This window comes from Gallinula chloropus (assembly GCF_964237585.1).
Source record: "Gallinula chloropus genome assembly, chromosome: 3".
NCBI lineage: Eukaryota > Metazoa > Chordata > Aves > Gruiformes > Rallidae > Gallinula > Gallinula chloropus.
The window spans coordinates 41,525,137-41,669,315 of record NC_140087.1 but is presented as its reverse complement, the minus strand read 5'-3'; the positions used below and the strand labels follow the sequence as shown (position 1 = coordinate 41,669,315).

General features: G+C 38.7%; 1 protein-coding gene across 2 annotated transcripts; it reads left to right on the top strand.

The window, feature by feature from the left end:
- Window positions 1–33,045: 33,045 nt before the first annotated feature.
- On the top strand, window positions 33,046–108,684 carry SIPA1L2 (signal induced proliferation associated 1 like 2; the record flags this gene model as incomplete). 2 transcript variants are annotated; one of them, XM_084261879.1, is made up of 21 exons in its annotated part: window positions 33,046–34,510; window positions 39,005–39,138; window positions 40,476–40,664; window positions 43,877–44,051; window positions 48,491–48,594; window positions 54,933–55,090; window positions 56,554–57,130; window positions 59,614–59,888; window positions 73,107–73,364; window positions 76,921–77,004; window positions 78,475–78,578; window positions 78,988–79,091; window positions 81,064–81,452; window positions 84,948–85,172; window positions 87,894–88,047; window positions 90,793–91,012; window positions 97,645–97,776; window positions 104,029–104,082; window positions 105,031–105,154; window positions 106,810–106,891; window positions 107,784–108,684. In XM_084261879.1, 21 exons carry the CDS (start codon window positions 33,046–33,048, stop codon window positions 107,928–107,930), a joined length of 5,154 nt encoding a protein of 1,717 aa, XP_084118005.1. In that variant the 3' UTR covers window positions 107,931–108,684. The 2 variants fall into 2 exon arrangements, with proteins under 2 accessions (XP_084118005.1, XP_084118006.1); XM_084261880.1 differs by lacking the exon at window positions 104,029–104,082.
- Between the last annotated feature and the right edge of the window lie 35,495 nt (window positions 108,685–144,179).

Here is a 144,179-nt window from a genome sequence, read left to right as displayed (position 1 = left end):
ACATGTGGACAAAGCCTCACAAAAGCTACATAATCCTTTAAATCCTACTTTACTCTGTGGATCAGTTGATTGCACTTTCCTCTCCCGTAAATAGACAATCTGGAAAGTGTCTTTGAGACAGATATTTTGAAACTTGCTATTCTAGTGATTTGCAATGTATGAAGATAACTTATTGTGAGAAAGAAAACAGTAATGATAACATTTTTCATTAAATTAGGTACTGAGAATTGAAATCACCTGCTTTTGGAAAATTGGCCACATTTAATAACCAGTCTAGAAAAAAACAGTTTCCATTTTTACAATTGCTTTCATCTGATATGTTTCCTTTTCTGGTTCTCCCTCCATGATGCCTAATGGCTGATATTTCCTCTTATTCCAGATATGATAATTTATGAATCCAGACACTCCTAAGGATGGAGTTTAGTTATATGTCTGGAGAGGCTTATTGAGTATTTTTGGTGTGTGCATATATATATATAAAAAAATATTTAGTTTATGATTTGATTTCAGTTTTACATTGGAACAAATGTCTATCTTGAAGTGACAGTATGAGACTACAGTATGGACTTTTACCTATGTAGAAGTATGTATCACTTCCAACTTGCAATAATCTTTGTTTTAAATTTTTGTCCTCAGTTGGTCAGATTAGACTAGAATACATGCCATTCTTCAGTTTTTACAAGGACATATAGTTTTGCCTCCAGCAATAATGTTGGTGAGAAAACAAATCTGTTCTGCTGGACTTCCATTCATCCCTCAGTTGTTTGTTTTGCCACATGCAAGGATTGTTTAGAATTTGGATACTCTTATTTCTCATGGGTTTTAAATGTTGTTACTATGTTATCAACTTTTTTCTTCCAGGAGTCATGAATAAAAAGAAGTTTAAATTTTGTCACTGACTTAGGTTTCTTCTTTTATTTGTGTGATGTTTGTGTTTGTCTTAATCAAACGTAACTTCTAGGTTAGGACTGAGATTTTTTTCTTTTTTAATATCCTGGGGGTTTTAATTATGTCTTCTGTTGGCAAGCAGATTGTTATATAACTAATGTTGGTCAATGTTTCTAGTGGTATAGCTCAGTGTTCTAGCTCTCCCATAAGAGCTACACTGGTGAAAGTGTTTGCTTGACCTCTAGGTTACAACTGCATCAAGAGGGTTTTGCTGCTGTGAGCACATTAGTGAAAGATGTAAGTGGCTGCCTAGTTTTGGCTGGCCCTAAAATGAGAATAGTAGTAAATTGTCCTGCATTCTATCTGTATGGGGGGGTTGTTTGTTTATATTACTGGTGTCTATATTACTAGAGTTCTAGTTGACTTAGGGTTTTGAGGCTTTGTGTTCCTTTCTATTGTAGGCACTGTTCTGTAAAATACTTACTAGAATTATTTTTATACCTATGGTGGTGATGTAGTACAGGAAATAGCATCTGTTCCTGCTGTGTGTGTTTTCGTTTTCCTTTCTTTCAATATGAATGTAACATTGTGCATTTTCAAGGTAGATTTTGCTATCTGAGGTCATGCTAAAATGAACTCCCTTTGAAACTGCCTTAGTGCGATATAAAATAGAAAGCCTAATCCCAGTGTTGGTAAATGATAGTGTTCTATGTCTCTTTATGTTGATCAGACAGACTCATCTAAAGTATGGTTACTTTATGCTTACATTTACTTCTGAACGTAGTAAAAGAAAAAAAATGTCAAATGTAAATTTTGGCATGATAGATATTTTATTGGCTGTAAGTCATCACACAGATTTCCATAGAATGTTTCTAAACTTTTTTGATGAGCCACTATCTTCCCCCAAAACTTTATGGAACTTCATTGATTTTTCTCATACTTGTTTTGAAAATACTATTAAGCTACTTGCATTTTATAATGCAGGTCTAGGAATAGCTGTGGACTTTATCATGACCTTTGAAGCAGAGTCATAACGAAACAGTCTGGTGGTTTAGCAGCTACTGGTTCATGACCTCTTCCCTAGCTAAGCTTTTTTTTCAGTTATTGCCAGGAACGTACAAAGAGCGAGCTTTAAATTATCTGCTGCAACACATGCATATGGCGTGCATTACACTATCCTGAATTTTTAAGTCATTGAATAGTTCTTGATATTTTATTTTCATGTATAGATTCATAGATTGTCATTTTACACAACTGTTCATTTAAGATTGTGATTTTTACTTATGCCTTACTGTCATAAATGGACCTGTTCACCTAAAAATAAAAATAACAAACCTTTCTCATTTGACTTGCAGGTATCTCCACTTTACTGATACCAGGAAATAAGTGATTCAAGTTGGCATCCTTTGGGAATCCTTCTAGCCAAAGGTAAGCATAATTTCTTGCCATGCACAAATATATTTTTAGTGTGTTTGTATTATTACCCTACTTTTTAAATAAAATGGCAGCTGTGCTGCTTGCTTTCTTGATGTTTGACATCTCACTGAATTTTTTTGGGGATGTCTGAAGCATCTTAACAAACCCATTAGAGAATCATTTAAATGGCTCAGCATACAAGTGAAGTTCAGCCTTTTTTGTAAAATTTATAACTTGGCAGCTTGCCTCTCATCAATATTGAAGCATATGGTAAAATAACTTCGAGACCACGCTTATTATACAGCTGTCATGCAGAGGATGATTGCATTCCTTAATGCATCAGACAAGCCAGAAGTAAAATCATAAGTTTGGTGATTTGGATATTCTTAGCTTGGTCATCTTTTGGAAAAGAGCTAATATGACCAGAAATAGACACTAACATAGTATGCTGAAAGGGTGTCCTTTGTAAAGGGTAATTAGGCTGCTTGTAGAAAGTCCTGAGTCTACAGTTGCCAAATATCATGACATCTCGGTATTTTCTGTGACAGGAATTAAGAGGTGCAGTCATCCTCCTATAGGTCCTAATTCTGCAAACTCCTTGATATAGTCCAGCTGGATTGCTTTATAGTTCTAGCCTGTGGCTCAGGTTTAGAAATATTTCGTGTTGGCCGAACATGATCTGTCCATTTAGTGAAGACACACTCCCTGCAGCACAGTGAAAAAACAAATAATATGTTGGGGGGTGCACACTTCCCTGTCTCTGCGTTTCTTTTGAATAAAACCTGCTTTTGGAGAATTATAGATAAATTGTTTACTTTCAACAACTTGCAAACATTTGAGAAGTATTTCAGTACAAACTTGAAAAACTTGATCAAATTCATTTGTTCATTCCATTTTCACTCCACGGGTTCACCAAGAATACTGTGATCTAGAGACAAGTCAGCCATGTAACTTCAGTTAATCTCTCTAGTAATCTGAACACAGTCAGACATTGTAAATGTGTACTGTAAATACTTTTGTTTGAAGAGTGGAGTACCATGCTGAAAATGATAAAAAATGGAAAATACATTGTATGTAATTTTGTGAGGCTAGAGTAAGCATTTTAGAATTATGCTTAGCTGCTTGCGATCCAGAGGAAAAACTTTCAGTCTTTTACAAACAGTTGGAAGAAAACTAGCTTAAAAGAAAAACAATTATATATATATATGTATATCCAAAATTAGCTGTATGAATTTCTCATATTACAAAGTGAGAGAGATAGTAGTGAGAAGCTGCGGGAGATTTCTTTTGTAAAGAAGAAATAGAATAGTACAGGGATGCAGCATGTCTTCTAGCACATTCAACATTCCTGGGGCAGTCCAATGTCGATCATGTATCAGAGATGTGTACCAAAAATTAAAGGTAAAAGGTAATAAATATTTGTAGATTTAAGGCTACATTTTTATATAACTCAGGATTTCACAATTGTACAGCTACTGTAGGAGAAAATAGGGGAGTAAAATGCTGAAAAATTTTGTTTAAGAGACGATATTAAAGCTTTCCAACTTTGTTAGTAGTGAAGTTACCCTTCGGAGGCTGTCATAGCGCTGTATTCATGTTCTTTCTATGCAACAGGCAAATTTGGAGGAGGGGAAGGAAAATTGAGCCTCTTCTACCTCCCTTCTTTCTTGACTAATAATACTATGAAGATGTGATCAATGTGAAATCAAGTTGGCTTAAGTGGCACTCAGAAGTTTTAGGTAACTTTCTTAGTTAGGTTGTTTATTCTTGTAGTAACTCTTTCTCCTTTGCACATAAAGAAGGAATTATTTTCCTAGGTATAAAGGTATATAAGTAAATGTTCTGAGAATCTAGTCTAATTTAACTTTTTTCTGGTTATTGTTATAATGGAAATGTTAGGATTTGTGAGTAGATTTTTTTCTAAAGTAATATTTTTTTTTTTCTGGAAAAGTAAAATTAAGAATTTATTTCTTTTGTTTTTGTTTGGGTTTGTTTAAATGGAACTGTTCCAAAATCTTTTATTGTTTTTAAGTTCAACATGAAGCTTTATTTGCTTAGGAGGCAAACTAAGGTTGTAAAAGCTGGCATTCAAACATATGAACAACCATGCTTATGGCCAGCTTTTCTGATTGCATGTGGTGTGAGGCAACAGTTTTCTTTCTGACTGAGCCAGGGGTAATCGTGAAGTTCCCATGACAGATATCAACAGCCTAGACGAGATACCTGATTAGGGAGGCCAGCCAGACGTGGGAGACAGAACAGAGAGTGTGCAGAACCTCTAGTAACAGCTGCTGTTGAAGATAGAGAACAGTGCTGTCCTTCTTCCAGAATGTTCCAAATGCAGGCTTGAAGATAACTTCTGCTTTATACTTTGTGTAATACTCTAGGTATTGCAATTTGTACAGTTTTTCCCAGTGTGGCACTTTTCGGTCTGTAACATATTGATGACACCAGTAAAACTTATAACATTAATTTCCAAGTACATATTGTTTCCCAGTAAAGAAATTCTGAAAGAAGAATTTATGTGTTTTTATGAATTTTATGCTAAATTTATTAGGCATTCAGAGATTTGCATGAAGTAAGTTAACTGCTTTTGGATTCTCTACAGGCTTGTCAGTCCATTCAAAGAGTCATAGGCTTAGGGGAGTCTGAATAATTGACCTTCCTTGTCAGTGGTTTGGCATGGTTGGCTTATGCTTTAATGTAAGAAACAAAATTGAACTTTCTGTCCAGCCACCTGAGCCCCTCTGCCCTCTGTGAGCTACAGCAGTTAAACCAGGTGAATACTCAGTAGCTACATGTTACCATTTATCAGGTTTTAAGTGGCTTTCATTGGTCACATCAACTTAATAGTCTTTTTCCCCTTCTCATCTAAGACTCATTCTCATCTAAGACCATTCATTTTTTCAATGAATGGTCTGTTCTGTAATAAGAAATAAGATCACTGGACTCCTGTGTTACTGAGCCTGATGAAGTCGAACACACCTCTGAAAATCTTGCCTAAAACAGTATGCTTTGCTTCAGAAATTGTCAGACCGAGAGGTCAATATTTTAATGCATTTTTTGGTATGTGTTTTCAAGCGCATCTCAAATTGAATAGCATTTGCTTTATCTGTTGGCTGTATAGTTAGGCAAGGCATGGTAGCTGTTTAAAGAAATCTGTAAACAGCTGAAAAACATATGTTGTAATTCTTCTGTTCTTTTTCTACAGTTCAGTGTAATAGTTGTGATATAATAATGCTGCAAAAAGAATAAGGATTGCAGATATCTAATCTTGCATGTGTTGATGTATTAATAAGGTGCATTGTTTTTCTTTAATTTGCAAGGTATGTAACACAAGGAATATTGCTGTTTACAGCAGAGAGAAAAAACTTGTGGTTTGCTCATCCATGAACCAAATACATATTGACTCTTATTCTTTTTGTTTGGTTTTGATCTATATATTCTGCTAAAACGCTTCTGTCAAAATAGTTCTCTGGGTATAGCTTACAATTATGGTAGCACTTCTACTGATCAGCAGTTTTGGTAATCCTGATTTTGAACTATGTACACCCAGAGTATTTTGTAGACCATAAGAACTTACTCTCTATCATAAGTATAGACATAAGAAGGTAGATAGGAAATTATTCTCATTGTATAAAAAAATTGTGGCTTTGTATCTGAAGAAAGCTAGGTAGTTAACCATTTACTAGAGAATCACAACACTAAAAAGTAAAAAAAAAATAAATTTACGTTTGTTTAAGAGGTATTTTAAAAATGTTGGCATAAAACTAAATGTTTGAGAAGTATTTACAATTTAATCTATTTAAAAAGGAGGTACAGAACCGCTATTGCTTTCATATTCCCAATAGTTACTGTACAGGGACAGACATGTAGACTTACCCTATCTTGAAATTGGGTGTTTTGGTAGTATGTTGGTGACCTGAGAAAGAATCTGCTCCTACAGGCTTATGTATTTATGTGAATTAATGAAAATCCAAATGATTGACAGTTTGTGTACGGTGTTAGTAGTTATGATATGGGTGTAGATAGAAGCTTGTGCATAAACATACCATATGAGTAATGTATGTATAGTTATATATAACTTCATGGAAAAAATGGCATGCATTTGTTGCAGAGAAAACTGTTTTCAGAAACTGAGCTGTATGAGACAAATCACGGAACTGCAGAGTTGGACAAGCACCTCTTGAGATCCATGTAGTGCAACCCCCCGGCTTAGGATGATCAGCTAGAACAGGTTTCTTGGGGCCAATGGACTTGTTTTTCAGTATCTTCAAGTGTGGAAACTCTGTAGCCTCTCTGGGCAACTTTTTACCTGAATCTCACAGTAAAAAAGTGGGGTTTTCTATGTTTAGATGGAGTTTAATGTGTTTCAGTTTGTGTCTATTGCCTCTTGTCCTGTCGGTGAATGGCAGTGAGAAGAGTCTGACTCCCTTTTCATTGCCCCTGATCAGGCATCAGTACGTTCCCTCCTGAGTTTTTTCCAGTCTCAGCTCTTTGAACTACTTGTCATGTGGAAGATGCTCCAATCCCATAATGATTATAGTGGCACTTTGCTGGATTTGGTCCAGTAATTCCCTGTCTCTCCTGAACTGGGGAACCCAGAACATAACATTTCCAGACGTGATGAGGGAATGGTGATGGAGTTCTAGCTTTAATTGGTAAGCTAGAAAGCACATGGGCACGTACCATTTGTGTCAATAGTATTGGAATGTATTCAGCAATTCTGTATGATGTCTGGTGTCTCAAATACCTCTTTTTAATCTCCAAATTGTTATCCTTTATTTCCTTCATGAGAAGAGTTAAGATAGGTATAAATAAATCACCAAGCTGCTTTATTTTTCAAGGTGTGGTGTGCTAAATATTTCAGTTTGAGTAGTACATAGGTAGCCATAATAGTTCTTTCATTGGTCATCTGGGGGAAAAGGTCATGGGTAAGTGATCCAATAGTTTGTTAAAAGTCACTGGAACACACAGTACAAGATCCTGTCGATGCTATGTGCTGCTGGTTCCACTTGTAAAATCATGTAAATCTGCAAGTTTGTCTTCCCAGTCTGGTTCCCTTTTGACTAACATAAAATATGGCAGGACTTAGCAGTTCAGGCAGAGGGGCTGTTTTGGTTCCTAAAGGCAATGGACCAAAAAATACCTGTCCTATGTGAAGTTTCTCAGCACTGTGCTTTACAAAGTCTGTGGTTCTGAGTAGGTTTATTAGGTTGGCTGGTCTGTCCATTCAGCCTACTGAAGCTTGGAGGGTAGCAGGGCTCTCTCACAGATTCAGATGCAGTATCACTCTAAACAGTAAAGAGATAACACTAAGAAACACTAGGTGACCACTTATCCATCAAGTGGTCTATCCGTCAAATCCATGTCTTTCCCATTTAGAGACAAGAATGTTGTGCAGGAGAGTATCAAATGTTTTGCATAAATCCAGGTAGATATCAGTTGTTTTTCCCTTATCACCAATGCTGTAACTCTGTACATTTTTCAGGCATGATTTGCCCTCAGTGAAGCCATGTTGGCTGTCTCTGATCATCGCCTTGTTTTCCATGTGCCTTAGTATAGTCTCCAGGAGGATCCGCTCCATGATCTTGTCAGGCATAGAGGTGAGACTGACCAGCCTGTAGTTCCCCAGATCTTCTTTTTTTGTTTCTCCCTTATCCCTTCCTTCTGTGTGTGCCAGTGGGGATGTATGCACCCTTAGCAAGTTTGCTGGTGATGCAAAACTGGGAGGAGTATGTCATATCAGAGATGTGTGGGCTTCCATCCAGAGGGACCTCAACAGGCTGGAGAAATGGATGAAGATCATGCCGAGTAAAACGAAAGATAATGCCAAGTCCTGCAGCTGGAAAGAAATAACCTTATCAACCAGTACATGCTGGAGGTCAACCATTTGGAAAGCAGCACTGTAGAAAAGGACCTGGAGATTTGGGTGTACAGCAAGTTCAACATGAGCTGTAACATGTCCTTGTGGCAAAGGTGGCCAGCGGTGTTCTAGGCAGTGTGAGGAACAATGTTGCCAGTGGATTGAGGAAGGTGATCTTAAATCTCAACACTGATTGGGCCACACCTGGGATACTGTGTGTGCTGTTCTGGGTTTCCCAGGACGAGAGAGATAGGGACATACTGGAGAGCATCCAGTGCAGGTCACAAAGAAGGTTAAGGGACTGGAGCGTCTCTCATGAGCAAAGCCTGAGTGAATTGGGACTGTTTGACCTAGAGAAGGCTCAGGGGGATCTCATTGGTGTATGAATGAAGGGAGAGTGTAAAGAGGATGCAACCAGGCAATTGTCAGTGGTGCCCAGTGACAGGTCAAGAGGCAATGGACATACATTGACATACATGAGATTCCGTTTGAACATAAGCAAAGTCTTCTACTGTGAGCCTGATTTAGCACTCAAACAAGCTTTCAGGAGAGGTTGTGGATTCTGCATCCTTGAAGATAGTTAAGACATGACTGGATATGGCTGTGAGCAGCTAATCTCTCTGACCTAGCTTGAGCCTGGGGTGGGGGGGGAGGCTGCACTGGGTAATCTCCAGCAGTCTCTTCCAACTTCAGTGATTCTCTGTGATTCTGAGACAATTTATAGGAAAAAAGGAAAACTGATGTGTATTTTCCAAGCAGAAAATAGCTAGAAGATATTGATAAATTCCATGAATTAGAAAAAAATAAGTTAAGGTCACTTGCAGCTCTTTCTTAACCAAGTTGTAGGGAAAAATGTTTGGGCCATTTATTCCTTGCTTAGTGAGTTCAGGTAGCAGGGCAATAGCAAACAAACATTTTGGGGGGCTTAGTTTACAAGGAGGAAAAGATTTAGTGAGGTTTGGGAAGCATTTTTCAGATGCAAAATGGATTGTCTTAAAGAACTATCAGGGCCTTGAATTTTATGAATCTGGCTATGCTGTAATATTTTTACCCTGTCTATGGAATGTCTAAGTTTTTGTTTTCAGTAAGTTTTAGTCTTAAAATATCGATAATATGATACAGATGACCTTTTGTTATATTTGGTCTTCTCTTGGGTAGCCTGTCACATCCACTCCTATCTAAAAAATGCAGACAGCTTAAAATAATCTTTTGCAGGCTGACCTGGTCTGGTTATTAACCCAGCACACCAAGCCTGTCTATTTGCAAAAAATGGGGAAGACAGGAGGGGACAGGAGGCCAGGAAATGTCTAGTTTCAAAAACAGAAATCTCACAAGTACTCTATTTATCTTTTAGTCCTCTAAAAAGTTGTTCCTATGCTATGAAGAATACTTTGCAGTGTGAACCTGCGAGGCTTTTCTTCAGTTTTTTTTCTTAGCGTTGCCATCTCATTCTTGTAATTCAGCCTAGTAACCCTATTTGCTGCCTCATCAAATTCCTCCTTGTGAATGGAGTGTGTGCCGCCATGCATGGCAGCCTGGAGCAGGGGGAGGAGGAATAGAAGATTCTTCCAGATCCTCCACTTCATCTGCTGTCCTCTTGTCTACAGTTGTTCTGTTTCATCTTACTGAAAAAAAAAAGTGTTATTGATTTGAAAGAAATTGTACTTTTAAACCCAACAATAAACAGGAAGATTTTCTTCTTGAGATTTCTCTGTCATCATTAAGAGCAGTGACATTAAGTGCTCTGGTCAGCTTCAGGAAGTGCAGGCCTATATGCCAGCACATGCTGAGGATCAAAGTCCACTCCAGCAGGAAAGTTCTCAAAAATATCAACTGAATTTGCAAACAGTTTTTGAAGAGGCTATTTCTAAGAGGGGTAGGAACACGTGGTTCCATTTTTATGTACTTTTGTTAAGCATATATACTGACTGTCTCCTTAGAAGCAGGGAGGAGTTCAGCCTTTTCTGTATGTGACATCCTTCCTTTTGTCATTTGTCTCTTGGAGATTGTAGAAAAGTGATCTTCATTATTGTTACTGATGATAACAGCTAATTATGTTTGGGTGACTGACAGATTAGATAGACTGTCTATTTCTACTTTGCCTTTTTTTAATGTTGGCTCCAAAGCACCATTCACAGATAGTTAATTTCTCTTACTTAGTGATGAATGTTCCTTTCCTATCATGTTTAGAAGCCTGATACAAAGAATATGGCTTTGATTTTTTTACTGTGATTGTTTTCATCTTTCCTTGAAGTAAAATTTCTTTTTTTTAAGAGAACATTGAGAAATGCTTTCCTGCTCATTTTAAGATGTAGAATACACCTGTAAAAATATTTGTTTTTTCCTGTTTTGTTCTCCTTTGCAAGTTTGGTGGTGTGGTTTTGTTTTTTTTTTTAATTTTAAAGGTCAGAGTGAGCTACAGGTTTAATTCAAAACTATTTTCTAAGGTGCAGATAAGCTGATGTAATAGTGTAGCCTTTTTGCTTTACATATCCTAATTATTAGATTACGTTTGGCAGTTGGTAGCTTTGTCTGAGGAGGAGGAAGAGTGGGGATTATATGACAGCTCTAGGCATTTCAGCTATCTTGGTCTCCAGCGCAGCCAGCGTTTATGGTACTTTCAGTTTTAGAAAGGTAATCTTGGGTCTCTCTTTCTTCGCGTTTGGTATGGATTGACTTTAAAGCAGCGTTCTTAAACTACACACAATTGAAATAGGTGATTGAATTACTTTGTTTTGCTCGAACAGGTTAGTATGTGCAGTCATGATTAAGTTACTGAACTGTGGTGTTACTGGATGAGGTGATAGAAAGGAAACTTGTTGTCGTAGGTTTATTACGACTAGTGATTTGTTACGATTGACAGATTGTATCAAGGTAATGAAGTGATATAGGTAAAAAGTTAAAATTTAGGGTATTTTTTAATGTAAGCTTTCTTTTTTCTCTTCTGGGAGTTAACAGAGTGTCTCTTTAAAGAAACAACTGTGAAAATATAAAAATTGATGGACTGCATACTGAGACTATGTTGTAGTTGACAAGTATGCTTTATTAAATAAGATGACTATTTTTTGTCTTGAACATCTATGTTTATATTCCTGTTGCCCATATGTTTAGTTGTTAAGCTTAGGCAAGAAACTGAAAGAGTTCTCCAGTGTGTTAGGTGTGTGTGGCTTACTGTAAGGTGTCATGTGCTAGAACTATAAACTGAAGTAATTATTTAATTGTTGGATGCTTCAGGTTTTCCAGTTTGACAAAAGTGAGTTAAATCACAACTTGTAACCAGATACATTCATGACAAAGAAACATGACAGTTGCCAATGGAACAGCTGCAAGTCTACAGAAATTGTCTGGCCTAGCCAAGTTATACCTGTGGCTCTATTTCTGAAGCAGAAATTGAAAACTTAAGAGAATATTTTGGTGCCGCTCTGGTGTGGGGGGGGTGTGTGTGTGTGTGTATATATATATGTGTGTAAGGTTACACATATATATATATATATATGTGTGTGTAACCTTTTGCAGAGATGTAGCCTGTTAGTTTTTAAACAGAAAATTTAAAATCTTCCTTTCATTGGAGGATATTAAAATTTAAAAGTTAATTTTAAAATTATAATAAATCAAGGTGTCTCTTCTAGAAGATCTTGTGCAAACATAACAAAGCAAATATTCTGCATGGACATAAAATGTTTTGTTCAGAGTCTCATGAGGTATACAGCTTCATTTCAGAACACTATCAGAAATAATGGTATCTTGGAGTATTGGGATAAAACAAAAGATCTGTCCAGTAAAACCTACATATCTTGTCTCTCTTCTTTGTGGATGATGTAATAACAATCTATTACTGGGTGCTGAGAGTAATATGAATAAATCCTAACTAAACTGAATTTGGTTTTATTCCTTTTGCCAGAAAATTCAGTCCTTCATATTACCACCCCACCGCCCCCACACTGCTGGCCATAAACTCAATGAATGTGTCATGAGGGGCTGGTGACAGAGTACATTCTACGGGGACATGGATTCTACTGTGTGCCCCTCATCATCCGTGTACCCTTTTCTGGAGCTTTCTCATTCTTTCCTTCTCTTTGTTTCACCCACTAACACAATACTCTCCCCTGTCGTTTATACCTTCCCCAAAATAATAAAATCACTTTACTTTTCCTTTCGCTTAAGCCACGAGGTTATATGCACATGATCCACGTAGCTGCTAAAGAGAACTCAACTCGGTTGGCACATGCAAACCTCCTGGCCCTATTGGAGCATACGTTTATATCTGGTATGTATTTTAAGCATATGTCTTCATATGCTTCCTAACCTGAGTGATCAACGAATTCAATCTTACTCAGGCCATGGATAGAAGAAAGACTGCAAAATCAATTTGTTTTGAATATTGTATAGTCTTAGAAGCAGAGAGAAACCCTAGTGAGGAAATAGTAATTTTAGTTAGAATTAATCTGTAGTGCTTAATTTAATTGTCTATTCTTACTATTTGTGGTTTGGTTGTTTGTCTTCTTTTCCTGGCAGTTCTCTTTTATAGTTTATAAATTTACTTTCTTTTCCCTCTTTTTCTCTCCTTCTGCCAGCTCCATGCACAGACTGTTAACATGTAATTTAAGTTTTCTAAATGACAGAGTATGTGTTTTTATGGCTCTTACTGATTTCTCAGTATCAGCTTTGAGTAGAATATACTTCCAGTTGCCTTTCAATCCCGGATAACCATCCTGATTTACTTGGAGACAGTAAACCCAATTATTGTGATTCAGGTGTTTCCATTTGGATGCCCTCTGTCCTTTTTACCTGCTCCATTTGCCTTTATGATGCTATTTGCCCAGCGACTTTGGGCATACTGGCCAGTGAACACTTTACTGTAATAGTTGTTTACTTATGTTTTCTACTCTAGTTAGTAGAAGTAGAGCTAAGCTCAGTGTTGTAAAATGACCTTGTTTCATAGAACGGAAGGAGGCCTAACTCATACCCCATGAGCCTCCTATGAAGGCTGTCAGTATGATGGATTGGGGGATGGGTAGTTGGTTTTGTATGAGCACTTTCAGTTCTTGTACTACCTTACAAAAAATACTCAAATACCCTTACAAAGGCAGGATAGAGGTATCTATGTATTATGGATGAATCTTTGCAGCATATCATTCACACATAACTTACTCTGTAACATACGTGCTACCTTCTTTATTGGATAGCTGTGAAACCTACTTATTAATTGCATTAGAAAACATCTGGGTTTTATACTGATTCATGTTTTAAAAAGTCTTTCAGTTGACCATGCATGTGGTCTGTCAAGCACTACTCATTTCTTCCCTGAAGGCAAACATTTCCAGAAAGCACTGCCTACATGCCCGTTGCCCAGATTCAGGATCCGCTTCCTTTGTCTTGTCTGCAATTGCTGGGTGTTGTAGGTGTTGATGGTAACTAGAACTGGAAGTGCCTTTTAAAAATTTTCGTGTCTATTTCATAAATATTTTTGTCTCAAGTATTTTTTGTATTTGGTGAGGATGAAGTGGAGATCTGCAGACTTTCCTCTAGATGCCTCCCCTCTTCAGAGTAGCCAGCTGCTCAGTTTTAGTATTTCACTGAGGTGTTGATTGCTGAGGTTCCCTGCTGTAGACTTGTTGCAGTAAGGTTTTATTTACTTCCCTGTATTAAACAGAGAAGTGAGAACTTATTTCTTACTGGAAACAGTGATATTGCAACACAGCAGGAATACTTGGTTGTAAAAGTTGTTTGGAGAAGCTGTACATTGGACAAATTGTACTCAATTTTTAAGAAGTAAAGAAACTTTTTTTCTTAAAACAAAAACCAACACCCTCTAAAAAACCCCACCAGAACCCAGAACCTCCACAAACAAACAAACAAAAAAATCCCAACACAATCCCCACCAACAAATACCAAACTCCAATTCCTTCTCAGGGCATTTCAGGGTAAGATGATATTTACTGTGTTGTACTGTGTAGCTGCTCCAGATAATTTTTCTTGTAGCTGTATTTAATTTCTACAGTTTTTCACAAAGCAGCTTTTCTCCAGTAGACCAGAATTTTTATGTTAATGTTAATGTGTACTCTCCCCAGTCACTTCAGTGTCACTGGTGTTCTATAGAGTTCAATGGAAATAATGCCTGTCTTGTTTAGCTTAAGCACAATATGCTACTATAGTAGTTTTACCCAACTTTTTTTCCAACCTTTTTTTCAACTTTTTTTTTGTGTAAAGCAGTTTGCATGGTGTATTGAATTCTCTCTCATTCTAATGTAGTATCATTGTGTGTATAGGATTGTCTATCAGTAAATTGCATTCAATTTTTGTGTGTTTAATAAAGTGCATTTTTTCCAACTTGGTTACAAATGTTGTTTCTGAAGCCTGCTTTAAAATTTTTGTTTATTTAAAAATTAAAGGAGGTTCAACAAGTACACATTTGAGTTATACCTTGTTTGAACAGTAAATATGGAAAGAACTGATGCACTGAGATGACCTGTTTAATTTTGGGGGGCTTTTAATTGTTTTTCTCTAACTAGAAAGTCAGTTCTAATAAGGCTTTAAGACAATATTAGACTACTGACATGTTTTTAAAAGTTTATCTAACTTTTTCTAGTTCCTTAAGTAGTTTGGGGGGAATTAGATGGACTCACTGCTTTACCTCCAGATGAGCTGACAGGTAGCTATGCCTGACTAAGCACATGGCCTTACAGCAGCTGTAATGTTAGCTACTTGTACAGACTTGTAAGGAAATGTTCTGGGAGAAAACACAAGAGTGAAGAACTAGTCCTTCCTAAAACACTCCCCAGACTGTTTAATGCATAAAACAATGTCACCTCTTCAGTTCAGTTGGTACTAGACCGAGTCAATTCAAATAGGAGAGACTTTTTCATCTGAAACAGAGACGGGGAGGTGGGAGGTGTCAAAATAGGCAGTTGGATTGGGAAAGGTCAGTGTTTTACCTGAGAAACAGGACCATAGATTTGCTTTTAAATTTCTGCAAAGACTAACAAAGTGGTCTGCTAACTCTTGCTATGGTTAATTCTGTTAGTTCTGACTGGCATTTGTTGGCAAGGAATAATATTTGGCTTAGTTTCAAATATTTTATGACTTCCACACTGGTTGTTAAAATGGAACAACTGATTCCCTCATGAGCTGATAGGCCTTTATTTCTTTCATGAAGAGTTTTATTTGTAAGCATAGAGAGCCCCCCACTTGCATTTAATCAGTGCAAGAATTGTTTTGACTGGAACACTGATTCTAGTCTTTATTATCAAAAGGTATTTTTGAAATTTCTTAGCAGGAAGAAACTAATTCCAGCTAACACACTACTCCTTTTATGAAATGCGGGTTTCCAGGAAGATGTGGCAAAATAATACAGCATTCCCACTTCATCTTCAAGATGAGTTTTTGTATTCATAAAGTATTTTGATCAAGAATGGTTCTTTCAGTTATTCTCTAGATACAGACATTATATGTTTTTTTTCTTCATACATGTTCCATTTATTCAAATTATTTTCTGGCTTTGGTATGCATCTGAGGTTTTTACATAGTAATTTTGGTGCTTAAACTCAGATTAATTGAACGATTTCAAGGATCTTTAATCAGTTTCGGAAGGATTATATTTAAAGCAAAGGCTAAATATTTCTATTGTATTTCCTCTAAAAATAATAGCTTAAAAGTGAAATATATTTTTAAAAATTCTAGTTTAAAAAAAAAGTATGATATATTACCACATGGCTATACATTGTTTTTTCAATATTAATTTAGTTTCTCTATATTAAAAAAAATCTCCATGTAATTTGTGATCTTTAATTTGTGTTTGCTCATTTTTCTTACTAGGCTTGTCAGGTTTTGTAATTGAAGGATGGTCTATGATGGTATTCTGAGGGGCTTTGGTCCTTGGAATCCTCTCCAGGCTATTGTTTGAAGTAGATCATTTTCTCACTTTAAGGACACATTGGAGTACATACTTGCTTTGCCTTGGTTTTGACAGAATGGACGGATTAGCGCCTAAATGTAAGGCATGATATTAACTGTTGAGCATAGGTACAGACCTTTCTTATTCAAAGGAAATGAAGAATCATTTCAATAGTCACAAAGCATAGTGAACATTTTCAAAAGTCCCATAGCCTCCTTACTTGTACAGAAAGAAGGCTAAAGAAAAGCGAGGTTACTGATGTTAGTAATGTTATACAGTCTCATCTGAATGTTTTGGGTACCATAAAGGTGTATTTTGGTAGAGTAGAAAAAACTTTGATACATAGTAAGATATTACTAAGAAGGGAAAATATTGAGATAAGGGAAGAGGCAGAAAAGGAGCAGTACTGACATCAAAGACGACAAAACACTCAGTGAGGAGATTAATAGTAAAACTGCAGAATGAAATGGAAATTGAAGTGAATATTTCTAGATAAAGCTAAAACAGAGAGGCATGTCAGCTGAACTTAAATGATATGTTGGAAAGCTGGACCTTTTTCAGGATAGTAGTCCTTGGAAAGGACAAGGGAAAGGATATTTGTAAGAGAAAGAAATGAGCTTAGGATGGAGGATGATGGATGTTTGATGTTTATTTTGATTTCAAGATGTTCTAGGAGGCTGAATTTACCAGGACCAGATAGATCACTTCTTGAAAGGGATGATTTTGAACAAGGGATCAGATTAATTCTGAGTTTTCTGGGGTGGTTTTAGGCATCAGTGAGCAGAAACAAATTGATTTGGCTGGAAAACAGAAATAAATAGTGTGGATAGATGTGTGGGAGCTTTTGGCTGGTAGCTTTAGCTAGCTGCTAGCTTTAGCCATCTCTGTAATTGCCTGCAAATTAAATGAATGGTTGATGACAACCATTACCATCCTAACTTTGCATGGCATCTTAATTTATTTATTGGTCTGTTTACATTATGAATAACTAAGCCTAAATAACTATTACCTGTGAATACTTTCATTCCAGACCAAATGGTGTCATGATCCTAACACAGGTAAAATATCTGGCTTGTGATCCGTGAAAGGATGATGACATGAGCACATACCAAGAAGGAAAATGCTGTATAAATTCAAAAAGATTTGGTGAATATGGAGTTCTTAGTAGATGGAAACAGAGAAAAGAGGAAATGAAAAAGCACACAGCATGCTCAACATGTGATATGAAAAGGGAAGACTGGAAGGAAGACTCCTGCATTAGAAAGAAAACCCTGGAATAAATTTGGGTGGCAGATACATTATGGCAGGCAAAGTATTCCTGGTGCATGCAGGAAACAGCATACAGATGCACACAAACACCTTTATGGATAGTTAACAAATCCTTAGAATGGAAGGAAAACCAAATATATGCTATTTGTTTTGTAAATGTAAGTTTACGTAGTGAAATCTTCCTAGTGAAATGTGGACAGCCTAGTAAATGATGTAATGAAAGGCCTCTACATGCTGAAATAGCAATTCATGAGACTTCGGTACTGTGGGCTTTTTCCCCTCAAGACTTGGCATTTTGGATTGAAAATATGAGCAGAGTAATGAATCAGACTAGTAAGAAAAATGAGACTGAACGTATGCAACCTTCTTTTAAGTGGAATGACGTGGTTCCTCAAAATGTAGTTTCAGCGGGTGTCCCCCACTACCTCATTCTCAGAGCAGTCTGCTACAATTTACTAATTCAGATTTGCGTCACTTCTGATGCAGGCGTCATGTAATCAAGCCTTCTGAAGTGCAAGTAGCAATTTTAAGTGCAGCTTTAGATGATTACTTAGCAAGTTTGCACCCCTCCGGTAGGGCCCAGATCACTGCCCAAATTTTAACATAGTTCTCTAGCTAAGGTGGAGGAGAGGGGAATGTCATTCTTCATGTAATATCAAAACAGTTGACCAGAAACTCAGACTGAGTTTTAGAAAGCTATTTATCGTTTAGGAAGAAGAGGTGTTTTTTTATTCCTCCCTATGTGCTGCATGTCCCTATATTTGCCCTTATGGAATTTCATTTGGTTTCTCTCAGCCCAACTCTCCAGTCTGACCAGGTCTCAATGAATACTAGCGGAGCCTTCTGGTGAGTAGGCAGCTCCTCTTGGTTTTGTGCCACCAGCAAACTTGCTGAGATGACAGTCTGTCCCCTTGTCCAGGTCATTGATGAATATGTTGAATAAGACCAGACCCAGTACTGACCCCTAAAGAATTCAGCCTTGAACATGCACAAAAAATTTGCTTGCATAGAGTTTTGCTGGAAGAAATTCAGACAACCAAACTATGTACTTGCATAGAAATGTAAGCATTTTGTAAAATTCTGGATATCTGAGGGTTGGTGTGGGGGGGTTGGGGTTTTTTCCAGTGAAAAATAGTTTATGAGACTATTGATGGTTAGTTATTCCCTGACTATTTTGATTTTATTTCCTTCTGCATGACAAAAGACTTCTGGTGATACTTTATTCAAGACAGGAGAAATTCACATTAACTTATTGTATGGATATTTTGGTGCATCTTTAATTGCCTTTATTGTTTGGGGGATTTTATTCTCATGTACATATATCTGTTTAAAAAAGCAGAAAAGCTAGCTGAGTAGGTTCTGTAGAAAATCCTTTAAAATCACTCACATTATGAATTGCCCTAGATAAGCATAGTTTTCTTAAGGGGTCATACATAATGTTGACATGAATAGCTGAGACCTTTTGTGAGCAATTTATAATTTGTCAGAGTTCAGTTTAGGGGAAAACAGTTCTCTTGATTATAAAGAAAAAAGGATTTATTTGATAATGCCCTGGATTCTGGGGAAAAATAATCTGTGGGTTTTACTGATAAAGTAGGCGAGTATGTATGTATTGGGAAGGAGAAGGAATGCCATTTACGTAGGTTATATGTCAAACGTAGAGTTTCTTTATAATACAAGGTTTTTAAGAGTCTGAAATTCAGCAAATGTGATTGTTCCTTTATAAATTCAGACTTTAAAATAAATCTGTAGTTTCTGTAATGCAAATACACTGAAACAAAAAGAGGGTGATATGCAGTGACACCAAGTAAAAACACAGTTCCCGAAATGTACGGTCTGTGTGAAATACAGTTTGTTGGCTGACCAGAAACTTTATGCTAAATTGATGCCAATAACAAAATTCAGAGGCAGATTTTTAACAATGCCTACACTGCATTGCTATGCCTGTGTGTGAACACTTTGGATCGGTTAATTATACCCTCCTATTTGAGCGTTTTCATTTACATAAGGAGCAGAACTTGCTAAATTAAATACAAAATTCAGTGTCTGAATTATTGACTAGGGTGTTATGTAACGAGAATTTTAAAAGCAAAAGTTAAAACAAAATGTGCCCTGTAGAAGCAAATCATTTGGGATGAACATGAATTTATGCTTAACATACCAACAGTGGACCGTGGTTACAGTTTTCATTATTCCTAACGTTGTTCTTTATTAGTTTGTTCAGAGAGCAGTCGAAAGGTAAATTCCTGGTTATTAAATTACCGAGTGTTTCAGTAAGTCATCCTAAAGCAAGATTTTTTTTTTCCCAAACCTTTTGGCCCTTTTTCATAAAGCAGCAATGTTAGGCAGATGATAACATGCTTATCAGAGCTTGTAACTATTATCTCATGTGTCACCCTGTGCAAGACTTTTTCTTTCAGAATCCAAGGGGGGGGGGGGCAAAGAAGTAATATTTCAAAATTATTAAAAACTTATTGGTAGGGTTGTAGCTTTCTTAAGGCTAATTTATCCCATTCTCATCATACTAAGAATCAAGAAAGGCTTACAGACATTATATTTAACACCTCTGTAACAGGAAGGAACACAACATTGACTCTGCGTTCCTTAATCCCAGCTATGATCATGGGGTTGATGTCTGGAAAGTGAATACATATATATACATATGAAATCTTGCTGATCTGGCTCAGAATTTCTGAAAGATGTGTTCCCACACTCTAATTAAGATTAAAACATATAGCTTATTTTCCCAGAATGTTCCCTGACATGGCTTTAACTTAAGCTAAGGGTGAAACTGTAGAGCAATGATTGAGCAATCTTACTGGGGTGGTTTTTTTTGTTTTGGGGTGTTTTTGAGGCAGCATGGAAGGAAGTGTTCCATAAAGTTTATGTAAAAGTTTAACCAAAATTATTTTTTGTTACAACACTTTTCAATGTCATCGATAAGCTTTTTAGCTTGACAGCACTTTGATTCTAGATAAGATATCAAATGATCATGGAACAGATGGCGGTGGCTTTTTATTGCTATAAAGTTGTGCTGAATTTGAGTGAACTGCTGAAAAATTAAGAACAATATTCTGCTACCAGCTAGCTCACTCCAGTTACTGTTCTGTTTATGTCTAAAATTATGTGAGAAGGTTTTATTCATCGAAAAAGAACTGTGACTCTACAAAGTGGTAGAACAACTGGTTTATAGGTTGGATGTCTGAGTGGTACCTGTTTGACAAGCCTTATTGTTCAGTGCCAGGTGGTCCAGACACAACTGCATGTGCTTGGAAGTGTTGTGTGGACAGAAGCTTGGTGACTACCAATGTATTTAATGCGTTTTTTTAAATATTACAAAATCTGCATTCCAAATTTATATTGTAAAGTAAGAACAGAATTGTATTTATTTATGAGTTAAGTGTATTATGGTCACCATAAATTTCAATGTCATTTTCTTTCTATATGGCATTTCTGCTCTTTTGATTTGGAGAGAAAGGATAGAAAAAAGTTAAATCTCTGTTCTCAGAAATAAATTCTGTAAAAGATCTTGGTTTACAGTGTCGTGAAATAGTACTTTCAAACGCTGAAGCGATGCAAAAGTGTCTGAGAAGTTATTTGCTGACATCTAAAACTGTAGAACCCTGGTCAGTTTGAAAGATTCAGAAAACTGGACAGTAATATTGTCGGTTTATGCTACCTCACAGTTTGTGCCACTAAAGAAAGAACCAAGGTCAAACCAAAACAGTTTTCTTAAAAAAAAAAAAAAAGAAAATAGACTACATTTCCTTTTTCTTTAAAACTTATTTTACTTTAATCAAACACTTCCTTCATTACTACTAAAAATAATTCACAACTATGACATAAGATCCATTCTACTGCCAAATGACATGGCATGAGACTTATTTTCTGTTTTCCTTTCTTGAAAACATATGAAACAGAAGCAAAGCTATTATTTCTAATTTTTTCCTTAAAATGTGCCCCTCTCTTCCTACTGAGTAGTTTAGATACTTTCCACACTAAAATGTTTTGAGTTTTTGAATTGAATGCTCCATCTGTTGTCATAGACAGTGTTCAATGTTTCTTTATTAATTAGTGGGAGAGCATGTTCTTCTAGGATTTCTTCATTCTTGGGAACTTTTATTATGGGTGACATTATTCAAATTCTCCTCTGCTTTCACAGTGAAGTGGATTTAAACCAACTTGAACTTCTAAAGCTGCATTTATCCTTTTTGTGATTCCCTCTCTGTGCAGAGGTTGCAAAGTGTTAGAAAAAGTGGTGTTAGCTGCAGCAGCTCACTTTCTAAGGAGTGTGTAAGTGAATATCTACAGTTGCATTTAGTAATTAGAGACTATTTCATCCATTCTGGAGGAACATGACTGGCCTGGAAGGCACGAAGACAGGACCTCTAACAGGAGCAACACTAAAAATTTTGAGAACGCTGTTTATTATTGTAAATACTCACTTGTTAAGAACTGGACAGTAGCAATATGAAGCTGTAGAACAACTGGCTTGTAGGCTGGCTGTCTCAGAGGTGCTTTTTCTCCCATGATGGATTTTTCTGTGCCAGGTGGTCCAGTCTCACTTGCATGTGCTTGGAAATGTCAGGTGAATGTAATAGGTCTAGCAGAAGAAGGCATCAACACACTGCTTTTGTGCATATCATTTGGAAACAGTAGAATGTTTGAGGAATCACTGCATGATGCTACATAAATACAGAGAGGCCTAAATAGAACATGGAATGAGATAAAATAGTATGTGTAATAAGAGTATAACTTTGTAGACACAGCATTAATGTCATATGCAGGTGTTCTGTGCTATGCAAAGTTTTATATAGTTGATGGATCTTTGAAAGTTTATCTATAAAATACTACCTTGTGCATATGCATTAAATGCAAAACCTTGAGCCAGCAAGGTCTGTTGCAAGTAAGTAAATGGAGTCCTGTAGTAGCCATATCCATTTCTTATGAACATAAGTAGAACCAGAGTTCAACCTTCTCTTAGTTATCACAGTTCTTACTCTTTATACCATTAAAGCCACTCTGGAATGTCTGTAAGGCACTAACTGTTCTGTTGATGGTAATTTGCTAAAACCAAAGATTTTTGGAATGGAATGGAACTGGGATTTTATTTCCCAGACTACAGTATCTTGATGATTAATTTCATGCAACCTCTGTTGTTGTGTCCTGGACTGATGGATGTACTGATTGTGTCTTTTGCTTCAAGGAGGCTCTTTCTACTTCAAAAAATTAGATGTGTTGCTTTTTGGAGGAATTTGGTGAGCTCTGGAGATGTATTGGTTTGGAGCTCACAATGGAATCCAAGTTGCTTAGAACAAAGCAAATAGTCTGACCTCTCCAAAGTGAACATGACAGGCTTAATATCTGCTCCTTCCTGGAGCAGCATTTTATGATGAAATACAGTTACAATAGAAAAATACAAAAGAAATTTCTTATTCTGGCTAAAACTGGCTTTGTACATCTCAAAACCTCTTTTGAGGCCTGTGTCAGAATCTGAAACCTGCTTCATGGAATAGGCACCCTCAGATGTTAGAGAAATTTACTGGTTTATGTTTTTACTGATGAAAAAGCTGTATTTTAGGCCTTAGCATAGTGGTTCTATAAAAAGTGGAATTGCTTCTTTATGATTTTTTGTGGCATACTGACTCCTCATTGAACAATTTATCCTCTTGCATTACTTGTCTCTTTACTCAGCTCCAGTGCAGCCTCTGAACCTGCTACAAATTTTATCCACTAATGTGAAATAATAAACTGTTAGAACATCTGTCCTTCCTTATCAACTTTTCATTAAAAACTGTTTCTTCAGATACTCTAGGAGGCTCCGATTCTGATATTCTTTCTTTTTTCCAAAGTAATTGAAAGCAATGGTATGCAAGATGTGGAAACAGCCTTATACACATTCCAAAAAAGGTGTAAGATACTTTCTCTAGAAAATACAGAGCTAACAGTCAGAAATTTATCTAAACATATTTTTCTGTTAGAAATCATCTTCTGTTCCTGATGTTTTAAATTTCTCTAATTACTTCTATTTTTTTCTACATCATTGCTCCATCTATAGCAATTTGTTATGTTGTGAGTGCAAAAATTCTTACACTGTTACTTTTTTCCTTTATGAAACCCAAAAGGACATTTCTTAATATTATATGGCCTTTAGGTGTTGGTTTTGTGGGGTTTTTTTTGTTTTCCTCTATGCCTGCTCTTGGGCAGAGTACTTTTCTGTTGGAATTTCAATAACCATTTTGTGCCCTGAGCTAGAATTATAATAAAAAAGATAATTTCTGATGTGACTCATTCTGAGAGAAGGTAGAATATGTTCTTTTCATTGTTTTAAAATAATGGAATATGCTTCCATTATTTCTTCTAAATTGCTGAGTTGCTCTTTGTTTCTGCCAGTATTTTACAAGAACTGTATTAAAAACTTTTAGCATTCTTAGTATTTGTTAATGTCTTTTAAAACTTGAAAGTACAAGGTTTTGAATTGAATTCTGTAACATGTTCCTTTGTCAACATAAAATATGAATAATCTTTCTGTATAATCTTCTGCTATTTGGTTTACAGATGTTGAGTTTCTCTTCAGTGTTATCCCAATGCATACAACTGACTGTCAAAAGCTCATTTTCATGCGACAGGTTATTCAGCAACTGCTGGCTTTCCTTTTGGATTATGCAAATGCTTGCTTAGAGCCAGTACATGGGAGTTCTTTCCCTTGCGTTTGAATTATGTGAATGTGGTGCAGAGGCCCTGCCTTTATCTTTCTCAGCTTTGCCTCTGAAAGTGACTTGGTACACTTGTTGTTTACCAGCTGTATTATCATAGTATTTAGCATCCTGTACAGTGAGGTCATCATCTGAGGATCCTGTTGGGACAGGACAAAGAAATAGACCCTGCCTTAGGGATTAGAAAATTTAAATTAGAATACACACATTCAAGCAGGAAGGGGCAATTCAAGAATCAGTGGATTTACCACAGTTTCTGCGCCTGTAGACAGTACTGTTTTTACTGAGGATTGAGAGTTATCCAACTTGCTTAAGAAGACATCTGGACACAGGGGGTTTTGTTATTTTTTAGTGGAACTTGCTTCAAGGCAATATTTCGGTCATGTCACTGAAAATTACTCTGAAATAGTAAAGATGCTTCGTTTGTGTTCTGTCTAATCTGAACTTTTACTGAATAGGTACTTCTAATTGAGGAAAGTACAAGTCATGTACATAGTGTTCTACTTGCTAGTCTGCAGACTTTTGAACTACACCAGATATGTCAAGTACAATACAAAACTTACTTGTGTTTATCTGCTGACTGATATTTCTTTGTATGACTCATGTTTATGCCATACCTATATCATTTTGTGTTAAAGGCCCTTCGTTCTCAAAGGTGAAACTGGAATGGAAATTCTGCATTATCAGTATTTTAAGGATAAATATATTTATGAAGAAATTGTAATTACTATGAACTGTTGTAGGCACAGAGATAAATATATCTGAATACTTTAAGGTAGAGAAACATCTTAGAATCATTCAGTGTACAATACTTCTTTCTGTCCTGAAGAGATAATGTGCGTGCATGTAAATTATGTTCTGGGTGTCATTTTAGTCTCCCTGTACAAAACAGATTATTTAACATTCAATAAGTAAGGTGGTTCTTTTGTTATCCTGCCCTCTGACACCTAGATTCATGAATAGAAAGAATGAAAGGAAGCAAAGGCACTTTGGATTCTGTTTATTTAAAATTTTCACTGATACAAGAACTTGAATGACAGGTATTTTGCTTCTATTTGCAAGTAGCAAAAATAGGCTGCCAAAAATGATGTTGGTTAACAATAATCTATGAGGAGTTGAGGCCTGGTTGTGGTTTGGGTTGTTTTGGGGTTTTATCTGGTTTGGTTTGGGGGGGGAGGGGGTGGGGTTGGGGGGGCAGGTTGTTAGTTGGGGTTTTTTTAGTCACCTTTTGTGGGATAATAACTAGTCAGTGCTTGCAGATGTTTTTAACCCTTCTCTGAAAAAATTCCTTGGTCTAAGAATTTCATGTTAAGACCTTTCTTTTTTTACCTCATTAATCACATTATGTTGTAGGCTTTAATGCATTTTGTTGGGTACCAGAATTCCATGAAAAAATATTTAAAGCGAATTGGAAGAGTGCAAATGAAAGGTTCTCAGTATGTGTCAGTGGTACTTATATTATTGATATAACCATAAATGTGACTTCACTCTGCTAATCTGCATGGTTGAACCTGAACAAGATATAACTTCAATTCCAGTTTTGTAGTTAAACTCGGCATAGACTGCACAATTGAACTGTTTATAACAGAGCTGTAAGAATAGGAGGATATCCAGTTTGCTCTGGAAATCGAATTAGCCTTAATGCATCTCAGTGTCAAAACTTGTGTTAATGGAACAATAGAATATTGGTATTAATATTCTGAGAAAATACAGTGCTAAAACACTCAGTCACAAATTTAAATATATTTTTCAGTTACGGAAGATGATTTCTAACAAATTTTAAAATTGGTGACAGTAATACTATAGTCAGTAACAGCTTTATATAAAACACTGTTATTCACTGAGAGATAACCTAGGTGGTTTGATGAAAAACTTGAAGAGTGTTTTTTAATGAAACAGGGTGAATTGAGATACAATGTGTAAGAGGAAATATTCAGGGAAAATAATACAATGTCTGCTAAAGAGAAGCTGCTGGAAATTTGTAGTAGGTGTTCTTTGGTGTAATGAGTTAGACCAAGGAAAGTACATTTTTTGTAACTGCTTTTTAGTTCTTTTTTAATAAATGGTGTAGTGTGTATATACATATATATATACAACCAAACCCAGACCAAAATGATCAACAAACCCAAAGCAAAACAAAAACTGTAATGATAGTGAGTTTAGTAGCTGGAACGTGTGATTTATTATATTATTTTATCTGGAAAAGCCAAGATAGAAAGTGGGGGATCTTGATCATGAGATCAACACAAGCCTTATATTTTTGAGGGGTGTGTGTTTCAGTGCTGAATCCTGTGCAATTATTCCTGTAGATGATGAAGTTTTTTCCCAACCTGTGACTGATGCAGAGCAGTTATGGTTGGAGGTATCTTTCTTAAAAATGAAGCACCTTTCATTGAGCAATACCAAACAGCTGTGAAATTCAGTTATGTGCTAAGGGTCTGTTACTCCAAAATTACATACTGTGTCTCTATCTCAATGTTTACATGTATCTGGCATTTTCTTTGAAGGGAAATGTATTTGGAGAAGGGAACCATATTTGGAGAACAATCAGAGTATGAGTTTTAAGATTTGGTTTTTTTACTGTAAATCTAGCACCAGTCTCCAACTAGTGCAATTCAGTTGTTTTTATAAGAAATGTTATGGTCTTAAAACGGCATTGAGAATCATAGAGGCTGTTGTCACTGTTAGTTGTAGCTCCTCCCTCTAGTCCCCCAATTCAGATAAACTATAGTATGATTGTTGGTGGATTATTCTGTAGATTTATTTCTTTAACTGTCATTTCAACAATTGGTTCTTCTCAGCTTCTACTCTTGCCTTTCTCTTGCAGGCAGACTAGAAATGTGAAGAAATACAGCACAACTAAGGGAGTGTATAAGAAATATTCACTACACAGCAGCTCATATATATTTCCGTTAGTCAAATGAGGGGCTTCCCATCCTTCTGCCTCTTGTCTGTGTCTGCATATCAATCAAGTTTCTGAAATATGCATATGAGAAGCAGCCATTTATACTGTAGTAGTTATAGCTTTAATTGTAAATTTGATGTATAATAATTTGAACAATTTTTTTTCATCAGCTCTGCTCATACTTTGTTCATTGTATTATTTCCAATCCATTTTCCACAGCTGCAATCTGAATAAGTGCCTCAATTATAGTTAGTGTTATCCTTTAATATTCACTGTGCCTCATGGAAAACTTTGAAAGAAATATTCTATTTAAAGACAATTATACTTAAATGTCATGGGTTTCTAAAGACATTTGCATGAAAACAAATACATGGAGAGCTCATTTCCTTTTCCATACTCCTGTCTGTAGTAATAATTTTCCCGCATGACATCATAATCAACTGTCATATGATATGATATCACAATTCATTGTGACCAGAATTTTCTGGCTTGGATACACAGATAAGTGACACAGCTTGAAAAGCTGGCACAGCCATCATTTTGCTTCTGAAAAATGGATATTAAGAAATGAATATGTTTAAGAGATACACTGAAAATATGTAAATCTAACCCCAATTTGCTGATGATGTATGTTTAAAAAACTAAGCAAACAAACAAGTTTGAGCTTGCAGTAAAAAACATTTTTCTATGATTTTCTACTCTTAGAAAAAATGGTTTCTTTTTTTCTAGTGCCAACCTTGGTTTTAGAAAGTGAGACCTTCTGACAGACCTATTCAGTGGGTTACCTGGTCCAGAACTTGTGCGGATACAGGCAGCTTGCAAACTGTGTTTGCTTCTCATTTGCACTGTTCTTTTTCATCGTCTTTAAAAGTACCGGCCTGAAGGCAGAATTTTCTTGCAAACTTTGGATTCCCATAAAGTAGCCATTGTGTAACTGCTGCTTGGCTATACTGGCAAAATACATAATGCTACTACCCTGCTATGTGTTTCTTTGAATAGCAGAAACTAAGCAGTCTCTGAGCACATGGAAAATGCTGTGTAAAATCAATTGAATGCAAATTAAGTGTCTGATCTTCAGCTTTTGGCATATTATTCCTGCCCATACTCCTATTTTATCAAATTGCACTTCCCATTTTTTAAGATTAGTAGAGCTTCAGAGTCATGGTTTATAGAATTGTCATCTTGATAAATAGTAGAGATTAATGCTTTCATCCAAATTATGCATTCTTTTTAGGATGATAACATTACATAATAATAGGGGCAGATTTCCAAAGTCTTGATCAACAAAATGATCACAGAAAGACTTCTTAAATAATTCATTTCCATCTATCAAGGCTGACATGAGGTAGCGTTACCAAACAGCCTCCTTTTGACAGGATAGTCCAATAATGTGGTTCTTATTCATTGCTCTGCTACTGGCACAGGAACGTTTGTGGGCATGTGTCCAGGTCCCCAGGAAACTTGGAATCATTCCATGTTAAAGAACTGTATCTGCGGCTAACAAACCAGCTGCTGTATTGAGCTCAGAAGGAAGTCTTTGTAGCTCTGTAGAAGGAACTTAAGTTATTTGCATAACATCCAGCAGCCTTAGTGGGAAGGGTTGGCAGGAGCACAACAGCATTCAGCTTTTCTTTTCGGACCATATCCATTCTTAAATGCGACCATGAGATGAAAAGAGAAGTGAAGAACTTGTCCAAAAGGACTATACAGCTCTGAAGAGAAGGTTACTCGTGATCATATTGACCACATTCTTTGGGGAGGTCACAGTATGTTCAATTTAGCAAAGAAAATTGGTTTATTATAATAATATCACCATCTGTAGGGGAATGCTTGTGAGTTGCTAAATTCTTACTACGGACAGAGAAAAACCTTAAAGAACAACAAATGCAGGAGTTACATAGTACTATTCATCAGCACAGGTCAGCTATCAACCAAAACATACTGTTGTGCTAAGTTACAGGAATGGTCATTTATATTAAAACAGGCAGATTTTATCAATTAGTCTTTAGATTAGATTAGATTTCAAAGAAAGCATTTTGTAGTATACTTCAAATATTAGTATTTTCATTAAAATGTAAGTGTACAGTTCCAAAAGAGACATTTCTGTCATATCAGCTTGACACTGTAAAGAAAAATAATTCTCTGTTTAAATACTGCCTCTTTACATCGTACCTTTGTTTTAAAATACTTGGGCTATACTTCGTAAAGTATGTAAGTTACTACCACCACCACCACCAAAAAGAAATAAAATTTGTCCTTTCCTGTGGCCTTCAGGTTAGCTCCTGCCTCCCACAATTAGAGCTGTTTGTAAGGCCCAACACTAAATCATGTGGGTTTGGATTGAAAATAAGTGGGGTGGTAGTGTGCATTTGTTGCTCTTTTCTGCTGCTGCCCACCACCTCCTCCACAATTTAATTTCAACCTGAATTATGTTCCTAGTTCAATTCACTGCTTTTGCACAAATGCCTGTAACAAGGGAAGAACAGAATGGAATTTTTGCAGGAGAGCCTTTTCTGACTTTATATGTATTTTCCCACTTTGTAAGACATTGGGGCTTTTATTTTTAAAAAACCACATAAATTATAGACTTCTGTAAATGTTTTTTGTGTAGGAAAAGGCAAGAAGGCTGGAAGATATAATTCAATTTTCTTTGAAATTATAGTGAATTAATCTTCAATAAGAAGTTAAATATCTTTCCCAATATGTGGAATTGACCCTTCTCACTATTTTATATTCTTGCAGAAACAAAAAAGCTGATTCTGGAATAGTTGCATTTTCCTTCACTGTTTTTACTTGGTAAAGGTTTCTCACGCTTCTATGTTTGTATGAAGAACACTCTTAAGAGACCATACAGAAAGCTGTCAGCTGTTCATGTTAATGTGTATCCCACAGAAGTTTTCTTGCATTTCACCTTTGTAATATTACTTGTGCCCCCAAAACATTAAGCATATCCATATATGACAACAACCCTATGGAGAAAGACTTGGGGGTGTTGTTGGATGAGAAGCTTAATATGAGCTGGCAATGTGTGCTTACAGCCCAGAAAGCCAGCCACATTCTGGACTGCATCAGGAGCAGAACAGGTAGCTGGTCTGGGGATTTTACTTCACTCTGTGAGACCCCACCTGGAGTTCTGCATCCAGCTGTGGGGTCCCCAGCACAATAAAGTCATGGAGCTGCTGGAGCGAGTCTGGAGAGGGACCACAAAGGTCATCAGGGTGCTGGAGCAGCTGTCCTGTGAAGACAGGTTGATGGAGTTGAGGCTGTTCAGCCTGGAGAAGAGAAGGCTCTGGGGAGACCTTAGAGCAGCCTTCGAGTACCTGAAAGGGCCTACAGACAAGCTGGGGAGGGGCTGTTTACAAGGGCACAGAGTGACAGGACAAGGGGCAATGGCCTTAAGGTGAAGGAGGGGAGATTTAGATTAGGCATTGTGATGAAATTCTTGACTGTGAGGGTGGTGAGGCCCTGGAACAGGTTGCCCAGAGCAGCTGTAACTGCCCCCTCCCTGGCAGTGTTCAAGGCCAGGCTGGATGGGACTTGGGGCAACCTGGGCTAGTGGAGGGTGTCCCTGCCCATGGCCGGTGGTCAGAAATAGATGGGCTTTGAGGTCCTTTCCAACCCAAACCAGTCTGTAGTTCTATTACTGAGCCTTTTTGTGTTGTATTTTCATAAGTCAATGTTCAAAAACATAACATGTCACTTTTAAAACACTGTTTCTCTGAACATGTCACTTATTAAAGTTTTGGTTCCTTACAGGAGTCAAAAAGATTATTTGTTCTAATTGACATCATTGGCCATAAAACAGGATTTCTATGGAATTCCTATGTAGAGAAAATAAACTGCAATGAATGTTATTGTTACCCATTCCTAGTAACAATCACAAAGAAACCATGTCAGTCATGATGCTACTGTAGCTCTAACTTGTGTTTATCAATCCATTTGTCCTATCCCACTGGGTGGGCGAGGGTGCTGTTAATTCTCTGCATAGTAGTCAGGAGTAACAAAAATTGAAAGGTTCAAACACATCACCAATTTACTTTAAACTCAGCAGAACTACAAAAGATAATGTCACAGCAAAAGCTATTACAATACTTGAAACTCAGTGGAGTTATAGAATTTAATGGCTTAGCAAAACTTGTAATGATACTACTCTCGTGTGCTGAAAATTGTTAGAGACAAAGAGAATAGTGGAGGGAAAAAGAAAGAGAAGAAAAGAAAAAGACATTACTAACCTTGGAGCCAGCAATTGTTTCTGCCCATAGTTGGAGTCCTCAGGTGGTGGGGGTGCGCCAAAAACTTGTTTCCCATTTGTATAACCTACTATGGCTGCCCCTCAGGGGGGATTCGTCACCACTGAACAGACGCAGTATGTGCTTGGGAATGTTCAGAAATGTTCTAGAAATGAGTAGATGAGTTATAGGGGTCTGGGGGACTCACTGTCCCCCCCTTTAGGGCTGACCACGAGTGGTGGTCTTCCCCTGGCACACGTGGAGAGGACAAAGTCTTTGCGTGTGTCAGGAATAGGGGAACTGGTTCACAAGATGGTATTCTGCCTCTGCAGGTTGAGTTCTTGGCTGACCCTGCCTTACCATCAGCCCATCCCTACTTGTTTCAGGACAGGTGTTTGCGACATTGACTTGTTATCAGAGCATTACACCATTACAGTAAGATAGTCCTAAAGTTCGCTCTTTCAAACAGAACTTTGTCTTGATTTCTGGTAAACAAAATCTGTCCAATTTTAATGTATAGTATTCCTATGCCTCCCTGCCTTTTTCTGGTTTGGGTTGTTTGGTTTTTTTTTTTTTTACCTCTGGTAAATGCATCTGTCTTATTTGCAGTGCCTTAAAGGATCATTATGTTGGTGGTTTTTTTCAAGGAACAAAAGCTGAAAAGGAAGTAAATAACATGCTGTCTTGTCCCTTATTTTAGTCTAGTTTTATGCAATGGGTTAAAGAATGGTCTCTGACTGAAACGAAACTTCACATCATGAGTCATGGTTGTTCTTGAGACCATTAAAGCCATTGAAGAATATTTTTATATCCTAGAGGTTCCACTTTTGCAATGAAGTTAACACTTATTGATAGGGCTACTATCTTTTCTTATTGGTGTAATACAACAGACATGTTCTCTAGCACAGTAGCTGAGTTAACAGTCTAGGTTTCAAACCAGAGGAATATAATGGAAAGGAAACAACTCTAACTGCTTTGCACTTCTGAGTAATAGTTTGCACTCCAAATAAAGGCATGTAAGTAAATCTCCCTTTGGGGAGAAAGGAGGAGAGGAAAAAGTGAAATATACTTATTCACTGAATTAATCATAGTGCAGAAATTCCTTGTCTTCAAAGTGTTCTTTGAAATGGGACAAAACGCTTTTCTTTGTCTAGGGTCCGACCTGTTTCATATATTTTACTTACATTTTCTACCAGTCTTGCCCCAGTGACTCCTGTGTGTATTAGCCAGTTTCAAGTAAACTTGAAAAAGGTGTATTACAGGGTTGTTTTTTTTTTCTTTCATGTTATGTAAAAACTCCCAGCGATTACAGAGAGAGTAGGCACCTAAGTTCCTGTCAGCTTGAAGGAAAGGCAAAGAGAGAGTAGCTGTTCTGCTTGGCAGAACCTGGTGTGTTATTCAGTGTACTGATTAGTCCATGAGAGAGATGCAGGCTCAAACTGCTTGCATCCTGTGAGCATCATGTTGGAAACTGGGAGTATTTGTTGGGTTTTAAGGAGGCAAAGGATAGAAAACTGTGCCAAGCAAGTCTCCCTAGTTCCCACTGCATAGGGTACTGTGTACATACAGGTAATGTTGGAAGCATTCTGTTACAGACTATAAACATTTTAATGCACTTTTTCTTTTTTATTTTATGAACAGATAAATTTCTCTGGATGAATACCGAACCGAAGGCGTCTGAACTGAAGAAAATGTTTTAAGATTGTTCTCCTAACAGAAGTTGTATGAAGTTCCTGGTTGCACTTCTGGGAAGACTGTAACTGTATTTTTCTACTGCAATTTATCGGCTCATGAAAGACAATGTAATAGCAAATGTAACAGAATTTATGCAATAGTAGCAGTTGCCCTCCCACTGACTGGTCATGAGTGATCAAAGGTCTCTGCAAGAAGATAAGCACAAAGTTAGCAGAGCTTCCTCAAAGTTCAGGGAGTCTTCAAGAAGCATGCAATCTGATGATTATTTTGCTAGAAAGCTTAAAGCTTTGAATGGTAGCATGGGTCCTCCTGTTCCTTCAAGTGCATCTAGCAAAACTGAAAATAATCAAACAAATGGTACACCAGCTGTGCCTAAAATGGGCGTTCGAGCAAGGGTGTCTGAATGGCCTCCTAAGAAGGATTGCTCTAAAGAGCTGAGTAAAGCTGCTTGGGAAAACAGACCTCCAGCAGCTTACGAAGGTGTTGGCTCAGTACTTCCAAATGGACAAAACGACCAAAGTGATGGACAGCAAGAAGAGCTGGAATTGGAATTTACAGAGGGAAAATATTCCATTGGAGATCTCTTTGTTCATTCCCCTCAAAGGGGACTTCATCCCATAAGGCAGAGAAGCAACAGTGACGTGACGATAAGCGATATTGATGCTGAAGATGTGTTAGACCAGAATGCTGTTAACCCAAATACTGGAGCAGCTCTTCACAGAGAATACGGCAGCACCTCTTCCATCGACAGACAAGGCCTCTCTGGAGAAAACTTTTTTGCAATGTTGAGGGGATACCGAGTGGAAAATTTTGAACATAAAACCCTTGCTCCATTTGGATTTTCTGAGTTTTTCCACTGTGATCCTACTGTTTCTCCGAGCCTACATGCTGCTGCGCAGATTTCCAGGGGAGAATTTGTCAGGATTTCTGGCTTGGATTATATGGATAGTGCCCTACTTATTGGTCGAGACAGGGAGAAATCTTTCAAAAGGAGACTAAAATCAGAAGCAGTAGAAACATCTCTATTTAGAAAATTGCGAACAGTTAAAAGTGAGCATGAAACTTTTAAGTTTTCGTCTGATCTGGATGATAGACTTGACAGAAACGTTCGTTCTTGGAACTGTCAGAAATGTTTTGCACATTATGATGTTCAGAGTGTTTTGTTTAACATAAATGAAGCAATGGCTACCAGAGTAAATGTAGGAAAAAGAAAAAATATAACCACTGGAGCTTCAGCTGCATCACAAACTCAGATGCCGACAGGCCAAACAGGAAACTGTGAATCGCCTTTGGGAAGCAAAGAGGACCTCAATTCAAAAGAGAATTTAGATGCTGATGAGGGTGATGGGAAAAGCAATGATTTGGTACTGAGTTGCCCTTACTTCAGGAACGAAACTGGTGGGGAAGGAGATAGACGGATTGCACTTTCTAGGGCAAATTCAGCATCTTTTTCTTCAGGTGAAAGTTGTTCTTTTGAGTCCTCTCTGAGTTCCCATTGCACAAATGCTGGTGTTTCAGTATTGGAAGTACCAAGAGAAAACCAGTCCATTCACAGAGAGAAAGTGAAGCGGTACATCATAGAACATATTGATCTTGGAGCGTATTATTACCGCAAGTTCTTCTATGGGAAAGGTAAATTTTTCTGATGCAACTGAGATATTCATGCATTAGATTTAAGTTGCTTAGTAAAGGCACTTTTTTTTTTTCCTTTCTTTTCCTTCTCTATAGAGACCCTAAGTATTGCAATGGATCCTGAGGCTCTTTACTAACTTTAAGCATCTTGTTCTTGTTTATCCAGATGGATATTCAAAAGCCAGTGGGTTATGTATAGAGTTATGCAATACTTGTGTAAGCTTACTAAGTGTGGGGTCATTTAAAGTAGGATGTAAACTAACTTCTCTGAACTACTCTTTCTTAGTGGGCAGGAAGAAAAGACAAAGTTTATATCTAGTAAATGCATTGGAAATACTAATACCCAGTGTGGAAATCATTATTTCCTTAAAGGTGCCTCCAAAAGAGAAGGTTTTATTATTGAGGCTTCTGACTCCCTTTTTCTAGATTCTGCTGTCTTCAGTTCTCTCTTGGGGCCTTTCATACTGTATGTGCATATACCTATTCCTTAAAGAGAGAGCTTCTGTTGATATTTAATTTTTCAACTTAAAGAACGTTGCTTTATGCCTTTCTCTTAGCCTTTTACCCTATCCTTTTAAGACAAACAGAGCACTGATTGAACCTAAAACTTAATTTTCAGTACTTGTTATCTCAAGGGATTGAGCATGTAATGAATCTCCAGATTACTTCCAGTAGAACACAGTTCTCACCTAAGCAAAATTTATTGTGTATAGAGGAAATACAGCAGGCACTTTGCCTTGGGCACCAAAATGTCTTGCTGCTGTGCCGATCTCCCATATAAGAAGTGACATTTATGTGCATGCTGAGTTTTACTTGATGTTCTTCCATGACAGTTAGCTCTCCTAACTGATTGTTCATTGAATTGTAGATTTAATAGCACAGTTGAATTTAGCAAAATAATTGTGGAAGGATGAAATAAAAATTTGGTAAACAATACTCACTTGTATAGAGACAAATATGTAATGCAACTGATTTTCTTTGCCTTTAACAAGATATCTATGAAAAAAACCTCATGTTTCTGAATATTTGATTCAGTTCACAGTTTTATAATTGGCACTTGTCAGCGTACAAGTTTTATTTCTGTTTTAAGATGCATGGAAGAAACACCCTGGTCTGTGTAGCACTAATTATTCCATTCCCTTTCAAGAAATGAGAGATTTGGAATTCAGTGGCTTTTGAAATGAGCTTTATGCTCATATGAGTTTTATGCTGCATATTTATAAGCTTTGTAACTATTGTTAAAATCAAATGTAACACGACTGATGTAAAATATGTTAATGTTTATGGAAAATATCTTCTCAGTTTTCTGTTAAGGTTTGCAAAAGCTAGAAATTTTTTTTACTTTATGGTTTTGATTTATTAATGGTGTCCTTTACTGAACTGTGTTTTTGTGGGATAAAAGGGGAAGAAAGTATGGGGGGGGAGCTGTGTTGATTTTTTAAAAGGATACTTGAAATATGCTTTTATTATAATTGATTTGTCCTTTTCCCTTTGTGCAATTACCCTCATAATACCTTGAGACTTGACTATTACCACCATGCTTTTAATTTCAGGGAGGCTTGCAACTGTTTCTTAATATGTTATTGTGTATGTCTGCTGATATAGCTGAAAAAAGTGCCCTAGAAGAAATGTACAGGCTTAGCAAGCTTTTGGTATAACAGGCTGCTCAGAGAGGCTGTGGTCTTTGTCTCTGGAGGTACTCAAAACCTGCCTAGGCACTGTCCTTTGCAGCCTGCTGGAGGTGATTCTGCTCTGGTAGGGGGTTGGACTAGACAATCTCCAGAAGTCCCTTCCAACCCCTGCTGTTCTATGAGTCTGCAATTAACTCAGTTTGTTTAAGTAAGACTTTTGTATTAGAAGCACAGTTGAAAATTATTTCCTCTTTAAACAGCTATGCAATAGCTATGCAACAGCACTTCTCTCCAGTTGATACTTTTAAAGTAATGTCAATACATTTAATGAGTTAGAGTTTGTACTTTATGAGATTTTTTTTTTTAAAAAACAAGTTGAATTTAAAAAGATTTCACCCAAATCCCAGAATACCAATAGCCATGCTCTTCTTTAATTTATTTCAGCTTCTTCAATTCCCATTCTTGAAACAGTTTTATCTGTATTATTTTTAAAATATATAAATAACATCTTTGGTTTTGTCTCTTTCATATTATACAAGTAGTAAGCAGGTATCTGCCAAGCTTGCTTTTTTCTGCTCAGTAATATAGCAGCCAAGAAATCTAGTAACTGATGTAAATCCCTTCTCCAGATTTACATCAAAGTGGAAGGCTATAGAAACCCTGGCTGAAGTTTACCTTTTGTCAGAGCCTGAGTATGCAGCTGTGGGGAGTTTCTATTTTGTTGAAAGTGTTTGTTGCAAATGGAAACTTAATTTAAACTTGATTTGACAAATAAGGCCATCATTTATGTAGAGATAATATCTTTTTGTATGCATTCCAAGAGTATGGATGACTTATCAGAGAAGGACATTTTGCAAAAAAATTCCTTACACATTTCTATAAATTCATTGTTAAAAACAAACACAACAAAAAGTCTCAAAACTGCTGACAAATATTGGCAAACTGTTTTTCAGTCCAGACAATCTTTAAAGGAGAATTTAATCTATTACTTTATTGCTATTTAAAATATGGAATTATAGCATAAATTGCTTTGGAAGACATTTCTGGAGGTCATCCAGTCTAGTTCCCTGGTTAAAGCTGCCTTGAAAGGTAGGTTCTGAACAGGTTGCCCTCTACCTGTCCCTGTAGCTTTTGACTGACTCTAGGAATGAAGGTTTCACAAACTGTCCTGGCAATCTGTTCCTATGTTTGATTCCTCTCAGTGAGAAGATGCATCTTGTGGTAGTTGTATCTTGTCCTTTCTGTAGCTTGAAGAAGAGTCTGACACTCCCTTCTCTATAGCTCCTATCAGCTAGTGAGATCCCATGATTATTTGCCCCCTTACCCTGTTTTTCTCCAGGGTGCACAAGCCTGTGTCCTGCAGCCTCTCCTCATCTGTTACATCCTCCAGCCCCCAAACTGTCTTGGTAGTTGCCTTCTGGCCTTGGTCTATTCTGGCCAAAACTGGACACCACTCTTTTATGTGGCCTTACACATGCCAAATAGAGAGACATAATGTCTTCTCCTGACCTGCTGATATACTCTTGCTAATGCAGGCCGGAGTGTGGTTAGCCTTCATCTTTGTGGGGGTTCTGCTGGCTACTATTCAGCTCATCAGGTTCCCTAGTTCTTTTCCATTGAGCTGCTCCTGAGGAAGATGGTCCCCAGCCTGTGCTGTTGGATGAGCTTGTTCTGTTCCACATACAGGTCTGTGTTGGTGTTTTTTGTCAGTCCATTGTTTTCAGATTGTCAAAGTGGAAGTTTAACATGTTGAGTTGAAAACTTCAGTGGTTTAGGAGTTGCTTCACATTCAGCTCAGATGACCCATCTCAGCAGCAGCTTCCTCGAGAGGAAGGGAGGGAGTGGGAGGCAGGCAGTGATGAGCAGACACCCTAAAGCCATAGGAGACTACCCGTGTGGATGAGTTAACTGCCTTTGCCAGCTTTTGTAAAATACTCCGAGGTTTATGCATTTCGGTATCTGCCCTATGCACATACTACTCGTTTGTTAAAAGGCTGGTGGTTATTTCCCTTTATTTGCTGCACCCAACTTTAATCTCCAATACATCAACTGTTCTTCTTGAGCTTCGTCATGTACATGAACTTGTTGAGGATGCATTCTTCTCCATCATTTGGATAATGTAAAGAAATATTAAACAGTAACAGCTCCACTAACAACTTTTGTTAAGCCTTTTAGTAACTGGGTGCTAATTGGAGTTCTCATTGCTGATCTTCATGTTCCTTTGAGGCTAGCTGGCCAGCCAGTTTATGTTCTCATTGTAATATGCATGTTCGAGCCTTGTCTTTTCAGTTTAACTACACAGTATTGTGGGAGACTATGTAAAAAGTGTTGCTAAAGTACAAGTAGGTAACATTCATTGCTCCTTCCTTATCCACAAAGACAGACATCTCCTTGTAGAAAGCAACATAGCTGGTCATGCATGATTAGCGTTTGGTAAATCTATGCAGGCTGCTTCCAAGCATCTTTTTGTCCTTGATGTGCCTGGAAATCTCTCACATGAGAATTTGTTCCTTTATCTCCCTGGGAACTAAGGTTTGCGGTGATTAGTCTATAGCTTATAGACCCTCTTTCTTGCCCTTTTTAGAGGAGGGTATAACCACTCACTATGACCTTTCAAAGGTGATAAAGAGTGACCTTGCAGTGACATTGGCTGATTCCCTTTACGTGTTTCCTGGTTTTGTTACTTCTATACTTACTGTGTGGTTCAAAAGATCACAAGCCAGGCTATTTACAGATCTCATAGCTCAATTAAAATAAATTTTATTTTCTTGATGCAGAAATTTTTAATGAGATTTGGTGAACGTTTTCTAGGGGGCTTATACTTAATTATTCTCTTCTCTTTCCATTCACTCTTGTGCAAAAGAGCATCAGAACTACTTTGGAATAGATGAAAATCTTGGACCTGTAGCAGTCAGCATCCGGAGAGAGAAGGTTGAAGATGCCAAGGAGAAAGAAGGATCTCAGTTCAACTATCGTATAGCTTTTAGGACAAGTGAGGTAATGTTCTTTCAGTAATTCTGCAAAGGAATGGAAAAGTTAACTTAGAGTTTAGTGTACTAGTTGCTTTTCTGTGGATATGTTACTGACTATGAAAGTAAATCTGTTAATGGGAGAGGAATGTTTCTTGTAGTGTTAGTAAATGTAGTTGCACCTGGGACAAAGTTTTCCTCTTTGTTTAAAATGTCTTTGTTTTTAAGCGGGCACCTGAAATTGGTAAGTTGACTGAAAGGAACTGCAAGGGGCAAGTCAGGGAACAGATGATAGGAACAAAGCTGAAGATAAGATTAAATCAAGCTGCTTGATTTAAAGTTTATAATGATAAAAATAAAAGATTAAGAAATGTAGGGTGGAAAAGGGAATGGAAAAATATGAAAGCCAGTACTATGACTTATTTGTAGTTTTGTGTTTTGTTTCAAAATACTTCATTAGAAGCTTTTTTTCTGAGAGATGTTCTTATATACTTCTACATACATGATTTGTGGAAGGTATATTAATATGTTGATGATAATTTTCTTATTTTGAAGAATAGCTCACTTGTGGTAATTGTGATCTCTTAACATCTCTTAACTTGTGGTCATTGTGATCTCTTAACATCTATTTCAAGCAAATTAGTATCTCTTGCAAACTAGCTTTGATCTGTATAAAAATACACGATGTTGTTATTGTAGTAAGCAGCTATAAATTATCATAATCCTTAGGATTATTGCTTTTCATTGTTATTAGAAGTATTAGCTAAATCTCCTGCTAAATCTGGGCTTGTGCTTTTACAGATAGAGAAACGTATAATGGTTTTTCTTTTATTGTCTAAAAATGTGTGCCACTTTATGTGTGGTGAGCTGATTCATCTGACTCAGTTCTAAAAAATGACCATCTTTTTGCCAAATCCAATGAAGATAAAGCAGTATGGTTTAATATACATGTAGATGGGTTCAATGAAACTGCTACTAGCTGTGGCTTACCTAACCTGTCCAACCTCACATTAAACTACAATGTCTGCTAGGGTAGTATGGCATTAATTAACAATTGTTAGTTTTCCTGGTGTTTTAAATATTTTCTTCTGAAAAAGTAACAGTCTTAGGAATTAGAATAACTTTATGAGATCTTCAGTGAATTTCTTTAAAGAAACAAATAAATCACTGTGACAAAAAGAAACTCCTCTTCAGAAGTTATTTAGAAAGATTTTCTTACTGATTAAAAAAAAATCCCCTAAAAATGAGGAACATTTTCCTTGCTGTTCTTTCTTCCATTATTTTGCTAAAACTTAAATTTTATATCTTTAAAAGTCATTGTAGCATTAGAACTAAAATGTTTTATGTGTTTTACCTTTACTGCAGCTTACTACACTTAGAGGAGCAATTTTAGAGGATGCTATACCATCCACTGCTCGGCATGGCACTGCAAGAGGTCTGCCTCTCAAAGAGGTGCTGGAGTATGTAATACCAGAACTGAGTATTCAGTGCCTGAGACAGGCTTCCAACTCACCCAAAGTACCTGAACAGTTGCTTAAACTGGATGAGCAAGGGGTAAGTAGCTCATGAGTATCCTTTAAAGACTATTCATTAAAAAAAAAAAAAAATCTTCAGTATTTTATAGGCAATGTTTTTAAAAGTGTGTCTGTATTGCAAACCATTAACTTTCTTGGTCTTGGAGATGCTTGCTTATTTTCATTGAAAAATGAAGTGTGCTTTTATAAGCAAATTATATTTAAAATAGATTGCTGTTCAGGAAATAGAAATGATCTATGGAGATTATCTTTAGATGAAGGAGTGAAAGATGACAACTAAACTTTTAACATCAATAAGAAGCTATTTTCACAATCTGTATTTGCATTTTAATGTGTACAAATGCTGAATGCAAATGAAAATACATCTAACATTCTGTTAATATTGTTTGTAGGTAAGGAGGCAAAAGGATATAATATACTAAATCTCAACATCTAAAACTCTGGGGTTTTTTAACTTTGGGGGGGTGGTGTTTTGCTTCCTGAGTGACTTGGAGTAACCTAACAAGAATAGAATTCTGGGTTTAAACAGCTGAAATTGTGATTGAAATGAATGATTAACTGCATGGCAATAAAATATTCATATGGCTTAAATTTGGAGAGGAAATGGTGAGGCTTATTGAGTTCAGTAAGGGGAATCCGCTTCATTCAAAGCTAGTGATTAAATGTATAGCTTCTGAATAGTTTGTAGACAGATTTGTGATGGATTTTAAAACAATTTTTGAATTTTTTTTTAAATTTTGAAGTGAAGATTCAGTTTCAAGTGTAATGATTGCATCTAACATTGGTGATGTCTACCAGAATTATTCTCTCTTCTCTTGTGCCTGTATTAATTGCTCGAAGTGAAGTAAATGTAGACAGAGGAAGAGAATTGGGGTTTTGGGGTGGATTAAGTTTGTTTTACTATTTTTGTTCAGTGTAGCCTTTGAAGAGGACTTTTAATTCAAAATTCAGCTGGCCAAATGTCTTTTTTCCTGTGTTTGTCAGTTCTTCTGGTAAAGCAATAAGGGTAAAGCAGAAGCATTCAGCTCTGAATCTAAGCATTCCTGATGTACTGTTGCTCTGTCTTTTGAATTCCTAGTGAATTTAGGTTAATCTAATATATTCACTGCTCAACTGGGCAGTGTGTTCTAGGCATTATAGAGTACTTCTATATTTGACCTGACCAGAATATTTCCCAAATTCACTGTAAACATTTTCCAGACAATTAGAAATGGAAATTTCCCATTGAACTGACAAAAGTAGTTCTTTCATCATCGACTCCTAATTTTGAGAAATAGCAGTACATATCAGTTCTTTTTATTTTGGGTCATCAGTGCTGAAAATTCAATCCTTTCATGAAACAGGCTATCACCAGGCAAAATGTAATATTAATGTATCTTATGTGCTGCTTATTATGAGATAATTACTTGAACATAGGCAGAAAGCTATGCATAGAACTGGCACGAGATCCATTTATACTTTTAATCCTCTTATATACTTGATGCTTTCAGTTTATTAATCAAGCAAATATAAAAAGAGTTATGCTTGGCAGCTGAAGGTGATGACTGGCTAAAGTGTCATGAATTTAAAAATATGAATCATGATCTAAAGGATTAATAGTGCCACTAGGATAATACTCATTTCGTGTAACGGTGTATTAAATGTTTGCATACTTCCTCAGCAGACTGAAGACTGTTTCGGTGTTTGACATAACTTTCTGCCTGCTTAAAAGTATTCAGTGAAGTCTAGTATGGAAATCTAGTTATCAAAGGGAGAGGATGGACTGGGGCTCACCAGCGAAGCAAGAGGGCTGCCGTCATATATCACTCTTATTCCTGCTGTGCCACTGGTTTTCTGCACCTGTAGGCAAAATTCTGTAGTGTGTATTGCTGTGAATAGAGATCTGCTGAAATCATGGAGTTAGGCCTTTTGGTACTAGTTAAAATGAGAAGAAATCATCCCACTGATTGGCTTAGCTTCATACCAAGAGTAGAATTCCAGTCTCAACTGGTGTTATAAGGTGGTTTGCTATTGACTTTAATAGTCTAGTATTTCTCTGTTACTTCATATTAATACATGTACCTTTGGGGCATGAGATCCTTAATGTCAATGGTTTGATCTGTGGCCTTCAAAAATCTTCATTAACTTGGACATCTTGGGGATTTTTCTGTGTGTTGGTTGAGAATGGAGGTAAATAGTTAAAGCAGGAATGCTGTCAAGTAAAATTTTTAATGTTATGGGAGACAAAGAAAGAATACTTGCTTTAAAAAGCAGTAGCAGTACGTATCTACAAAGGTGAAGCAAACAGTTCATGTCACCTTTGCTCCCATAGGAATATATCCAGTCTTTGCATTGCACGCGTTTTAGACATTAGTCCTGAAGTTTCATTAGGAAAATTCTGTACAGCTACAGAGTTAAGTCATAAATATAGATAATTATCTTAAGGGAATCTAGTGTGACTGGTCTCTCAGTTTCTGAAGCTCAAAAAGTTTTCAGTTAAGAATAATGGGATTAATCCATTAACATGGAGGATCCCTATTTCTTGCCTTAAGTATGCATAAAATCTAAGAGAAGACAATACTCCGCCCTTACAAACATTTTAGGGGATTTGTACTTATTTTTTATAGAAGTAACTTACCTCTCTCTAATGTTCAAGAACTGAGACTCTGCTTAAGAAAACTATTCCACTGCAATCAGATTTCTAGCTCGATGGATACTTTCAAAAATGAGGAATAATTTTTAACAACGAAGGATTTTAGGGGAGGGCAAAAGTTATATATAACAGATTACTGTTCTGAAAATCTGTTTCAACTGAACTGCACTGAACTTTAAAGAGTAAAAATACGGGAAAATCAGCTCTCCTTGTTTTGAATCTGAGAGAGAAGACAGTTAAATTACAATTCTCACCCTGTAACATGCAGAAGAGTATGTTTTTATAGATAGCTGACTAAGTCAAAAGTCTTCATGTACTGCTTTTATCTGTGTTTGTATAGTGACAATCCAATTTTCTTTCGAGGCAGTTGTTTTGTGGTTTGGTGGGTTTGGTTTGGTTTTTTGGTGAGGTTTTTTTCTTTTTCTTTCTGTGGTAACTTAAGTTCCCAAATCGGAACACTTGTTTGTTCACGTTGACATAAATTCTGCCAGGGGCTATAGCAATGTTGTTATTTTTAAATAGTTAATATTTGTTCTAATATTGCCTTTCCTTTCCTTCTGTAATTTTTCCTTTCCATTCTTTGTTGTTTTTCATTTCAGCTGAGTTTTCAACATAAGATTGGTATCCTTTACTGCAAAGCAGGCCAAAGCACAGAGGAAGAGATGTATAACAATGAGATGGCAGGACCAGCTTTTGAAGAGTTCCTCGATCTGCTGGGCCAGAGAGTACGGCTAAAAGGATTTAGTAAATACAGGGCTCAGCTAGATAATAAAAGTAAGTGAAGTTTCTGACCTGTGGTAGGAACTGAAGTTATCCATCTGATCTACAAATCCTGTTTTGTCTTTTCATGGTCTTGGCTTTGGGTTTTCAGGAGTAAGATTATATGGTAATGAGGAAGATGAAACATATGACAAGAGCGTGTATCACACACCGTGTCTGGAAGGTTATTTACTTTTTCTGTGACATTAGTAAAAGCTGAAAATTAAAACAGCTTATGTAATTGGTTTGCACTGAGTTAAAAATGTATCATGTGAGTGGTATTCTCTCTATATTTCAGAATTTCCCAACTACACTTTATCTTACCCCTAAAAAAGGCAAAAGAAAAGATACATATTTCAAAATATGGAGTCATGACAAGGGACCATTTTCCTTATTTCAACTCAACTTTTGTGCTGGTTTTTAATCAACATATATATTGATGTTTATATTTAAGGAGCAATCAAGCTTTCAAGTTTCTCATACATACAGTAAGCAGGTTATTATTCAGCAGTTGATACCCATTCATCTAACCACTGTGTTATTACTGCTGTTTTTTCAGGTCTTTCAATTGCAGTTTAATAGTATAATAACTTAACTGTACAAATTGGTTTGGTAACAAAAATAGGAACTGAAGTTTTACTGTTTAAAAAGTCAATGATATGTTAACTTGTTAACCTATTTCTTTATTAGTACTGCTTTTCACTGCCCTTATCTTTAACTTAACTCATTCTTAGTTTAATGTCACTTTAACAGGATTTTGACAGCTGATTCACTATGAACTGTGATCTAAGGGTATCTAGGCATTCATCTACTTTATTGCAGCATACTATTTTTATAGCTATAAAGACTAGATATAATGAAGATTATCTTTTTTTTATGATGAATGAGGTGAAACACTGGAATATGTTGACCAGAAAGATGGTAGATTCCCTATCCCTGGAAACATTCAGGTTGAACAGCTCTCTGAGCAAGGTGATCAAGTTGAAAATGTCCCTGTTTTACAGGGGGTTGGACTAGATGACCTTTACAGGTTTCTTCCAACCTAAACCATACTATGCTATGATTTGATTTGTACCCATATTTTTGCTGTAGCTTGCGTATTACATCCTGAAAAGAGATGTGATTTTTATTTGTTTTTAATATACTCTATGTAGCCAGTGTATAATGGAAAAAGAGTATTTCTGTTAGCAAAGTACATATTCTTAAACTATTAGATCCTGCCATTTGTTTGCGTATTCTACTTACTCTGCTAATCAAACACGAAAGTGTCTTGAACTGTTAGAGATAAACTGCCAAGAAGCTTAGAAAGATGCACTTAAAGGACATTGTGGGAAGATCTTGTTTTCTTCCATGGGATATTTTGCCTTTCAGATAGTCACACACATCTAGGAATCTCTAAGTCCCCCTGTTTGCTTCCCTGTTCCTCCTGACACTTGTTCACCTGATCTAGCTTGGTTCTTAGGAATCTTCCATTTAACTGGAATACGTATGGAATTTTTTTCTTTTTAAATAGCACATTTGAACACTGATCAGTTGAGATTAAAACAGTTCAGTAAATGAAGGAAAGAAAGGAAAAAAAATTGCGCTCCCTACCAAAAAAATTATCCCCAAACAACCAAGAGAAACCAAGTCCATTGCCATAGAATCATAGAATGGTCTGGGTTGGAAGGGACCCCAAGGATCATAGAGCTCCAACCCCCCTGCCACAGACAGGGACACCAACCTCCAGGCCTGGATCTACACAAGGCTGCCCAGGGCCCATCCAACCTGGCCTTGAACACCTCCAGGGACGGGGAATCCACTACCTCTCTGGGCAGCCTGTTCCAGCACCTCACCACTCTTTCTGTAAAAAACTTCCCCCTAAATAGACCCAACCAAGAAAAAAACAGGTGAAAACAAAAGCAGGTGAAGCAAAGGTGATCATTTGCCACCTCCCATCAGCAGAGTGATGCCCAGCCAGTCTGACCAACAGCTACCATGGAAAAACTGCCCTGCTACAGTTTTGCTGCAGCGTGTGGCACTGTATGGCATGGAATATGTCCTGAATCAGTTCAAGTCAGCTGTCCTACCTGCATCCCCTCCCAAACCCTAGCATACTCCCTGGGGTGGGAAACAGTGTGAGAAACAGGCAAAGCCCTGATGCTGTGCAAGCACTGCTCAGCAATAGATAAAACATTGGTGTGTTATCAACACAGCTCTAATCACATACGGAAAACACAGTACTGTATAGGCTGCTGTGGAGAAAACTAACTCCATCCAAGCCAGACCCTGTGCAAATTTGAGGAACACATGGAATATATTAACTGCAAACTCTTCTGCTCTCCTTTAGTGCATTTTTAATGGCACGCAATTCTAAATCCCAAGATCAAAAAATAAGAAAATTAGAGGAAACTTCACCAATTCAACACTATATAATTTGTGTAACACATGTTTTTAAAACATCAATCCACTAGAGATGATGAATTGAAATATGGTTATTGGAGCATTAATATTCTCATTTGTAATGTTCAGACTTTAATTATGGATTGGGGTATGGATAAATTGCTTTATGTTTGCATTTATTTCTTTATACCTGTAAAGAGAAAAATGAAGATGAAAGAAATTGAGGAAACATTGCAATTTTTTATGTACAGAGAAATAGTGTGGTTTCACTTTCCTTTGGTGAAAGGGAAAAAAGCAGAAAAAAAACCAGAAATGTTGCATAACACAAAAAGTTTAGCCATTTTTTCTCAGCCTTTGTGAAAGGAAAATAATGCTCGTAAGGGAATGAGGTGCAAAGTGTTAGCCCAAATATAATTCTTTTTCCCTAAAATCGTTGGCAGGGTAATGTTTGTAGTAGCAAGTTATGTAAATTGAGTAACAGTGGGCCTCAGTCGGCATTCAGTAAACCATCTGTTGAGTTAGGTGTCAGCATGCTTAGTGTAAGGGACTGAATATCAGGAGAACTTTGTAGCTCATTTCCAAAGTCAAGGTGCTATATCAAAAGCATTCAACAAACTAGGATGTGGTATTAGGAAAAATTTGATTTAAAGATGATTAATCTGCCTTTCTCTAATCAATATTAAAAGGGACTGTTTTGTACAGTATCTGTTCAAGACAACTTGACTTTATTTAAAATCTATTTGCAAAAGGAGTTAAAGTATAGGATTGCTGAGATCAGTGTAGTTCAGGCAAATAATTGTATCTCACAATATAATTTATTTTCTCCTAACTCTTCAAAACTGACTTTCTAAAATTCCATGGAAAGGTTATAATGGAATTTTATTTTCAACAACGATTTTAAAATAGAGAAGTACAAAAAAGTTTGGTTTTTTAAAGCAACTTCTAAGAACACTTCAGTGGAAATTATGCTCACTATTTCTTAAGTAACAGTAATTTATTTATATTAAACCTACATTAATAAATAAATTTAATTTTATTATTATACAAATATAACTGATGAAGCTAGTTGTTAGATGAGTATGTTCAAAATTACACACAGAAATGTTTTCAAATTTAGGGCTACAGATACAGTATGGTTACTGTTGAATTTTACACTAAGTGTGTGTTTATATACTTCTAAGGAGAGAACTAAAGTTGACAGTCAATTTCTTTTTGTCATGCAGTTAACATTTAAAACAATCCACCTAACCATTAAAAAGTGTGTGAAAGAGAGTGCTGGAGAATGTTGATTGGTATAGGTAATATAAAATTGTAATAAGAAATGAGGCAACATGGAAAAAAAGAAAAATTATAGTTGTCTCAGTAGGGTGTTCCCAACCTCCTGCTTCAAAGTTAATTGCTCATACTTAAACAATCCAGACATATTAAAGAAGGTGTATAAAAAGTATTCATGACTGCAGAGTAAAACTTATCTGATTTGTTGTAAACATTCTGAAATAGTAACTCTACTAATAAACTTTCCAAGTAAAACAAATAAAAATATTAAGCCATATCAGATATGAAATATATTTTAATAATATTAAAATATCATAAAATTCCTAATACGATTCTGTACTGCAATGTATTTGTGTACATATTTTATGTTTTTAAAATATCTGATTTGCAGCGCGTATTTTAATGTCTAATTTGAAGTAAAATTTTCGGGGTATTTTTGGTGAAGTATGGGGTTAGTCAATTGCCCTTAATGTTTTAAATAAAGAATATACATATCATATAAAACTCTCCTCAAGCAGATAAGTGTTTGTTCTTTTTACATGAAATGCCTGTCTATTCAAAATTTGCTCATTTAGGCCTCATAAACAGCAAACTCCTTGGACAATTTGTTGCAGGACCATTCTATGTCATAATATTAAATTAAAAAGTAGCTATTTAGCTGATGCAGACCGGTTTTGTTCTATTGAAAAAGTCTTTAAATTGCATGAATAGATTTAAATCATAGCATGTAAAGAACGGTGTCCTAAAAGGCAGTGTGAATGTTTTTACTGACTTTTTGTCATTAAATTAATTTCCAGCTGATTCAACAGGAACTCATTCCCTCTATACTACCTATAAAGATTATGAGTTAATGTTTCATGTGTCAACAATGCTTCCATACATGCCCAGTAACAGGCAACAGGTATGTTTTGAACTTTTCTTTGTAATTTTAAATTATACATGTTTGACATTGAGGGTTTGATATAAAACTGTATTGTTTTATATGAAGTTTGACTCAGTTGTTTTTTTTTTCTTGAAATATTATAAGGCATTAGAACTCTTGTAGCATTTTTATACTATATAATTTAGGAACTTAATCTATCTCCTCCACTTCATACTCTTAAAAGGTAATGTTGCCTGTGGTGAATGAGTTATTTTTGGTTTGGACTGGATTTACATCTTAAATATGTCTTAAACATTGAATGGAATGAAGCTTGAAAGTAGTCTTATGGCTAAAATATGCATGTAATAAGATTTTTTTTTTAAAGACGATTGCACGTAATCTTTATATTACGGATCTTGAAATGTTTATTAGTGTGTCAGCTTAGTAATAAATGCATAATGGTCTTCAAGGTGTCTGCTGGTGAACGCAGAAAGTTGCAGAGTACTTATTATTTCTGGAGAATTCCATTTGCTTATGTAATAACTCAGAATATATTTAAAGCATTAAGGATGGCTAAAACCTAGCACAGCATCCAAAGTGCGTGGTGCACCAGTAAGGCTACTCTGTCTTGCCTGTCTCAGATATTTCTTGCAAATGAATTAAGAATTACAAGCATGTTTGGTGTAATATATTGACATTAACACCTTGAAAAAAAGTAGTAGAATTGCTCATGGGTCACACTGATGATAGTTTGTAACTTTCTGAATTGCTACTCTGCATTTTTTCTAGGTCTGCAGTAATAAGTTTCAGATTTATTTAGTTTTAGAATATTCTCTTGTTGCCACGCAAGATAAAGATTTCAGTCAGTTTTGAGGGCTGTCATGAAGGAAAATGCTATCTCATCTTCTTTTTGAACAGCACACAAAAGATGGTTACTGATTGATAAAACAATTTATGACTTCTGTCTTTCATGCCTACCCAGTCAATAGGTCTTGGAAGAAAAATATGTCAAGGCATTAAGAAAAAAACAATATAATTAAAATTCTTGAGAAAGGATAAATGGAAAAATTAAATAGATGAGAGTATATAATGTCTTTATATGTTTTAAATAGCCGGTCAATAATGTTCTAATGGTTGGACTTGATGATCTTAAAGGTCTTTTCCAACCAAAAAATGATTCTATGAAAGTGATTTCTGTAAGAACTGATTCAAGCGAACAATTAAGGCAACTAAAAATTTTACTCCATTACACTTAGGATTTAGATGTGGTTTCACAAAACTAAATTAGGAAGCTGAAGACAGAAATTCTTCGCCATATGAATAATATGAATGTTTAGATGACTCACATTTTAAAATGTGTGGCTTTCAGCTGTATCACACACTCTACCGTGCCAATATCTAGTAATCAAGGTATTGGTTCATCATCACCAATTTGAGATAACTCCAGTTCTCTAAGGTTTCGCCTACACCTTATTTCAAGACAGGATTAATCTAGTAAACACACTGGGAATTGTTCTGTCTGTAATCAGTCATAACAATCTTTGACTGGAAAGCACATGTAAGTAGGGAAACTGTACAATATTAAGAAGATATAATACACTGAATGAGCTTGCCTTACAAGGAAAAAATTAATATTTTCATAGCTAATCACAGGCACTGACAGTGGATATGGCCTTACTTGGAGCTTATTACTTTTGTTGTTGCCTTTTGTGACATTACATTGTTTGTGAGAACAGGATATCCTCCTGCCATGATCCTAATTTTCATAATTGTTTGCTGTTTGTCAGCTTCACTGCCGTGTTCCTCAGCCACCCCCTGTTACTGTCCTTTCACTTTTTCCTGTGCCTTCCTTGAATTCTCATAATTTCTTTACATGTCTGTCTTTATAGTCAGGTGCTTGATTCTTGTGTATGGCAATATCTTCCAATTTTAACTCCGTGATTTTTCCCAGCAACGAGCAGTCCTTTCCACAGTGTTGTAGTAAGCTCTCATCACTGTAACATTAACAGGTTCACTGTAGCAGTTCTCCAAGTTCAGGTAGTATTCCTGTCTGAAGACCGACCACATAATTTTTTTTAGTGTTGGAATCCACCAGTGTTTACACAGCATGGACACTGTCTTAATGAAATGTGACAAGCACACCCAATGACCAGAATTTAGCCAGCCTTAATGTGCAAGAGAGATCTATAATCATTGTTTCATTTTTCTTCTGTTACTGCTTAGTTCCAAAATTCATACTGGAGTGTAATATCTCACGTGCTAGGATAAAATTTGCTTAGATCTTTTTCCTTGAGGCCTTTTTAGATGCTGAAGACCACAGATGCAGTTGCATCAGTTGGGCTCCAGACAGAGAGACTCACAGGTGCGGTGGAATATGAATGTTGTTTGGCTCTTCAAGGTTTGGCTTGCTACTTCTACATAACCAAGTAAGGGGAATTTAGGGACCACTGTAGCTTTCTATTTAGGTTATGTTAGCAATGAACACCCCCATTCAGTACTTATTTTTTGCTCAGATATTGTGTATGTACTGGTGATAAGGTTATTGAATCCTATCCCTATGTCCCTTCTTTGATAATGACTGGGCAAGGTATTGAACCACTCTTCATCATCCAGGACCATTCCCTTCAATGAGCAAGCACTGAGCATTGCTTATATTCCAGATAACTGTGAGCCAAAAATAGGCCACGCCAGAATTGTCTGTTGCTTCTTCCAGGACATAACTACGCCCTGCTTGGTCCCTGATCAGGACATCCCTCTAGTTTTAGAGCCAGCAGGAGATCCAAAGAGCAAGGTAATTTTCACTTTGGCTGCAACATAGGCTGGGAACTTTCAAGTCAGCTGCTCCTTCCCTAGGACAGAAAAGACTACCAGCCCTGGTGTGGCCTGTTTCTTTTCCTTTACTGGCCTTTTCTTCAAATCATAGTTCAAGGCTTTCCCCTTTAAACTTTACCTTTGCAATATCCCTTTCCAAATCATTCCCTTGCAATTTTCCTGTTCACACATTTGCAGTCTGCTTGTGTACACATGGTCAGACCTGATTAATCCAAATCCATTCAAATAACCAGTTTTCACCTGTTTTAATGAAAACTTAAAAATTACACAGATATGCAGTGATGAAATAGACTTGTTGAATTTAAGCTACTATTAAAATGGTTGGGTTAACAAGACATGGTTATACCAAACTCAGTTTAACCAGATCTGATAAAAAATACCTTTTGCATTTGTTTCTGGTTTTGGTACTGTTTAAGAACACAAAATTAAAATAAACTTTTAAATCCACTTATGTTAGACACATACTAAAACAACTTTGCAGATTTTCTCATTTGACTATTAACATTTCATCAGTTAACTGAATGAAGAATATATTTCACTGCTGTTTCAACAAGAATCCCTTGTTGTTTTGCAGGTTGACTAGGCAAGTAAAATTCCACAGAAGTGGGTAGATATTTATGGCTGTGCATAACCTGTATATATGCTATATTTTAAGAGTACTTTTCTTCAGAAATGCATATCTGAAAATTTAGAATTGAGTAGTTAAAATATCAGATTTAATTCAGGAACTATTATTTGGTATAAATAATTTTAATCTAATGGATTCTGCTTTTCTAACATATTTTCCTTAGCGGACTCCCCTTTGTTTGTCTTGTCTTAATTGCATAAATCTTCACTGATTTCCCTTTGGCTGCCTATCATATTTGATTTGGTTCATTTTCAAATTCTAACGTTCCAGTTTAGACTAGAATGATGTCAAAGTATGTTTGACGTCTTCTTACTGTAAGTAATCCTCCGTAATCTGTGCACCCTGTTGAGAGCTCCTACTGTGCTCTGCATTGGCATGAGACTCTTTAGAGTATGTTAGAAAGGCAGATTAAAAAAAAATAATAAAATTGATAATGCAACAACCCCCCTAGAAAACACAAACCTGAGCAGACCTCAAAATGGGAGAGGAAGGGGAAACTGAGAACCTGGGAAAAAAACCCAAAACCTAGGAGGTAAAAGCTGGGAGGCAAATCTAGGTCATAGAATGGAAACTAGAGAAGGGTTTCTTATAATTTTTTTTTGCTTAGTTCTGGTTTCCTTCAATTCCTTTTTCATTTTCAGTATGCTATCCTTATCTTACATTTCCCAGGACAGTATGTGTTCCTTCCTTCTTCTCCATTCAATATTTTATTCTTCTCCTACTCCTTTATCCTATCCAGAGCTCTTCTCTCCATCTTCCAGGTCATCTCAGTTTACTTCTTTCCCCTTTCCAAGTTCTTTGCATTATGATCCTCTGTGCACAGCCACAACTGTGCTTTGCCTTTGCCTTGTGTTGAAGCTCACTGATCACTTATGCATGACAGTTACTTACAACGCTGTTACACTAATTTTATTTGTAAATGTTGAAGAAGATCTCTGCAAGTTTGGTAAGGTTCTTAAAAATGATAACCTGACTTCCCGTTTCTTATGTTTGTGCCTCTTGGAGGTTTAAGGTCTAGAAAAATAGTTTAGGGCTAGGATACAGGAACTGCCATAAATTTCAAAAGACTGTTTTTGCTAGTAAAATTGCAAGCATTTCTAAAAGTTACCCCTTATTGAGTATTATTGCTTAAGCAACCTATGATGGCAAGTGGAACTCCCTAAAGAGGTCTACAAAACAAGAAAATATTCTTGTAAACAGTGGTTGTCTTGAGAAATAAATACAAATTTCAACAAGATGTTTCTTTCTCATTTTTGTGATTTTGCTCTGTGAAATGTGTAAGGTTAGGTATAAACCACTGCAACAAGAAAGAGTAATTGGGCTCTTAGTTATATAACAAAGGCAAAAATTAATCATCTCGTAATTGGAAGGATTTTTACATATTTAACTGGGGTGTAAATTCCAACCTATGAGATAATAACCTCTAAACATGAACTTGTGCTTCACCATTATGATCTAATTTTATGGTTTGCTAACTCAGCAAATTAAAGTATACCTGACATAGTTCTGCAATCAGTTCCACGTAGTATACTTCTGTAATTTGTACACAACAGGAAGTATAAGTTAAATTGCTCAAATAGCCAGTTGTTTTTATTTCAGTCTTACCTGAAAGACTTGATTGAGCCACATGACTTACACTAAATATTATTTTCTGTTCTTACATCTTTTTTAAAGCTTCATCAGAAGTCCTATTTCTTTAAGCTGTATTTGGGATTTTCATTATCTATTAAATAATATATACTGAGTGCTTTACAATTGTGGCTTTGGTCCTTTTTACTACCTTCAGAATACCATCCTTAGTGTTATTTTAGGAGATAAAATGAAATATGTGTCTTAGGCTATAGCATGTGCAACTTCAGGGTTTTTTTATTGGTAGCCAAAATGCTAACTTTTAATGGAACTGAGAAAATACAGCCAAATAATCTTTTATTAGAAAGATTGTGTTCTGCAAAATCAGCTTGATATAGAATTATTTTTCCTGTTATAAACTTTTACAAATAAATTTATTCGTGTATCCTTTTTAGTTACACATGAGCTAAGGTAAAGCTCATGTGTGTGCTGTTAGTTCACAAAATGTCTTTGCCAGACTTTGGAAGGATGTTTAAAATGTAGCACTTGCTAGACTACTTTTTCCCATCTGGAAACATACATGGATGTTTTATAAGAAAAGCTATTTAAGAAAAAAGTGACAAAAAACCTTCCATGAGGAACATGAACATGTTTTACCATGTTTTGTTGGGTGGTTGTTTTGAGAGAGAGAAGTGATCCTATACTGCTGGACATGTTTTGTAGTTTTCATTAAATTTCAGCTTGTAACCATTATTTAGTACTTGAAATTGTTGCTTAAATATATTTTGATGGTAAAAGCTACCAATTACGAGATTCTAATAGCTGTTGTTTCTACATAAGTATTTTATGTCTCAGCTCTGTTCCTTAAAAATGCAGTTCCTTGTTAAAATGTGATGAGTATTCATGATAACCTATGGAAAAAGGAAGACTAATTGAGAAAGAAAAATGTAATAATTTTTATTTAGAAGCAAATACTATGTTGTAAATGGCAAGCTGAGGTACAGTTCTCTGTATAGTGGTGTAACTTATTTTTTTTACTGAAGGGATGCACCACGTAAAAAAAATGGGTTTTTTCCTCATAGAATAAGAGAAATGAGGAGAAACTGCAGAACTAGTGTGGGGATGTGAGACCTCACTAGTGTTTTTGTGAACTTAGCCCAGTTTCATTTCCCTATCTTTTTGCAGTTCAGTCCAATATCATTTATCTGTAGCTAGCAAGGATTTGGTTAATTAAAAGTTATTTCTGAAAAATTAAGCTTAATTTTGGTTTGGGGGTTCTTTGATAAAATGAATAAATTGTGATTTTTTTTTTTTATAACTAATTTTTTTATGCATGTTTCTTGTCTAGCTGCTAAGAAAAAGGCATATAGGAAATGACATAGTTACCATTGTCTTCCAAGAGCCAGGAGCACTTCCTTTTACTCCAAAAAATATTCGTTCCCACTTTCAACATGTATTTGTCATAGTCAAAGTGCATAATCCTTGCACTGAAAATGTGTGTTATAGGTGAGTAGAGCCTTATAACTATTTAAGTTACAATGGAACTGCCTCTTATAACAGTTTTGTATTTCCTAGAGATATTGTGTATACAATACAATTTTTGCTACGTTTTCTGTGAGCGTGAAACCCCAATGTCTCCCCTGCACACAACTGAAGTTATGTGGCACAGTTTCTAGACTTGAATGGGTATATACAGAACTCTGTGTTGCAGCTTTATGGACACAAAATGGGGGTGTAAGTTTGTGCAAATAAGATTTGCAGACATAGCAATAGAAATTTATTTAGAATTTGTATTGTGCATTTCCTTTTTCAAAGAAAGTGATTTAAAATATTTTAGAAGGCTATTAAGCTGTTTAAATTCTTGAGTATGACACTAAGACACTGGGGTGAGTCATGACCTCTAAGCACATGAATGACGACTTTAGGGGAGTATAAAAACAAATTTCAGATGAGCTTGACTCTCACATTTAAGTCGTTGTGAATTCTAGCAAAGTAACTGGGGTGGAAGCATAGTTGAAACTAATGGGGAATTGTGCAAATAATTATATGGACTTGAAGCATAATGGTGCAGATTTAGCACGTATAAATGTTATTTATCCATTGTTTGAATGAAATTATATTACAAGGTCAGGTCATATCACTGTCTTTTAGCTGCCTTTTAGAACTTAAGCTATCTTTTTGAACTTGACTTTGTTTCAGTAGCCCTTTTATGTTTAATAATACATGACACTTCATAAGTTACGTTTTTCTTACTGCTAAATGATGTCTGTCTGTCATCCCAAATGTGACTGCATTTTGCACCGTATTTTGAAATCCTTTTTTGGTTGAAATACGTTATGTATAAATCAATTGTAGGTATAACTGTATCAATGAGAAAATATTCCTCGTTCTTTTACATCTTTCTGTGAACTATATGTATCAAGAATTGTGGCCTTTATAAACTTTATTAACGAAGTAGGCAACTTAAAAAGATACAGAATTCTCCCATTTTTAGGCACTTTTGTCACTGATACTTTGTCTTCATACTTCATTGTAGCAAAATGTTTAAGGTTTAAAATAAATTCTGTTTCTATTTATATATTTCTTAGTTTTAAGGTCATGCAACTGAGTGACAGCTTAAAATGATAGTCAGAGTTACATTAAAAAGTAATTCTTAGAAATAGTTCTCTCATTTATGTCTCCAAGGATTTTTATATTTATTCTATGAAAGGAGACAGTGACACCCTTCTTCTTATTTTTTGTTAGTAAGAAACATACATAATGTCTTTCAGATATTTAAAAGAGAAAAAGCCATTTAAAAACAGGCAACCTAATCAGTTTTCTTTGATGTGTCTAAAATACCTAGTAATAGACATGAAAGCTAAATCCAACTGTGTAAATGCACAGCACAGGTTACAGATCTGCTCATCAGCTGATTTTTTTTTTTTTTGGTATGAATTAACTAGTGTGTTTTTTCTTTCTATTTCTAGTGTTGGTGTTTCACGATCAAAAGATGTACCTCCGTTTGGTCCACCCATTCCCAAAGGAGTAACTTTTCCCAAATCAGCAGTCTTTAGGGACTTCCTTTTAGCCAAAGTTATTAATGCGGAAAATGCAGCACATAAGTCGGAAAAATTTCGAGCCATGGCCACAAGGACACGTCAAGAATACTTGAAAGATCTGGCAGAAAATTTTGTTACCACAGCTACAGTGGATACTTCAGCAAAGTTTAGCTTTATTACTTTAGGAGCAAAAAAAAAGGAAAAAGTGAAACCAAGGAAAGATGCACATCTGTTCAGTGTTGGGGCAATTATGTGGAATGTGATTGCACGAGATTTTGGCCAGTCTGCTGACATTGAATGTCTCCTTGGGATCTCCAACGAGTTTATTATGTTGATTGAAAAAGAATCAAAAAATGTTGTGTTTAACTGCTCCTGCAGAGATGTTATTGGATGGACGTCTGGATTAATGAGCATCAAAATATTTTATGAAAGAGGAGAATGTATTCTTCTGTCTGCAGCAGATAATTGCACTGAAGACATCAGAGAAATTGTTCAAAGACTTGAAGTAAGTACAGTTCCTAAACTGGAATAACAAATATTTTTCTGAAGAATTTCTTGTCTACATTTCCTCCAAGATGCAATTAAAATGCCCTATGCTTATACTTGGGGAATGCTTTCAGTCTTCAGAGAATATTATAATCAGTATTCCTCACAACAGCATATGAGATTGGTGTTATCAACCCATTTTCTTACCTCATACTTTTCTCCTTTTCCCTGCTTCTTCCTCAATCTTGGAAGCTGCATACTAATGTTACCTCCCTAGTTAGTTGAGGATGTTGAATGCATTCTAAACAGTCCTTGTTTACATTTTGATTTAGAAACTTAGAGGTGACTGTTACAACCACTAAAGAAGTATTTGAAACTCTGATTCCACACGTCTTATGCATTCATTAAAAACCTCTTAAGTGACTGATAACACAGCTAGGGTCAGCAACCACATGTGCCAGCACATACTAAAGATGAAAACTTAAACTCTGACATAATGTCAGACTTCAGTGACCAGATGATTTATCCTTTTCAGTCACCAGTAAAAGCATTTCTCAAACAAATAGCTACATTTTATTCCCTAGATTTAAATCATGAAGGTGAATAGGAAACCTATCTGTGCATCCAGAGTAGGCAAAGATGTAAAAAGTTAAGACACTGATTTTGATTTGAACCAAGAGAAGCATTTCAGGATTAAAAGAAGACTGGGTATTGTGTCTTAATTTCATCTGCATTAAGTGCATTCAGAGAAGCCAGCTCTTAGCTCATGCATAGCCACGTGTTCAGTGAAACAGCAAGCAAGTTCCATTGTCAGTGGTGGAGATGTACTTTCATAGTAGTTGGCAGTGAAGGAAACAGTCCCATCCTTTCCCTGCCTGCCTGCCACTCCCTTAACACTATTTTTAAAAGGACCGTGATTTTCAGCTGTATCGCATCTCAGATCTGTCTGCATGGCTGCACAAGTACTAATGTGATACAAGGGCCTGCACGGTGGTAATAAGGTCTTAGATCACATTAAACCTCCCATGAAGCTGCATCTAGTCAACTGCACATGACTCAGGAAGTGAAAGGACTGGGCTTGTGACAGGTTTACCCAGTCACAGTGCCAATATCTCACTAGCTGCATAGTCCTATTCCCTCACCATGCAACCCTGAATTAGGTTGGGTCATGCTTCTGTGGGAAGCACACAATAAACTAGTGAGTTAAACTGGCTGGACTCTGGCTCAAGTAGACAAAGGAGAGTGAGAAAGACTCTTCCAAAACAGCCTCCTGAATTAAGCTTAAACTATAAAACAACCTTTGCAAAGACCTATTCTATGCCCTGACAATACAGGGCACTAGCCTCCTAGCTAGCTGAGTAATGTGTTTGTCTTTGTAATACAAGCTAAAAGCAACCACAAGCAGCCTGAATACTTCTGTAGAACAAGGTGGGCTGTGGAACTGCTCTTAAAGCAGTGTGGCCTTGGGAAGGTCCTTTGATCTGTACTGTAGCATATGTAGCATCTTTAAATGGCAGATACTTGCCTTGCTGGAGTGTTACAGAGCACTGTGAGATCTTTGGATGATGAGCATTAGGAACTAAGATTTTTGATAATGCAGTTTCACAGTCATCACATTTTAGTTCTTATTTTACTAATGGCACTAAATTACTGGTTTTGTGACAGTGTCAGAAGGGAATGGTAGGGTAACTCCATGAGCTTTGCAGGTAGTGTGGACTGGAGCACATACGCTATTGTATAACTTTTTAGTGAGGAAAACTATTGATGACTTTGTTATATAGTATATGAAAATGAGCTTGCTTAAAGTCTGAATTCAAATATTGGCTGTTCATTATAAATACAGAACTACTTATCGTTCAATATGAAGAAAGTAATTTTTTTGTTTCTGAATTTCCCGGGGACATGAAAACTCTTATCCCATTTTAATGATGCCCATATCTGGAGAAGATGTAGTTAGAAATCTGACTACAAGGCAAAATAAATCAAAATTACCTTCATTGCTGTGGTCTTGAGGAAGAAAAGCTGCAAGAACTGAAGCATTTCACTCAGTTTGGCTCATGTTATATCCCAAGTTTAATCCCATTGAATACTGAAGAAAAAATTCCTGCACACCTGCAGTCAGTCAGCCAACAAGAATGAACTAACTGACAGGACAGCATTTACTTGCTTTGTGTTTTGAAACTAAAGCAGCTGTTAAGTTTTCAATAAGATATAAATGGTATTGTGTTAACGTTGGGCAAGGGGAAGGAACTTTACAGGGTTCAGCTGCTTGCTCTGGGAATGTAAGGTTTTTAGCACTGGGAAGTGTTAAAAAAACTATTCTTTTTTTTATGCAGAAACTTTCATTCATGAACAAATGTTAAAATAATTGTTATTATTAGATTTTTTTAGATATTTAATGTCAAGCCATATATGGCTTTGTAGTGTTTGCAAACAGATCTGTTTGAGTGTTCAAGGAAGTTTGTGTCCTGACAATAGCATAACCATCTGATGCTTCTTTAGATAGTGACCAGAGGATGTGAAACCACAGAAATGACCCTTCGGAGGAATGGGTTGGGCCAACTGGGATTCCACGTGAACTTTGAAGGGATAGTGGCAGACGTGGAGCCCTTTGGTTTTGCATGGAAGGCAGGCCTACGGCAAGGGAGCCGCCTGGTTGAGATCTGTAAAGTGGCTGTGGCAACTTTGACTCACGAACAAATGATTGACCTTTTACGTACATCTGTGACTGTAAAAGTGGTGATTATTCAACCACATGAGGATGGAGCACCTAGAAGGTAAGGAGCAACAGTTCTCATTGCTACATCTGTATCTGGTTTTGTGGGTTTTTTTCTCTGCTGCTGCTTAAACCTCTTTTATTGGAGGCCCTCAGGAAATGGATATTATCTATCATGTTTGGTGGTTATACTACTGAGCTTCATAAAGCAACCCTTTCCCCGAAACCCCTTTTGGCTTGTAATAGAAGATAAAATTGGATCCTCTAAGAAATCTAATGCAAAATTTACCTTTACATGGCTTTGAAACAGTAAAAAGAACAGTAAAAAGTAAACTTCAGTGCTTCGTGACTGAGCTGTTATGAAAGCTGATGTGACTTTTTTTCTTCCACATGAGAATTTTACGATTTAATACTAAATTTGAAAATTGGGAATCCTTCTCTGAAACCTGTACCTTGTCTGTCTTGAAACTTCTCTGACTCCTGACTACTGAAAAAGACTTAGTTTATTTTTCTTATGTTTGAATTTTAGCAGTAGTGAAATACTGGGTTCTGCGTATGTGTGATATGGCACCAAGTCTTAGCGTCTTCCCCTTTTTCTACAGCTATCTAATTGAGTCATCTTAAATAGGGGATTGCATCGATGAAATTATCAGTTAAAGCAAAGAAATAAATTAATAAAATATAAATATAAAAAAATATGGTCACACACTCGGGAAAAGACTGTAATAAAGTTTCTTATAGTGACTGTACCATGGTTTTCAGGGATGAAATTTAATTTTCTATTGTTAGTGTTCCTTTTTTGATGACAACAAGATTTTTGCTGTTCTCTCCATTTTTGAATGTAATGAACTGGCAAAGACGTAGAGAAATTTTAAAACTTAATAATAACATGACTTTATTTCTCACATACCTTGTCTAGGCACTGTTAATTTGGCTCATTCTAAATGAGAACTGTACCAGAGTAAATTGAATTACGTGTCTTCTTGTAGAAGGCCAACTTTAAAACCTCTTGTTGATTTTTAATTTAACAGAAAAAGCATTAGATGTGTTGCTTTTGGCAAAGCAACAAGCCATAAAATTTTACGTAGCATGCAGCACTGTGAAGTTGGTGCCAACTGTACACGAATACTGTTTAATTGGTGGCAATTCTCCAAGTAGTCATTGGCCTGATGAATGACACAGAAGTGCCCTCCCCTGCCTCAACCTGCATGTCAATGTGTTGGATTCCTTTCTGAAGAAAATGCCTGTGAATGTAGAATACCACCGTTTTGCTTAGTTGGATAGAATTTGCAATTAAGCCTCTCTTTGCTTAGCTTTGCTATTCTCACCATCTGCTTCTGGGTATGAATTTTCACTGACTTGTTTGGTATACATTTCCAAGCTGTTTACAGAATATGAGCCTAATGAGCTGATCCTATTATATTGAAGGTAAAACTGTGTATTTTATAGGCCCTGATGGAAAAAATGCATACTGTCTGAATTGTTTATATCTTCTTTGATACATTTTTAGAAATAAAATGTTAAAATCCCAAATCAGTGTGATACATGGCACTCAGTCTATGTGCAGGAGTTTTAACTGAGTGCCACCAAACTGAGAAAAATCTGCAAAAGCTGTTCTTGTTTATAATTTTTTTTCATTTTTAAAACTGTGTTACTAAGGAAAATTATTTTTTTTAAACTCATGTTTCTATTCTAAAAGATGGAAAACACCAAAGCATTTATTATATAAAAGGAATCTTAATTAATGCCTCTTTCTCTCGAATATCGACTTCTTACTGAAACAGTAAACTCCTAATTCTCCCTTTTTTAACTCCAAAATATGATTAGTGTTTTTGCCCAAATGGAAAGGGTTCTGATATCCATAGAGTTTTGAGCTTGCCTTTTCTCAATGTTTATACTCTAAACAGAGCAGACAGAAAGCCATACAGATACCAGGAGACAAGACTGAGAGTTTCAGTTGACAAACATGACCTATGACATTTGTTTATAAAAATATATTAACAAATGGCGAGGGGGGGGGGGGGAGGAGGGGGAGGAGAAGACAGAAAGGCATATTACCAGAGGTTTGGAGAGAGAAGGCAGTATATCACAGGTGCCAACTAGTTAAAACTTGTGCAAATCCATCTCCCTGTCTCCTGCTCAATTGCTTCTCTTAGCCATCTGCAATGTCTTATCTTGCAGAATCACAGAAATAGAGTAATTGAGGTTGGAAGGGACCTCTGAAGATTGTTGAATCCAACTCTGTTGCTCACAGCAAGGTCAGATAGAGCATATGCTCAGGGACATGTTCACTGGGTTTTGAATGTCTCCAGCAGTGGAGAATCCACAATTTCATTTCCAGTATTCGATCATCTTAACAGTACTAGTGTTTTTACTTATGCTTAAATGGAATTTCCTGTATTTCAAGTTGTGCACCTTGCCTCCTATGCTTTCACTGGATACTACTTTCAATCTGTTATTTTTTCTCCCTATCACCCATCAGGTATTTATACACATTGATAAGATCCCTCCTGAGCCTTCTCTTTCACAGGCTGAACAATCCCAGTGCTCTCAGTCTCTCCTTGTGTTTTAAACTGAAAGAGGGCAGGTTTAGATTAGGGGTTAGGAAGAAGTTCTTTACTGTGAGGGTGGTGAGACCCTGGAACTGGTTGCCCAGAGAATTGTGGAAGCCTCATCCCTGGAAGTGTTGGAGGCCAAATTGAATGGGGCTGTGGGCAACCTGATCTAGTGGAGGGTGTCCCTGCCCATGGCAGGGGGACTTTGAGCATTCTGTGATTCTGTGATCCCTTAATCATCTTTGTAGCCCTTTGCTGGACATATTCCAATACGTTCATGTCTTTTACCCTGATACCAGGTTTACTTGGAAATTTATAGGCAGTAGTTTTGGATGTAAAATTGGAGTATCTTGAGAACTGTCATCCATTTCTCCTTCATTTGACAAGAAATGTCACTGTCATTGGTGAATCCATATGCAGATATATAGAATGTATAGTCCTCAATTATATAGGATAGAATCAGGTCTTTTAGTTACTTACAACACCTGTCTGTAAGCAACAGCTAAGGCAGGTGTGACAGCTAATCAGGAGAGATTTTTTTTTTTAACTGTCAGGTAACTCTAGTAATTATCAAATAACACTCAAAACAGACATACAGGTATTTCCTTCAAAGTTGGGGATCCATCAATCCTTGATCCACACATGGCACATGTGTAGAACAACAAAGGTTCAAAACCAGGATAAAGCTTCACAGATATGCTCCATTAATTATTGCTTTCATGCACAGCTTTTTGAGAAATTTTCTTCTAAGAAATTATACATCAGTCTATCTGACATATGTAGAAGAGTAGATTTGGAGGCTGAAATAAGTACCTTGGTCTGATTTCATCCTACAGAGCATATGGTCTTCTGATAGTTGCCATTTTATTTCTCTGTATGTCAGCCTTTTTTCTCAGGGTAGGTATTGGCAGTTTATAAAAAAGGTATGTTTTTTATAAAAATAGAAATAGAATTTAGCAAAAAAAAATTACCCTATTTTTGTGAAAAAATCTTGATGTATAACATGTTATTAATGTCCATCTTTCACTTACTGAGATAATCAGCTGATTTCCTCTGCTTGAAAGAGTAGTTTCTGCTTAGCTCTCTCTGCTGGTTTTTAAGAATATGAAGCGATGAGAACTTTCTTGTTATTTCTCGTTAGGTTGCTTATTAGCACTGGTTCCATGCTGGGATCAAATTCTGAAGTAAGTTTACACAAATTGGACATGAGTGCTATGGAGTGTCCTGGGAATTATACCCTTGAGAAGAAAATGAGTTTCAAGTATACAGGGGTGTTTCCAAAGCAGTCCCAATCCCTTGGAAAAATATCAGCTAAAGTAGAGGTCTTTAATCAAGTTCTTAACTTGATTTTTTTTTTCTCTGTTAGCTTACTCACAAATCATCCTCAGTCCATCAGCCCTCTATATATTATAAGAAAACCAACAAAGTGTAAATGTGCATGCACTGAGATAATTAGTAATGAACCATTAGCAATTAGAATTTTATTTTTTGCTACAAGCTGTCTTAATTTATTTCAGCATGAAAATAAATTATTTGGAATGCTGAAGGTACTTACAAAAGAATGTTACAGAGTGATTCGGAAATTACAGAGGAAAATTCTGCTCAATAATGGGTTCCATTGCTTAATGTAAATCCTTCTACCTGTAGTCTTGAAAGAACTGCGTGCAAAACCAATCACGCAATAAGGCCTTTCATTTACTATCCTGTAAAATTAATGAACTCGAGACAGAGCTCCTGCTGTTTTCAGTTTGCCCCAGCAATTAAATAATCATGCACAGATTGAGAAATCATAATTATTTGCATGGCACCAGGTTGATATTTAGATAGAAAGAAGAAATTTCTATTTGAAACATAAATATTTTAAATTGAAAAGGAGTATTAAAACAGAGACAATGGTCAGTGTATTCAGATCGGGGTAAGTCTGCTTGGGTCATATTTGTTTCTATGCTGTGTATTTTCCTTCAGGACTGTTGATTTGTCCTTCTGTTGTTGTCAGTATTCACAAGTATTGCAGTGCAGGAACTTGAATTATACACATTTTAACAGGAGAGTAATGATGTTCATTCTAATTTGCTGCCACTGGTGGTGTCACAGTAATGCTCAAGGACACTATAGCCTTCATCAGTCAAATCCAATCAAGGAATTAAAGAATTTCTAAATCCATTTTAAACTGTCGATTCTGCTAGAATCTTACTTACTCCATTGAAATTTATGTGTTTGTCTTAGTTCAACTACCACTATATAAGGTGGTTAAAACATCTTTAATTTGCCATGTACAGTAGTGCTCTGCAGAGAAAAGACTTACGGACATATTTTGTGCCCTTCGTCTCATTTACTTGCATTTGTGATTCAACCCAACAGGTATTGTAGCTGACAGGCTGCAGTATGAACTTTGGAGCATGTTTGGAGCATTCATATAGATGGCCCCTGCTATTTAGAATATGGCTTACAAGAACATTTGGGTTTTGGCTGTTTGTTACTACAGTTCAGATACTACATGTCACATCTGAGAAGCTCCTGGGCTTCACATTGTTCATTTGGTCCATCAGTTGAAGTAAAATATAGACACAACCACTTAGAGTATGCTTGAAGGAATTTTTATCTTTATCAGAAATACAGTCGATCCATCATTTTCTTTTGTAAAAGAGAATTAGGTGAACATTCCACATAGCAAAATTTAAGATGCAGCTCTAGAAATGCATTTCACTGAATTGATGTTAAGATCAGCGTGCTATCAGCCTAGGTGATTACTATGCTGTGTGCAATTGCTGAAATTTGTTGATGTCTTTATACTGTCTCAAATAAAGAAGGCAGGGGATCCTAATGGAATGTTTTTTGCTTCTATGGAAAGTTGCTTTGAAGAAAATAATAGTTTCTTCCACTGAAGTAAAGAATGAAATATTTCAAAGGACTCTTGATAACTTGGAAATCTGAAGTTTGAATGAGTCAGCTGCCCTCTGAATCTGGCTGGTGGAGGGATAAATAAAGAATCTGTGGATGTGCTTTGCATCAGTCATTTCAATCTCCTATTCTTTCTTCCCTTCCTTTAAGCCTATTGAGGTTCCAAAGATGTTATTTCTGAAGATACTTTAGTGTATGCAGTAGTTGTATTTAGATTTTGGATTCAATCAAATTAGATTTTTTTTATATATTTGTTAAAGAAGATACATTGTAAGGCACTACATGGCATCACTATGGAGCCCAACTTTATATTTATCATTTTATTTTAAATTCAACTGATTTAATCATGTAAGATATCTTTTCCCCACTACTTCCTCATGACTGATTCCTGTATGTCCTTATGTGTGGTCTTATTCCTAATCATGTCTCTTCAGTATCATAAAGACTACTTCAAAATCAGGATTCCTTACATCTCTGTTTGGTACTGTTCCCCTGCTTCATTTGTCCTCTCTGTTATTCATCACTCCCATTTCTTAAGTTGGAGCATCATACAACTTCTCAGCAATTGGTGTTCCAGCTCTTCTTCATTTTATAATCTTACTGCAAATTTTGATGGTTTTTCTCTTTAATGGCACAAAAATCTTTCCTAGTTATCTATTTTTCCCAGTGAATCTTCCTTCTTGCCAACAGTCTCTCAAACCTTTATTCCCCATAATTGTTGTCTTTTGATGTAGCTGTTTTCATATTCTCTGGGATTTGGAAATGTGACTTGCTCTGCTTGTGTCCTAGCTTCCATCATCAGAGACTGCAGGGGCTGTTACTGCCTTACTGATCATACAAGAAAGCCAAACACCTTGGTTGTATGGGGTTTTTTTCTCCTCTTCTATTTCATGACTAGCTCCTTTCATCCAACCTCCTGTCTGTATCTCTCTTGTCTTTTTCATACAACAATGCAGGCTTAGAAGCTCTTATGAGGCCTCTTAATTGTTTGTCAGCTCACCAACACAAAGATTCTGTTTAAAACTGAATAGTAACAAAGATCAGAAGGACAATGAGTGTATCTTCAAAAAGAAGGATTGTCAGCCTCCTCTCTTCAGCTCTGTGAAGGGACTGCCAGAGCGTTATCACTCGCCTTAAACCAGGAGTGACAAAGTGAGCAGCAGCCTTATCTGAGGTTGTTGTAAGTAATTGCATACATCTGTTGTGCTGTGGAATTATTTTAAAGTAAAACTCATTTACTATTTTTCAGATGACATCTCTTTCTTTTTTGATGCAGTGTGACTACTGTTCTGAGATGTCAGAACTTTTTTGTCTTGACTTTTGACCAGAGGTCTTTTAGACCATTTAAGTCTTATCCAATGGCTTGGACTTGGGCTGTAGTTGATACAGGGAGTCAGCGGAGTCAAGGGGTTTCCTCCAACACTTCAGAGGGTCGGAGAAGTGGAAATGTGTCTATCTCTTATTTAACCACATGTTGTGTCTAAGCAAAACTAAGCCACTGAATTCTGCTTTTCAGTTTAGTCCCTGCAATTATGTGAAATTAGCCTACATATTATTGTGTGGATTTAATAGATTGCATGACAGGTCCTCAGTCTCATTGTGACACCTTGTGGGAACTGCTGCACTGTAGGAGCAAACGTGCACTGTCATAGAAGCGATCACTTTCCAGTGTAGTTTGAGTTAAAAGAATGCAATTACTTATTGTACTGCTAGATACAGATAAAGACTGCTTAGTGAGCAAGATGAAGTATTTTGAAATGAAATGGTGATAGTAAGGGATAATTTAGCAGTGTAATACAACTGGTGAACAGCAATTATTTCTTCTCTAGACCTACATCCCGCTTAGTGGTTCAGATCTGTGGTACATTGAACTAAAATTAAATGTTGTTATTACCTGAACAAATAACTTATGATGCATGAAATCTGTAGGTAGTTAGGGTCCAAATATTGAAGTCATACCAGGTAGTAGGACATAACTGAAAAGGAGGCTTTTGTGTAGTTATCAAGGTGGCAAACTTCTGATCATAATATATAAAAGCCTCTAGCTTTTCCATGGAGATTCACATTTACCCTTTTTTAACTGGCATCGTTGCCTAATATAGGCACTGCACGAGCCTTTTAGTGAACCTTTATATGTGGTCTTAAATTAATACTGAAAGACTTGCTTAACATAGTTTGAAAAATTTAATGGACTGCTTGACAATTGTTTCAGAAAGTAATGCTCCTTGAAGTAACATTTGAATATTGCAGATTTTTAGAGTAGGCTCTTAAATTTTAATATGCAGTCATGACCTGCTAGCATAACATAGAGTCATGCTCTGTGTAATTGAAGAGTAGGTTTTATTAACCAAATTTTGTATAGGATAATATGGCTCTTGAACCAAAGATACACAGTAGGAGTCTGTGATTTGTTTTGAATGATTGATTTAATTAATGCCAAACTGTGGTGAAGGACAGGAAATGCTGTGATTTCTGATGTGTGGCTAAGACTTAGTCACACTTACTTGATCAATAACAGGAGACTGTTTTTCAAAATGTTGTATTAAATGTAGTTGGGAAAGATGATGGATATTCTATACTTGTTGAACATAAACTTAAATATCTTTTTAAGATCTTAAAATACAGATTTGTCTTTACCTATTCTTTAAAGTGAATTATAATTTAAATTAAATTAAAATTAAATGTTAATTGAAAGCTATCATTAAGTACAAGAGCCAATGTATATTCTTTATTCAGTGCAATAAATGACAATATTATAAATACCAGTTAGATAATGGCCCAATTAAATATTCAATAGGAAATAGCTTTTTTTTCCATGCAAGATAACGTGCAGTTTGTTCCATGGTGTGGGGTGGGGACCCTTATTGGTTTGCAGGCATGAATTAATTGAATCTCTTTGTTTCTGATATTCAAGGTGGCTACTGATGTGGCTTTATATATCTCAGTTTACTGCAGTATCTGTTCTTTAGGCAATGCTTGTGAAGCTATGGAGCATAATTTTTCATATAAATGTTAACTGATAGGTTTGACAGTTTCAAATTAAATAGTCTATGTGACAAAGGAAACCATATGAAGTAGTTCCATTTTAATGGTGGAAATTTGGAGGGGAGGGCAGTTACAACAGTCACGTAGTTCCATTTTGCATTTAAATTAACATCATTAGATTTTTATAGTGATTTGAAATAGGGTTGTTCTGTAGCTTTTTTTGCAGGATCCTTTTCATTTATCAGAGGAATGTATTTTTGTGATGTAAGCAAACGCAAAATTTTACAAAATGTTTAAATTCTTATTCTTTGTGGAAAAGCTTTTTGTTTGATATTTTTATATCATGCTTTGGTTGCCCACTTAGCAAGCTGAATCTGATTAAAGAGTAGTAACAATCCCTTTTGCCTTCAAAACCCATGCTATATTTACAGCACTTAAAGTACTTTATGGGGCGTATCTAATAAGGGATACAATGACAATTACATGCTATAACTTTCTCAATTGCCAAGACAAACTGTGAAATCGATATCCTAATAATTAAAGTCAGGGAGGGAATGGTTTTTTTCCTAACACTTAAGTTATGTGGAATGAGGGAGTGAAACAATACTAAGAAATGAGCGGAAGAATGATTGAAATTGTAGCCTGCCTAATTGTTCAACTTCCTAGTCAGATAATGACAAGTGGTGTATATATGGCCACATGAAAAATTATACATTGCACTAAACTAATATTAACCTTGCTATGTCATCTAGGCTTTCTTTGTTGTCTTTTATTTTTTTATATGAAACTTTATGAAAGTGTTTAATTGAATAATCAATCTTAGGCTGTTTTCTCCTTTAAGAACTTTCTACATTCACATAACATACATCTACTCTGGAAATGAATCAAGGTTACATTGCTAGAGGCTATTGACTCTTACACCTTGGTGTCATTTCTTGCAGGCTCTGAATGAGGCAGGGGACTTAATGAAGAGAAGAATGATCTTGGGATATAAGCAGTTGAATATTGCACTGGAGAAATGCATTCTATTTATACTTCTACAGTAGAAAGTTTGCATGATTCTATGGAATTTGCTTTACTAAGCCTGTCCATGGTGTTCCTCATTCTAAGAGCATAACACTTGTTTTTTGGTTTTCAGAAGTGTGAAACAATTTTTAAGAATAGAAGTAGTTTGAAGTGGTGGTCTGAATAAATGGGGTATTTTCAGGGCTACATGAAGGCTACAGATGTATCAAATTGACCTTCTCAAATTAATTGATCATTTTATAATACTGGTTTCTCTAGAGTTTCATTCCCTGTCTGTAGAGGGAGACTATTAGGGTTATCTTACTTGTTTAGGGAAGCTACAGTCAGAAAGTCATTCTTGTGAGATTCTCTGATGCTGTGAAAAAAGGAGCTGGAAAAAAAAAAGGAGCCATCAAATACCTTCTTATCACAAATCAGTGCAGAAAAATGAAACTGAATATCTGACTGTGGTGGTTTGACCCTGCTGGAGGCCAGACACACAACAAAGTTGCTATTTTTCACTCCCCTTTTTCAGCTGGACAGGGAAGAAATATATGTTGAGAGGCTTAGGAGTCGAGATAAGGACAGGGAGAGATCATTCCGCAATCAGCGTCACGGGCAAAACAGATTCAACATGCAATATAAAACTTTATTTATTGCACTACACATTCACATAGTGAAACCAGAGCCTCATAATGAGAAGTGCCACCAGATCTTAAAACACCTCCCCAGCGTGGGTCACTTCTACGGGGTTCAATCATAAATCATAGGGTATGTCTCAGTCTCTCAGGCCCAGACTGCTCCAGCCTGGTCCTCCATGGGGTCACAAGGCAACACACACACACACCACTCCCCGCACACCAGCAAACCTGCTGTGGTGTAGGCCTCTCTCTCCATGGGCTGCAGGTGGGATCTCTGCTCCCCATCATCTTCCATGGGCTGTATGGGGACAACCTGCTCCATCATGGTCTTTTCCATGGGCTGCAGAGGAATCTTCTCTCTTCAGTGCCTGCAGCGCCTCCTCCCCACCCTCTTCACTGGCCTTGGTGTCTGCACAGTTCCTTCTATCATCTCACTCCCTTTTCTGGTGGCAAAAAGCAGCTGCTTGTGGTTTTTTATTCTTTAAATGTGATTCCCAGAGGTGCTGTGACTGTCACTGATTGGTTTGGCCTTGGTCAGCAATGACTCCGGCCTTGAGCCCAGTTCGTATTTACTCTGTTGGGCCTGGGGGGACGCTTCTAGCAGAAGCCACCTCTACATCCCCCCACCCCCTCTCCACCAGAACCCAGCCACACAAAACCACAACACTGACACGTGTTAAAACATAACAATTGTTATACACTGAGTAGTAGCTCTTCAATGGACATTGTATTTCTGTGCATGGAATGAAGTAGAATTCTTTGCTAAAAGCACGAGTGAAAGTATATGATTTTACTCCACAGACTCCACTGTCTGAATAAAGCAGATGCAAGTTACATGTGCAACAAAAAACAATGTTGAAAATTCATACCTTCTGAGTTCTTAAGCTTGCAACATTTGTGTTCTTTTGATGTACAGTTACAGCGTGACCCTTTACGTTTTAATTAATAAATGCATACATGTAAGAAATTCCAGCATGCCCAGATATGCTTTGCCAGCAGAGTTTACTCATGGCAAATTTTACTGGTGAGTTTAATACTGATATTTCTGATCACAGGATAACCTTGAAAAAATTCTGAGTTCTGTTTTGGAATATGCTAGTGACCCCTCTTTGGCTTCTCTTCAGCACTGCCTTTTCTAGCCTTGCACTACATTGGCTACTAATCTCCACTCTCAATGCATAATCTTCTGTGGTTTATAGTTCTTTATTTACCTTTTTCATATGTTTGAGTGCCAGTGGGGCTAGGCTTTAATACTACAGGATAAACAGTTTGCCTGTTTAGTACCACAGAATTCAGCAACCTGAAGCATTTGGCTGGATCAGACTGAGTATATTCAGAGTATCAGCTACATAACTGATGCACATTGATCTTCTCTTCAACAACCTTGAATAACATACCTAGTGTTTTTATAATTTCTGTTTTTAATCTGCTTACCAGAACACTGACAATGAAAACTTTTTTTGGTGTTTGGTTCAGAAACTTTGGGGCACAGTAATTTAATGTATGAGAATCTATACAATTTATTTGAACCATGCATTTGTAGTTAAGTCATTTGTGCCAAAGCAGTTTCCCGATTAAGACTGTGTAAACACACACACCCTATTATGCTTTTTCTATGCAATTTTAATTTAGTTGGAAAAGCAAAGCTTATCAAGACTCAGCTCAAGGGATCAAACAGAATTGTAGTTGAGGCAAAGAAGCAATTTTTCAGTATTTCTTACCTAAACTTTACGTGTTGCATTAGTATTATTTGGGGTATTTTCTTTGCAGACTTAAATTTAGTAAGCACTACCTATCAGACAAATAATGGAGACAGATTGTGAAAATATAAAATATCTGCAATGATAACTAGGGCTGGCTTGAAGTAGATAGGAAGTTTCAATTAACTGATTTCTGAAACAGTAACCCTTAATTCAAGTCCAGCCTGAGATTACAGCAAAAAACCCACTTGCAAACTCATCTCTGAGGAACACTGTCACTACTTTTACCTGAATTTACACTTTCTGGGAATGATGTTAGGAATTAACCGCACTGTGACCTTCAAGCAGAGTTGTAAGCCAAACTATTGGAGAAGGAATCTTCTCTCTTCACTGCCTCCTCCCTGTTTTTTCTGTCTGTCGCCCCATTTCTCTTCCAGGCATAGAACACCCCAGGAAGAAACATATTAGAAAGTGCAGTTTGAAAACAAATAGAAAAATTTGAAGCTAGCACTTAATCATTTGCATTGCAGTGTGCATGCTCTGTCATTCCGTGGGGACAAAGCAGGGTTCTACAGGAAAGCTCTCAATCACCAAGAAACATGTAACTTGCTGCAAAGCAGTGAACATGTTTTGTAAATTTGGATATGTACTTCTGTACATTAAGAAATCATTTCTATTTATGAAATTTAAATTAAAACTGTTATAGAAGAATTTGATGTTTGCTGACTTCTGAATGCTTGGCTTCTGCTAGTCTTCGTTATGTAAAATTCAAGCTGTAGATTAATTTATCAAGGGCAGTGAAACTGGTGAAGGGTCTGAAACACAAGTCTTAGAAGGATCGGCTGAGAAAACTAGGACTATTTAGCCCAGAGAAGAGGAGGCTTAGGGGAGACTGTATTGCTGTCTACAATTACCTGAAAGGAGGTTGTGGTGAGCTGGGAGTCAGCCTCTTGCAGATAAGTAGTGATAGGACAAGAGGGAATGGCTGCAAGATGCACCAAGGGAAGTTCAGGTTAGAAATTAGGAGGCATTTCTTCTCAGAAAGAGTGGTTAGGCATTGCAGTGGGTTGCCCAGGGAGGTGGTGGAGTCACCATCCCTCAGGGTGTTCAAGGAAAGATTGGATGAGGTACTTAGGGACATGGTTTAGTTAGTAATTTAGGGGGTATGGGGATGGTTAGACTAGATGATCTTGGATGTCTTTTCCAACCGTAACGATTCGGTGATTCTGTTATGAAAGCTTAGTGTTCTTGCTTTTTTGAAGGGCAAGGATAGAGTTCAAAATCCTTTGAGCCCATGTGAGCAAGTCCTTTATTGTGAAATGTTTCCTACCTGGTTGACATGATGGTCTTGGAAATTCTGAGGCCTATACACTGCTATCTGAACACCTTTGCACCCAGAAGAAAAATATGTATAACTTCTAACTGTAGAATGGAAGATTCCTTTTCCTGTTCCCTCCAGTGAGACTGATCATTATTTTTATTTGTCCCATAGGGGTTGTTCAGAACTTTGTCGTATACCCATGGTGGAATACAAACTTGACAGTGAAGGCACCCCATGTGAGTATAAAACCCCTTTCAGAAGGAATACCACTTGGCATCGGGTGCCGACTCCCGCTGGGCAGCCTCTCTCTCGTGCCTCTCCAATCCTAGGAACATCTGACAGACTGCAGTGCCAGCAGCTTCTCCAGCAGGCTCAGACAGCCATTCCTCGCAGCACTTCCTTTGATAGAAAACTGCCAGATGGTGCAAGGTAATACACTCTCCGCTTAATGCCTGTCATTTTCCTAACGTGCCTTACTTCAGATAGCGTTGCTTTCCAGATCTTTGGTATACTTATTTTTGAGGGTGATTTTAATTCTGAGGTTGTGATAAAGTGCATTCATTGCCTGGAGTTCCATCTACTTGAAACAAGTGACTTTTGTTGTTTGTGATGGGAGTGGACTGTACTGCTGGGCACTGCAGACAGCTAACCTTCCCCTTCAGTCCCAAAGCAATAAAGAGGGAAACTGCCTTTTTGATCTAAACAACGCCCTGTCCCCACCTTTTGGGAGCCTATTTAAACAAATAATGAGCGTAAATAAAATGAACTCATCCCTTTAAAAATGAATTATTTAATCTCATTACCAAGTTATTGGCATGGTTTCAAAGGGTTCTGTAACTCATTACCAGTCCTTATGCTTTGCTTTGCTTTTAATTAAACAGAGCAGAGCTTGTGATTTGAATATGTAACACCTCTTAGACGATGGGATGGTATCCTTAAATGTTAGTTTTGTTCTAATTTAAACATAATTCTTCATAAAATGAAAATTTATTTATAAAGTTAAAAGATTTGAAAATACATTTGACCCTTGAATTATTTAGGAAAATCGTATGTCTTGAGCAGATCTCTCTGTCGTTTGTTGTTTGCAATTGTTTCTGCTTGTGCCCTTTTTTCCATGGGGTGACGTAGTTCTAATTTCTAAGGAAAAAAATTACTGCATGTTGAAAATACCTAATTGGTATGAAAATCTAAAATACTAGTCTTAAATAGTTTAAAAAAATCTGGATGAAATAACGAAATAGTGCTATCGCTACACTACCTGTCTAATTTAGTAGAACAAAATTAGTGACTTTTTACATTGTTTGAAATGAATACAGTAATAATGGTACATATTTTCAAATATGTCCATATCATGGTCTGGGGAAGGCAGACTCCCACATATGACCCCTTGATTTTTCATATTCTCCTTCTCCCTTACCTAGCTCCTCACACCCTGAAAAAAGCAGAGGTGCATTTGTGTAAGCCATGTATATGCCACTATGGTGCTTTAGCTTTTCCTAATAACTTCTTACTGAAATTCATAATAATATCTTGCGTAAATGGACAATGTATCGAATGTCTAGAAGTAATTGCAGATGTATGGAGCTTCATGTAGCATACTGTGTGCCTATGCAGAGGAAAAAATGGAAACTTTCTGACGTAACACATTTCCAAAAAATATCACAAACACAAGTTACAGTTCTAGCACTCACTGAAGCATGTGAAAAATTGCTAAGCCAATCTTTTATCATGGAGAAATTCCTGTATCACTTAAAGAAAAAACAATTGCAGTGCAGAAGTACTATTCTGGGGAAGACATGGTTTAGAGTATAAATAATGAAAAGAGGAAAATTATGAACTGTGACATGAGGGTCTTGAAACATGAAAAGATAGATACCTGGTTGGCAAGGTCTTTCTACGTGAGAAGAGGCATAGTTGATGGCTTGCCAGAGAGACGGGCTTAAAAAAAGAGTATGAAGTATAGTTGATTTGTACTTATAAGTAGTCTTGCCAGGTGAAAATGTATGTTCAGGTCTGGAAAATGATGAAGAGATTTTAGTGGTTCAGAGACCCAATATCAATTTAGACAAATTGAATGCAGAGAAGGAGAAGCAGGTTGATAAAACAGAGAAGTTCTAGCAACTGATCTGAAAATGAGTTACCATTGAAGTCAGTGATAAATTAGTTGTTTTTAGAGACAAAAAGAGGATGAAGCAACAGAAATGTGGGCTAGATAAGGCAAAAGACTTGAGCAGCAAAATATTGTGACATGTAAGAGTTAGGTTCCCCCCAGATCCTGGGCTGAGATTAAAAACTGGGATCTGAATACCTATGCTCCAAGTACAGTGCCTCAGGAGAGTTAAGGGCTTTCAGAAGGTAATCCACATGTTTTTGTTGATCAAAGAGTCTCCTCTAGTCAGTAAGAAATAAAAGGATATCCTTGAGCCTTACTCTGGTTTTTACAAAATGCCAAATTCCGTCACAGCTGCTCATAGCAAGTGCCTAAGAGTAAAGCTTCAGTCAGACTCACTTCCCTGGTTCCTCGTACCAGGAGGTTCCCATGTACTTCAGTCCTTGAGAAGCACTTGTAGGCAAGTGTGTCCTTTCACCTGGAGTCTGGAATCCATTCCTGAGAGCAGGCAGCTGCAGCTCTTCTGTAAAGGAACTATGTGAGGCATTCACTGACAATGTTTGTAGTTCTCCTTTTGTAGCCACCTTTTGTTTAGTAGGCGAATGGCTAGACACATGTCCAGCAAACGGAAGGCTAGACATTCTTCAGCCTGGGACAGTACAAACCAGTGTCTCAGTTTTGAGGACAGTGTCCTAAAAATCAGTTTGAAGACTGGAAACAGATAGGAACATAACTTACAGCCCTTATTGCTGGCTCACTTAAGCAGTGCAAGAAATGCAAAGTTTTTAGTGGTAAGAATCAAGGACATGCATGCAAATTAATTCAACTGTAGCTTATAGACTATTTTGCTTGATTGGGAGAGGCTTGGTACTGTCATGACTTAGCAGAGACAGACTTGCTGAAAAATTATTCACTATGCTATCTACTTACTGTATGTATATGTGCTTGGCTGTTAGACAAAATATGATAGCTACTGTCTTTAAAATTTTCAAGCTGAACAGTACAGCCGCTTATTAAATGCATGTCCTTGGGAAAGCATTGTGCATAAATCCAAAACTGCTTCCTTTCACATCTTCCTTGAGTACATACACGCGTTTCTACTTGTAGCCTTAAAAAAGAAAAACAAACAAAAACAACCCCCACACCAGAAAAAAGAAAGGAAATATGACCAATTCAAAGTAACATCACTGAGGGAATTGTATTGTAGTTGTGGACTGATATGCACAGATGTGAAGGTTAGTATTGTGATAAGAACCAAATTTGAACTTTGCATTTCAACTGCTTGGAAATTCAAAAAAAGTAGGGATATTGTTAAGACATGAGACTCAAAAGCTTAAATAATAAGTAGAGTTATACTGCTGCTAAAAATACTTTCTTATTGCTTTGTCAAAGAATTAATAAAACAAAAAAAATATTGGCATTACCTCTTCTAGATTACTGTATTGAAAATTGAAATACATGCAAAGTGACTAACAATCATTTCTGATCCATCATGAGAGCTTCTCATACATAAATGTAGTGACCTAATCCAGTTGCTCTTACTCTTCAGTAATTCCATTTGTTCAGAAGTAGAACTAGATGTAAGGAAGATAGGATTTGGCACTTAGGCTTTCTCTTTTTGTGCCTTTTTTATATGTGCAGTTGGAAATACTTTATTAGTGATTAAGTAAATAATAGACTTTAAAAATACTGGTTTAAGTTTTATGAAACTAAGGTAAAAATGTAAATTCCCAAAATGAATAGAATTAAGTGTTCCTACTGTGTCTGCATTGTTTGTAAAATTAATGTATTTTATAAAAGAAGCACAACCAATTTGAAATCTGAAACCCCAGAAATACCTCAGTACACTGTTAATGACTCTGGTCAACATTACAGAAGTTCTCCGAGCAACCAATCCTCTTCCAGTGACCCAGGACCCAGTGGGAGCAGCCAGTGGAGACAGCAAGTGGGATATGACGGGTATTTGAGATTTTTTTTTCTTTTAAATCTTGCTATAGCTCTCATGCATCTTCTTTCTGAAGTGAAATGTGTGTGGATGTTCTGTATTGTAGATTTATTTGCAAGATGTGTTAGTATATTTTAACTGATCTTAGTGTAACATGTATACCAATACAATTTTAAAGCCATACTGCTTTAAGTATTTAGGACCAAATCATTATTTTGCAATTCAGGTAAATAAACAGATCTTAGGTTTGCTTTCCCAGAGACAGGCCAGAAATCAGCTACTAACTCAGAACTGGAATAAAATAATAATTCCTTCTCCTTTTGCTTCAGTGGAAGGGTATGTGATTTTTAAAAATTGTCATGGTTTCCAGAAGTTTTATTTCCTGCTGTGTTTGTTCCAGTAGCATCCATTCCCTAGCATCTCTCCTTAAAAAAAAAGTAGCACTCTTTCAGAGGTCTCTTCTCCCTGACAGGCGGTTACGGTATACAGTTGGCTCTTTCACATCCTTGTTAATGCCTTGGTGCTGAAGTTTTCAAAGTTGTGTGTATAAATGACCACCCTAATGTACTGTCCGTGTTATAAGAATATTACATGAGACATCTGTTCTCAATTACTTGAATTTATCACTTTGTTGTATAAATATAGCTGCTGAAAACACCTCTGTTAGAAAATGTTGAGCAAATGGCAGTATCTACATGGCATAATATAAAAACATTCCAGACTTGCCACTTGGCTTTCAGAAGCTACTTTTCAGAAAAAGTGTGAATATTGAAAAACATCAGCTTGACTCCTTGTGTGTAAGTTTAATAGTGCTTTGGCATGACTGTTTGTGGATAAGATACTCTGTGTAGCACATGCAGTATCTTGGAGACTCCTCAAGGAATTTCAGAATACTCACTGAAATCGTTGGCAACTAAATAGATGCTAATAATTCAATTAAAAATGTAGCCATTTTTTTGACACTAAACACATGACAATGTGTCTTGTGTCATTTTACTAGCTGAGTTATTTCTAACAGCATCTTGGGGTTTAGTGTGTTGCTTTGTGAAATAATTTAACTTTTGCAGTGCAGTACAAAGCAACGGCTCTGGTATTGCCTTTCATATTCAGAGTGTGAAAGCTTGTAAAACTGCAGTGTTAACTTTCTGTGGGGCTTAGTTCATAAAGCAGTTAAGCATACATTATAATAGTTGTCCATAGCAAAAAACTGTGGATATATAGCCTTGAAAATGCATTTCTTAAAGTTCCGTGTCTTGGCCTGTTCACCCCAAAGATATAACTGTGTTGTTGAAAAAATATCATGTAGGTGTTTCCATGCAGTGTTTGGAAATGTTACTTTACTTGCTTCATGAGGGGATGATGATTGCTTTAAAAAACCCACAGAGTATTTGCTTTGAAGAGTACAAGGTGGTGGTGTTCATTATGTAATGAATTTTCTAGGGAAAAAAGCAACAAACAGCTTAATGTTCTACTTACCTTCAAAGGTGCCAGTCCCCTTTGCTCCATGAACATCACCAAGGTTCAGGCTCACTGGAGTGTGAAGGAGGCAGAGAACGGGAGGAAACTTTGGAAGGAACCAGACATTCTGGTAATAAAATCCACTATATCTTAAAAATATGTGTTCTTAACATAGCCTGTTGATAATAATGCAGCCACCTTCTGATGTGGAGGTTGGGTACACAAAGAAAATGTAATATGACAGTGAAAGTGGGGACTGTTAGAGACAGTCCCACAGAATATGGTGGGAGATATTTAGATAATACTTGGAACAAAATGTTCCTGACTTCAGAAAGCATTATGAATAATGAAAAGCAGGTTCAACTTTGTTTAATTATCATTGGAAAAACTAGATCTAGCGAAATTCTGCGGACACGCGTTTCAGATTCCAGAGAGTTTACGTGTTTCAACCCTGATGCTGAGCCAGGTGCCTTTTGCAGTTGTACAGTATGCTCATCTCTTTAGCATTCAGAAAATTAAAACACAATTATTTATGGCAGAAACCAAGTGGCACACACCATCGACCAAAGTCCTGAGCTCCTACAAAGACCGGGCTTTACAGAAAGAAGGCAGTGGCAAGGAGTCACCAAACAAACTTTCACATGTAAGTCTTTCACTTGGCTGTCGTTCTTAAGCTGAAGTTGACAGGAAGCTAGAATCAGTATATGTAACAATCAGCATTAAACAAGGCACTGATACCGAAGTTAAATGCTGGATTTACTTAACTTCAATAAGCGTTTGTGCTAATGGGAGCTCTCAAGCTTTTAGGTTGGTGGGGATCTGAATGGAGAATTTCCTAATGGGGACATGTTTGTGTTTGCCTGCATGTGCATATGTGTAAGTGCAGGTGGAAAAGTACTGTATTGTACAAAGAAAGAACCAGCGTTATTGTAAAGATAATACGGATAAAATCAGGACATTTTGTTGTTAAATCCTGTAAAACAGAGAAAAATGGTCATCTCTGGTAATTTTCTCTTGTGCATCCCCTTTCTGTTCAGCTCTATTTGCCATATGAGACTCTGCCAGCCAGAGAAATGGCTATGCTGTCTTTTTATTAGTTTTAACTTACTTTTTATTAGTTTTAACTTAAGGGAAGGACGGGGGGCAGATTTCACTGACTATCCTCAAGCTGTCTTTGTTCCCCTGGAATAAATATCATTTCTGCTGAGATGATTTGATTTTTTTTTATTTTTTTTTTTTTTTAAATCTTGCTCCACTACATAATCTGTAGCAATACTTAACAACTAGAGCCATGCAGAGCTTTCATACAGTAATTTCACTTGGCAGAAAGAAATGCATAAAATGATGCTAAGCTTTGGCCATGGTGAACTTTGAGCAGTTCAAGATGTCTGTATGAATAGCTGTTGTCCAGATTCTCTGTTGCTTGCAGGGCCAGGAAGGTGCCTAAGCGTGTATGTACAGAAACATACAGGAAATTTTTGAGATGGTTCATATATGCAGTACAACTTCTGAGGCTAATTTTATGCCTTTGAGCTTCCCCCACCCTTGTTTCTTTCCACTTTGGTTCCATTTTACCTTCACAGTAAGAAGTGACATACCTTTTCTCCAGACACCTTTCTCCAAATTCCTCTCCAAAAAACTGCTCATTGTATTTTTATCAATTGGTCCATTGTTTTTAAGGTGACAGACATCTTGTAAAGGGTAGAAAGAATGCAAATGGAACCCCTCCTTTTTTTCTAAAAGGATTTTCTCAAATTTTGGGGACATAATTTCTATATGGAATAGAAATATCATTTCTGGAAAGGTTGCCTTGTCTATCTGCTCTAATGTGTGAGCAGCAGCTGTGTTTATATGCATCTGCTTGGAGGGGGATCTCGTAAAAAAGTTAGTCACCTTTCCCATTTACATTCTACTTAATAGAAGTCTATCTGCCCTTATGCTACTATGTGACATAAATCAGTTAATCCAACTCTATAAAACATCTTTTTAAAAAACCAACAAAACCCTCCAACTTTATTGACACAAATGCCTGACATAATTGTTCCACTTCAATAACCATGCTTAGCTTAGGGCCCCATGACTTCAGTTACTTTCATCTGGTACACATACATTGCAATCGGCTTCAATTTAACTAGCCACACAACCAATTGGATTTGATCCAATAAGCTGCATATTTCACCCACATTGAGAAAAAGCCAACCGTAATTCCATCTTCAGTGTTTTTGCAGTAGAGCTTGTTTAAACAAATAATTACCAATGCTTCTGGCTTTATCAAATGCCTATTTCAAGTGTTCAGAAATGCAATTTTATGGTTGCTAAGCAGGTCCTATAATCAGAAAATTCAAGTGTGATTTTAAGATTTGCCATAGAAGATAGAACTAGAGCCTTTTTATTTGCAGTGACATCAATCTTTAATGTGTCTAGCCAGTTGTGGAATTAATTTCATAGAAACTGGTGGTATAATTACCTCTTTTCATACTTTGCAGTTATATTATAGCATACTGTAAAAATAATAAAATGGTCTTTGAATGGCAAAAATTCAGTAATTTGTATGAAAATAATTATTTTACTATTTAACCTGAGGGGACTCTTTTCTTGTTTGTTTTCTTGTTAAGATTGGAGACAAAAGCTGTTCAAGCCACTCCAGCAGCAACACCCTATCCAGTAATACATCCAGCAACAGTGATGAAAAGCACTTTGGTTCTGGAGATCTGATGGATCCTGAGCTGCTTGGATTAACTTATATAAAGGGGGCTTCTACTGACAGTGGAATTGATACGGCGCCCTGCATGCCCGCTCCTCTTCTGGCCCCTTTGCACCTTGCTGGCAGCAGGTCTGGAGTACATTGTCGTACTGAGCAGTGGACAGAGTCTTCTGAAACTCCTGGGCCAGATGATGATGCAGCTAAAATCTATGCTGTTCACAGCTATGCCGCTGCTATTTCTACCAGTCATACAGCTGAAGGCAGTATGGGAGACCTAAGTGAAATCTCCTCTCATTCCAGGTATGAGTTTGTTACAAATTAGGGATTATGGATTATAGATTAACGTACAGGGAAGCCTCATTCTAAATCTGTTTTCCTTTCTTTGAACGTGCACTTCACTGATTTTGATTTTTTGTTGTAGTTAAGTGCCCATATGAAAAAATGTAGCAATTTTCAGGTAATTTTGGATGACCCTAAAAAGCATAGCTAGCCCAACTCCCAGATTTGACAGAGACTTTATATGTGACCTTGTGCATATTGCTTAGGTTTTTAAAGTTTGAAAAGGTCCCTGAGTAAAAATGAAGTCTGTACTTAATTAGTATCTTTTCTTTAATTACCTGGGAGTTTATTGTGAGAGAAATCGGAGAAACTGCAATGGACAATTTTTACATGAAGTGATGGATAATCTTTTCATACAGTGTAACTGCATTGCATACCGTCCCCCTAATTTACATTATTGTGATGTATGCTTAATAATGTTTGTTGAACTGAATTTCTGATTGATTTTCAGCTCTTCTTTTTGTTACCAATGGAATGTGTGCACAGCACATCTGTTGGAAAGCCAGCTTTGAAATACACTTTTACAGCTGGTTGCCTTTAGTTCCCAATTCCCAATTTTATGGTGACTTTGAAGTTGAAGCTTTGGTCTATGTGTTAAGGTTTTCATTCTGTAAAGGATGGAGGGAAATTGTTCTTCATTCCCTCAGATTTTTCTGGTTTTAATGTCAATCAGTACAGGAAAATAACCAAATAATATCCTATATCCTCATTTCTTTACATGCTGACATGAGTCAATTAGTGTTGCATGCTTGAATCTGAGCTTTTAATTTTTTTTCCACAAGTTACAGAAGACAGTATATAGACTATTGTGAAAACTTTTTAATGCTTTTACATTAAGCTTTCACTACCTCTGTGATAACATAGAAACTCCAGATTTACTCTGGGTTTTGTGTGTTGAAATTTAAATTTATATATTGAGACTTCTCAAGTGCTTCTAGGACTTCATCATAATGAGCTGAAATAATTTCTAATGCCTAGAATATGTACTCTCAGCACTTGTGTGCCAGCTGTCATGTTTAAAGTGACAAGCAGCCATTAAGTAATCTGCTGCTCACTTCTGTGGAATAGACATTTTATGGATTAATTAATTTTTTTTTAAAGTCATATAGATTTTAAGTTCCTTACCCATGCATTTCCAAAGTAGTAAATATTGTTGAGATGGCGATTCATATTAGGCTCAAAACCTTACACTTCAGCAATAGCAATGTTTTCAAGTGATGGCTTTCTAATTTGTGTGCCAAATCCTTTTCCTATACGAAAGTGTCAGACTTATGTGACCCAACTATTTTATTTAAAATTTGCTTACATGTTCTTCAGATTTTGTTGGATTGATAAATGATTTTGCAGTTGAGTCTAAAAGCTGACATCTCCTATGTAGCACCTCAGGCCTACATTATTAAAAAATATCTCCTTTTGCAGCTATGTTGATGCAACACTGACATGTTCACACAGACATTAGAAAGTTGAGTTAATATATAAGCATGTTTGTACTTCATAATCCATAACGGTTAAATTCTAACACTATTGAGGCATTCATTCACAATTATTTTATTAATGTTAATTAGCACACTTGTTCTGCAGTAGCTAAACAGTGTAAAACTTCAAGGATCGAGCACGTAGGCTGGTGGAATGTCATTGATCTATAAATGCAACATTTCTTTATTAAAATCGCATTCTGCTTACTAAACAGATAAAGTGCAATGCATGGGAAAGATGTTGGTTCATTGAAAGATACTGGCCTGATTTTCTAACATCATCAGATAAATAATCCCCTGAAAAAACTAATCCTATAGTGTCCAAGTAAGATTTACAGAATTAGACCTGCTGTGTGAAACAGTATTTCACAGTACAAGACTAACTTGAGCTGTGCACAATGTTGTCTTACAACTCTGTTATTAATGGTTTTGTCTCTTCTATTTTATATTAATTATGCACACAAATTACCAAATATTTTCATGTTACTGTAGCTGAGAGAGCTTAGCTTCATTGCCTTTAGTTTTGCTTTATTTCTAACCTTAGAACCTATCTTTTGGATCCTAAAAGTATATGCTGCTTGTTCCAGCCATTGCATTGAACACATTACGTAAAACCAGACTTTTATAAAGATTTCATTTCTTCACTTCAAAAAATATTGCTTTATTTATTTATAGCTACAAACAGAAGTCTAAAATCCTCTGGATAATGTCCTTGCTGTCAATCTGACATGTATTTTACATTGTGCTTCAATGTTTGCTTCATCTTTAGATTTGAATTTTTCATAATGGAATTATTTTCTTCACCACATCTTTACATCGCTGCTTTGCATATTTGCAAGGACAGCAAGAAAAAAAGGTTTTAACTTCATCCATGTTATTTTCTTCCCCCAAACCTTTTAATCTTGTTGCTACAATTTGGGGAGAAAATGGGGAGAGAGGAGAGAAGATAAATTTGGTTTAAGAGTAATTGCACATACTAGCTGTGACCAAAATTGTTAATGGTTCAACTTTTTTCCACAGTGGGCATTTTAATTTGATCTAATGACACTTATGCATGTGCATTCCTTGTATTTGACTCTGCATGGACAGCAAAGTAACCATGTCCATTCTGCTTGCAGCAACACTTTCTGTTCCCCTGTGATTTAATCCAGTGCCTTTGGGATTAGATTAAAAGATTGCACTAGTTTTGGTATTTGTAAATCAACAATGAATGTTAGGAGCTGCTGCTGCTTCAGGTTGCAGCCTCTGATTTTAGGCAGGGCACTTGTTTTATGCTTCAATTACTACTTCTTCAAGATGAAAAGAAGAAATTTATTTTTCAAGGAAGTGTTTGCTTTAGTTCATTGTAAACCATTTTGAGAGTCTTCAGTAAACGGTTTCATTAGTGCCTACTAGTGCTATTATTCATAATAAAAGAGGCTATTAAAATTTTCCAAAGGACTGTTTTTGTTGAACTGAAATTTACTTCAGTTAATATTAAATTCTAAATGGTACTCTGAATGAAAGACATGGCTTAAACTGGTGTGAACTGGCAAAATATGCATGAATTGAAAAGCACATAAGTTTTATAATTAGATACTTGGGGTAATTCCCTATGTGGTTCTTGACATAAATGGAATTATAGGATTAATAATGTGCATGTACATATTTACTTCAAATTTTATGCACAAATTATATATATATAACTTGAACTTAGTATTTTAATTTTAATTCATATCAGTTTGCCTTGACATTTCAGCAAGTTGAATTATGTACATTACTTGGTTTGGAATCTCATCACAATTCTCTGATTCTCAAAGAGCTTTAATGTATGCGCTGCAGTATAAAGAGAATTACTGTACCAATATTGCTACCTTGATTTTAACCTTGAGAAAGAGCTTAACATTAAGCATTACATCTGCATACCAGGCAAAGCATTTGTTATGAGTCGTCATATAGCAAATTTCATTTTTGCTTTTATGTGTTTTCTTTACTTTTTCAGTGGGTCACATCATTCAGGAAGCCCATCAACACACTGCTCGAAAAAGAGTGGCTCCCTTGATACCTCCAAAGTCTATATAGTGTCACAGAATAGTAGCCAACAGGTTTCTGGGTCTGTTTCAAAACCATACCACAGACAAGGAGCAGTGAGTAAATATGTCATTGGATGGAAAAAGTCTGAAGGAAGTCCTACACCCGAGGAATCTGAAATTTCCGAATGCCATGAGTAAGAATTCCATTCAACTTTCTTGGGGGAAGAAGGGTAATGAAAATAAATTTTAAAATAGGATAGAAAGATGAAAGCTTACAAATTTTAAATGTCTGGGGGGGGGGGTCTGTACCTTTATGTATCAGGGGTACATTGAAACAAAGAGAACAAGACATTACCTGCAGGATACTGTTTTCTTCTCTGTTCTATACTGCTGCATCTTTTTCCCCTGTGTCAAATAATATGAACTGAGAGATACTTCTCAACAAGTGGGTAGGCAAAAATGTATGCTATATCAGACATTATAAATTTCCATTTTGAATCTCTAGGAAACAATTAAGAAGCTACAATTTTAATAAGATCTTAAAGATCTTTTCTAGAAAACTCCAGGAACTTGGAGTTGGATAAACCTTACTTCCTCATGTTTCTCTATTAAACATTACTACTATGTTACCCATTACATCAGCTAATAAGTTACAGATGACAGAGATGACCATAAACTTATCAGTGACCTATGGCATTACAAAAACTTAGTGCCCGTTGGAGGTATTTTAGTGTTTCTTTAGTACTTTTTTCAGACTTTGTTTTTAATAAACAGGCATGAACTGGTGGGTAGGACCTCACAAGTCAAAGATTAAGTGTGCATATATCTGACTGTCTCTTCAGGAGAGTCTAGAAATGTGCAGACTTCACTGAAGCTAACATTTTTCTTTAGTAAGTGACATTTAGACACACATACTCAGAGCAGTTCTAATGAACAGCTATATGTACAGCATAACACAGGAATAGCTCAGGAGGAATGTGGTGTTAGGTGTAAGAAAAAGGTTCTCAAACGAAAAACAGTTGTGTCATTGAGACTGAAACCATAGCAATTGTGAGAAAACTATCTTCAAAGCTAATTCTGTTGTGGTGGTTTGACCCTGGCTGGAGGCCAGATGCCACCAAAGTCGCTCCATCACTCCCCTTTTCTGCTGTACAAGGAAGAAAATATATACTGAAGAGGCTTAGGAGTTGAGATAAGGACAGGGAGAGATCCTTCCGCAGTCAGTGTCATTGGCAAAACAGACTTCACATGGAATTAAAAAGCCCATTTAATTTATTACACACATGCACACTGAAAACAGTCAAATAATGAGGAGTAAAAGCAAATCTTAAAGCACCTTTTCCCCACCCCTCCCTTCTGCACCCCAGGTGTCACCGCTAGACGAGGATGGGGGTTTCAGTCAGTTCCTCACAAAGTTGTTTTTCTTCTTAGTGGGGTGGGAGGAGCATTCCTCTCACTCTTCTCTTGCTCCAGTGTGGGGTTCCCCCCATGTCCTCCAGACATTTCTCCAACGTGTGTCCTTTCCCACAGGCCTCAGCTCTTCACCAGCTGCCCCAGCGTGTGTCGCTTCTACGGGGTGCAGTCATAAATCATAGAATGTCTCTCAGGCCCAGACTGCTCCAGCCTGGTCCCCCACAGAGTCACAAGTCCCCCCAGCAAACCTGCTCTGGTGTGGGCCTCTCCCTCCATGGGCTGCAGGTCCTGCCAGAGGCTTGCTCCAACACAAGTCACAGCATCTTCCATATGTCACCACCCACTCCAGCACGTGGCTCTGCCTTGGTCAGCTGCACGTCCGGCCTTGAGCCCAGTTGGTATTTACTCTGTAGGGCCTGGGGGAAGCTTCTAGCTGCTTCTTGCCGAAGCCACCCCTGCAGCCCCCCCCCACTTCTCCTCCACCAGAACCTTGCCACGCAAAACCATAAAATCTGTTCAAGAAATATTGCTTGAATATGGCAGCACTTCATACATCAGAAAATATTTTAAGGTTTTTCCATGGTGTGGAGCATTTCTCCACCTCTTTCTTTCTAGGAAAGATTTCTGTACATCACAGAGAGGAAGCATCTCTCTAAGGATAATTACATTGAAATAAAATACCATCTCTAATTAGCAGTGATGATGGAAATCAGGTCAATTGCAAAATATTGTGCCACTATAGCATATAATTCACGGAGAATTACACTTACCGTAGCAAAGCTTGTTTCCTCTCTACTGAAGACAGTCACTTGGCTTCAAATGGATATTCTGTGTGATTGGAAATCTCTAGCTCCTTCAATTGCATTAACAGGTTTACTCTGGAAAAATTATCTCTCTCCTTTGTCACTGTAAGGATACTGAAAGATAATAATTCAGTTTGACAGTCTTTTGTTGATTGTAAATACATTTTTATATGCTGATAATTAAGGAAGACAGATGTTTTATTTATTTAAAGAGTTTTATGAAATTGTGGATAATAAAACACACTTGGCACATGGCTCAATTGATTACAAATACAGTTTAAACATTGTTGATGACCAGAGTAATTCTTCCAATTGTGAAGCTGAATGTAATATCACACTATAAAATATTGTTTTTTCTTATTTACTAAGTAAAAGTTAAAAAATATTTTGGGATTAACTATTGCAAACACTTATATAAATAGAACTTTAACAGTAGAGAAGTGTGGTGCATGAGACACAAACTAGGAGAATCAAGCATTATGCTTTTCTAAATCGTTCTTTTTCAGTGGTTTAAGAATTTCTTTTTGGTCCCACAGTTTCTTAAATATAGAATTATTGAAAAATGCTCTAGATAAGAGTGGTTTGTGTCAGGAGATAATTCTAACAATTTTTACTTTGTGACAGAAAATGAAAAGCAGCCTTTCAAATCCAAGGGCACTGTTGCTTCTCTGTTGCTAAAAAAACCAATTGTCTCAACAGAGTGTATGATGATATTGATGCTGTGTCTGCATCTAGTCCACTCCAAACTTCCGTGAGGAATGCCATTGTTGAAAGCCAGCAAGTCTTGTCCAAAGAAGATTTTCTGAAGTTGATGCTGCCAGACAGTCTGTCTATGGAGGAGGGGAGAAGAAAGGTTAGCTACTTTCTTTGGCTGTTTGTATCTCAGACACAGTTACGTTAGAAATGAACTTGTGGTATTCCTAAAATTGATATAGAGAAGGCAATATCATTTTGTATGAGCGAAGTATATTCCATAGGGATGCTATGAATACTGACCATAACTCCCAAAATATCATTCCCCACAATATGAAAATGATACCCAGTTTGATGGTTATGTGTGAAATACGGTATTTGCTTAGCTGAAGTAAAGGCAGGTGTAAGTTGAGCTACTTAATTATAATGTCAACAGTTAAAAGTAACATGTTCAAGGTTGGATGCCTAAATTTATATATCTCATATGATATTAAGGCACACAATTAAAAGTAGCCCTCTTTCCTGTGCTCCCCAGTACCAACAATTCTGTTTGAAGTCTGAATCACAATACCACTTAGGTATCAGTGGCAACTTCAAAGACTAATGGAGAGCATATAGCTAATCTTTATAGTATGGAGACAACTGGTAATATTTAAAAGTTCACAAAAAGTGGATAGAGGACTTAAAATTTACTACTTCCCAAAGTATACATGGTTCTGAATTCTATGCTTAATGTAGAATAAAGCACAAAGCAATTAAATTAGGTAAGGTAATTGTCACACTTTGATATTAACTCAATGCTCTCTTATCCCGCTGTGTTTATACAATGTGCTAAGTAGCATAATCATCACGTCTGAACAAAAGTAACACATGGGAATCCTCTAAGTGCTGGGTTGAATTTAAAGTTCAGATCATATGTATTTTAGCATGGAGTATGTTAAGTAGGCAGTATGTGTATTTGAATTCTCATGAATAATGTCCTACAGGTTTTTGTGGTTTGTTTGATACAATAATTAGTTTTCTGTAATGATTTTAAGAGCTGACAATGTTTCTGGCTACCTCAACATGAAGCAACAAGGAGTGAGGAGGTGTGGCCATCCTGAAATAAATTACTGGTGACCCCTTCCCCTCTCAAGACACCCAACCAAGAGCTCACTAAGTGAGAGACCATAGGCCCTGAGACGGAAGAGATCCCCAGCCATAGGACTCAACAGTATCCAGTCTTTGATTATGCCTTCATACAGGGCAGTTTTCTGAATATTTAAGATTCTACAGATTCAAATACCATTTTTGGTTTGGTTTTACCTTATTCATAGATCAGGGAATAATGAGACCTTGAGGTAATGTTTAATTTTTGACATGGCCTGAAAGAAAATTCTAAAACTCCAACAATGAACACTCAACATATTTGGATAGCTATTAAACAACCTTTTTAAAGAGAAGGTGTGGTATAAGGTTGGGAGACGTAAGTCAAGAATTGCAGCAGGATGCTTTCTGGGAATCTTGAGTGCAGGAAAGAGGTTAAATGTTTTTACTTTGGTCCCTAATTATGCTCAGGTTCTTGGGTATTCTTTAAAAATTGCTTATAGAAGAATATCATATATGCATTTATTTAGGGATGCTTCTTATGTCTATTGTGATCATTTTACATATGTGTTGAAATAAAGTTTTGGAATATGTTTATTCACATGCCCATATCTGTTTCAGGCAAATCTCTAGACCCAATGGAGTATTTTGATGCCTTCCTAGTTTAGAATCAGAGTATCTCCCTTAGATTACTCTGGGATGTAGTTAAGCATTCTAACAGTCGAGCATGTTCTGTGTTGGCATCAAGACAGATGCTTTCCTGAACTAGCACTATGAAGTGTATTTAAGTATTTTATAAAGACTCTGTCTTGCAGCATGATTGAGTGTTTCTGTGTATTCCGTTTAGAAGTATTCATCAATAAGCAAGGTTTTTCAAAAACAATGTAGATATCTTTATTCTGTGCTATATTCACTGTTTTATTCCTTTTAGAAGTATTCATCAGTAAGCAAGGTTTTTCAAAAACAATGTAGATATCTTTATTCTGTGCTATATTCACTGTTTTAAAAAGCCACTGCTCTTAAGCATACATTCTGCATAGGGAGCGTGGAACTCAATCAGTTAGAAAGAAGGCAGGACAGGGCATTAAATTGCTGTATGCAGGACAAACAAGTTAAAATAATTAAGGCAATAACTGACCTTTATAGATGTGAAAAATAAATGGATTTGCAGTGCTGAAGAATGATTTATGAAGTAGAATGGCCCAGGTTTACAATTCAGTAACATCTTATTTTATGGTAGATATTTGGGTTATGGCTTAAATAACTTCTTGAAATGCATAAACACTTTTTGCTGAACTCTATTATCCTCTTTTCTAAGCTTATTTTGTGATATCTGGAGAGATACAATGTCTCAAATCACTTTTATTGTCCAATGAATTACATTGCACTGTATATCAGTTCAGAATGTTTAATATTAAAGTATAGTCATTTCAAATTAAAATCAAACAGTTCTATGTACAGTCTCAAATAAAGGTTGCCAGAGTTGCTAACCTTTTATATATTTCTGGAAAACATTGCTGTCATAAGGCTATGGAGTTTTCATTTAACATTTCAGAATTAATAAAACTACACAGTATCTGATCATTCATGGCAATATGGTCCAAAATATCAATAGGAAGGATGAAAATCCAATTCAGTAACTTTCTGGAGGTCCCAGTAGATCTAATGGTGGAATAAGTCTCTGGTCTTCTGCCATCAGCTCAAGAAATCCAGAGTGCCTGCCCACAAAAATACTCCCAAGAAGGGATGACAGGATCTGAGCATAGAAATTATTTTAACCAGCAATGTATGTTCTTGTATCTTCATATTTTATGTTTAGTTTTCATTTTATGGAAACCTTTCTCCACGGAGGACGCTTTATCGTACCCTATCCGATGAGAGCATATGTAGCAATCGAAGAGGATCTTCCTATGCCAGCTCTCGAAGTTCAATGATAGACCAGGCATTGCCAAATGATATCTTATTCAGCACTACTCCACCATATCACAGCACATTGCCTCCCAGAATGAGCCTGACTCCTGGAATGGGAAATCTGAGAAGTAAGTAGTTGTTGCTGTCATTGTTGGGTTTGGAATATTTGTAATAAATCACCAAATATTAGGTTAAATGTTAATTTTAAAGTGAAATTATGAAATTTCAAATCAGTGTTCTGGATATACTAGTAAAAGCATATTCAGTCAGTAGTGCATGCTTATGCTTCCCTTGGTAATCAATTCAGATTTATCATGTTTGAAGACAGTATTTGATTTATTACATAAAAAACTCAAGAGACCAGTGACAGGCAACAAATATTTATCTGAAGATATTTCTCGTTATCATTTTGTTTTCTAGTGGTGACCTAATTAAGCTAGGTTGTTTTGTTTCAATGTTTTTATTTGCTTATTATGTGTATTCAAATTACTGATATATTCATTAATATATTCAGTAAAATGGTTAAATGGGACAGCTTTTATTTAGATGATCATTATGGTAACATCTTAAAAGGAAATGTGCAATAGTTTTCATCTTCATCTCCAATTTCAAAACTGTATTTTATGATTAATTTTGTTCCAACATGTTAGTAAAGCCTTTACAAATAGCATTTCATTTTTAACAGCAGAAAAAAAAAGTGGTCTGCTGTGCTGTGTTAAATTATTTCATGAAGGTCTCTTCACTTAGGCGGTCTTCATAAGCTTGGTCTTTATTGTATAATTATCTGGCAATAATTCCAATATGGAGTGATGAATTCTAGTTTGTAGTATTTCGTGGGAAATGTGGAATTAAAATTATGAAAATTTTTAAAAAGTGAATTGTTAAAAACATACTTGTTTCTATACCACAGCACAAGTCTGTGCAACCAGATGCATATATTCAGGCTACATATCCATATTTATATACTTCAAAATAGTTAGTTGTTTGGGGTTTTTTAAATGCTAAATCTCTTCACTGAAAGAAGCATTTTTAGCCAGCTACTTTGCTATTGTATCATGGCTAACCACAGTTAAAAAAAATATGAACTCTCAAGTCCTTAGCCAAGAAGCTGTGGGTGGATTTCTTGAAAGCATTAAGAACTTGTGTAGGTGCATGTCCAGAGAGAATGCAAACAGATGATTTAAAAGAAGTAGTAAAAAAGGGCTCTGTCATTCATCCTGTCCTTCAGGAACTAGCAGCCACTTGGTGACTTTCAGAAGTAAGCCTTACATACAAAAGACTTTTCCAGTTATAGTGGCCTCAGCGATGAGACTTAGATTAGTCCCTGACCGCTGCTTATCGCAAACAAGCACTAACTCCTGCTTCAGATGGGAATGCAGGCTCAGAGAGAAACTCTACTATAAATTTAATGTGAAAAGATCCTTTGCTTTTACTGCTGGAGAATTAAGACCCGATTTGTTTCATTTGAGACTTATTCAGTACACTTTGTAGTTTATAAAGGAGCTATGTATATAAAAAGTCACAGGCATCCCAGTGACTTTTTTTTTCCTTTCCTATGTTAGGCATGTGTTTTTAGAGCCATTTCTTGTAAAGTTAAACATACAACAGGATCAAACCTTTAGCATGCTTTTATTCTGGAGATGGACACAAGGCAACTAATGGTGTACACTCAAGCTGTATACTGCTACTCCAGGAGTGAAATTTTAGCGATTAGTGTGTTAATTCTGTCTTACACACCTTATTTTCCATTCCTGCTACTTCTTAGATGCAGTAAGTTATTTATATACATAGATGGAAAAAAATCATGAAGCTAGTATCCTGCTTCTGGCTTTGTATTATGAAAATCCCTTTCAATGACAGCAATGCAGGATCTTTTATGATGGCTATTTCAAGGAAGTTTTAATTGGTTACCTGTAATTACCCTCTGAAAACAAACACATTGCGACTTGCCCACCACTGCATTCAAAATACAGTTAGTCAGTATCTCCACAGAAGAAACTAACTTTGGCCTTTGTTAGGGAGGTTTTTTGTAATCAGTACATAGTAGGTATTTACATTCTGTAGCAGTGGTGATGTGAGAGGTTTCCTTTTCATTTATATTTTTAGCTTGAGGTTGTAGTTTCAGATATCAGGATTCTTAGCCGTCATAGTAATGTCTTTTGTTAAATACATGTGTTTGTGATCTTAAAACAATTTTACAGATATGTCATGTTTACAGAAACCAGTGGAAATAATGTGGGTTTGGCTGGAATTCATTTTAGAAAGATGTGTCTTTGCATATTATTACCCAGCATCTGGTATGTGAAATGTGGCAGCACCAAGTCTTGTGACAGTCCTCTAGGAAGGAAAGATTGTGGTCAATAGGTGGGCAAGGCAGCACCAAAACCGAAGTATAATAGGCAGCCTGAAGGGCCTCAGCTTGCTGGGAAACAGAATTACCAGACAGAATGACCATGCAAATATGGAAACAGAAGATTCAGCTGTGTGCAGTGTTGACGGGGAAGGAAATAAGGAAATGAAGCTTTAGGATTTTTTTTTACTCATGTCACTGAGGGAAGTGCAGCAAAGTGAAAAAAGAGCTGGTTTTAGTAAAGCCTGAAGTGCAAGCCCTGACAGTTGTTGAGTGCTGTTGATTGCACATAGTGTACGCAAATGTAGAAAGATTTATTTCATTTTTTCTGATTTGTAACTTAAGGCAGAGAGCAGAACTCGTGTAGCTGAGAACTCTGGAATTTTACCTTGGGGACATGAAAGATTCCCTGACTGAGACAGTGCTGTTCACCTTGAGTGATTCTAGCATGCAGGTACAAATCTACCCCTGTCTTCCAAATTCATGGCCGCTGAACTAGCAGAGAAAGAATGAAAACGATGGGGACCACTTATAAATAACTAATGTACTAACACAAGTTGGAAACCCAGTTAAGAGATGTGGAGACAGTCTGACTGACATTTCTGGTACCATGGTCCACTCCTATTATGAGACATAGAAAGTGGAAAGAAAAATGCCCAACATGATACACTGGCATGACGTTCCTGTGCTGTGGGGGAAGGGGCAAGGTGCAGAATACTTGCAGTGAAGAGGATTATAAGGAAGGGAATATTTTGCAGTGATACACTAATAAATTCTGACAGTTTTCAGACTATCCATGCTGTAGGGAATAGGCTGCCAGAAATGCAGCTGATATACCTGCAACTATGTTATTAGATGAAAATCTATCTTAAAACCAGTTGATAAGAAGCAGAATTAAAATGGAAGCACATCACTGTGTATTGATGATGTACAGTGTGAGCAATTTGGAAATGAGTTTTTCAGTAAGCAAATAAAGGCTGTTAATTAAATAATTCACACAACCAAAGGAGTATACATGTTGTCTGTTACAAACTCTCACATGGTGAATAATCCACCATATCAGAACATGAGACTGTCTTCTGTAACAGAAGGAAGGGGAAAGTAGTTATTGGAAGGACACATCCATGAGTCTCACAGTAATGTGAACATATGTCCATGAGAAAGTCTACTACTGGGCTTGCATCTTTGAATTGAAACACTGGGCAACTCTAGGTAATACTGAAGAAGGGACGGGTTCAGGAGGCATCAGCTCTTGTTTGAGAGAACCTGCTGATAGCAGGAAAGAACAACAGGAAGCAGACACTGGGATCTAGGCCTAAATATGACTTGATATGTTCCTTCAGCTGTAGCATCTTTTGAGATAATCTACTTGTTAAGTGACGTGCCTAGTTTGAGCACAGTGAGAGAGGAGAATTTAGAAGATAATTTTTCACAGTGTCTGCATAAAAGTAGCAGTTCCAACTGCATCAGGATACTTGTCTTGGAAGTAGAAAAGGTTAAATCAGGTGAACATTTCTTCTTTCTGTGTATCTAGTTAACTGATTACAGAGGTATGTGAGACTGATGACAGGCAGATTTATCAGGAACTCTGTTGGAAACTGAACTGACAGAATAATTTTGGTGAAAATAAGAACCCATCAAAATGTTTTATAATTTCATATATCAATAATAAAAATAAATTTCCGAAGTGTAAGAAGTGACATAACTTCCTTCTGTGACCAGAAACACAAGATCAATGATTTTGTGCCAAAAGGAGTACAGCAAATAAAATAATCTTTAAAACTGAAAGATGGCACTTAACTTGTTTCCTTAAGGGAAATAAGGGATAAAGCTGTGTTGTTTCAAAGTCACTCTTGTGGACAATGAAGGTAGTGGGCTATGAGATTAGGCCTATTCTCCTGGACACATAGAGGCACGTATGCTCAAGTATATCTTGCTACCTTTGCATAAATCAAGAGAACAGGCAGCCTGCAGCTGCTAATGTGGCAGTCTACAGCAAAAAAGTGGAAGTAACAGGAAGGTAGGAGGAGCAGGGAAGGCATACAAATACAGAAGGCTAGAAATAATTCATCTCACTGAGAGTGTTACTGAAATGCAAACAATATTCTCTGAAATTCAAAAGCACAACAAAGCCTATATCATTAGAGCTCCTTCTTTTTTTTTTCTTTTTCTTTTTTTTCTTTTTTCTTTTTCCTCTCCCTCCACCCCCACCATTGCACAAGAACACATAATGTACATCTTGAAAAAAGAATTATTCTGGGCTGGCAAACTCATGCCTGTTCTGTTGTTCTGCTTATAAATTTCAACCATCAGCATGAGCACTTGCATTTTCAGAGCTATCAATATTCAAATCCATACTCTGGCAGGCTTTTTGCAGTTGAGTTGTTCTGTCAGGGCTTATGCAGGACAGAATAGGATCCACCCTAAGGTGAACTGAGGTTCTCACAAAGACAATGCATAATGAAGGATGACTACTGGTGAATATATCACTCCTACACTTTAATTTGGGAAGCCAGTAGAATCGCACTGGGAACTGGCATCTTCCTGACAGGTTTCACAATCAGCCTCTGTAGGCTGATCACACAAAAGCAAGGGCTGTCCCTTAGGGCTTGCCTGCTGGTCTAGAACCAAAAGCTGGCTTGCCAGCCTTTCAAATAAGGTATTCTGTCTATTTTCCACAACAGGGATGTATAAAACATTTGTACTTGCATAAATAAAGTTCTTATAATTCCCAGGTCATATACTGGAAGCAGTTCAGAGACGGCTCTGTTGAGCTTCCAGTGTATTTGCACCCTGAGGTAACCTTAGATAAGATTGTATATATAAGGAACTGAAAACAAAATCTTAGTACAAATATATGAGTACAATGTATTTTCCATTTCATACAACATCCACTTTTGTGTCCTAAGAGTGGGTATTGCAAAACTTATTTCTTCAGAGTTTTGCCACACCACTTCCAATTGTAGTATAATGTTATAGTGTCTTTCGTGTCAGTTGTAGAAAAAGATAAATTCCACATTAAACAGGATTTCCACCTCTTCTGCATGATGTTTGGTTTGCAAAATTCATAATTTTTGACAGGACTATAAACTTCCTTCAGTCTTTAAATCAAACTTTCTGCAAAGAATATGATTTGCTCTAATGGTTGCTCCGTGCATGGAATGCTCTGCAACAGGCTTCTGCTTTTGGATTTGTAGTTCAGAAAACTTTGATTCAATTAGCTATGACAACATGCCATTTTCTTTACACTATCATGTATCTTCCATGTGTCTGTGTGCATTTTTTCCTTCATTGATTTTTGTTTGGTGGTTTTGCTTGGAAAAATATTCCTCATAAATATTATAGTCTGAATCACTGGAATAACTAGATGGAAATATTTCCTACTGAACTATTTGAAGGGAAAAAAGATGGATATTTTCAGGGTTTTTATTTAATAAAAGTACATTAATCTGAAGCAAAATTTCTTTTTTCCTGATTATACTATTAAAAGTACAACATTGTATCACTAGCTTCATCGTTGTGATGAAATATGATTCAAAATAATCTATTTGGTTTACATTCAGTTTTAATAACATTTGTGTGTCCCTGTTCAGCAGTATTAATTTTAATGTATTTCATCGATCAGAGTGAAGATTACTGTGATGTATAAGGAAAATTTAAAACTATTTAAGTTGGTAATGGAAATTAGCATCTCCTGTACTAAAATGTATGTTCATGGTACCTTTCTGAAAGATTGCACAACTGAAAACTGTTTGAATTAACTTTATAATGCACACATGTCAATTCATATACAATCTGTCTACAGTACAGAGTATGTTATTCTAAGCTCACTGTGCAGCTTAGAGATCAGCACACAAGTCTGAGGTCCTTGGTTAAACAGCTACAAATATTAAACTAATAGAGTGTGAAAGTGAGTTTTGGATACAGGCTAGAATTTGCAAGTGCATTCAAATAAAACCGGGGTGATATTTTTAAAATTGCTTCTAGAACTGAAGTAACAGAAGTTTCAGAACAAAACTCTGCATGTAACTATCTCATAAGTTATTTTACAGCTTTCATAAAAAATATAACCATGTGTATCTAGCAACTTTTCTGCTCAGTGCTCAGGTTTAATATGGTATGCTTTAAGAATGGTTACTGCCTACTCACAGAGCATTCATATGAAAATGTGAAGAACACATCGTGTTCAAAGTGGCACAAAAAACCCTGTAGAAACCCTTCCCATCTTATTCTGCCAAAGTTTAAAAATTGTTCCACCCATACTGAGTATTGAACAGGAAAAGACAGAAAGAAGAGAAATGAAGATAAGCACTCTTTGCTTATATGTTTTTGTACAGTTCATTTGAATAGCTTCAAAATTAATTGTACATCATTGTTTTAGGAAGACTAATTATTGTGTTTATTGTTTAGATGAATTCTGGTTCTCAGATGGGTCCTTATCTGATAAAGGCAAATTCAATGATCCTGGCCTGATGCCCCTGCCAGACACTGCCACAGGGCTAGACTGGTCTCACCTGGTAGATGCTGCACGAGCGTTTGAAGGTAACAGGAAAATCTGAATAAAGATTGATGTTCAGTACACAGACTTTATTTAGAAAATATATATTGTATAGCCACATTCTGAAAAAAACAGTGTTTGCCTCCATAGCCCTTTAGTGCTTTTGGCAGTATCACTTCTCAGTGGGGATTGTCACTGAAAAGTTGGGGTATTCATAATGCTTTCAGTATGTATCCTAGATACAATTCATCCACTTAGCCCCCAAGTTCCTTCTGTAATCAACTGGAAAATCAGGTGCTTTGAAGGAAAGATTCAAAGCATGTAACTTAGATGTTTAAAATGAAACTGGGAGTAACACTTCCCTGAGTTTATTGTGTTGTGTGTTTATAAACTTGTATATGTAGTCCAAATGATGTTGTGGTCCCTCTTGGGTTTTTTATAATAAGCCCTTGGAAAACAGCCAAAATGTACACTGTGTTTTTCAGCAGTAGAGCTTGAGGTGTGGGATATAGACCAGGTTTGCATTATTAAATTATAAGACCAAATTAACTAAGACAAAACCTCATTCACCTCTCTGAGAGCTAAACCTACACATAATTTATAAATACAGAAAGGTGGATGTTGGTTCGAGTGCCATATATAAATATAAGCAGTTACATGTTTGTGTTTTCTTGTTTCTTAGGGGTGTTTTGGTTGGTTTGCTGTGCCATCCTAAAATTTCTGCCATTACTTAGCTGTTGTTGCTCTCATTAGTGAATGTATGGGAAGTCAGAGGTATTTCTGAATAAGGATGACATTGCCACTGTTGTTATCATGTAAGATACAGGTCTTAACTTTATGAGGAGAACTGGTTGTGAAGGTAGTAATGAGACGTTATTCTGGGTTGGTTTGTTTTGGTTTTTTTTTTAAGTAAAAGCAACCCAGGGAATCTGTTTTCTGGTATCTGATTCCTTCCTTGAGTATAAAGTATTTAAACTTCAATTTGATCAAAAGCTCTCCAGAACTACTTCCTAGACTAATTTAAATAGCATTGTTAAAAACCCAGACCAACTGTGATGATTAGCAATCTCAAGTACTCTATTGTTTCTTAGCCTGGTTAACTGTATGTGCATTGTAACTGGTCAGTACTACTCCAACACGACTGCTGTAGCTGGCAGGAAGCACCGCCATGCTGCAAACCTGACAGCCGTACCCATGCATTTCTATGTGGCATTGCTCAGGGGACCTCTTACTATATATTATTGACATCTTAAACAACAGAAAATAGATGTGGATCAGTAAACGACTAACTCTAACTTTATACTTCAAGAATATTTTAAATGCTAATAATAATTTTGCATTCAGCTGGCACGAAAAGATCATTCTGCACCAGCGGTGTTCCTGTGGTGTTAGATTTCTTTGAAAACCTTAATAGGTTTTCATTATTTTTACTACTTAAAACTGTGATGAAAATAATTGTACTTCAGTAAATTCTGTGACTGTAACTGCCATTTGAATTTGAGAGAAAGGTAGAACAACATAGCTATCCCCAGTGCACCCTGTCCATGGGAGGAGGAGTATTCACTTGTTGGGTTTTTAATTGCAAAAGTCTTAGGTGTATCTGTAGATGAAATTGAAGAACCCGATGCAAGACAGTTTTATTGGGGGTTTTCTGAATTATTGTAAGAATTTGAGTAGTAAGTAGTAATCTAGTTTTGTATGAAGAAATGTAACTGCAACAGAGACATCTGTCTATATGTTAGATTATTTACAAAATGTTTTGACTGAATTCATAATACTACAATTTGAAATGTTTACAATGAATGGTATTTTTATACCTTTGTTCATCTTTCCCTATCCTATGTCTTGCAATTTAAAAAAGAATAACTGATAAGCCTGTCATAGATCACTGTGAGGGAATGTGTTGGATAGAAATTAGCAGATGCCATTTTCCATGTTCTATATTGGACCATCCAAAAAAATCCCAACAAACCAACCCCACTGCAAATACTACCACCACCCTCCTCCAAAACCTTAAATGAAAAAGTTCACAAAAAGGTTAGGACTTGTTTAATAGTGATTAAAGAAATTCATATTAGAGTTGTTCTTAAGTTTGGTTTTGCCAACTTGATATTTCAAAGTTGTGTTCTCGTCTAGAACCTAGATACCTAGATACAAGGATTAGTTTTTCTTTGTACAAGTCCTTTTCTTAATACTAGTTTATGAGAATTACCCATCTGATTCAAGGTCAGGGTTTTTCCCCATGATCTCTAGATTGTGTCTTGAAAATTTACAGATGTTGATCTGTTCAATGTCCATAATGTGGACCTCACAATCCTTTATCTGTCTGTCTTAAAACTCAGTTTAATCTTAATTAATGTTAAATATAGCCTTTTTATGTGCTTAAAATGTTGGCATTAATAGGTTTATTAATTAAATATCATAGTAAGACCATCTGTACTGAGAAATATAATGCAAACAGCAGTCTCATTTTTGACTTCTCCCTCCCCCTCCAAATGGACAGCTGACTAGTTTGTTTATTAATTTATAGTAGCTTGGATCCCACTGTAGAACAGCAGTTTTTCAACTGTGGTCCCTGATGGTGCAGTTAAGTCATGACCTTTTTTTTTTTGTTTAATTGAAAGTACAATGTGAATCGATGTAAATATGTACCATGTAAATCCTCACTCTGAAGATTTAATTTTCTCTGCTTTTGCTTTGCAAGAGCATTTGTGGGAGGATGAATATTTACTTCAAAATTTTCCTGGAAAAAATTTTCTGTTATTCCTAAGACAGGTCTTCACAGTGCAGTGTAGAGCTGTGCAGGGGTTAACTTCACAGACTCCAGGACCTGCATCACTAAGAGGTTTTGCTTGAGCTGTCTTTCTTGATGGTCAGTGTCCATAAACTGGAGGACAGTGCAATGTTATTTTTGGTCTTCACATTGCCTTCCTTTGCAGGACTCTGATATTTAGCCAGAGATCTTTAGCATGTATGCAGTCAATAGCAAGTGGTATCCTTCCATTCCTTTTGTACAAGGACAGGCTCTTCCAGTTCCCTTCTTTTATTTTGCTGGGAGCTGCAGAGAGACAGTAACCAGGAGCAGATGATGTGCTAGAAATATGCTGTTGTAATATTTTCTTTCCATCCCTGAAGCAAACAATAAAAACATAGATAGAACTGGATGTGACTATACCATAAAAGAGGTGGGGTTTTATGGAGGGCAATTGGGGTGAAAAAGAAGTTAAAAAAGTAAAAGCAAAGTAAGAAACAGGTTAAACTGAGTTAAGATTGAAGATGTGGAGATTTCTAAAATGGATTGGAAAGCTGCATTAGAAAAAAAGAGAACAAAGATATCTCAGAAAATCATAAGGGAAATGAAGATAATGCATTTTTCGATTGTCTTTTTATATTATCCTTCCAATAGATCTCCAAGTTGGGCAAGAAGGACTAGCTTTCAACATGTATTTTATGTTGCCAATGGCTAATTTGGGATCTTGTCACTATTCTGGGGAACAACAGGAGAAACCTTTCTAGATGTATGTTATCTGTCGCTATCACTATAGAAGAGAATTGGCACAAACATAAATATAATTATTACTATATCTTTGTATTATTCTTGCTAGCTTCAGCTGAGTTTCTGGAGCTTAGAAGAAGCTGATTAGCGTTTACTGTGGGAATTAACAACCTAGGAGTGTTCCTCTGATGTCTCTGATGTAGTTCATTAAAAATAGGTGTTTTCAACTTCTGATTTTTTTTTCAGGTTATTTTTATGAACATCCACCAGTGCCAGTCAGAATGCAGTGTTTCTTAATGCCAGTTTATCTTTGCAGAAACAGCTGTGCTACTGTAATTAATATTATTTTAATACTTCCATTTAAAACCTTTATAGCTCAATGCAAGTAATGCTAGACATAACATAATAAGAAAGAAGTGAAGCATTCAGCATGAGGGATAATTATTTTAACCAAATTAGTATATTAAACTGCTAGGGAAAAAAAAAAGTTAACATTTGGTCATTTCCAGTATATGCATGTGTAACTCTTTGCTCCAGTGCATATGTCAGCCTATGTTTGTGGGTAGACTTTGCCTTAATAATGAGAGAGTGGCTTCATGCACTGCACTCACTTTAGCTTTTTCTGCTTTCTAGTACATCAAAATCGTCTGGAGTTTTTTCTGGCCTCTGTTAGAGGAGCTGGAACAACCCGGATTCAGACTCTTAGTGGTTACAACTGTACAATTCTGTTACTTTAAAGTGAGACATGAATTTTGTATCAACTTTGGTCTTGCTAAGTCAACTGTTGTTTAAACTTTTGATACAAACTGCAATATATTTTTGCAGATACTTTTCTATGCATGGCCCCTATGTAGAGTTTGGCAAGGATGTCCTGTTAAAAATAAGGGCTCTGAGATTTGTATTTATTTTCTTCTGTTCAGTATGCACATATCACTTGAGTTGAATGGGAGGTGTTCCTGCAGTTTGGAGGAAGCAGAACTTATGTCTACATCATTGCATCAGATTCAGAAATAGACTTGGTTTTCCTTTCTTTCAAAAAATGAAGTAGCTTTGATTTCATTTTGGTGAATAAAGTCAAGCCAATTTGTTAAAAACATATAAACCAAAAATCAGCACAAATATTTTGCTCTTTGAAGCACAAGTTCGACCTTCACCACAATTCAGGTTGAAAAACAGTGCTGATTTAAAAAGTAAATTGGTGAAACTATTGCTGAGCATGAATTGCTTATAGGGAGATCAGGGAGATTTGATACAGTGACTGAAAATGTGTCTTTAAAAGTACTTGAAAAGTTTTCAAAGGCAAACTATTTTGCTAGGATCTTGTTGATGTAGTAGTTATTACAGAGATTTATAGTGTTAGTGGCTTGATCAGAGAATGATTTGGGTACTACCCCAGCTTTTGGAAACTAAGGCACGAAGAGTAGGAATTTACACCTGGCTATGTAGTGACTTTGTTCCTCACCTGGCAAATGTGAGAATATGGTTTCATATTTTATAAAAACATGAATATTGGGAAAATATGTTTAAGTTATACTAGGAAAATAGAAAAGGGTAACAATTAATTTCCCAGTCCAGGTGTTAATATTATTTTTAAATTATGTGGAGTTGAAATTCATTAGGGATTACACAAGGAGGAAAACGTTAATTCACACATTATACTTCACTGCCAGCTCCCATGTATTTACATTTTTGTTGTGTGTGGAAATAATATAAAAATATTTTAAAATACTGTGGTTTAAAATGCGCCATGTGACTTCATGAACCTGCTTTTATCCATCAAGAAAAAGATGCTCAAATGATACTGGGGAGAATAAACTGACAAACTGTTTTCTCAAATAAACAAGACAAGTGGCCATTCTTTTTAATTAAGCTTACTCAGCAGAGAGAGAAAAATGCAAGGTTTGGGGTTTTGGGGGTTTTTTATATTACAGTAGAATTGCCTGTGAGACACAATGTCACATGTCACGTATTGTTTGCCATAGAAAAACAATAGCAACAGCATAAAGTTCCTTGCTGGCTTTGTTTCCTTCTATCACAGGGTAATGAAAATGTGAACAGTATAAAGATGGAATCAATAGTTAGATACATTCTTTGAACTGGTTGTTTACATCATCTCCTTTCTGGCCTACATGCTGCATTTCAGTTGGGAAACTAGTTTTAATTTATCTGTACTAAGTAATTCTATACAATTTAATAAGTTTCGAATCTGTAAATGATGTCATTTATGATGTGTTTAAAAGTACATTTTTACCTTATTGTCAGCAGGTTAGAAAAAGTCATGGTCATATTTGCTGAGATCAGGGAATGTAAGCTGTGGGCTTTAAAACTGGACCAAAAAAAATATGACATGCCACTTTTCATGATGTTATGAAGTGAATTGGCAATCTTTGCTATTCCTTTAAACCGATCATTTAGAAACCCCATTCAAGAGCTTTTTAATGATTTACTATTTTTGTGTGGTAGAACTTTTAAACCAAAATTTCCTTCCGAGTTGAAACAATCTGGCCTGTAGTCACCGTTTGGGTGCTTTGAGTTTGGAGGGTTGTCTTTTCACGGATCATGCCAAAGTGTCCTGCTGTGTCGCAATACTGGGTGGCTACCATTAGAGACACGAGGCTTGATACCTCATGCTGTACTGTGATGGTGGTGGTGTGTAAAAATGGCATTGTAAGGCTGCGAGTGGGAGCCAGCGTGAGTTGCACGGGGAATATCCCACTGTGTGTGCTGTACGCGAGGGCCACAGCTGCTCCAGTGGAGATGGACTGTCTTGTTTATAGGAACATTCTAAATCTTATTCCAGGTTTTGACTCAGATGAAGAATTTGGGCCGTTCTGTCATCACACGCCGTTTCTAGGTGATGGTCTGGGATTGATGACTTTTGCCTTTTGTAAACTTTCTTTAATATTTCCTATGTTTGCACGTTTGCATGATGATGCAAGCTTTGGGCCTGTGGGGTGGTAGAGCAAGGGGAGAAAGGGCAAGGCAGGCATGTTGTCGCCAGAATTTATACAAGCCTACAGACACCGATTTTGTTTGACAGATATAAGTTAAATCAATCTCCACAGAATATGGATTTATGTTCTTTTTTTTTTTTTAAAGAAGACAAATTAAGTCCTAATGAATGCATTGTTTACTCCTGTTCTGTGCAATGATGATCTGCATGGCATACTTCTATTACATGGTGACTGATGTATTTTGGCAACCACACTGTATATCCATAGGTAATTACATCTGTGCTTGTTAGATTATGTTCCAATAGAATCGAACGTAGGGAAGCGTGCCTTAGATATATATATCTAACAAAAACTCAATTGCTAAAATAGTGTGAATTTATTGTTTTTCAAGTATGCAGATTACCAGCAGGTTCTGCAAATGCTTGAGACAGTAAAACAGTACAAAAAGAAGAGTGCAGATTTCTGAGGAATTTGATGGCTCTTTAAGTCCATGGAAAGTGCAAACCTTTTCACTGAATTATTACTGTCACTGGTTGTGGCCCTGAATTCTCAAATAGTTTTCTACAGATTTCATCAAGACCAATTTATTGTTCATATCAGCCTTAACTGGCCCAAGCAAATCTGTATTACTCTGCTGATAGACACAAACCATTGCTTTGGGGTTGCCTTTGGATGCAGATGTGGGGAAGCCAACTAGTTGGAGTTTACATCTGCTGATTATCTTCAAAGCTGTGATGTAGAAACCTACATCCATTTCTCTAACTGAACCAGGATTATGGCTGTAATTTAGCCTTTCATTTTGTATATATGTCCAGCTTTAAACATATCCATACATTACTTTTTTGCAGATCAGAGAGTAGCATCTTTTTGCACCTTGAATGATATGCAGCAAGCTCGGGGCCTGGAAGGAACACAAGAGTTACCTTTGGATGAGAGTCCCACAGATGGAAAAGATTTCCTTGAAGCTACTGGGTATGTCAAAACTAGAGTATATTTCTTAAAAAAATAGAAAAAAACCCCACTTATTTTCATGTCAGATTGTCTGTTTGCCTGTTTCACTGATGGTTGATGGCAGACCAGTTGTCTTGACTGAGCACATCTTGTCTTTAATTTTGGGAACTGTTGTTTCTTGGAATCAGCTTCTGAGCCGTTCCATATAGAAACTTTGTCGTATAGCCAAGTAAAGCGCTCTCACTTGAATAGGCCTCTAATGCAGAGTCTGGTTAAATGCAGAGCTTCAGCTAATCAAGTTTTTCACTGCATTCCTCCTCTACAGTGCTAATTTCTGTTACCCTTATTTCAATTTTCATTTGAAGAGAAATGTTAACAAGAGCTCAACTCTGTAGTGTGGAATAACCTTATCTGAAGGGAGTGTCTCAGACCTTGGAACAGATGTGTTCCTACCTATCTTTTGCACCTATTTCTACTTCCAAATCCCTATTTTTTCATTTATATGGAGGTAAATTAATCAAGAGAACCTGTAACTAATGACTGCAACAAAGCTTTATACCAAACATCCCGATTTTTAAGATTCTACCCAGTGTCCTGAGCAGATTTTTTTTTTTTCTTTTTTCTTTTTTAATGTCCTTGCTGTTTTCCCTGCTATGGGGACTGTACTTTTTAAAAACACAGAGATCCAGCAGTACAATGTGTCCACTAGCACACTTTGAAAGAAAAACACATTTTTGATTAGTTTTGCTCCTCAGCTGTAGGAATGGAAGAATGGAAATGGAGGGAAAATTCTTCTTGCTTGTTAGACTATCATATTTTAATTTGAACCAATTTTACACAAATTAAGTTACTTACATGGTAAAGTGCACTTATTGTAATGAGTTCTATGTCCACATCTTTCCCCAGCCTAGTGATCAGTAAGGATTGCAAAAGGCTGTTAAAGATCTTCTGCTTTTAGCAGCGGCAAATCTGTCAGATTTGTGCACTTGCATGAAGCAGCTGATTCAGCTCTGTATAAAGATTCTCTTCAGCTTCTCTCTTCCAGACAAAATAATTCACATGACTGATTTTGTCTATACTGTGTGTGCAACTGTCTCCCACAGCACTCATTGTCATACAGGAATCAGGAGCCACCCTCACTGTTTTCTGTCAGTCACATATTTGATTAACCTGTGGCAATAATTCATATTTTTTGACCTTTAAACAAAATATTTGTCTCCATAACGCCATAGGTTTATCCTTTACTGGAAATGACACAACTGCAGACCAGACAAAAGAACTCTTAACAGCTCTATTTGGTTTACAGTAATTGCTGCTGCAGCTTGCTTCAGATTAGTACAGCCCTTAGCAGAAAGCAGCTTGTTAACAAATATGCTGGGCACACCTTTCAGTGGCAAGTTTGACTTGTGCTGTGAGGGTATGTGCAAATAATTCCTGAAATGTCCCTTCTTAAAACCATTCCTGATTTGCATGAGACACGTGTCGTATTTCAGATATTGCAGCCATGGGTTTGCATTCCAGTAATAGTCTTTTGCTGATGCTGGTTTTGTCTGTTTTCCTAACTGTGCCTAAACCAATTTATTTCCTTTGCTGTCACCAAAAGTGTTACTCTGCAAAAGCCAGGGGAGGAAATGTTTTTAACTAACCCGGAGTGAAGGCAGTGGTTTGCTTTACAGGGAACATGCTCCGAGCACTCTGACTGGAAAAGTAAACCAGCTGGAAGTCATCCTCCGGCAACTACAAACTGACCTGAGAAAGGTAAGAGATTGTTATCCGAGTTATTACTCTCCAGTTTTACTGGTTATATTTTTTACACAGAGTTCATCAAGGGCTTTTGAAGAAAGCACATTTGTTAAACTAGATAGTGTAATTGATGAATGGTAGAGCCTAGTGACTGAGGGAACACTGAGGTGCAGAAGGTCCTGTGGGAATGGTTACCTGAACAAGCTGCTTGTTCAGGCTAACTAATTGGTGAGTCTTCCCTCCAGAATCTGTCCTGCTTCCAGTCACGCCCCAGAAAGAATGAGGCACTGTTTCTGGATGGATGGTGCCTTGGATTTAACAAAGGCAAAGAGATAGGGACATGGATACTATTGCTAAGGAGCTAACACTCCGAATTTGTCATCCTTGTTGCCTTGTGGTATCTTGGTCATGTAGCAATGACTTGCTTTGCGTCTCATCTGCTGTCTAATTTCTGAGCTGGAGACAATGCCAGGACTGGTACAAACAAGACTGCTTTTGGTAAGAAGAGAGTCATGTAAAGGAAAATTTTGAAATGAGACATATTTCTTCCTTAGTGTATGCTTGAAATCAAATCCTTATGTCGGGCTCTCACCTATGGTCTGTAATAGCTAAAAGCTCCTTATCCTTCTAGGGCCTGATTATTTTTTTTTTTTGTTAAATAGAGTAAATGCCTTTAATATTTGTATTAAAATAGCATCTAGTTTTCTCTTTAGCTTGTAATATTTTCTCAATGAATGAGGTAGGTGGAGCATATTTGGGGAATTAACTTACAGTTAGTTAGTTGTCAGAATGGATTAGGGAGCTCAACAAGATATAGCTGCATGACTTGCACAGAAATATTAACAACAAAAATAAGTGCTGTCATCGTGACTGCTCACTCTATTCACCCCGTGTCTCTGTTTACCAGGAAAAACAGGACAAGGCAGTTCTCCAAGCTGAGGTACAGCATCTGAGGCAAGATAACATGAGACTTCAGGAGGAGTCTCAAACAGCAGCTGCTCAACTGAGGAAATTTACGGAGTGGTTTTTCAGTACGATAGACAAAAAATCCTAATGACTGGGCCCCTAGAAGATACGTGTTTGAACAATGTAACAGCTGTATTTTTTGAATTAGCGGGGTAATAATTTCACTGTGTTCACAATCCATTTTAGGTGTTTCTGCTACATTCTCTATCCAGCTTTATTCATTTGAAAAGGAGAGAGAACTGTGGTAATCCGTCTTTAAATTCATATGAAGAAAGCAGAGAATAGCAGATATTTGTTTGTGTGCAGATGAATGTAAAAAATCCTTAGTGTCATTTTAGACATTTTTAGAAGATGCTCTGGCTGGGGCTTGCCTGAAGAGGAATATTTGGGGTTTTAGTTCCTGCATTTCAGGTGCGCTGGTGAAGATGTTAAAGCAATTTACATTAGCTTGGGCTTCGGTATTGTAAGATAAAAAGAATAACCAGACATATACTTTAATGTTTAAAAGGTGCTCTATTTTTTTGTATGTACAGTAGTTTTATTTCCACAGTCCACATCGTCATAGCAATAAGAATGGAGGTATAGTGAATAGTCACAAAGCTGTGTTTAAAAAATGTTAGCACTGATGTGTTTAACACTAGTTTGGATGCAGATACATTAGAGATTATTTATTTGCAGGAACAAATGGTGCCTGAATATAAACAGTGTTCTGATTTTCTAAAAGTACACATGCCTTGTAAATGGCTCACTGGGGTTAGCCCACTTCCAACTTCGGTTACTTTTGTATAGTTGATGTTCAGCTAAACAGTTACACTGCTTAACTATGGAAATCATATATGGTGTGAGCCAGCCAATCAATTGTACAATGCCAAATTTGTTTATCTTTGTACAGAAGCTTTGATCAAGTGTCTTGTATTTAACACCTTTATTTAAGCTTATTTAACCTTAAATTGTTTTTATAAAGTTTGTTTTATCTGCACTATGGTGAGGTCAGTTGGTTGCAAGTTGTAATATTTTTAGCTTGCCAAGACTGTACTGAGGAGTTCTAGAAAATTCTAACAAATGGATGCTGCTAGTACACAATTGATTTGTTTGTATGCTTTAACATTTTTAACTGTTTAATTTGAAATGAACATACATCCTGCTTTTTTAATAAATGTTAAAAATCTAAAATCTGAATTATCTTGTATCATCTGTGACCGTTGTCATTGGTCATAATAGCTCAGGGTTCTGTTCAGCCCACTCCCTAGGCCCCAAGCCTGAGAAAGTCCAATTCTCCAGAGCTCTCATGATTCCTTGTTACTGTTCAGGGTATGTCAGCATGATCAAAGCGCATCACTTTGGTGCCTCCTGTCCTACAACTGAGGTAGCAGCCTCACCAGTCAAGGGACAAATACTGGTTAGACTGTTGGTTAGTGACCTAGGAGAAAAACAGTTCTACACAAAACTACATCCTGAAGAATGTTTTCAAAAGGGCTCTAGTTTTCCCATAGTGTTTTGCATTGCCAGTAGCAGCAAATAGCTTGTCATCTTCTTGTGCCTGCGATTGAGGATTCGATTGCAGTCTCAGCATATCTGAGGTGGGTTTTGTATAGAGCTGAGCTTAATTTAGGCTCAAAAAAAGTAGAGTTTTTCAAAATAAAATGAAGCTAATGAGCACATTGGATGTTCTCTTCTGAGAGGAGGAAGAAGAAAAAAGTTCAAGATCTTGAGTGTATTCCAGTTTCCTTTCAGCACCTGAATATGTTCAGGCAAACCTACAGAAAGTTGTTGAATAGTTATAAAACATATTCAACCCATGCAAGTAAAATTCTGTATCCATTGTTAGCGCCTGTTGGCTAAGAAGTGGTTTGTGAATTAACAGATGTCTGCCTCTGCTATGGTAATTGTTCTGAATGATTGACTGCTCTTCGGTTACACACGGGCAGAGAATCAAGGCTCTGGTATCCGTACAGTCGCGTGAAAAAGACCATTTTGTCTTTGTACATATTTCATCACAGTCCCTGACTCTTATGTGCCAAACAATATCCATTAAGCTGTATTAACTTCGAGTAATTAAACATGGCAGTCATGTGTTGCACTAGATTCCGAGTTAAGCACCTTACAGGAGTCATTAGCAAACCCATCTGGCTGGAGACCTTGCCAAGCTACGGCGCTGAGCAACCCGCGCAATCCGCCTGTGAAAGTGGTTCTGTGAGGATCTGTCCACTTCCCACAGCCGTGGTGACTGAAATGAACCTGAGAAGCAGCACACTCTGAAGGGACGCTGTTAGGTTCGTGTAAGTGTTTGTAGACCAAGATTCATCTTCGCTCTTTCTATCTCTGGTCTGAAAACAAATGTTGCTATAACTACCTGCACAAAAAGGATTTTCAATCATTATTGTTCTTCATTTCCAATTGAAAGCATTTTATTTCCAAAAGTGACAAAAAACTTTGTCTCTGCATCTCTTATTCCCTTTGCTGACTAAAGCAGTTGTCTCAGAGGTGTGTGGTTCTTCCCTAAGCAGCTTTCACCGTGGGAAGAAGCTTTTAGTCTGGCAGTTACTGTTTTAATGACGTGTGAGTACAATATTTATGGGAGACCATAATACAGTTTTGGCCTAGGTTTAATTGACATTTACTTAAACATTTTAATTAATTTGTTTTTAAGAGTAATCCTCTCAGAGACATTTTGCTAACAAAAAAGCCTGTTTTAGATGTGTGGAAGCAAAGGCTAAGGCTACAAAAGCAACTGGTGTGGAGGAAAATTTATTAGTGTTGCTAAACTCAGCTTTAAGAGGTGGTAGTAGATTTTCAGGCTCTTCCTTGTCCAGTCCCATGACTGGACACCTTTTAGTGGCTGAAATTGTATGTTGGGTGAGAGCTGGCTTAGCTTCCTCTGGCAGCTCTGAGCTCTAAGACCAATCCGTATGAACCCAAGCAGGGCAGGTGGGGGTGGTTGGCACACTTACTCAAAGATGTGCTTCTAATCAGAGTTAAAACAGTAATACAGAAGTGGTTGTAACGTCAACAAAGTGTTCCCAGCACAGCAGTGCTGTGAAGTACTGGGATGCAGAAACCAAGCATGTGAGCTGACGTGGGCCTTTACTTCTGTGAAAGGGACAAATGCAAAGCATGGCGACATTACACAATGCTCTGCTGCTGCCTTCAAAGGGGCACCCTAATACACGTGTAGATCTTTCTTGAAGGGACCCTTACTGGCACATTTCTCACAGTGTCTTTTATTACATATAGAGGTTTTTTTTTCTGAGATGATTATTACAAAAATAAAGGATATTTTTTGATATTTTTTTCTGTTCCCAAGACCGTATGGTTTATGCATGTGATAGCTTTATGCAGAAGCTTTATACATCCTCTGCATATTATTTAATACAAATTCTAAAATTAGTTCATCTTTTTTTGTATGTGGGAAAAATGTTTAAAAAATTTGTAATATAAATGAGTTTATCATAGGACAGTCAGACAATTTTCAGTCTGGAAGAGACACTTGCTATGTGCACTACATGGTAGTTGCAGCTTTTCTTGTGCACTCTATGCTGACTGGTTCTGATACCTAAGAAGTTCACTGGACCTCGGGAATTGGTGTTGTATGATTTGAAATCATCAGAACCATTAATTATTGCTCAAACAGTTTTATTCTTCACCCCAGCTTCTCTCTTCTGCAGCAAAGAATAGATGAAAAAGAATGTCTTGCAACTGAAAAGCAAAGAAAAGCTTGCTTCTGCATGTTTGGGAGCAGATTATATAAACTGAGAGGAAAATTTTAGCAATCCTGGAAATAAACTTGCTGCAAATATAAATCTTAATCTCAGCTCTTTTCTTTGTGCACACAGGTTGTGTTTTCCATTTGGTTCCTCACACTTCCCCGGAAAAACTTTTTCACAGTGAGGGTGACAGAGCCCTGGGACAGGCTGCCCAGGGAGGTGGTGGAGTCTCCATCTCTGGAGATGTTCAAGACCTGTCTGGACACCTATCTGAGTGATATGTCCTAGGGAGCTGCTTTGGCAGGGAGGTTGGACCCCATGATCTCTCGAGGTCCCTTCCAATCCCTACAATTCTATGATTCTATGATTCACTCACTCACCATGTTCTCTTGCTTTTCTCTCAAGAAGAGTCCAATGGCACTTGAGCCAGAAGGGAAATTTCTGCAATAGTTCCAAGGTCTGGACAGCCAGGACAGATTGGCATGGGTGTAGACAAAGCCATAGAGAGGCAGGGCCTAAACATTTTACAGTCTTGGCTCCTACGCTGTTCACCACAGTGGCTGCAGAACAGAATGAGAGGCTGGTACAATTGCATCCAGCCTTGCCAATATAAATCTTTGCTATTTTGCAGACCCTGAAGTCACTCAGACTTTGTCTCACCAAAGTGCTAACTTTCTGAATCACTTTTTGAGTCATGGGTAAAAGTAACCAGGGAAGAATGTGTATTTCCAAAACATCTGGATCTAGCAGATTTCCAAAACCTTCACAGGGAAGCAATTAAAAAGAAAAAGAAAAAAAGGGGTGGGGAACAGAGAAGATTTTTTTTATTATTATTTTAGGCCTTAACTTGATTCTCCTTTTAGACAGACCACAACATTGCTGGGTGTTGTGTCAACTTTGGGGGTGTAGCAGGACCAGAGAATGAAATGAACAGGCCATGTTGCTCATAAGCTTCCATGTTAGAAATTGTTCGAAGGTTTGAAATGTATCTGTGTTTGAATCCTATTTATTTTATTCAATTATATAGTAAAATAGGGGGGGGTTGTGCTTCCATTCTTTTGAACATGAGCCTTCTTCCTCTACTTAACATCAATATTTAAAAGCTTCTTTGCTATATAGCATCACAGAATTAATCTAGTAATAGGCATGCTGTCCTTGTACTCATTGGAGCAAACTGGGGCTGATAGGTGAAGAAAAAAAATTGTATGTTTTGCAGAAAGGCCATAAATCATTATTATTGTTGTTATTATTAGTATTATTATTCATTCCAGCTATATAGTACAAATCATTAAATCTCAAAAACTGAAAAACAGCAGATGAGCATTTTCTGACAAATGTCATAAAATGAATTAATAAATTATTAAATATGTCATTGATATCAGTTCAGGTGTCCTGGTGTCCAGACATTAGCTGGAGGTGTTTAAAATAAATCTGAAGAGACCTGATGGAGAGTAAGGAGACAAAAGCATGCCATGTCAGAAAGCGGGATGTCGCGGTCCACTAGTAGTTATCAGGGGCAATATATCAGTTGTGCTTTTATTGATGACAGGTGACTGTCTCCAGAGACTAGAACTTCAATACAATAGGATATTTTCATGTAAGTTTGGGGGGTTTTTTGTTTATCTTTTGTAACTCCGCTGTTTGGAACCCAGAAAGCAATTGTGACAATACCTCAGGAAAAACTTCTGTCACAAGTTAACCGTGACCAGAAATCTGGGAGAAGGTCTGCACCGCTTGGATAGGTGTCACTTGGTATCTAAGAAGTGGGACTTGGTTATACTGAACCCAAATTTAAAGTTTTAGAAGCTCACTCCTTTTCATTTTTGTTTACTGGTTCTAAAGTGTGTGACTATTAGAGAGATGAAGGCTGTTACTAACATAACAAAGAGGTGACACTGGGGTTGTCCAGTAGCAAGCCAAGTAGCCTAGCCATCTGAGGTGCTTTTACCACTAACACCGCAGCCTGGCGTTCAGCTCAGGCATAACTTCAACAGATAATATTTTCCAAAGAATTATTTTGGAAACCCGAGATATCTGCATTTTCATCAATGCTGGGTTTCTCCCTCTGAGTAGACATTTTATTCAAGATGATGGATGTTCCTTTCACAAACTCCAGACACAGCATTTCTTTTCAACAAGAACTGTTTCTCTTTGTGTGTAAGAACAGTGCTTCGGGAAAGCATATTCTAGCAGTAGTTCAAGCTGTTTGTGCTCAAGGTTGGCCTTCTCCTGACACACATCTCCCAAAGTTTTGGTTTCCCCTTCCTTTGCTAAGAGCTGATTTTCTCAGTAGAGGGGTCAGTAAAAATAAGCACAGAGCAAAAAAAAATCTTTCAGATGTGCAATGTCTTAATTTTGTAGGAAATGCAGTTTAAAGGTACAAATACGTTGTCTTGATCTTTTCTGCATCTTCTCCTGTCAGGAAGCTTAAAAAGGAACTTCAGGGTGGCTCAACACTTGAATAATTCAAAGCCTGTTTGCTGAAAGGCTTGTGCATGAGTAGGGGATCTTAAACATAAGCACTAATTCTTATAAAAAATGTTGTTCAAGGTGCTTTCAGCCTGCACAGGGACTAGAAACAACCTTGTTTCCAGTGAGGGAACTGCTCCATCAACTCCAGTCCATGTTTGCTTGGGTAATGAGGAATGAGTAATCTGCCATTCAAAGGACAAAGGGAGCAATGGCTCATTCCTATGTGGTTTGAGTGCTACACAGCCAGCACCAGTTGTGTATCATTTACCAGGAAAGCTCCAAACAGCACAAGGAGTTTGGACTGTGCTTTGTGGGCTGGGGGGGCTGATTTCTTTGAAAAATATCAGCAATTTAATTCAATTCCTCTGGTGTAAATCAGGTTTAATATCATTGAAGTTACTGAAGAGAGTAAAACTAGGAAGAAAGAATCAGTCCCTTTGTGCAGAATGCTGAATTACATCCAGACCATGTTTAAAAATGAGGTCAAGTCCTTAGGCCGAAAACAGGATATGGAAATAAAATTGAAGTCTGTCTTTATTAACCATGACCTCAGTAGTCCACAGTTTTTTGGCTCATTGATTTCTAATGTTAATGTGGTTTAAACCTCTTACTAAGCTCTGAAGAATGTTCTTTCAACAGAACCATATCTATTAAATGAGTCATTTGCTCTTTAAAACTAGATAGCTTCACGGCACAGTGTGCAGTAAGCCTCCAAATGTCTCGCCAATTGTCCATCAAGATTGTTGATATTTATACAGAGAAACTTTAAAGGGATGCTGACAGGAGGGTTTCATCATCTGTAAATAGCCTTATTAAGGATCATGCATAAAATCCTCTTGGATTCTTGAAGTGTGAATTCGTGCTAAGACTCTGTGTCCCTACCTGTTTGTCCCAGTTTGCTATTGCAGAGCAACCCAGAGTTATTCAGTTGCTGATTTCTTTAAATTTTATTTTCTTTTTATAAAGCAAACATGAAACAGAAGAGACTCTGAAAGAAACCTAAGGAGAGAAAGTGAAATCAATCTTCAAACTAGCACAGATGAGCATATTTTTTAAAATGTTTCTATAATATCATAGGGATGCTTTAGTAATCCTCTTAGAGGGAAAATGAGAGAAGTAACTAGGGTTGCATATTTAACAGGCCAGCGTATAATTCCTGAATGCACTGCAGGTTCTCTGCCAAGCCATGGAGACAGCAAACCACACTGCAGTCAATGGCTCACAGTATGCTAATAACGACTTGTCCACATGTTTTACAAGAAATGCTACAAATTCCCTCCATTAAAAAAAAAAAACAAAGAAATACAATAATCACTGTTCCTCATCTCTAGGAAAGTTCTCAGAAATACCTAAGCTGCGTATTTTTAAGGGATGTGGAAATGCTTATTTAATGTTATCAGCATGAACCCTCAGTCAGTGAGCATGAGATTGCTGCATTGTGAGGAAGCTTGAGATGCTCGGAGGAAGCTTGAGGTGCTCCGAGGAAGCTTGAGATGCTCGGAGGCATCAGAGGCACAGATATACCTGCACCTTTTCCTTGAAGTGACTATGCCCAAAATACCCAAAGGGCTTCCAGTCTCTGACGCTTGATTTGATGAGAATACAGAAGAGAGCAAGGTAATTGCTGACAGAAGTACTCTGACCTCATGGAGACAAATTTTCTTTTTCCTCATGTTCATGCCCAAACCTCTGCACCCTGCCCGTGAGGGCTGGCTTCTTCCTCTTGCTCATGCTGTGGAGTTTGGGGCAGCTTCCTGCATCGCACAGTCCTGTCTGACACCTGAGGAAAGCATCATTTTCCCTGGCAGCCCACAGGTTATTTGTGAGTCTTTTTTGTTACATGCAAGTCTCCTGTTCCTTTCAGGAATCTCTAGCCAGCCTCCAGGCACCCCCCATTCCTTTGGTGGCTTTTCTCCTGCCCCGTGGGCCACAGCAAGCTGCTGGCTTCCTACTGTCCCTTGCAGCCTTTTAAACTGCCCATAACACAACAGTGCATGCAGTAAACAGTGTGTGAACACAAGAGAGACTATCCTTCCCACTTAAGTTTTTGAAACATTTGCTTGTGGTCATATAATGATAACTCTGGGAAAAGTGGTGGTACCAGTACTTGAGCACAAACTGTGGATGGCAGCTGGAAATGCAGGAAATCAAGTGGGTTTCAAAAAATGTAAACAGCTTACTCTCATTAAAGGCATCTACAGAGAGAAGCAGCATGAGAAATTTCAGATATTTTTCAGAATAAATTATTTTTCTTGGTCAGCTGGTCTGCACTGGGTAAATAGGGTATTTTTTTTCTTTCTTTCTTTATGTGGCTTTATGTTTTTAACAAACTACACAGAAGCCCTGATGTGATTCAAAACTTGATTGTAGAACTTTACCTAGTGTCAAACAAATAAATTCAGGGTCCCTAGATTATTTTGGAGGTAACCATAAGAGTTATATTCAACATTCAGAAAGTTTCTTTTCTGGCGTTTAAAACTCTCTCAACTACACAGCTGAAGATCTATCCCTTTCAAAGTACCGTAGTTCCCAAACATCTATATATTGTCTCAAAAAGCTCCCCTCTACGAGCCTTGTATGTCTAGGATTTTATATTCCAAATCTGAGCAGGAAATAGGGAGAGCTCCAACTTTTAGTGAGGCTGCTTTGTGTTCTCCTTGAATTATCTGATCACCTTAAAACTTGCTAAGGCAACATTGCCAGAAAAGACATTTCTGCCTTTCATCTCTAAGTGAATTTTCTTCATTTGGTCCGTATGGATTTGCAGGGTCCAGAGTCCATTTTTCATACACGCGCAGACATTTCTTACTCCCCTGTGAGCAACCACATTTCCTTTTGAAGCTGTTTCAGTTACTGTCAATTAACAGGACTTATAGTTTGTGGCAGAAATGTTGGGTGGAAGGAATGTCTGGAGGTCATCCTGCTGAACCTCCTGAACTAGCACCGCCACTAACTAGCCGGGTTAGGTGTGGCTTTGTCTAGCCAAGTCTTACAAACCTCCAAGGACAGAGATTCCACAGTCTCCATCATTATCCCCCAGTAAAGCTTTCTTACCCTAGTGTCCAACCCCAGCCACAATCCATGATCACTGACCCTGTTACTATTAACTGGTAGTTCCAAGATTTTGGCTATTTTGTCTGTACAAATACAGAGTGTTGCAGACTGCTATTAAATCATCCTTTAGTCTCATCTTGATCATGCCAAACAAGCCCAGTTTCCTCAGCTGACCCTTTTTGGCCATATGCTTAGGGCCCCTCCCCTGACTATCTATCCTAGCAGTGCTGTGCTGCTCTCCCTCCAGTTTATTACTATCTGTCTTGTACTGGGAGCCCAAATCTGAACACATTAGTCCCGATGAAGTCTTACTGGTATGGTTAATTGCACCATACAACCAGGGATGTTCAGCATAACTGTAGTTTCTGCCCCTTTGCTGCCTTTTCCCACGAATCCTGACGCTCTTTGGAGACACAGCAGTGTGGGTTTTTTTCTTTTTTTTGTTACAGCTGGGATTTTGTCTGGCAATGGTTTGAGGGCAGGAGATGCTTTGCCATGTATGTCATCCATAGAGGTGGCAACAAGGGTAAAGATATCTGCAGATGCATACATGGTCCTGATAGACACAGTTGAATGTGTTGATGCTGGGCAGAAGTGGAAGGAAAAGACACATACATACACCTCCTGTGAAATCCACGTTAGCTGAAACTCCCCAGGGGAGCACGGTTACTGAAAGGAAAATAGCTGCCTTTGGTTTAAGACTCCTTTCAAACACAGTCTTGCTATTTGCTGTGAGTCCACGAAGGGAGTTGGGTTGCAATCCTCTCACTTGTCTGTCTTCAACAGAGTCCCAAGGAAGATCTGTCCAGATGAAGCTTCCTACATCTGAATTCATTGCGTACATTTTCTTAGCATCTGGAGAAGGAAAACAAAGGTTTGCAGAGGGTGGTTCAGCTGAAGGACATCACAGAGCTTCTCTGAAGTGAGTCATCTACTGACAAGCCCTCTTTCTCTCTCTTCAACATGAGAGAAGCTCAGGTGCAGAGTTCTGCAGTATAGTCTGTTTTCCAGAGCTTTTCATTGTTCATTGCTCTTGTTGCCTTTAATGTTCAAATGAATGTTTATGAACATCTTGAATGAAATGAGAAACACTCAGACCTGCTTCAGCTAGCAAGCAAGATCAGTGTTCAGGTTATTTGAAGTCAGTCCTGTTTTGTGCCCTAGACAAGGTATTACCCTTCAAAGGTGATTTTTCACTTTGAATAAATGAGAACAGGGGATGGGAGATGCACTCACCTAACTTATCTTGGTTGTGACAAGTTTGAAGTGTTGCTGGATGCCTCAGTAAATGATGTACGATCATCTGGAAACAGATCTTTATAAGCCAGGGTTTCTATCCTTTAGAGAAAGGTTATTATGAGGAACAGAGTTCATCTGGCTTCAAGCTGGTGCTAAAGTAGAATCTAGCAGAGGCTCTCACAGGGTATCTAATAAACAGAGAGACTTTGAGCCTGATCTACCAGTGTGTTATCCTAGTTTACTTCTAGACTAACTCAATTCACTTAAGGTTATTACACTTCATATTAGCTTTGACCTAGAGCTGCTCAGTATTGAATCAAGTCCCGTGTTTTGATCAAGATACAGAGAACTGTGTTTTTAAAAGTGCTGAGGTCTTTGTTTGTTTGTTTTGGAAGATGTTAAAACAAGTTAAAGAAAATTAGTTCTAGGCTGAATATTTGTATGACAAGTTCTGCCTACAGCAAATGTCTGTGACTGAGCTGATCTCGAAAAATAAGGTTTAAAATTGGAATGTTTATGCAAGTCTTAACACTTGTGGTACCAGTGCATTTTGCCGTGATAATAAGTGGAAAGACAGAGTGTTGTCACATTGCATTGAATTACCGACCTCTGTTTCATCTTGTGAGACAAACTCATCCTTGAACACTAAGGCCATAAAGGATTATCTGACTAGAAGTGTCTGCTGGGTACTTGGAATGAAATTCAATATGCTATGTGATTCAAGTAACCAATAAATGAGTTCATTATCATGATCAGTTTGTAAATGACATTAGCAGCAAAGTGGAAGCATCCTCAAACAAACAAACAAAAGTAGGCAATAACAGGATTTTTTTTTCCTGTGGCTTTGCCTTACACTCCACAGATGAATGTTTCTAAAGAGCAAAAATATGTAAACCCCAATAATTGTGTGTGGAAATTAACTCCTGCAGTTCCAGAGGATGTTATTTCTGACACACAGAAATGGGAAACAGTGAAAGGTTTCTGGGTTTGCCCTTTCCAAAAAGGCCCATCAGTGGCCAAATATAGCAATTGCAGAAAATACATCAAGGGGAGTTGTGCTTTCTCTGCTGGTGCTGAGGGCCCTGCAGCAGCACTGCTGGCTGCGTGGGAGGCAGGGGAGAACGGGGACGACTGAGACACGTCAGTACATTTATGCCTCCATGGCACCAACATACTGAATCACCTCTGGAGCTTTTTTTTTCATACTCTTTTGATCATGCTACTGGAGTTGTTTGGATCATTCTTCAAGGTAATGGAAGTTACCCTGGGGAACCGAGCCAGGATCTCACGAGCCAGAGTAGCTGAAAGCAATAGCTCTGTTTTCCCCTCCTTTTTCATGCTCTGGGCTCCCTTGCTGCACCCTGGGATATGTGCCGTAGATGTGAATCCCAGGAGGCTGGAGTGCCTTAGACACCACTCTGTAGAGGTTGAAGGCTCCTCCCCACTCCCCTTTACACCTGTGGAAGAGTTTGGCTGGGAATGCTTTATTTTGACTTGTTAACGTTTGGCTTTGCTTGGGGCAGGCCACGCTGCTGCACTGGCAGAGTTCAGTCTCCTTCCCTCAGAGCCTGGAGAACGGCCACTGTGCTTTTATCGCCTAAACCAAAACAGACGTCAAAAGGCAATGCCTTCAGTTTGGCAGGAGAGTTCATCATGCCTTTGAGGTAAACTGGTGCAAGAAAACCAGCCCAGCTTTGTAGAGCTGGAGTTCTATCAGTCCGTCCAGAAACCAGAGGGCAGAGCATCTTTGGTCTTGCAGACATAGCCCCCTTGTCCCAGGGGTGAATGTAGCGGTGCCAGGCACTGGCTTCAGGGCTACAAATGACCCATAATCCAACAGTGATATCCCCTGTGAGGGGACCATACTTGTTTCTCCAAAATTAGTTGCTTTTTGCAAGACTGCACTTAACCTCTAAGTATTCCTCTTTCTTTCACATGTCTTTCTCCAGTAGCTCCTCAGAGCAGGGTTTAGGAACAGTGATGTTAGGAGACAGAGCAATGGTTTGTATGTCAAACGTTGTGGGGGAATCTCCTGTATTCCGGATCATTTGGCCTTCCTTCCATGTACTCTACAGACTCAGAGATGAAGGCCCTTTTGCGCTTAAAGGCTTCAGTGCCCAATCTGGTAACCAGTGTAGAGAAGGTAATCTTGTATTAGGCGAATGTCTTAGGGAAAATCTTACATCATTTTAAGCAACCACAATTCAACAAGCTTCTAAAAGAACAGGGGTTTCTGTCACTCTTTGTTTTCTCCAATAATGTCCAAGACAGAGTTGGGAGTTTCAAAACTAGAGGAGTCTTTCTTTTCTTGTTCTGCTCATTGCTCCACAGAAAAACCTTCACCTTTTGTCCTTACCCCTCAAATGAAATCCCAGTGCTCTCGGTCAGGTGATGTACTTTGATTCACCAGAGAAGTGCAATCAATAATCTCATTTAAAAAACTTGCTGAAGGCAGGGAATCTCCCTCATATTGGACACACTATCAGAGAAGAATCTGCCATTCTGGGTGCAACCTGACCTCCAGCCTTCAAGGATAAGTAGCCTGAGAAGGCATGAGGGATTTAGTAGCAAAATCAAATGTGTGGAGAGATTGTGATAAGACCCATGTAAGGTTACCCAGGAGTTATTAGGATTATACCATATTTCAGTTTTTCAGTCACACACTTTCCCCAGAGATTTTCTTAATAATTGCATTTGAGGCAGTATACACAGGATGATGTAAGGTATATGTAGGTGAATATATTGACACACAGAAGCTGTGCTGTTTCTATTGCTTGCTTCAATATACACAAATGGCAGCCGAAGTCACGATGTCTCTGTGAATTCAGGAGATTCTTTGATTGTCACTGAGAAAATGGTTCATTTGTCTCTTCCAGAAGGCTGTTTCAGGCACTGACGCATAGGAAAAACAAGCCAGCTGAAGCATGAGTGCTGCATTTTGGGTTCTCAACACAGACAAAACTACCCCATATTCTGGTAAGTCCAAATATACACTGCTAGTCTCCTCATGGCAGAGGAGACCTGGTTTTGGAATGGGAAATCACGCTATCCCTGACTCCCAGTCTATAGCTGGTTCTTACCCTGCAGAGAAGGAATACAAGAGTAGCCCAAGACTAGGTTTGGGACAGGACGTGTATGCTTTATAACAATCCCATACCATATATCAAATTTCCTGTTAAAGAGTGCAGGATTTCATAGGGTGACCTCATCTCCTGAGGCCATAAAAAATGCCCATCAATAGTCTTGGTGTAAGTGGCACCACTGCTGAGGGAAAAGGGACACTCAAAGGTAAAGGAGAGTGCAAACTGAAAAATACCCCACTCTGAATCTGTAAATCATCAGACAGATGTATGGAGGTGTGAGGTCCACCTCTCCCGTTAATGTCTTGTGGGAGGGTGCAGGGTCTCATGCACTTCCCAAACTGCAATTGCAGCCATGCAGCCTGACTAGCACCAGGCCAGTAACTTCACCACATGTCAGCTACCAGATCCGAGGAGCCCTGTGCTGAGTCATGTGAAGACACGTAGCACATGTTACAGCAGGAGAATTGACTAATCCCCACCCAGTGAAATGGAGCCTGGCACCCCCCTGCTTGCTGTGCCTTTGAGGTCCTTCACACACCACATCACTTCTTCAGATATGGGGTCAAGCTAGCAACTGATGTAAACCAGTAGAGCCCCTGATGGACAGTGACAGCAGATTGCCCACCACAGGGTCATGGTTACACGTCCTTGGGACATTCTGCCTCCTTTTTACCCGGCTGTAGGGTGCTCATCTGTCTTTTTCCCGAGCTGATGCTGTGCTTGCTAATGACTTGGATGAACTCTGTTCTTAGGTCAGGGACTGAAGACACTGAAGGGAGTTCTGTGAAGATCCCAGTGGTTGGCAGGGAATGTGAGTTACCCCACCCATGGTTGAAAACAACATGAGACTCTCTGATGTTGCCGTTATCCAGGGAAAATTAAAACGTTACAGACTGAAGCAAATAAGGGAAGCAAAGCATGATACTCATTACTTTGAGCATGCTTTTGCTTAGTTTTGTTCATGGATGCAAAAGCAAAAGTTTGCATATCTGGGGCATAAAGAGAACTGAGGAAAAAAAATACAAAGAATCCATATAAATGGGGTGAGACTGTGATCTCCCCATGCAGAATGAGGAGGAATAATTTCTCCTGGCAGGAATGGCATTTTCCTACCACTTAAATAGAACTGCTGCAGTGAAGAGTCCTGACCTGGCTGCTCACACTGCAGACTGCTGATGTCATCATTTCAGACAGCAGCAAGAGTTGTGCATTCATGGGAAGGTCAGGGGAGCTTCAAAGGCAGTTGAACATGTAGGAACTTCTAAAGATTTTTAAATATAGAAGGTGAAGGCTAGGGGGACCTGAGTACAGCTACAGCAACAGGGAGGTGACGGAGAGCACAGAGTGACAGGCTCTGCTCAGTTATTCCTCCTGGAACTCTGGGTCGTTTCGGTTTTGTATCTCCTGACAGTCCCATGTGGCTTTCCATCCCAGGTGGAGCAGGCTGTTACGCCTCCCAGGGGTGCCCAACATGCAGAGAGCCATGGCCAGATGTGACTCAACCACCACCACTGTGCATGAACGTATACCAATTTTTGTACTAAGAATTAAAAGAACAGCGACACAACTCATCAATGGCAGACATCTGACTTGTTTACAGAGGTATACTTTGTTCCTCAGCAGCTGATTTCTGCTGCTTCAAGCTGCATACACCACAAGTGTTGAAATGAGTGTTGTCTTAGTGTCACCTCTGCTTGTACCAGAGCCCTGGTCAGACGGAACTGGGAGAAGGAATTGGGTTAAATTGGGCAGCAGATGGGGAGGCCATCCTGGCAGCCAGAATCACTGCCATCCCCACCATATATTCCGCTGGCAGCCTGCTGGTCCTTAGGGCTCTCTCTAGACCCTGGAGAAACCTTGAGTCAGAGTTGGGTGGTGCCATTGGTCTAAGTATGTCATTAGGTCTCACTCTTTTTGCAGGTTCAATGGCACTTTGATACGAATTTGAGCCAAAGAAATGTTGAATTGAAATCTGTTTATTTCTCTTCTGCACTGGTAACAGATGAACAATGCATAAAGCTTTGTTCCCTCTCTAGTGCAGGAAGCGAGCAACAAACTCAATTTCACCCGAGAGCAGCCAAGAAAAGGGAGTTGAATTTGTCTTCGAAGCCTGCGCATTGTTCATCAAATATATGCCACTATTGCAGTGCAGGCTTCCTCCAAGTGCACAGAGGGAGTCTCTGTAGCTACAACGTAAGGGACATCCTGTTGTTTCTGGGTTATTTCATGTTGTACAAGGCAACTGCTCGTATTTATAATGCGTGAAATGTTCAGGCACTGGAGTTTTCTGCCTGGCTGGTTCTGCCTTAATTTACAATGAACATTAGTCTTGTGATTTAGGGACTGCCAGATGCCCTGAGTAGGATAACTCCCTTGAAGAAAGCTCCTCACCCACAGGGTGGCTCAGGCAGAGTTTCGCTTGCCTCTGCCAGCCCCCAGCCTGGGATCCTGCAAGAAGGAAAGGGCAGGCAGGCAGGATGTGGCAGGTGAAGCAGCAGTCTTGGCACAGCAGGCATCATTTGCTTTGGGTGAAGGGTCTAAGACAGGTTCCTTCCTCCTCTCTCTCCTGTTACTTACTTCCAGGCGCCTCCCATGAACACATGGGTTCTGGCCAGCCCCCTAGTGAAATTGCAGGTCTGTATTTATGTCTTCTGAAACTAGGTGGAATGTCTCCATCAGCCCAGATCTAAGGTCCCTTACAGTCAGGCGTTACTGCTTATTTACACAGGGGCATAAAAGCACACTCAGATGCCAGATCCCACAGCCTGAAAATCCTTGGGAACTCGGTCTCCTGTTTGGTTACCTAGTGTGGAGTCAGCATTGTGCTTTGAGGAGGCTATGGCTCCAGAGGAGCATGGCTCAAAGGAACTTCATCTTCAGTGAGCCATTTGGCAGGCACAACACCTTTGATGACTTAACTTGTGCTCAGAAAGACAGGGACTACTTCTGGCTTAAGAATAAAGGACAGGGAAAGAGGAGGATTCAGGGGTTTGGTTGTACCTTACATGCTTAGAGCAGCAGTCCTCCCTCCTCCTCCCTGCCCCACTCCCTGCACTCCTCCCTGAGCTTCAGGGAGTGAAGAAAACAGCAGGCATTTTTGGTAGCCTAGATGTGGTGAGGCAGTATGTTGTCAGACTCCAATTAGGTACTTAGAAATGTCTCTAAAAGGTATTAATATCAGAACAGCTGTTAGTGGGTACTTCTGTTGTTAGTCTTGAAAGAGAGGCAAAAGGCTGAATTGCAGACAGGAGACTCAACCCGAATGCGCTTTGTCCAGTTGAGACATGAGATGTCATCACTGCGCAGAGTGAAGGAACTCATAGTCTGGCTGCTCAAGCTCCCCGTGTCCTGTGTGACTGTGCACAGAGCTGCTGTGTCAGGGCTGGCATTGGGAAGGCTCTGACAAGCTCCAAATCCACATCAGTAAAACACAACAGAAGAGGAAGGCTGATGGTGTGTTTACCGGCCTAGATTCCTGTAGCCCTGGGAACCGGAGGCTCTGATCAGTTGTTTATGAAGGTGTGTTGCAAGTGCATGTAAAGAGGTGAATGCCACATGTGTCACGAGCGATTCACTGGGGTAGCTTCTCTTATTAATCCAGCAGGATGCCATCTGCTCATGGGAATTTCTTTCAAAGCAAATTGCCAGGGCAATGGCAGATGCCTGGGGCCTGCGGGCCTACACTGTGGATGAAGAGGCCTTGCTGTTTGAACACTTCAAGAAACTATCTCACTTTCTCCTAGAAATTTTCAAAGACCAAGGGGCAGTTACATTATTTTGGCCACCTTGTGTGTCCTCCATTTCCAGGTGTCTGAGCACCTCATGGGACTCAGCTGTAAGGTCTGCCCAGCTCCCTGTTGGGAGAAAACTGTCATGATGGTCCTTTGCCAGATCTGTAAAAGCATGGGGTCTGATAAAACAGAATTATAGTCCAGGATGTTGGTCAGAAGAGGGGCAGGACACCAAAATGGGAGGTGGAAAAAATGAGAATATTCTCACTGCTGTGTTACTCAAAAAAGGTAAAAAATGCTGTGAATCTTGGAGGAAATTACATTTACAGCAGACTGCTTCAACCAAGGTGGTAGGCATACCTTGAAAGGATTTAGTGCACACTGTTTAGAAATTTCACTCATCTCTTGAGCTTCTGATTAAACTGTGTCCTCCCTGTCTGGGCAGGTTTTCACATCACAGAAACTAGAACTTATTAGAGTACCTGGCTCATTTATGTGATCTTGTTACTTTACTGAATCAGCTCTTTCCACTGGATTAGGCTTTGATAAACATAAGATTTTATAAGAGGAACCCAAAGACTGCTGCAAATGTCATAGGAGTCCTTGCTAAAATACCACTAAGTCCTTAGTCACATATGGTTCACAATAATGGGGATTTTTTTCTTCCTTTCTTCTTTTTCCCTTTTTTGGTCTTCTTCATTGCGGGTCTGAAGAGGTCCTCTCCAGTTCCCTACTCAGATGTCACTGCAACAGCGAAAGCCCTGTGGACTACATCAGGGTTTTGCCACAACTCGTATGGGAATGCTGCATACTTGGGATTTGTGTGACACAGCTGCCAGGCACTTACTGCACAGCTATGGAGGTGGCTCAAAAGAAGGCGACTGAAAAGAGCCAGTGGGCTGCAATAAAATGATTCAAACCCACATGACAGTGGCCTGGAACAATGGCTGTATTCCAGCAGAGACAAAACATACACATACATAGCTTGGCTTGTACTTCTTTAAAAATAAATATCCAAGTAACTTTTCACTGACAGGTTTTTATATCATTCTTCTTCCTGGTACTGGAAACTCAGAAACTCAAATAAAGTAAGAGCTTTGTGAGTGAGGTGCTTTCCCCTTCTGGTTCCTAAGTTTTATTTTAAATAGTACAGCCTGGGGGTTGCTGATATCTACCTATATAGCTGAGCTGCTGCATGCTTTCCCATACAAGATTATTTTTTCAAGGTTTTTTTTTTTTCTGTCATTGCCAATAGCAGATGGTTAGAACTTGGCATCTGGAGAGATGTTGATCTACAGATATACCTTGTCTTCACCCACAAAAATCTGTTTTAGAATTAACTCACTTATAAATGGCTACGGATGTTATTTTCCTTCATTAACCTTCTCCAAACTTGGCAGCATACCAAAATAATAAGCGAATGAGGCCCTTATGAGGTGCAGGTTTCAGCACCTGCAGGTACAAGGGGTGGTGAAGGCTGGAGAGAGAGCTAAGCCTGCCTGCACCTCTCAAATCTTGCAGGCACCTGGGCTGTGGTTTAAGTATCTGGGTTGCTTTTCAGATGTAGCAGCCTTTGCTGCGGTGGGGCTCTGCGGTCAGAGTGCTGGTCCAGAGAGCACCACTCTGCCTCTGAATGCCCATGGGATGGGGGTCTCACTGCTGACTAATGGAATAAAATGTTTGAGCTCTTGTCTGCTTAAAAATGTAGAAAACAGCATGTTTAAGCTAATAAGGTTCCCAGAAGAAGAAAGGACTGGCCGGTTTTGCTTGCTTCTGCCCTGTTGGAGATGGGGGTGTGTGTTGTGGTTGGGTCACACATGGCTTGTTCTGAGGACCTGTGCCTCCCACAGTGAAGTGGCTGGCCAGGTAGAAGTGCAGAAATAATACAGGCTCCGTGTTTTCTTTTAACTTTTAATGATTTTGTGGAACAATACTAAAATCTGTCTGCAACACAGCTTAACAGCATGCAGTATGGTACAGTGGCTGGAACAGAATAACCTCAAGAAAATAATCATGCCTCTTCCCAATCAAGTAGCTTCCTACATAACAGCTGAAGAGATACCAGTGAGTTAATAGCTATAATCACTGTGAATCCCTTACAGGTACAATTGATCATACAACTTAATAAATATAAAGGCTTTCTTTTTGTTCTTTCACTGATTCAGAATGTTATTTTCTTTAGCTATGAGGAGTTCTTCACCCTTGTACACTGTGCTGCTTCTCAGGCTGGCCAGATCCCAGGGACTAGGTCTCTTGCCGTGCCAGGAAAACTCCCCCAGGAAACTCCATCTGTTTTAGCTTGTACAGGATCTTCTCAATTGTGTCTTTGTAAGAGAGAGAAGGGTAAAGAGTAGGACACGGGATGATGTTTAAAACAGGGGTTAGGGTGAGGTTAGAAGATATGCAGACTTTGAGAACTTAAAACACCATTTTAGAGCATGAAACACCCCAAAATAAAAACAAGAGACTGTTTGCAGGGCATTGCTGGCCACTCTCCTTTGCCACCTGGAGTAATGGTCACACAAAAATGGGCATTTGGGAAAAAGTATGCCTGACCGAGGGATCCTTGCTGGATTTTCAGGACGGAAGTGGTGATCCCAGCACAAACATGTACCAAGATCAGCTGCACTAGACTAGGGGTCTGATTCTGTCCTGCCCTGGATTACAGAGGCAGAAGACACTGTCACTACAGGTACATTGTAGGGTCTGGCATTTCTCCCTAGGAGAAGCTAGACAACAACCTCTGATGAATTTAGGGCTTTCCTAGATACAGGGCTGCCCGCAACTCCATCAGGACATCTCCATCAGAACGTTTGCATTCTCAGCAAGAGCGTCATCTTCCTAAAGTCATTCATGTTTATAAAGGCTCTCCCTCTGCAGACTGGCCAGGTCTGTATCTCCTTAGGGAAAGCAAGCTGATCAGGCTCCATTGAAACACAGCAGCTGCCACATTTGACCTCTGGTGTCAAACAGCGTCGAAGAGTTTCTCTTGCCTCAGGTCTGATGACTTGTGGTCAGTTTAAACTTCTGCTGTGCTTACAGGCTGGGGTGATATGGCAGCCTGCCACTGCTTTTCCAAATTTGTGCAGGCACCTTCAATTTCTGATGTGTGGTATGACAAGACACGTTTGTGTATGATGACGCTCGCAAAGAGCGCAGAGGTACGCCAAGCATTATGCTTGAAGGCATGCCCCATCCACAGCAATTACCTAATTACTGGGGAAATCGTGTGTATCAAGTCCCTGTAATACACACTGAAAACTCTGGCTGGATTTCAACTCTGGCTGTATTATATTTGAATATAATCAACTCCATTTGATGGGCAGAAACCAAGTAATGAAAAAAAAAAGTCATATATTAAAAATGCTACTGTGGGCCTAATAAGCTCATCAGAAAACACCAAGTGCAGATGACAACCATTGTTGCTTTAGAAAGAGACAACAAATTCCTGTGCACTCAGGGGTTTGATAAAGAGAACTCAAAGCTCATCAGGCCAAGTTATGGGCTGGCTATTTTGCAACCAGTCAATAACTTCTTCTTGGTCCTATTTGCATTTAATGAAGAACAGGTTCAGAAACCCATTTTAGATCCCACTTCCACTAAATAGTTAGAATTAGGGGTATACATTGCTGCTGCTACTCAATTCCCTGAATATTACAATTGAGTGAGTGCATTAGAGCATGAGAAGAATTGCATCCAGGATCATGTTGTTCCTATCTAAATTAAATCTTATTAAGGAATATTACAGTATTCTTCAAGGTAAAGATAATGGGAAGGATTAAAATGTTTAGTTACTGCAGCCTCAGTTGTGAGGTGTCAGGACACAAAAGTAACAAGATTTTTTTCTTCTTCTTCTGAAAAGGGCCATCAGTTGTGGAGCTGATCCTCCTGCGGCGGTGGGAAAAGGTGTGTGCAACAGAGGAGTGATTTGGCCCACTTTGCTAAACTGCTGGTGGAAAAAAATGGACATCTGGCATCCCTTTGCCAATACAGCAAGAGAAAGAAAGGAATGGGCACTACTTTTCCATGATGTTTTCAAGGCATCCAGCCTGCCTGAGAAAAACTGATCAATGGCTAAATGAGGTATCTCCACAGAGCGAAGGTCTGGTTTGGTCCAGCCATTCCCAAAAGGCAAAGCCAGTGGCCATGCAGGTACGTGGCAGTGCTTAAACCCAATACCATGTTGCTGTGGTTGCTAGTTAACAGGGTGGGGTCAGGTCTTTCTGGTGGTGTCTCTCTAGTGGTGTTGGGTAAATATAGCTCTCTATGGTAACTGGTGACCAAGAAACAATAGTCAAGCATATATTTTTGTTGATCAATTAATTGATTAAGAGCCTTTTGGTTGGAGGAGCTCTCAGGCTTGGTATGTGAGCAGGCTGGCATGTGCACTTGAGCTGGATGAGGTTTGGAACTGCAGCAGCTGCAGCGGCATGCTGATGCCTGCATCGCTTTCCTCACATCCCCACACGTATCTTCTCCTAATCCAAGTGCTCTGACATTCTGTGTGCTGCCTCAAAGCCAACCAAAGCTGACAGAGCTGAGGAGGTGGTTGTGTTTGACCCCTCTGGCTGCAGAGCATGCACCAGCCCAGGCGTGGGGAGGCTTTCATCCCTGTGCTCCTGCATTCTTCCTCGAATGCCCAGGGTGAGGGCCTGGGGTAAGAAGCCTTTCCTCATTCAAAACTGATGCAGAGCATAGTGTGGACTGAAAATTAGTTCCTCCAATTCTCTGATTCCAGCCTGGTATAAAACAGGTGTATCTTTGCTGAGAACAAGATTGCGCTTAATACCTGTCTGCTTTGTACTTCATAAGCACAGGCTGCATATGGTAAAGAGCTTCCATAGACAATTGTATCAGACCACAGTGGTGCTTTTTCTCTCTGTTGACCCTCTGGAATTACCATGATGCTGTTCTTTTCACTTTTTTCTGGCAGAAGGAATCAGAGGTAGAGTATGAGAGCCATCAGCTCAGGCTGTGGCTATACATCTGAGAGCAGGTAGCTCAGATCGCCATCAGCTTCATCAACACTCCATAGCACATATCAACCTTTTAAACAGACAAGCAGGTATGAAGCCCCTGTCCCTGCCACGGTAGGCAGGAGTTCATATCATATCCTGCCTAGCACTAATTGGCACTTTTGCTCTCACACTCTCTCCTTGGCTCTGCTCCACATCGCCATGATAGCAAAATACTGATTAATGACCCCAGTGGAAGTGCAGGACCCCACATTGCATGGAGCTGAATGTTTTAGACAGCCCCTGGGTGTTAGAGATGAGGCATGCTGGAGGGAGGTTTCTGCTGCCCTTGGTCAATTAATAAGAAACAATGTCGTTCTTTGAGTCTCTTGAGTGGAATCTCTTTGTGTATTTATGCAAATAAGTTGGTTAGAACTAATAATCAGCCCCTTTCTGGCTTTAGCAGTAGAGGAGAATATGTGCATTGCATGTGAGGCTGGTACCTGCTGAGACAACTGTCATGTTTTTTGTATTTCTCAGGAATTTTGATGTCTCCTGCCGATGCTGTTAATAAACCAGAAGGGAATTGCACAGGCAGTGCTGCCAGACATACGAATGGAGATGTTACTTTAAAGGAAAAATGTGTGATGTTGGGATACATTTGCACATTCTGCCAGTCACTTTCCCCACCTTCACATGCAATACTAACCAGGTAAAAGACTACAAATGGAGTAAAACAGAAACTGGAAGAAAGGAGAGGAACGGTATCGAAACAGCTTCTTTTGGATGGAGCATCAAGGGAAAAGGGTAATGCTCAACAATTCAAAGTCTAACTGGCAACTTGTTACAAATAGTGACTTTCAAAAGTGGATACTGGGGCTGATACTATTTATTGTCATCATTAACAGCCAGAATAATGGGTTGGAGTACACCCTCAATAAATGTGTGTGTGACACCAAGCTGTGGTGGTGGCAAGTGGTCACCATATTGGACATAAGGGCTGCCATTCAGAGGGACCTCAACAGTATGAGAAAATGGACAGACCTTATGGAGACCTTATGGAGACAGACCTTATGGAGACCAAGACAGACCTGTACGTGGAACAGAAAAAGATCACCCAACAGCACAGGCTGGGGACCAACTGCCTTAGGAGCAGGTCTGTGGAAAAGGACTGGGGAACCTGATGAGCAACGAGCTGAGTGGAACCCCCCAGAGATAAAGGCTAACCACACTCTGGGCTGTACTAGCAAGAGCATGCCAGGGACAATCCTTGCTACCAATACAGGCTGGGGGATGATGTGATAGACAGCAGCCCTATGGAAGAGGACTTGGGAGTTCTGATGGATGAAAAGTTGGACATGAGCCAACAATCTGGACTTGCAGCCCAGAGGCCAATTTCATCCTGGGCTGCATCAAAAGAAGTGTAGCCCGCAGATTGAGAGAGGTGATTCTACTCCTCTGCTCTACTCTGGGATCCCCAGCTGGAGTATTGCATCCAGCTCGGGGGTCCCCAGTACAGAAAAGACATGGAGCTGTTGAAGCAAGTCCAAAGGAGGGCCACAAAGATCATCAGAGGGCTGGAGCACCTCTCCTATGAAGACCGTCTGAAAGAGTTGGGCTTGTTCAGCTAGGAGAAGAGAATGTTCAAGGGAGCCCTAATTACGGCCTTCTAGTACCTGAAGGGGACCTACAGGGAATCTGGGGAGGGGCTGCTTGCAAGGGCATGTAGTATTAGGACAGGGGGTAATGGCTTCAAGCTGAAAGAGGGCAGGTGTTAGGATGAAATTCTTTGCTATGAGGGTGGTGAGGAACTGGAACAGGTTGCATCAGGAGTACATTGATGCCTTGGCCTTGGGATGAAAAATATCCCTTTAGTCTTCAGTTAGCTCCTCCTCTTACCACTGCTGCACATCTGGTCAGACATTTGTGTGGAGGCGTTGTCATGCCCAAAAGGAGCTGTTTAGGAGAGCCTCCCCTCCGCCTTGGGACGTATGACTGAGTTTGAGATACCCTTGGACTGAATTAAGGTGAAACACCACCAGCCAATGACTTTAACAATTTAATAATAGAAAACACAAGGGAAGTGATTAGAAACAAATACTACGTAACCAGATAACTTAACTGGATGAGTAAGTCCTGCGTGGCACAATTTTACTTGGAAAGAGAAAGAAAGGAGGAGAGAGAGACAGAGATGGAGAAAGATATCCCCACCCACAGACCCAGTGGTGTCCCCCTGGTCCTCTTGATTCTCAGTGTCTTGGTGGTGGGGATGTCCCCTTACTTTTCATGTTACCATTTTTATACAGTCCGAGTCTCAAAATTTCCTCCCAGTTCCAATAAACTTCATGCATATGCATGGTGGGCATGGTGTCATGTGTTCATAGGTGCGGTCTGGTTCAGTGCAGGCTCAGTGTGTCCTGGGTTCTTGCAGGGAAACTCTTTTGGGGGTCGCATCATACAAGACCCTCAAGGGAAATGATTTATGACCCTATGCCTGCACAGTTAGTTGTTGACGCCCATTAAAACCACAGGTTCTCACCTAGTTCAAAACCACAGGACCTATTGCTCAGTCCTACCTTGTCAGGGCTTATTCTTGCTGGTGGTTTCTTCCTTACCAAGAAATGTTTAAGGGAAATGTCCATGCATCTGTCTGCCACAGGGGTCATATGGCTTTGTTCATTTGCCACCATTACTGCAAAGAAAACTTGAACTGAGGACCTGCTTCTGATAGCTGGCCTACAGCCATTGAGGAAAAACTGGTAGTAGTGGGGCAGTTGGATCTTTGAGTTGCTTACAGAAACTGCTGTGATTGATTTCAATCACTCTGTCCTTCAGAAAGTGTCAACTGCTGTTCTCAAAGCCCAGATTCTCATTTCAGGTAGATTAATACGCTTTTCTGTCATCTTCAAGATAACATCGATAAACCAGGACCTGGCCATTCTGGCAGAAAAGATAACAAATGTTCTTGCTGTCTTTCCAAACAGGATGTCATCTACTGTTAAAATTGTTATTGTTTTTCTTCAAAATTGCTATTGCCTGTCCTTCTTCAGTCTAATTGTGCTCCGTCCTCTCAGCATCTGTATGAACCCTCACCCCTTGCTCGGCTGCCAAAGGCACCTCAATGTTACCCACTACAGGATGAAGATGCACATAAATACAGACATAAAAGCATGCACAGGCAGGGGAATATCATCATCCAGCCTTCCATAGCTGGCTACCCCAGCTACTGGGGAGCTTTAAGCTTCAGTGCAGACACAATACTGCTGGGCTGTGGGGAAGAAAGTGGTGGCACATACAGTAGCATTAAGTTCGACACAGGCCTCCCCTGAGTGAGCCTTGACTCTCCCCCAAAAAGAAGGGATACTGATGCTGGAGGGCCTGGGATTGCAGGCCTAAAATCTGCCATAGACATCCAGCATGGGTTGCCACACAGGTGCTGCCATCTCCTCAGGCTCAACCCACCCCAAGAAGCCATCACCACCTCCCTCAGGAGCTGTGTGCATCCAGCTCCCAACAGTGTTTGTTCAGCTGTAGGTGAAGGCTGCAATAACGAATGGTGTGACGCTTGCAGAGACCTGAACATTTCAAATTTGGGGGTACAGAGGTACCAAATACCATTTAAACACAGTGTGAAAAACTTTCTGTTCTTCCCAAGCTCTTCCCACGTCATCCTCCCCTGTTCTTCCTACTGACATTTCCTCCACAGAGGTGCCAGGCACCTTCGAGGTCCCTGCCCCTGCTCTCCTCTGGGATTTCCTGAGCTGTTTCTCTGCAGCAAGGCCCAGAGGGACCTGATGTCTAGGCTGTCACTCATACCTTCACTCTCTTGTCTGCTTCTGCTCTGTGAAACAAGACTCTTGTCCCCTGAGAGGTGCCAGGCAGAGCTTGTTGCTCTCCCCTGGAAAGCACAGCAGCCCTTCATGCTCATACATACTCTTCTAATGGCAGCAAAGAAAGTCTTCAGGAAAGGGAATCTGCAAATCACAAATTCAGCAGATTTCAGGGACATGAGCAGGTGCTCTGCATTTAACCTCTGCAGCAGTGGTGAGCATCAGTGGGGCCTCTGCAGAGGATCCCCTCATCATTTGTCTGGGGCTGGAGCTAAACGCCTGAGACTCTCCTGAGACACAGTTAATACCATCATGGTAAGTAAGGTTCCAGTTATTCAGTCCTTGATAACCTGGGCACAGCAGGAAAAAGGCAAAGATTTCCCCAGCTGCTTTCTCTGAAATTATCAGTGACTGGTTACTCCAAGCAGGAAGCTGTTCACACAGTTTGCCCCACTCATCCCCAGGACTGGGGAGACCAACTGGGAGTCAGAGGCTGGCTGCTCACAGCTGCAGCCTGGTGTGTCTGCCTGCTGTGGGGCTAGCGGGGAAGTTTTCCACCTGTCTTTCCAAATGCTGCCTTTGCCCTGATGTCCTCCCCTCTGGGGACTTTCCCACAGCCAGCACTTACCCTGAGCTCTGTTGTGGTGAGCTCGCCTTTCGTTTATGGTGTTAAAAGCTTTTGAATAGGGTTTGGGGTTTGGTTTGTTTGGTTTTTTTAGTCTGTACAGTTTCCCCTAAAGTAAACACCTCAATTTCAGTCTGAGTCATATCTCCTTACGCCACTTGTGCTGACATGCTGGGGTAAGTGATGTGAACTACTAGACGCTGTAGCCCACAAGTGTGAGTCTTCAAAGGCATGTAAGAGCCCAGGAGCTGAAGCTATCTGGTATTTTTAAGACTGAGATGCAGACAGCAGCTCCACATTAGCATTGCAGTCATGGTGAAATACCACACCGTTTCCTACAGGGCACCACTCTCCCCTTCTGCTCTTTCTGCCTGAAAGTAGAGACATCATTTGCAGGGTTTCCTTTTCTTTTGCAGTATTAGCTGCTGTAGCTACTTTGTGGAACTATTGGCAGCCCACAATAAATTACAGCAGCCTTCAGCTAGCTGTGACTTGTGCCTGGGCATGGCCTTTGTATGGGCATGGGATCAAAGTTGGACAAGTCAGGTGGCTTCTGACTGCAGTGTGAACTTTTCTTGCTCTTTTCTATTTCACTGATTTGTCCACCCATCAGCTCTTCCTTCCTTGGTTTCATTTGTTTCAACTTACATTTTTTAAAGAAAAGCTTATTTGCAAAGTCACCTTATAACTCTGTTGCACTTGGGCACCTCATGGAGGGGTTTGAAGGACAAGCATCCAGGATGTAAGATGTGCCATGGAGGGTGGTGAGACACAGCACTTGCTGCTCCTCCAGTTGGAGTGAAACCCAAAGTATCCTGCACCACTGACCCTTGGGAGGGTTTGTAACAGAGGAGCTCCCAGTGAAAGAAGTACAGCAAAGAGGGAAGAAGATCACATCACCACCAAGAAAGGCAGGTGGCTTGTTCTGCTTAGATGTTGACACTCAGCAGCAGTCCAGTGAGAATAAACTTATTGTGGCCAAACTGGACACCTAATAATCACTGTATGGCACGAAGTCAGGGAGGAACAATTAGGAGCAGCCTTGCCACCTTCTAGGTGACAAGAAGTTATTCCACCTGTGTACTCAAAGCCTTGCTTTTCTCATATCCCATTCCTGAGCCAATTCTTTCCAGGAACACCTTGGTGGTGCTTAGGCCAGGAGCTTGTCCACGCTCTGCATTATGACAGGCGTGTACTCAAGGCACCTCTTCTCCAATCCCATGCACAACCAGCCATCTCTTGCTATATATAGACTCAGGAGCAGCAACATTATTACACTGGGACAATATTATACAGATTAACTCCATTCCCAAGGTCTTAATTTAGAATATTGAGATTTGCAGACTGGTTTGTGTTTCTTGCAGCTGATCCCTCAGTCTGGTGTTTCTTAGAATTCCTCAGCTTTCCTTGTGCAGTTGCCGTATTTTCTGAGCTACCTCAGAAGCTAATTAGCCTGGATTTTGCCTTTCTCCCCTTAAGTAGACTCACTGGTGACTTTCTTCTCCCGTACATACCAGTGTGACTGCAAAGGCAATGTTAAGCCCACACATGTTGCTCTCTTGTCTGCTGTGTGATGCCATTTTCCCAAGGCAAATAGAAAGCATTTTGGTCTGTCACTAACCCAGCAGGTGTCCTGAAGGTTTTTAGCAAGCAGAACAAATGGAAACCTTTTCTCTTTTCCTCGCTGTTTATTTGATTTTGCAGTCATTTAATTGTTATTCCTTATTTTAGAGTAGGTAAGGAAGAGAATGCAATAGAGAGCGCTTATTTTTTGACTGGATACTCACACTCCCACAGCCCATGTTTGATCTTCCTTTACCTACAGAGGCTCTTTTAGTTTCTTGGACTTATTTTCTGAAACTTGCTCTCTTGCCAGCCCACCCAGGGTCATCTTCATAAAACAGGTTATCAAAATGGGTGGCATATATTGACTGCTAGAAGTCTATGCCTATCATTCTCCCATGTCTGTTAAGGGTGTCCATGCAGACTAGCTAAGGCTAAACCTTAAACCCCTAAAAGGAGAGAGGTGAATTCTAGCCCCAAGTGTTCAAATTTGAGTGTTACTCCTGGCCCAGGGAGAGCTGGGTCTGCTACCTCCTCCCTTTGCTGTGTTTCTAAACACACAGGCTCTGGGGAGCTGTAGCCTAGAAGACCGATGCCTGGAAAACTTTCAGCCCAAGGGGCTGTTTTACTGGCAGGAGTCACATGGCAGAAATCCTTGCTAAATACTTATAACTCCTAGTTTAAGGAATTATGGGCTGCAGTAGCATGTCCTCCCAGCCTTCAGCAACCTTGGCTGTTTTTGTAGCTAGGCACTAGAAAAACTAGGCGGTAATTTGATTCTGTGAGGTTTCAGTGGTGCTTTGTCTGAGACTGCAAGGAGGACTCATCATTATCTAAACAGCAGATTTACCTCCCGTTTATTGAGTTATGTGCAGCAGATACTTGCTGAGCCACTATTCTGCCTGGGAGACACTTGGCCCTGGGCTTGTGCTAGGTCCATATTTTACTCAGTTCACACGTCCCCCTGGGGAACTTGATGGCCCCATGGGGTGCCCAGAGGCTAGTGATGCTTCTCAGGAGCCCTGTACATGTGTGGAGCCAAAGAGATGGGTGGCTTCCACAGAGGGCAAGTGGGAAAGGTGGTGGAACTGCTGGGGGCATATAGTGGGCGTAAAACATAAATGAAACCTCAACAGTGAAAAACAAGTAACTAAAAAGTGAAACAGAACGCTCAGCCTAAGGTGCCATGACACAGCACTGATTGTATGCAGGCTTTTTTCTCTTACTTTTCTAACAATTTGATTCTTTTGTCCTTACCCTGCCAGGACTGGAATAAATGCATTTTCCTTGCAACAGCTCCCATAGGGTTTGGAAACATACCCTGTTTCCATGTTCCCTCCCTGCTGCTCAGCGCTTCCCATCTGCCTGATCCTGTGCCACACTGTGCATCTGGGTGCTCTGAGGACAAAAGACAGGGTCCCCACCTGAATAGCAGCAAGACAATGTGGGAACACTGACATGTACCTTCAATAACAGCGAGTCAGAAGTATTGCTAGGAATAGTCTTGTGACGCAGATTTCTGGTGTGTATTTGGCTCGTATCTGCTACAATAGTTTAATGGATATTTGCCACTAATATACTTCTGTTAAAAAGGGGAAAAAATGGAATAAAAGGAGATTATTCTTGGAAGCAAATCTTACAGTTTTCTACGCTTCTCTGCTGGGCTCTTTATTTTGATCCTACCGAGGCAGTGATCTCACTGAGGCCACGGTCCTGGCCAGGGTCCAGCTCGGGAAGCTGGCTACAGCTGCAGCCTCCCAGAAAGAAACACCTTGAAGGGGGTGGGGGGGATGAGACTTCCCACTCCCCTGTGCCTCTGTCAAGCCATTAGTGGGGCAAGAGCCAGGCACTGTAGCACCGTTGAACCCATCGCATAGGGTGATGGGTGCACCTGGGGGAAGAGAGGGTGCAGCAGGGCTCTCAAGGACACCATGACCTTGATATTTTTCCCAGCCAAACCTATGTCTTTATCAGCAGTCCCACAACATGCTGAGCCTGTAGTTCTGTCCAAGAAACAGAGATGTGGTGATACAGTGAAGTCACAGCACAGTCTGGCTCCTCACAATAGCCTCGCTGTGAAAATCTTGGTGGCAGTGCATAGGCTTCAGGCTCACACAGGAGAAGGGATGGGTCAGCAGTTTCACTGGACAGTCTGGTCCCACAAAGGGCTATGTAATGGACATTTCTGTAAGCGTGGTGTCATCTGGATCCTGCCACTGCCCTAGCAAAATTCATTGCATTGCATTGTTGCTGTGGATGGAGAGAGAGGCAACAATATGTTTATTGATTTAAACCAAAGGGTGTAACAGTGTTTGATAATAAACGCGACAGTGATTAAGGTTTGATGGTAAGGTAGTATTGATTATTTAGTGCATAGAGAACAGGGTCAGATGAAGCTGTCAGGAAGACCCTCCTGTTGAGTCACAAGGTTCAGAAAGGACCCCCTTGCTTTCTAAACTCCTTCTCAGAGAGGAGCCTAGGTGCAGCTGGATCCAGTCTTAGTGCCAGACTTGGTCAATGGTTTATGTCTAAGGGATTATATATGCACAATCAATCCTTTACAGTTCTTAGCTAAGATCACAAAGTTTTGTGCACTTATTCCCAATTCACTTACCAAGGATCTCTTGTGGATCTGCAGCAGCAATGATTCTCTCGACCTCGAGGAGTAACCTTGAGAGGCGTCCCTTTCAAGGGGACATCCTGACGTGCAGCCTACTGTCATTCAGGAGAGCTCAAAGGGCTCTTGGGCTGCTCAATATTTATGGAGTAAGATGATTGGCTCATAGTCATATCTACATACCACCCACAGGTGCCAGTGGGCACTGACCAGCGTTCTGTCCAGGTGAGCACATTAGCATAGATAGCTCTCGGCTATTTCTGTCTTCCCAAAATCACTGTGAGGCGGAAGCTGACATCATGACTATCACCAATGGTTATTGATTAATCCAGATTTATGGGAAAAAGTCAGGCAACGGTGGGGGCAGCAAGGGAAGCATACCATCACAGCTGTGCAAGGCCAACCTTTCCACAGAGAAAAGCAAAACTCCCTTTCAGCCCTTTGCTCTGGTGTTAAGGGATCCCACTGCCTGACTTCCACTGCTGCTGTTCTCCCTGTTGGTGTAAAACATGGGGTTTTCCTGGTTAGAAGTGCTGCTGTAATCGTACCTCTGGGAGGAACAGTAAGCACAGCTGGATCCTGCCAAGCATATATATGCGTGCACACACGTGTTTATCTGGTTGCATTTGGGGATGTTGGAAGACCTTTTCTTGCGGCATTCCTCTTCTCCCCACCCTCTCGTGTGACACGTGACTGGACTGCCACTTTGTTACATGATTATAACCCATTCCCACCAGCTCCTGTTTCAACTGCAAAGCTCATTTTAAAACACTTAATCTGGGGAAAACAAAACAAGTCCTTTTTGCCTGAGATACACAAATTTCAGCTTGTAACCAAAGAAGTAACAGCACTTGTGCCATGCGCACATGACCTAACACCCGCTCTCTGTGTTGATGAAACAGTCTTTTCTGTGACTGATGTTTTCAGCTGCTGTTTTGCTTCCTTAAAAAATCTGAGCCTGGGCAATGCATTTTAGTCCTTTAGAGCAGCCAAGGGTCACTTTGAGAGTCGCCTGGAAGCTAGTGAGGGGAAGGGGGGTTGCTGCTGCTGTTTAAACATCTTTGGGCCAAGATTTTCAAACGCATTTGGAAACCTAAGGGTTTAGAGCAGGTGCCTAGAGGATTTTTCAAGAAAACCTGCACTTTTTAATCTGTAAATCACAAGCTGTAAGCATTTCTGAAAATCCAACTGTAAGTCATGGGCTGAATGAAAGCAGAGACATCATGATAGGCATTGGCAGGGCGCTCGGTGATGCCCTGGTGTAGCACCATGAAGCACACCAGCAAAATTAGTTCCCTGTGGAGCAGAACAGCTGACTTTGCTTTGGCTTGCCGAAATGAAGCACACCTCACCAAGGCAGGTAGGAAGTGAAGCACTGCAAGGGGAGGATTTTTGCTGATAATCTGGAAGAGGAAAACTGTTTCGGGTCAGATCAGTGCTGTTGCACTCCTTCACATTAGGCTGGACTGCATATTTTTGAAGATAAACAGACAGATCACCAGTTAAGCTGGTGCCTTGCGGAGCAGACACAGCTGACTGTAGGTGGTTACTTGAGAGAAGCTTTGAGATCCCTGCAAGGGCAGGGAGGACCCTTCCTTCTACTGTTGTTTTCCTGGTCTCGCTATGGAGGGAATGCAGGTCTCTCCACCTGGCAGTCTCACCCCTCCCAAATCAGTGGCACAGTCACTGTATGACAACTCTAAAAATACGGGAGCCTCTCTGGTTGCTGGATCCATGCATTGCTACAGAAGCTGTAACACTCAGCAGTCTCTCTCCTCTTCTTAGTACTGTGCCTGTACTGCAATTTTCTCAAATCCCATCCCACCTGCTCTGTGCCACTGAGGCATAGCTCCTGGTGATGCCTTCCCTTCCTTTCTTTTTGGGAAGTGCCAGCATCCCCTTGTGTGCCCCAGCTTACTCTCCTCTTCAGTGCAAAAGCTCTCACGCCCTGACCCCCTGGGAACTGCAAATGAAATGTAGTTTCCACTTCAGAGCACGCACAGGCTCTTGAAAAGCCTCCCTGGCTGTTTGTCTGGGGTTTTGTTTGGAGGGGGCTCTTGGGATGTCAGGGGGCATGGGAGGAAATAATGACCCAGGTGTTATGTGAGGAGCCCTGAGCCAGGCTGCATGCTCAGGATGCGCTCTGCAAAATGGAAAATAATTTGGAAATTATTATCATTCCCAAAGGCCAAAATCCTGGATTCAGCACCAGTGAGCAGCCGACAAGCTGTGCAATGAAGGGAAGGAGCCTTGCGACTGAGGGAAGAGAAAGTGCTTCACCACCATCAGGTCAGCCTTGGGACAAGGGAGAAAAACAGGTGCCATATTTAAGCACTGCCAGCAAGATTTTTACATACGGGAAGGGGGAGCACTGATTCAGATCAGAGCACTGCTATCTGAGCCTGGCCTTTGGGAAGACCTCCAGACCAGCAGGTCTCCATCTGCAAAGGGCTGGTTTCCTTCTGACACCCCTCAGGCACAGGCCTTCTCTCAGTGCAAAGCCACTGCAAGATGTGTCCCACTCTTTTTGCTGAGGAAAAGTGAAGTTTTCCGGTGAGCTCCTTGAGAGCGGAGAGGCCTATTCCAAACATGTTGCCCCATGCTGGGTGTGTGGGCAGGGGAAGGCAGTGGCTCTCCCTCTTGTAACCTGTTCGGTGCCAAGGGAGCAGAGCATGACACCCCACACTGCCCGAGTCAGCATCCTGGAGGGCATGTTCCAGAGGACAACTCTGCTGCGCCACATCTTTTCCAACAAAGAAAGCTAATCCTTGTGCCACCTGCAGCTCTCCCAGAAGAGCACTGGCAAGAGGCAGGCTGGGGGAGCACTCACAGGCACTTGGCAGGGGTGGGCAGGAGGGCACCCTGCCCTGAGGGAGAAGGGAAGCCCCGAAGCCTGGGACAGATAATGGGCTTGTAAAAACACACTCACACAGGTGGCAGGGAGGCATGGGTTGTTTAAAGAGACAGGGGTCAACTCAGCATACAGCAAGCTGCACAGAACAGAAAAATTCAAAGCCTCTCCTCTCCTCTCCTCTCCTCTCCTCTCCTCTCCTCTCCTCTCCTCTCCTCTCCTCTCAAGCAAGCTGGAGAGGGGTTGCTAAACACTCATTGGCCTGTTGCTGGCATGAGTATTTTCCCATTACTGGTGTCCTTCCTGCTAAGTTGACAGAGGGAAGGGAGGTGGGGAGACAGCCCCAGTGAACGTCTCGGGCCCTTTTGTGTACCTGGCTGCTGTGCAGGACAGACCATTTTGTGCACGAAGGCAGATAGGCTGCAGGAAACTGGGAGAAACAATGAGGTTCTGCTTCACTGGTACAACAGCTTGATGAGTGCTGGAGAGGAAACGCTTCAGTGACAGGGGCAGGGTGAGCCAGAGGCCAGAGGGCACATTTTCCATGCTGTGAGGGTTTTTTGGTATCAGCACTGCACTCACACAATAAAGCTCAGCACCGGGCAGTGCTTGGCTGACGGGGTCAGTGCCTCTCCCTGGAGGGGGCAGGGTTTCCCCAGTTTGACAACTGGGGAAAACTACAGGGAAAAAAAGTCTTAGGAGTTGGGTCTGAGAAGGGATGAGCAGCCTTTGTGAGAGGTGGAAGTGCTGCCTCCTTGTGCAAATCTGAGCTGGAAACAGCATAGCCCTGGAAGTCGTTTCACAATGGAGGAAAGGAGGCATGGCTGAAGCCCTGTTGCAGGTCTGGGGCTGTGTTCAGTGCCCATCTGAAAATATGACTCATGCTGAGGCATTTGAGGGGGAACTAAATGCTTTAGAAACTAGCCTGAATTCCAAATGCCCATCTCCTTCAGCTCTGCCTCTATCAAGCCTTTAACTTTCCCACCCAGCTAGGGATGGCATTATGAGGGTGAAATTGTTGACATTTATGAAGTGCTTTGAAGATAAAAAGAGATGTTAAGTTTTACTGGACCAAGATCTAAGGCCCACGTTTAATCTTCCTCAAGCTGTCAGACACAAATCTCACCCCAGGAGTTTACTGCACTCTGCTTGTAAGCAGCACACGGAGCTGCCCCAGTTCCCATGCCCACACCCCCCGCGGCAGCCCCGTGCCCTGTCAGCTCTCCCATCACAGCTCTTTCCCCAGCTGGCTGTAAGCCAGAGCACTGAGATGATCCAAATTATAACATGGCAGAGCCACAGCCTCAATAAAACAAAGAGGGAAGGTACAGGCGAAGAGGAAGGCACACAAGAGAGAAGGAAGAGTGGCGCAAGGTTTGCATGCATGTTTACATTATCCCCTCATTTAGGACACACACTGAAGTAACTTGTTTTCAGCTGGGGCTCCTGTTGTGCTAAGAACTGTATCAACACAAGCAATCCCCTGCCCCATCTATGCCCAAAGCAGCAGATGAGGCAAACGATGGATCCGAATACCTGGGGGAGCAGAGGAAGAAAGCACCCGTCAAAAAGGCAAGCCAGGAGCCTGGAGCACCAGCCTGCTTATCGCTGCCACATTTCCTGCAGGCATTGCGAGGAAGAGAAGTTTTAAATTGGTTTTACACACCCCTGCCTGCCTGAGCACACAAAAAAAGACTGAAGTGGCTTCAGAAGCAGCTGGTTGGTATTTTGTTCCGTATGTGGCCCCACGCCTTGTTTGCAGTATGCCGTGCAAGCACTGCTGTCGGGCAGGAGCTGTTGGTTTCCTCCAGGCTTTTCTATAGGACTCGTCACTATGACATGGAAGGACTTCAGACATCAATTCAGTTCTTTCCAGGACAACCCAGTGAGACTGACGAAAGAGAAGCAGGAAGAAAAGCTTTGTGGCTCTGAGGGCTCGTCTCTCCTGCAAACCAAAGCCAAATTTCAAGTTAGGTACCTAAAAAATAAGAAACCATGGTGACCTTCAGGTGAAGTGGTGAAGTGGTGCACCCAGCTTTGCACAGGAGTCTTGTGGCTGGAGTAACATCTAGCACTCCTGGACAATATTCAGATCAGTTAACCGCCCATGAAACTGCTTTCTCCTCTTAAAGTTTCCTGCCTTACCCCTTCAATGCACAGCTTCTTCACCAAAAGACACTTGGTGTGGGCCCAGCCACCACGCACCCATGTGTCCATATACTGTGTGCTACAGGGACTGAATCAATGACTCCAAGGACTGTATGAAGTTAATATGCAAAAAGAAAGGAAATCTGGGTTCACACATGCATCTTCTACACTTTAAGTACCTGAAATTTATGCTTTAAATCCCTTTTTTTTTTCTGCACTGAGGGATATATGTGGGGAACACACACAGTGAAGCGTGCAACCTTTTTAGTTTCCCTGCCTGCACCTATCCTGCTCCCAAGCAATTCTCATGGTGCTTGGAGTTGGGCAGCACCCTCCTAGGCTTGCATTGCCTGCACCCAGCAGTGACATCACTGAAGCCTTAGCCATGCAACCCAGGGAGAGTCTCCCTTCTCCTGAGGCAGAGAGATACAGCACAGTTTGCATCGCCCACCAAAGCTTTCTCCT